The sequence below is a fragment of the Schistocerca serialis genome, chromosome 12 (assembly GCF_023864345.2).
Source record: "Schistocerca serialis cubense isolate TAMUIC-IGC-003099 chromosome 12, iqSchSeri2.2, whole genome shotgun sequence".
NCBI classification, from domain to species: domain Eukaryota; kingdom Metazoa; phylum Arthropoda; class Insecta; order Orthoptera; family Acrididae; genus Schistocerca; species Schistocerca serialis.
Window position 1 is genome coordinate 143,458,970 of NC_064649.1, and position 144,179 is coordinate 143,603,148.

Below are 144,179 nucleotides of genomic sequence, written 5' to 3' on the forward strand. Positions count from 1 at the left end.
CTTCTGGAGCTCCGCTCTTCAGGGAGGGGGTTGTGTGGGAGCATGCAGACGAATAGTTGCGTGTGCACAGTACAGGGGCAACAGCAAAGACCAGTGTGCACATAATCATTCACTCTTTGCTTTATGTTTGTTTTTGTCTTGGATGTTCTATGTTAATGTCTGGCTCATTGCGTCAAAATAAAGTTGAACATTAAGAATACGAATGAGTCCATCATTAATAGAATGGAGCTACGTAGTGGCTGTTTTTTATTTTGTTTTCAAGATGAGTTAGTTTCCAAAAAAAGGGTAAACCAAGTAAACAAGTAGTTCTCAGTTAATATTATAATATATTCAATGCGAGAAATTACATCGACGGTCTCGAGCCGGCTTTTTAAAGTTCGGTGTATGAGGGGTACAGCAAATGTGAAGAATGTCTTCGAGGTGGGTGTCCGTCAACCTTGGCAGATATGTGTTCTTCGAAAAATTCATTTTCGAAAATGATGATTCGCATATGTCAAACCAAACATAGTGGCCAGATTGGTAGTTACTTTCCTACAATTTTCAAATTTTTCTGAAACATGTTTACCTCGAAACTCTTCAGTGGATAGTTTTATACATCTGCAAAGAAATATCTTCTTGCAAGTCAATTACTCCACTTGAAGTGAAGACTTTGAAACGCTGAACAACATAACAGCCACATCAGTCCATTCTGCCAATGCATCAACTTCATAAGGAAATTTTAGGAATTGAGACAACTTTACAATTTCTGCCAAGTCTTGAAATCTTGTAGCAAATTTGTCCCTTAGATTGGACAGAAATCTTACAAATGCTGCAACGTCTTCTTCAGAGTTTTCTTTTTTATACTCAAGAATTGTTGAGAAATGAATAAATTCGTGCCTTGCAATATCTTTTTCAAAAATATCCAGCTTACAACGAAAAGCACGCACTTTGCATCAGATCACATATTAAGTTCCAATTCCCTTGTAACTCTATGTTGAGCGCATTTAAATATTTCAGAATATCCTTCAGAAAAGCCACAGCTAGCATATTGCGCTCGTTTGTTATGCTTTTTTTTCCCTGCGTATCCAAGATTTGCAAGGAGGAGGTTACTTCTTCCTTTATTAGCCAGAAACGTTCAACAACTTGACCTTTACTTAACCAACGAACATTGGTGTATTGCAGTATGTCAGAGTACGCTGCATCACATTCTGAAAGAAACTTCTTGAACTTTCGGTGTTGAAGGGAAGAATGAGATCTCATAAAATTAATCAACTGCACCAAGCTGTCCATTACTTCTTTCATTGTAGCACTGAGTTTTCCACGAAGGGCAGACTGATAAATTATACACAGATACGATATCAGACCTGGATTCTGATCCCCGATTTTCCTTACTACACCCTTTTCTTTGCCAATCGTCGCTGGGGCGCTGTCAGTTGAAAGCGACACTATTTTATCATAACGAATGTTGGAATTATTAATAAATTTGCCAATAGCTTTGAATAAATAATCTCCTCAAGTGATACCTTTCAAAAGCAATATTGCGTGCAATTCTTCCCAGAATATCTTATTTTCAATGTCGAAAAATCTCACGAAAATAGATATTTGTTCATCATCGACAATGTCACATGACGTAGCATGGTGCCTTTTCCAAAAGTTCAAGCAGAGTGCTTTTAATATCAGTAGCTAAAATTTCTGTTGTTCTTGTATTACTTCTTGCTGACAATGGAATACTTTGAATTGCAGCGACAACATCCTTTATTTCTTTAAAAAGTGCCAAGGCTACTTCCAACATACATTCTTTCATTATTTCAGAATATGAAAATGGTTTTTGGTGTTTACTAAGTTTCCAGCACACACGTAACGTTGCTTCTGCCGATTTTTCTTGCTCACTCATGCAGCAAACCAACAATTTCGTGCTTTTTTCATCAGAAGTGAGATATTCCTCTAATTTAAATTTAAATTTTATCTTGATAAGTTTACAAAGCAGTTATACACATCACACTTATACATTATCTAATAGAATTATATTACCTGTAGTTTTTCTTTACGAGCCTCACTGCCAAGAGGAAAGTTTTTGTTGAATTGCTGATGATTTGTTGCATAGTGTCGCTTTAAATTGCCACTTTTAATAACAGCGACAGTTTTATTACATATTAAGCAAACTGGAACCACTGGAAGCCTATCAGGCAGTGTAAAACAATATTGTTTAGTCCATTCAGTCAAAAATCTATTTTCAGTGTCCAATTTTCGCTTTTTAGGACCCATTATTAATGTAGGTATGTATGTACAAAAAGGTTTTTCACACGACAAGTTGTAACAAATGAATAATTGCTCCGCAGCCTGTGTGCGATTGACGAAACGAAGTTAAGACCGACCGCCCACTGTGCTCTCTGACTAAAACGGCAGGTTCGGACTTGTTTAACAAATGAACGAGTGAGCAGTGACGTGTGGTGGGAGGCGCTACTCGCCGAGGAAAATAGAATGAAGTGGATCAACTAAATTAAATGATTTGCTGATCTACTCAACTAAATTTTTGTTTTTCAGACACGTTTAGCGCCGGGATACTTAGTTGGACGTCGGATTGTATTTAAGAATATTTGCCGGTCCGAGGTTCGACCTTCTGCGGTCCGTCTGTTGCCGGTCTCCGAGATAGAGGGTCTATACAAGGGCGATGTACTTGAGGACAATATTATGGAAAAGGAAGAGGATGTAGATGAATGTGAAATGGGAGATACGATACTGCGTGAAGAGTTTGACAGAGCACTGAAAGACCTAAGTCGAAACAAGGCCCCAGGAGTAGACAACATTCCATTAGAACTACTGACAGCCTTGGGAGAGCCAGTCCTGACAAAACTCTACCATCTGGTGAGCAAGATGTACGAGACAGGCGAAATACCCTCAGACATCAAGAAGAATATAATAATTCCAATCCCAAAGAAAGCAGGTGTTGATAGATGTGAAAATTACCGAACTATCAATTTTGTACAACTTGGAACTACTCTTATAAATGGATAGAGCAAATGCATTATCTTATACAAACCATCATATTGCTGTGGATGTTTCATTGGCATTCCTTAATATTAATAAACGTTTTGGTGACATGATGTAACTTTTCAATTAACTGAAATTTCCAGTCACCATATAGCTTTTTTTAGTTTTTTTTCAACTGGTTCTCCTCATTTTATAGGTTTTTTTCAAATTTACCTAATCTGTAACCTGTACTTTGATGCAATTTATACGTTCTTTCTTTTCTTGGAATTGAATCACATTTTGAAACTCTAGAGCCCATTACATCCTTACTACTTTCACTATCATAAAACAGTGTGGATAAAAATCTGTTCTCATCATACTCTGTGTGCTGAAAATAGGAACAGGTTGGCTTTTCCATTATTTTATGGTTTGCACTGCAACCTATGTCATGCACAGTTATATTTGCATCCGATTGGTGAAAACACTGTCCACAGTACAACTACCACTACCACAACTACTACAACCACCACCACCACCACCTCCCATGTAACCTGAACAGGGCAAATGCTAGTATAATGCCAATTCCATATGTTCTGGAATACCTGTGCCTAGTGATGTTTACAAAATCTGCTGGCTAGAATTGATCTTCGCACACATAATAATAACGACAGTTAACTTATGCAGCTACAGTGCAAATGAACTTCCATTTTTTAAATAATCTCTCTCTGACGCAACTGGGAATTTATAGATGTTAATCTGGCATTTTTTGTTTGCATTTAGGTTTAGAAGATTGCCACTAGTGCATTCAGAAATCTTACAAGAGTATTTAAATTCCAAATTCTAATTTTTCTTTCCTGTACGATTCACCTTTGCTTCCCTAAAGTGCCTTTAAAACAAAAAATTCTGAGATGAAAAAATTAATAAAAAATAAATACTGGATTTGCCAACATGGATAGTAAGTATATTTCACACAGTTTTCTTTAGGAAACTTTCACAAATCAATTTAATTTTTAATTAAATACAGTTGTGATTCTGCTTTGTTTAACATGATGAAAACTAACACTTCTTTTAGATACAATAATATTCACAAGAGGTTAACCACCCTCTCTTACAGAAACATGTTTTTTGTACAAAATGAGAAAAATATTTCAGTGTGAAGCTCAAGTCCTCACTGAGATAGATAAAATTGAATGCAGAGTTTTTTATGGTGGGAAGGAGAGTTGCTGAGCTTAAGTTGGTGACATTTTAAAGTGATAACTTGTGGTAGCAGAGCAGGGTAGTAAAGGACAGGTTGTGAAAATAGTGATTCTATACTTATTTAATGCTACTGCTTCTTAACACAGAAGATATGTGCAACATTCTTGTACTGACAGACATTGGTTATTGTCACTAAGTAGGCCTATGGCCTGTAATCTTGGTGATGGGCTACTGCTATAAAGTGGTGTGAGAAAAACAAGATTCTCTCATTTGCACTCCTTATCTGTACATTCTGCTACTTATTTAATATTACAGTAAATTTATCCAGCACAGATCTGTAATGCAACTGCATCAAATAGTTCTACACAAAGAAGACCAAACCCAGTAACTTGTGCAAGGAATCATTCTCCTTAGGTATGTTATACAAGCAATGTGTGATGATGCACAGCTGTACATATTGGGATTACAGATGTGTAGGGCAAAACTGTTGAATACATACCCATCATCCATAATGGAGATAAAAACAGGACAGTTTAATGCCATGAGAAGTGTCACCATATTGCGTGACGTTAGAAGAGTGGCAGTTAGATGTACTGTGCCTCCAAGAACAATATACTAAATCAGGAAAGGACCCCAGTGTGCCAAATAGTCACCCAAGGGCAACATTCTAGGGCAACAGCACAAAATGCTGGATGATAATGATAACAGCAATGCTTAACATGGTTAATTCAGCTGTTGTTAAAGTTTATTCAGTGGGCTATATACTTGAATAGATAAAATATATTAAATGCCATGGAAATATAAAAGTGTAAGTATTTTTCAAGGTGTTTCATGATTCATTCACAAGAAAAAGCACTCCAGTCTGCAGTGCTGGCTTTTGCAATTTCCTCCCACAACTTATCTTCATTGGGAGATTCCTGTGAAAATGGTTTCACATAGTGAGTCTTCTTATTCAAAACATCTGAAGCAAAATTAAGGAAAACATTCACTACAAAGCATGCAAGAGTTTTAACTTACATATACAATATCTAACAATAGTTTACCGAAATACCTACAAGAGCTCATTAAATCAGTGTATGATACACACATATAAATGCTCTTTGATTTTTCCCAATATGTTTACAGCTATAATCGCAGCATACTGAATTCTCAAAGCACATTTAACAGGCGACTTAAGGCAGAAAAATTGAGTTTTATATCATACCAATGTCAAAGTGAAGAGTCAATACAGGTATCAGCATTTTTATATTCAAACAGCTCAACAAATAAATTACAAAATGTGAACATCACTTAAAAAGTCAATCCCTAACTCGTGAAATGAGTGTTGGGGGGCAGATGCGGAAATCTTTCATCGTCATCTTGGCCAAGATCCTAGCAGATGATGGTCGATTCGCTGGAGGAGACCAAACAGCAATGTCATCAGTCCCATCAGATTAGGGAAGGATGGGGAAGGAAGTCAGTCGTGCCCTTTCACAGGGACCATCGCAGCATTTCCCTTAAGTGAACTGTCATTCTCCCGAATGCAAGTCAAGAGTGCTAACCACCGCGCCACCTCGCTCGGTGAGATCCTAGTGGAAGTGTTTTGTAGCTGTCTTCCTCCAACCTGTTATGAAGTGTATATCAGTGTTGTGTTGGCAACTGTGAGAAGTGCTTGTATAGAGTAATGTTGTGTTTGTATTGATATGGATGAAGGGGAAGGAGAAGATGAAACCAGGGCTCAGCATATAGCCTACTGTAATTGAATAGCTCCAATGATATCACCGATTTTAAGATTTGCATCTGACAGACACATCACAATCACTCCATAGGACACTGCCGATCGGTTTGTAATGTAATACAGGATGTTGGTGTAATTTTTATATGACTCGTGCACATGCCAGACAAATAGAGCCACTGAAAAATTCTTATACCGCTAGGTCTTGAAAGTATCAGCCTCTGAGTCAAGTGCAATCACACGTGTATGTGTTAGTGACCTTAACTGCAGAGGTAGTTTAAGCTCTACACCAAACAAGTACAAAATTATAGAGAGAGAAAAGTAAATTACACAAAAAAACTTGTTTATGTTAAACTGCATTTCACTGGCTGTTAATTGCCAACAGTATACGAAAATGTAGCTGCATCATGACTGACTGCCATTGTAGTAATTGAGGGGCAAGTGGTAAACTTGGGTTCTTGCTTATATTCATATTTACATTTGCTAAGTAGCGAACAACAACACACATCAGTGCCAAGTATCAGAGTTCCTAGTAGCCAGTAGGAAAACAATTACAATTATTGAGGCACTGCACGAGATTCCCTTATCTCCTGCAGCAAGAATGTGTGTGTTTCCAAAGTTTCCCTTTACGTTTTCTTGAGTAAGTGCCAGCCATCTGGTATACGACAACACTCTCATTATCTGGAATACAGAAAGGAAGAGCTTGAAGGGTACGACAAGCATGTAAATGGCAGTCACCTCAACATAATCTTAAGAATTGAGGAGACTGACAATACTAAAAGGAAGATCAGGATTTAATTGCCTGTCAACAATGGGGTCATTAGAGACAGAGCGCAAGCTTGAGCTTGGGAATGTTGGTAGGGAAATTGACTGTGGCCTTCTCAAAGGAACCAGCCTGGCATTCACTTTAAAAATTTAGGAAAACCACAGATCATCTACATCTCTATGGTGAAACAGAAATTTGAACACCAGTCCTTCCAAACGTGAGTCCACATTGTTCAATACTGACACTGATGTTGCAGCTCTAGATGTCCTTGTTTGCAAGATATTAGTAGAACACGTAATGTAGTACAGCTTTCAGAACCTCAACTTATGGAGGCAAGAAGGATGTAGGTTGCAGTAGGTACTGGGAGATGAAGAACCTTTCACAGGATAGAGTAGCATGGAGAGCTCCATCAAACCAGTCTCTGGACTGAAGACGACAACAACAACAGCAACAACAACAACATATCTGCATGTGGTCTCAACTCATCCTCTTGCAGAAAATTTGGCTGTACTTGGGACATGGCCCAGATGAGTGTATCATATCAGTGATGTTGAACATATAGGACAGGGACTTTGGTTCTTGAGGAAGACGCTAATGGCTAATGGATATGTTACATTGCAATCAGTAGAAATTTGATCAACAGCGAAGCAGGTCGAGGACACGACACCAAACTGCCTGCCCTGCACCAGTTGCATTACTGAATATGGCAGGAAACTCAGAAAGAAAGAAGTTCAGCCGTATTTTCTAGCATTCAGAAGATAAAAAATTAACTTGTTTCAATATAATACAGGAAAACAACACAGAGCTGTTGGTTTTTATCTGTAATGATACGTATACAGATGAAGTAAGGTTCCAAAACACAAATTACCATGTCACACAGGCTTAAACCATCCATTACAGCTCACAATTGCCAAATATGGCAAGGAATTTGGTCAGGTAGTCAACTTTAAAAGTAGTTCTATACTCGTTAAAGAGATGCACATGCTCCAGGGGAAAGTTCAAGAAGATCTGGAGATGACAGTAGGTCCCAACAATTTTAACTGAGATTGGCTGCTATCGGGGGAGTAAGCAGCATTGATACTAGGTAATGAGCAACAAGGAACACTGATGCCCAGAGCCTATGTGGACTGCTGATGGTACTCACAGAAAATGTAAATATTAATACAAATGTGACTGTCAAATGCAGTCTAGAAATATAGGTATCAACATCAAAGTACATTTACGTTTGCCCCTTCGGCCACAGCAATCGCACTGACTGTCCTATGTCAATCCTGATATTGTCTTCAATGATCTATTGCATTAACTTCAAAGTAGCCAAAGAAATGCATTAAAAATATAAAAGTTAAAGATTTTTGTCTAATGTAAGAGGCAAAATTTGACACAGCATATCAATCCTGGAAGAATTATTTGCATAGAGCTCCTGTTGGCTCATACAAAGAATTCTGCCTGATTTTCCATAATGCTCTCGTTTTTTTCTCCGTGGAGTCTTTCTACCTTCAGTGCACTTTGTTCCTGGTTTCTTCTGGAGTGCATTTTCTGACCTAACATTCAACTTCTATATCTTGTCTCTGTACAATGTTTCTGTCTTCAATTTCTGTTGGATCGATTTGTGATTTTCTAAGTAAAGTTTGACTAGTGTGGTCCATGGAATTGTTGACTTGATCCCTTGTCTGTATGTCACAATTCTGTTGGTGAATATGTTGATGGTAGCGTGCTGATGTGTGTGTAAAATTTTAACCTTTTTCTGACATCTGCTGCTAGGTCAACTTTAGACCAAGAATTCCTATCACGATTTTGCATTCTTCCGTCAGTATGTTTTCCATCTTGCTTTCTGTATGCAGTGTTAATGTCACACTTGCATACAGAATTCAGACTTGATCACTATGTTGTAGTGTCTGACCTTGGGCTGAAAGGATATGCATTTCTTATTATATACATCTTGTGTTTTGCTATTAGCTCTCTTCATTTTTTATAGTAGAGTCTTCTGTACGAGCTTTCCTACTTCTGCAGGTTTAAGGATGTCACCTAGCTATCTGAAATATGTAACTCCATTTATCTTGGCACATTGTGTGTAATTTTGAGCAGAAGAATGCAGACTGCTGGAAAGAGATTTGCAGGGGACAGACTGCTGGAAAGAGATTTGCAGGGGACAGACTGCTGGAAAGAGATTTGCAGGGGACAGACTGCTGGAAAGAGATTTGCAGGGGACAGACTGCTGGAAAGAGATTTGCAGGGGACAGACTGCTGGAAAGAGATTTGCAGGGGACAGACTGCTGGAAAGAGATTTGCAGGGGACAGACTGCTGGAAAGAGATTTGCAGGGGACAGACTGCTGGAAAGAGATTTGCAGGGGACAGACTGCTGGAAAGAGATTTGCAGGGGACAGACTGCTGGAAAGAGATTTGCAGGGGACAGACTGCTGGAAAGAGATTTGCAGGGGACAGACTGCTGGAAAGAGATTTGCAGGGGACAGACTGCTGGAAAGAGATTTGCAGGGGACAGACTGCTGGAAAGAGATTTGCAGGGGACAGACTGCTGGAAAGAGATTTGCAGGGGACAGACTGCTGGAAAGAGATTTGCAGGGGACAGACTGCTGGAAAGAGATTTGCAGGGGACAGACTGCTGGAAAGAGATTTGCAGGGGACAGACTGCTGGAAAGAGATTTGCAGGGGACAGACTGCTGGAAAGAGATTTGCAGGGGACAGACTGCTGGAAAGAGATTTGCAGGGGACAGACTGCTGGAAAGAGATTTGCAGGGGACAGACTGCTGGAAAGAGATTTGCAGGGGACAGACTGCTGGAAAGAGATTTGCAGGGGACAGACTGCTGGAAAGAGATTTGCAGGGGACAGACTGCTGGAAAGAGATTTGCAGGGGACAGACTGCTGGAAAGAGATTTGCAGGCCAATCCTTTCTGTACATTCTTTTAGTATTTTTATTTATTTGGTTGCTGATAAATGTTTTAAAGAATAGTTTGGATGAGATGACATGGGGGTAATTTGTAATGAACCAAATGCTAACATAAAATTTAATCTATTCCATGATATATTCATATCACTCTTTGAAAATAGCTTCCCACATAAGCTAATCAGAAAAGACACTTAACAGTCCTGCAAAAAACCATCAATCACTAGAGGAATTAAAGTATCCTGTGAAAGGAAAAGGGAAATGCATCTACGATATTGAAGTACCTGTGTTATACTGATTATGATGCAAAGTTCCTTTGCATCATAATCAGAACAACACAGGCACTGCAATGTTGTATTTACCTGCTGATACCAGGCAAGCCACTTTCAAGTACAATGTCTGACCTGTATGGGAATATATATATATATATGGATGTACGAGTACAGGTTACAGTCGCACGGTTGGCGACATACGGAAGTCCGGGTTTGGCCGTGAGTCGCGCACAGATAGCCAAATGGAAAGGCGACTACTAGCAATAAGCGAGAAATCTGGGTTCGAGTCCCGGTCCGGCACAAATTTTCATGGTTGTCACTTCATTCTACAGCTGATGGTTGTCTTCATTGACAATTGCAAATTCATTTAATGGTAATGTGTGTTTTGGCAAGAACAAGTAGATCATGCAGTAGTTGCACACTACAAAAACCTACTCAAAACTACTAAGAGAGGTTATTAAAAAAATCAAAGAACATGCACATAACATCAGAAATCAGTACTTCGAACAGACTTAAAGCTATATGGTATGGAGTGAAATGAGAGAGAGGACAACAAGCCACAGAAGAAGACATCATCACTATTGTACTGAAGAGAAGAGCTGTAAATGATGAGTCACTTGTAGCACACGTATTTAAAAACCATTTCTGAAATGTGGCAGAAAGCATAGGGACAAACAGTTCTGAAGCAAAATCAAAGCAGTGTGTCGAAAATGTAACTTCCATAAAATTCAATCGTGTGAGTGTATCAAGAACTTCTCCTTCTGAAATTAATAAACTTATATATTCTTTCGAAAATCAAAGCTCATCTGGTTTTAATGGTGTTTCCAGTAGAGTACTAAAAATCTGTTCCCCTGTAATAAAACCAGTCCTACCTGAAATATGGTGCTGTTAAACCCCTCTTAATGAAATATGCTAAGAGAGATATCAATAACTACTCATCTGTTTCAGTTCTGACAATATTCCCCAAAATTTTTGAGAAGCTGGTGTATTCTAGAATAATATTAGCAACAACAGTATCCTTGGAAAATCATAGTCTGGGTTTCAGAAGGGTTGCTCTACTGAGAATGCTATTTACAAGTTCACTCACCATATTTTACAAGCATTAAATAATAAAACAGTGCAGGTTGGTATTGTCTGCGACCCCCCAAAAGCACTTTACTCTGTGAATCACAGTATTCTCCTACGTAGACATTTTATGAAATTGATTGTATAGCCAACCACTGGATGATCCCATATCTAACTAAAAGAATACAGAAAGTTATACTTAGTAAGTCAATATAGTCCAAGGACATGATTCTGACTGAGGAGGAATGATGTATGGGGTTCCAAAATGTTCAGTCTTAGGTCCAGTACCGTTCCTCATATATGTAAAGGTTCTTCCATCTAGTATACAAGAACAATTAGTTCTTTTTGCAGATGGCACAAGTACTGTATCAATTCAAGCATACAAACAGAAACAGAAGAAATGGTTCGTTCAATAATGTCATACGGTATAATGTTGCGGGGTAACTGATCTTTAAGGAAGTCTTCATTGCGCAAAAAGTGCCATAAGAATAATACGTGGTATTCACCCACGATCGTCCTTTAGCCACCTATTTAAGGAATTGGTCAGTCTGGCTATGGCTTCACAGTATATTTATTCCCTCATTAAGTTTTTTGTAAATAATCCACTATAGTTCAAAATTACAGTACCAGAAGGAAAAAATGACATTCATTACTCAACATTAGGGTTGTCCTTAGCACAAAAAGGGAGGCACAATGCTTCAACAAAATCTTTTATCACTTACGCTGTGATAAAAATGTCTGTTGTGAATGTGGACAATATTACAGTGACTATATTATCAGGGACACAATCACACAGAATGTGACAGACAATAGGATCAGAGAATAGATTGTGAAATATTCCAATCCTACTCTTGAGCAGGTATTGTCGTTGTTGTGGTCTTCAGTCCCGAGAATGGTTTGATGCAGCTCTCCATGCTACTCTATCCTGTGCAAGCTTCTTCATCTCCCAGTACCTACTGCAACCTACATCCTTCTGAATCTGCTTAGTGTATTCATCTCTTGGTCTCCCTCTACCATTTTTACCTTCCACGCTGCCCTCCAATACTAAATTGGTGATCCCTTGATGCCTCAGAACATTTCCTACCAACCGATCCCTTCTTCTGGTCAAGTTGTGCCACAAACTTCTCTTCTCCCCAATCCTATTCAATACTTCCTCATTAGTTACGTGATCTACCCATCTAATCTTCAGCATTCTTCTGTAGCACCACATTTCAAAAGCTTCTATTCTCTTCTTGTCTAAACTATTTATCGTCCATGTTTCACTTCCATACATGGCTACACTCCATACAAATACTTTCAGAAATGACTTCCTGACACTTAAATCTATACTCGATGTTAACAAATTTCTCTTCTTCAGAAACGCTTTCCTTGCCATTGCCAGCCTACATTTTATATCCTCTCTACTTCGACCATCATCAGTTATTTTGCTCCCCAAATAGCAAAACTCCTTTACTACTTTAAGTGTCTCATTTCCTAATCTAATTCCCTCAGCATCACCCGACTTATTGCAGATCACTAATTACCAAGGCTCTTGTGCTTTTGCTGTAGACAGTTTTCAGCACTCTGGTAACATTTGTGCTGTAGAATGGAAAGGTACAAATAGCTCCAGTGCTACGTGGTCCCGTAAACAGCCACACTTAACAGCACACAAACAGCCTCACGGACAGAACATCGTAACATGTCAACAGCTTTTAAGTGCAAGCAGTGCTTCGCTCACCAACAGTGTGGTGCAAAATCTTGCCCCCAATGCTATTCAGCACATAAATGTGAAGATTGCCTGTCATGCCAATCCACTTGAAGCCACTTGCTACTCCTGCCACCGAACTGGACATGTACAAAGTGCTTGCTTAAAAAGAAAGTCCTCGGGTCACAATGTGAAACACTTGCTCCCTGCTATGCAAGTGCATGTTGTAAATTCAGAACAGGTTGCTCCCACAGAACAATCAATAGTTCCCCTGAAACTTCCTGGCAGATTAAAACTGTGTGCCAGACTGAGACTCGAACTCGGGACCTTTGTCTTTCGCGGTCAAGTGCTCTACCAACTGAGCTACCCAAGCAAGACTCACACCCCGTCCTCTCAGCTTTATTTCCGCCAGTACCTTGCCTCCTACCTTTGAGTCTCGGTCCGGCACACAGTTTTAATCTGCCAGGAAGTTTTATATCAGCGCACACTCCACTGCAGAGTGAAAATCTCATTCTGGAATAGTTCCCCTGTACAACATCTCTCTACTAAATTGTATGTACCTTTAGTGATTCCAAGCCATATGGTCAAACTTCAATTAGATACAGGTGCATCAGTGTCCTTGTTAAGCTATGAAACTTATGAACTGTTAGGCAAACCACAACTGTGTCAGTCTACAAATATGCTTACAGCATACAATGGTCAGAACATTCCAGTGATAGGAACACTGAACATTGTAGCCACGTATCGCAATCTGCAGAAGACAGTTTCCTTTCAAGTTCTACGAAGTAGACAATCAGTTAATATTTTTGGTCTCTACTTGTTTGAACTAAACACTGTGGCCTATGTGATAGCTATGTCTCATTTCAATTCAAGTGACAGTATTGCTAAGCTCTGTGACGAATTTCAAAAACTGTTTGCTTCTGGCGTACGTAAAGCCAATAACTTTGTAGCGCACATCATGCTTAAAGACAACACCCAGCCGCGCTTTTTCACAGTATGCGCAGTGCCTGTAGCACTTTGTGAACAGGTTGCGAAAGAACTGGCTCACTGGCAAAATAATGGCATAATCATACCATCTCTGCAAGTCAGTGGTCTTCCCGAGTAGTTTATATTCACAAATTTATATTCACAAATAATCGGGAAAAATTAGGATTTGTACTGACTTCAAAGCCACTGTCAGTCCTCAGGCAGTTATGCATTACCTCGATGTGACAGACTGGTGGATCACTTAGGCACAGGTCGCTATTTTTCAAAAACTGACCTTCGCAATACCTACCTGTGTCTTCAACACATTTAGGACTTTTTAAGTTCCTTTGCCTTTCAGTAGCACATCAGCACCTGCCATTTTTCAACACTACCTAGAACAGCTAACTACTTCTGTGCCTTCATGTACAAATTACAGGGACAATATTGTAGTTGCTGGCTGCAATTCTCGAGTTGTTCATCCGACACAGGCACATTTGCAAGCAATACATGATGTCAAACCACCTCAGAAGGTAAAAGAATTGCAATCTGGCTTAGGGAAGTCTCAATTATTACATTCGCTTCATCCCTAACAAATGGTGAGGCTGAACGTTTTGTTCGCATGTTCAAAAAGCAAATGGACGAACTTTGCTCGCATCATCGATGTGGACAAGCCTTGCTTCACTTCTTGTCCACATCTCACTCTCAGCCCCACAACAGGCCTTCGTTGGCAGATTTGCTACACGGGCGATGCCACCGCACACTCTTGCATTTTCTCCAACCCCTGCTGCAGCTGGAACCTACAGATTCTAGTCAGCCGACATACCAGATTAGCCAACATGTGTTTTACAGAATCTATGGCAGAAAGAAGTCACGGGAGTGCGGCATCATTACTACTTCAATTGGTCCACATATGTTTCAGATTCGAGGTCCCGATGAATTGCAGAAGCGGCACCTAAATTAAATTCGCCTCTGTCGTTTGCAAAGTTCTGCCACTTCTTGTATCTTCACAGCTTCCTTGGCTTCCTGGTCGACACAACCCAAGCACCACCCTTCACAGTGGGGTCACGCAATGCTGTTTTCGGACCTCAAGACGACGGGCATCAATCTGACACCGCATTTGCCCACTAGCAGATGTCCGGCAGCACCTGCCATGTTACCACTGCTGGGTCAGCACTGTGCCGAGGCCGACCGAGGGGCCTCCAGTTAGAAAGATGCTGTTGCGGATTCACGCCATCAAGAAGATGCCCTGACAATGGATGCTGGGACACACCTTCTGCATCTTTTTTCGGCCGGTGTTCCCTCGCGATCTCAAGACGGTAGTCAGGGTGCGAGCAGCGACTTGGCATTGGCTACAGCAACGGTCGTCGCTCCAACAATGGTTCCAACACCTGTGCCGCCTCCTCACTGTCGATATGGTGCTCAGCCGTACATGACAATGGTGCGGTGGTTTGGGGAGGAGGAGTGCTGTGTCTTCTGAACAAGACACAGCCAGGGAAAAGCACCACAGGCACAATGATGCAAGCTGGTACAAGTGCCATAGACACTCGCCACTTGTGGGAGTTTCACCAGCACCACAGGCGGCACTGAGGATGAAGACATCAAATTCGCCTCAGCCAATTGCCAGCCGAGTACAATCCGCCACTGACCGGACGACAATAGACAGAAGGCTACTCGGAAGATAGAAAAGCAGTTCTTGCCTACATGGTTATAGATCCTCGTCCAGAGCTGACTTTGACAGGGAACGCTGTCTAGTGAACTCTTAGAAGTCAACAGACAATTGTTGTAAATTGCATTTGCTATGTACTGTGAAGTTTACTTACTATTATTTGCACTTAGCCATTGAGGGCCTTTTTTGTTATATTACAAGCAGTGTTGCAGACTCCATTATTCAACAAGTCACAAAGATAAGTAAACCTTTATAACTCACTTGTGTGACTGTTACAAACTGTTGGAGTGTTGTAGAAACTTCGTTGTCCTTTCCTGTTACGTGACCATATGCCATAGCTGTGTAATAGTGGCAGAGAAAAACTGTCTTAGCAGTGTACTGCACCAGAAGCCATTTCACAAACTCACGAACTCGGCCTTCCGTAACGACAGTGTCAACTCGGCCTCCACAACAATAGCATCGAGGTCTTTACAAAACTGGCAACAAGTGTTTACAAAAAAATTATTTTTTGTTTCCACTGCAGGGAGGCCTTTCAATGCACCACAGTAACAAATCTAATTTTCAAAACATGAAAATTTATCGCTACTGACTATGCTTCTCCTACAGATTGTTGGAAATGTGAAAGAAATTTTGCTGCATAATATCGATCTAATGTAAAACATTAATAACAACAAATTGTTGCTCGTTGTTTCTAGAACAATGCAGTACTTCACACACAGCAAGCATAACATTTAACTCATAAAAATGTAATAGAAAACACACACTTGACAACAGTAAACTTCACCCAAAATGTGTCATGTGCAAAACAAATTAAACAAAGAATTGTAGCTTGCAGCAGCAACTCTATTGACACAAATACTGAAACAATTGTTTTTACAGTCTTAAGTTTAAACATGCACTTTATAAGGATGCAGTTAAAGAGTTTAGTGCTATTGCAAAACTAGTCTGCATGCCAACATTTGTAACACTACGTAATGTGACTTATGTTACAGTCCAGCATGCAAATCTGAGTGGAAATTGCTGCATATATTCTTGCTTTCTGATTGATCATCTTAACTTAGTAGTATGTTTCCAAATTTAGAAATTTCTCTGTAGAAAAGAAATAATGCCAGTTTTTGATTGTTTTCTTGAAATATCATCTATATTCTACAATGAAAGTAGTGTACTTGAAGACTAAAATCAAGTACGCACTTCATATCCTGATGGTCAGGGAACTATTTAACATAACGCAATGCGTTCATTGTAGACTATGAATTAACAGTAAACTCTCAATTACTAGGAGAATGAGGCACAAAATTATTGACCAAAACACTAAGATGTTGACAGTAAGAATCAGCTGTGAACTGTGGCACTCACTGTTACAATTATAGTGTGACATTTGAAAAAATAAAAAATAGCCACAAACGAATTTTAGAAATTTTGTCAAAAATAGGTCCGAATTTAAAAATGGTTTGATATACTTAAAAGCTAAATTTTCCTATGTTCAGGAATTTCTTGAAAGCAGATTTTACTATATATGAGAATTGCCATGATGTTACGCACTATTAAAACTAAACCCAATTAAACATAAAGCAGAAGTTCTCCGTGGTAGACTGTTATTCTACCATGATGTGCGGGTCATGTGAATGCTAGGATGGTTTGTTAAGCAAGGCCACAATCAAGTTCACCTATCCATATCTGACTGTTATTATAATCAAATTTGAAGCACTGTTCCCTGCTTGCAGAAAATAATAATGAATCTCCTTCCTGCAACTAAACAAACCGAAACAAAAATTGTGTTCTTACAAGAAGGCAGACCCACTTTAATTCAGTATCATACCTGACTAAGTAAGTACTGTGTAGTAGTTGTGTGTTTTAGTTGTGTGTGTGTGTGTGTGTGTGTGTGTGTGTGTGTGTGTGTGTGTGTGTTTTGTCTATCTTTGACAAAGGGCTTGTTGGACAAAAGCTTATTTTGTGACAGTCTTTTCACTGTGCCTACCTACGACTCACGATCTCCGCTATATGGTTAGCAGCAACAATCGTTTTAATAATATTATTAGTACTGTTACTCTGCCTCCAATGGCTTCTAAAGTAACAAACATACTGTGACCTTACTTCCTTTCTCGCATAACTTTAAAACAATTACATACATAAAATCTTGCAACAATTGCAACCATGCAATACTTTTATTGTCATATTGGCCACTGTAACATTCACAGCAAAATGAAAAGCTGAAATTACGTAAGGGGCTTAATGAAATAATTGTTTTCCACTGCATATGTTATGCATGAAGGAAAGTTTTGTAGTAGCACGTCAAAAGTCAGAAATGAGGTAACTGATCAAAGTGAAGTAACAATAACAATAGCAACGTATTTATTGAAATATAAAGGAAGAAAGATATGATACTTCACAAAATGAATATGACACTCACAATTGACTTGTTTTTGAGCCCACAAATTAAATGCATACCGAGTGTGTAGAAATGTCATGTACTGCCTAAAACATGTTTATTAAAATATTGGGACAAAAAGTATACTGATGGGTAACTGAATTAGAGGTACTAGCCTTATCCTAACAACAGCAATACTTCAACTAGGTATGCAACCATGGTGCCATTACCCCTTGTATTTGCAGTCCAAGTGGAAATCACACGAGATTTCTGTACATTTGGTGATGATCAGACACATGAGAAATTTCCATTCTGATGCTGAGCACTGAGCTCTCAGTTGCCCACCATGAGACAAATTTACTATGAATACACTGACTTGGGTAAAATCACAACCACCAGGGTCAAGGCTTAATGTTAACAGCATCGCCTGACAGCAATAGCCCAGTTTAGATCATAAGAGCAAACAATTCAATGTTCAAAAGCAACAACAATATGTGAAATGATATTCCATCAAAGCCATTACTGAGGAATACAGAGCCGAGTTCTCTACTAGCCCTGCATCATAGGGAACACAGAAAAACATGGGTGCACAACATATCTAATACATGCTCATACTATAAAAGACTGCTTCCTCGACTATGAAGTTATGGAACTGGTTAGTACACACAAATGACAAAGTGTAAGTCACTCAAAAAGTGAGATATATTTCACATTAATAGCAACATTATTGTATGGCAAATACTTGTGAATGAGAAAAGAACATACTTTAATCTGTATGTCAACATTCTTCGTAACACAACAGTATCACAACCTGTTGGTAGATGATGTGCATTTGTCTGTCCACCTACTTAAAATGTGTATATCTAAACAGGACATTACTTTAATCACTCTTGAATTACATGAAAGAGATTTAATCACCTCTTCACAAAGTTTCTTCATAGCCCCAAAAGTCAAATGAGTTTCATCATATTGAGCAAATGTAGTATGTGCATGACTGTTCTTCACAAATTGTGGTTGCAATTGAACGGTTGTCTCTTCCAAAACACGTGTTTCACAGACTCCACGGCATGATGAATAATAATCATGATAATACATGATAATAGTAAAAGATGGTGCTAGATGCTATAGTGAATGCTTTCTTAACTCATCTGAACATCACTAAATCAAAATCAGAAGAAATATGTTATTCCATTAAAGGATACAGCCCTGAGGTGCATTAGCTTTATAATCCCAGCGCACTCCAGTTATGTCCTTGTAGAGTTGGTATTTGAGCCTGTGAACAAACAAATAATTGCAAGCAAGTGATCTAGGCTAATTACCTCAAGAAAATTTCAGTTACAGTTATTAATTTCCATTTAAGTTATTCTGAGAGAGATACTGTGTGTTAATTGTACGCAGGCTGATTGCAGAGGGTGTTGCAGGGAGTGGAGAAAGCGCACCCATCCCCACAGATTGTCGCAGGGTAAGAAGCCAAGAGGGGGGAGGGGGGGAGGGGGGGGGGCAGCCTTGCCCATCTCCAATACTTCACACTTTCGCAAAAGCCAAAAGTACGCATGGAGGTAAAGATAACTTAAATTTTTTTCACAGTCGAAACTGAAATCACCTTATGTATTGACATATTCAATAAAGATCCTAACTGCAATAGTTATATACACTTATACAACAGAAAGAAAATGAATCACTTACATTAGATGTAGTTATACTTATGATTTCATTGATGGCAGATGTGGCCGTATTATGATGATTTCATCGACAGCAATTTCGATGACACCAAGTGCCAATTATTATTTGACTTTATCAGTGCTGAACAGCAGAACCTATTATTCTTCCTCTACTTCTGCCCTTTACTCCAAAATCCTTCTCGACCCTTGGTAGTAACTAACTGGAAAGAACTTTTCTTAAGAGCCCTCAAGTCCCCTGATGTGTTGTGCCCCCAATACGCCTTTCAATATTTTCCTATACCAATTCTATTGTGTTTAGACTGTGATTATAAGGTGTGACTGTATGACACTGTGTCCTTGCTTTCAGCCAAGTCCATAACATACGACTTCTCAGGTGGCTTATTCTCACAAATTATAGTGTACAGCACATCTTTTCCCACACCTTCTCAAAGTTCGTCAAATTCATCTGGCCGTGATAGTGGTCCTCTGTCAATTTTGCGCAGCATGGAAGTTACGCTTCCATGACGAACTCGTTCTTCGTTCTGACAATTGCAAACTACAAGTCCTCTCGAAACATTGCTGATTATGACATCTGGACATGGAGAAGAAATAAAAACTTTGAGGTTCACCGATGACATTGTAATTCTGTCAGAGACAGCAAAGGACTTGGAAGAGCAGTTGAACGGAATGGATGGTGTCTTGAAGGGAGGATATAAGATGAACATCAACAAAAGCAAAACGAGGATAATGGAATGTAGTCCAAGTCGGGTGATGCTGAGGGTATTAGATTAGGAAATGAGACACTTAAAGTAGTAAAAGAGTTTTGCTATTTGGGGAGCAAAAGAACTGATGATGGTCGAAGTAGAAAGGATATAAAATGTAGACTGGCAATGGCAAGGAAAGCGTTTCTGAAGAGAAATTTGTTAACATCGAGTATAGATTTAAGTGTCAGGAAGTCATTTCTGAAAGTATTTGTATGGAGTGTAGCCATGTATGGAAGTGAAACATGGACGGTAAATAGTTTGGACAAGAAGAGAATAGAAGCTTTTGAAATGTGGTGCTACAGAAGAACGCTGAAGATTAGATGGGTAGATCAGATAACTAATGAAGAAGTGTTGAATAGGATTGGGGAGAAGAGAAGTTTGTGGCACAACTTGACCAGAAGAAGGGATCGGTTGGTAGGACATGTTCTGAGGCATCAAGGGATCACCAATTTAGTATTGGAGGGCAGCGTGGAGGGTAAAAATCGTAGGGGGAGGCCGAGAGATGAATACATTAAGCAGATTCAGAAGGATGTAGGTTGCAGTAGCTACTGGGAGATGATGAAGCTTGCATAGGATACAGTAGCATGGAGAGCTGCATCAAACCAGTCTCGGGACTGAAGACCACAACAACAATACCCTCTTCATCTAATTCACAATTCGTATGCCAGCATTTACCTCACAGTAGGTTACCGTCAATCTACAATTCACCACTAAATTACTGTACTACTTTCTCATCTGTCATCTATTTCACTCTACAAACACATGTCCAACTGTGACCATTGTTCACAAAAAAATCTGAAGATTAACTGCAAAACATATATCTCCCAAACTGACAGCAAATATCTTGACAGATTAATAAAACAACAATATCTTTCTGTGAGAGGTAATACAAATTAACAAGCTGTTTTGAAACTTTATGGCACATTAAAACTGTTCAGGTCTGAGACTCAAACACAGAACTTCTCATTTGCGGGCAATGCTCTAATCGACTGAGCTATTCAGGCAGATCCTCACAGCTCCAATTCAACCAGTATCTCCCACCTACTTCTATTCTTCTGCAGAGCGCAAAATTTATTTTGGAAATGAAGCGGCCCTCTGAACACACTTGTTCCACATACATTTTAGTTAGGGCAAATAATTTGCAGACTGTCACTGGCGGATGCAATAGATCATGTCTAACGGCGTGTGCCCACTTGCACCTACACACTGATTACTACAGTATTAGTAAGTATCCCCCCCCCCCCCCCCCCCCTGCTTCTTTAAAGAATTGAATGCCCCTATATTAAATGCCTTCAAACATTTGATTACTTTACAAATGTGTTAATGTGTTACATATTTGACATTAAGTACGTAAGCGAAAAAAAGTTTAAAAATGGTTTGATATTATGTTTAAAGTCACCAAGTGCTCTCATTATCAAATATTGATTGAGTATAGGGTGAATAATTTGAACTCCACTTTAAGCAAAAGATAGAATTATAATGTAATAAATTAAACAATCTTTAGATGACTGTATTCTCATGACATTATTAGATAGTCAAGATTTTCAATCTACCAGACTTGAATCTTTTGGAGAGCATTTCTCCACAAGCCTTGTTTTTTTCCATCTTCAACCCTATGTATGTAAACATCTGTATGTGTTGTAGTTTCAGATCCACTTGAGAATGACTAAACAAAAAAACTGCAAATGCTAGTGGACTAAATAAGGTTCTACAAAGCAATTGGAGTGGCCTTTTCATTAAATAAGACTGAAATTGTTAATCCTTCAGGAATATCCCTCATCAGAGCTAAGCAACCAATAAAAACACACATATATACATGCATCACGATATTATCCTAGTGCTACAGTGTAATCATGATGTGGTGTGTCAGTTTGAGTGGGTGAGAGGCATGAAGGGTAGGAAGGGAAGGAGGGAAGGGCGGCTCTTGGCTGGGAGGGAGGGGGTATAAACAAAAAAAAAAAGATACGAATGTGGCACTGGTAAGCCTGCTTTGGCACAGGGGAAGTTGCTTGTGTCACACAGTGTACTGATTTCGGAGGCAAGGGATAGAACGCGGGAAGATGGAGATTGCAGTGAGACCACAGTGTGAACTGAGAGGCCTTACGACAGGGGTGGATCACTTTACTCTGTTGGGGACTGATGACCATAGATGTTAAGTCCCATAGTGCTCAGAACCATTTGAACCATTTTACTCTGTTGAAAGACATTATCAGGACTCTTAACAAGAGTTTTAATCTTTTGTATGCCCTTGTTGATTGCTCAGTACCTCAGCTATACTGTGAGATTACCGTAACTCATTCCATTACTTTTGCCAATTTCCAACATTATATTAGGCAATTTGGACAATCTTCATGTTTACACATTTATTTCCCAACACAGTCACCTTCGCAAGGATCACTTTTCTTCCAACAAAAGATCAGTTGGTTGACACTGACACGGTACAGTGTTTGATTTTGTTGACAGCCACAACCACACCTCTGATTGCACCACTTCATCCCTATCAACGTAAAATCCTCGAAGGTGATCTTTAAGCTTTAGAAATAGATGAAAATCAGATAGGGTCAAGTCAGGACTGTACAGAAGATCATCAATGACAGTGAATCCAAGGCTTCAGACTGTTGCAGCATTGTCATACTGAAGGAGGGGATGCTTCATGTGTGGACAAACTCTTCGAATTCGTGCTTTCAGTTTTCTGAGGGTCTGATAGTTGCGTGATATAGTTAAATTACATACCAACACACTACAATTTATAGCCCTCTAGCAGCAGAGATTTGCAACCTGCATCAGCGACTGAGTAATATGCATGGCAGGTAATACATCAACTGATTTTGAGAACAGAACAAAAAATTTTTTGGAGGCATTACTTTTCAACACACTCATACGTATGTATCACTGCTGGTCCTTCATGCTGTGTAAATTATTTTTATTGAATGCTGCTCTTCACAGAGTAAACTTCAAATTTACTAAAGTACTGATGTTATGCACTTATACAAAGAGGTATGTTGTGAGTGAATGAGAAAGCCAGAAATGAGCAGTGGACTAGGAACTGACAGCTAGTAGAAGATAGTAAACTAAGATTTAATGGAATGACTCCATAACTGCCAGCAACTGTCGTATCCTTATTTTGTTCTCAGTATAATTACAAAAATGTTGCCGAAAGTTATTTTCAAGTACACTGGATATAAATTATGATACAGATCAAATATGTGATGGCATATATTGCCATGTTGGTGTCTTGCACTGTCTTTTTATATAAATCCGTGTCCTGAACCCAACATTTTGGAGAGTGAAATAGTTTATAGTATTAAGAGTAAATGAAATATTGGTAGCAAATGTGTGGAGAGTTGCAAAACTGACACTTCCTGGCAGATTAAAACTGTGTACCAAACCAAGACTCAAACTCAAGACTGAGGAACTGGTAGACTTTAAGCTGCAAGGACAAGTCACGAGTCATGCTTGGGTAGCTCAGGCAGTACAACACTTGCCTATGAAAGGCTAGGTCCTGAATCTGTGTCTTGGTCCAGCACGCAGTTTTAATCTCGCAGGAAAATTCTTATCATCGGACAATTTCCTTTCAGTGCACACTCCACTGCTAGTCGCACAACTTTTTAACAAACATTTAATAAACTATTGCTGATAAGATAAGGTTTTCACATTCAATAGATGCTGCCATTGAACATCTCACACAAGCCATTACTAATAACTCTAGTAACATCAATGTGGCTCTCTCTACACTAGAAGAAGTAATAACCAGTATAAAATTTTGAAATAAAAAATGTCTAGTGGTTATGATAAAATATCAGCAGAGTTAATTAGCGTTCCAAGTTTAGTGACATACTAAGTTATTTGCGTAACTACTTGTCTACCACCAGAAAATTTACTGATTGGATGAAATATGCTTAAGTTTACCATCTGTATAACAAAGGAGATAAAGAAATACCATCAAACTTATGTGCAGTTTAACGTTTGCTAGCTGTCTCAAAAATGTAAGAAAAGTTGGTTTCTTAACCACCTAACCAGAAATAATGTATTGTGAAAGTCACAGTCTTGGTTTCTGAAGAGTTCCAACACTGAGGAGGTTATTTACTTAAACAGAAAGGATGTAATTAACTTGTTTGACAATAAATTACAGGTTACTGGTATATTCTGTGATCATACAGTGAGAGATGGCTTTATATTTGGACAGATTCAAAGTTGCAGGCAGTAGAAGTAAGAGGGTAAAAACATTTTTTTAATAAAAATGCAATACTGTTCCAGTGTCCATGTCAAGTAAAGAATTATAGTCCTACTGCGACAAAAGTTGACCTACAGGGAACTAAAGTGTTTTTTGGTATAGCTTGAAAGTGTTGTGGGCTGCTTACAGGGCATATTTACAAACGTCTAGATACCATTTTGATACAGCTACAAATTTGCAGAGTAATTTTAAGTGTGCATTACATGAACAAATGTAAGCTTTGTTTTTTCATTTTCAATCATATACATGTATACTTCTATCATATGTATAGCAGTTTCAGACCCACTTGAGAATGGCTTAGTAAGAAAGCTGAAAGTGGTTCTGGACTGAATAAAGTTCTACAAAGCAATTGGAGTCGCCTTTTCATTAATTCAACAAACCGTTGTGGATCACACAGAGACACTAATAATTTCAGTCTTATGTGGGTGGTTACTTTACTCATTCAATAATTTGTATCACTGTTCAAGTCTATTACTGTTGTAAAATTATCTGCCACTGTTTGCCATTAATGTAACGGTAGCAACTGTCCGATATTTGTTTCGAAAAACCAAGAGATCTCCTGAAGGATGTAACTGAATTTGAAAGTAAAAATAAAAATAAATAAATAAATAAATAAATAAAGACATACATGACTGAATTCTCAAAGCATTTAGAGATCCTAAAAAAAAAAGTTTTTAACTTCACCTTGAAAACTTACCGACATAACTGTAAATTGGCAGCGTCCTCAGCCGATGGCTGAAAATTTTTTAACGCTTCTATTTTGTTCTTCAGCATCTCTCTCTTATTTTCAAGTTTGTGCTTCTTGTCTTTTAAAATTTTCTGCAAACAACAACATTATAGCATTTCTAGATATGTATGATTTAACAACCACTGATTTGACAAACATTATACTGCCACATGACAAACATTATACTGCCACATGAAAAACCTTATATTACCACTTACAAATATGGAAACACTGCCAGAAATGCATCCTTGAACATAAATGAAGATGCCAGCCAAGCATGCTGGTTGTGCTGTTGTATCTGACCCTGAACGGCACCTGTTCAATATCCTAAATATGCTGCAAGTGCCAGTTATGGTCAAAACAGTGTTCTGTGTAGTTGTGACAGCGTTATGCTGGAGTTAAGTGACTTAGGATGTGGGCAGATGTTGGTGCTCGTATGGTGGGTGCTTCCATAAACAAGGTAGCTCAAGTGTTTGCTGACTGAAGAGGCACCATATCAAAGATCTATACCACATACAGGTGAAATGGATAAACGTCATCCACAAGGTTATAATGCATACAAAAATGAGAATTGGTTATTATGGCAGACAATCATTGAAGAGGATTGTGACAAAAAATAAGAGCACGACAGCTGCAAAAGTATGCAGTTTTTTTACTTGCAGACCTGTGTAATTTTGGAAGCGGAGAGACTGAAATTCTCCATGTACTAGATTCACCAAAGAACATGAACTAAATATTGATAATATAACAACATGCCATTAAAATGAACAGCCTGAAAGAACTTTTATGCAAATTTTAATTCTACAACTACATCCATACTCCGCAAGCCACCTGACTGTGTCTGGCGGAGGTTACCTTGAGTGCCTCTATCGGTTCTCCCTTCTATTCCAGTCTCGTATTGTTCGTGGAAAGAAGGATAGTCGGTATGCCTCTGAGTGGGCTCTAATCTCTCTGATTTTATCCTCACGGTCTCTTCGCGAGATATACGTAGGAGGGAGCAATATACTGCTTGACTCCTCGGTGAAGGTATGTTCTCGAAACTTCAACAAAAGCCCGTACCGAGCTACTGAGCGTCTCTCCTGCAGAGTCTTCCACTGGAGTTTATCTATCATCTCCATAACGCTTTCGCGATTACTAAGTGATCCTGTAATGAAGCGCGCTGCTCTCCGTTGGATCTTCTCTATATCTTCTATCAACCCTATCTGGTACGGATCCCACAATGCTGAGCAGTATTCAAGCAGTGGGCGAACAAGCGTACTGTAACCTACTTCCTTTGTTTTCGGATTGCATTTCCTTAGGATTCTTCCAATGAATCTCAGTCTGGCATCTGCTTTACCAGCGATTAATTTTATATGGTCATTCCATTTTAAATCACTCCTAATGCGTACTCCCAGATAATTTATGGAATTAACTGCTTCCAGTTGCTGACCTATGTTGTAGCTAAATGATAAGGGATCTTTCCTATGTATTCGCAGAACATTACACTTGTGTACATTGAGATTCAATTGCCATTCCTTGCACCACGCGTCAATTCGCTGCAGATCCTCCTTGCATTTCAGTACAATTTTCCAATGTTACAACCTCTCAATATACCACAGCATCATCCGCAAAAAGCCTCAGTGAACTTCCGATGTCATCTACAAGGTCATTTATGTATATTGTGAATAGCAACGGTCCTACGACACTCCCCTGCAGCACACCTGAAATCACTCTTACTTCGGAAGACTTCTCTCCATTGAGAATGACATTCTGCGTTCTGTTATCTAGGAACTCTTCAATCCAACACACAATTGGTCTGATAGTCCATATGCTCTTACTTTGTTCATTAAACGACTGTGGGGAACTGTATCGAATGCCTTGCAGGAGTCAAGAAACACGGCATCTACCTGGGAACCCGAGTCTATGGCCCTCTGAGTCTCATGGACGAATAGTGCGAGCTGGGTTTCACACGATCGACTTTTTCGAAAACCATGCTGATTCCTACAGAGTAGATTTCTAGTCTCCAGAAAAGTCATTATACTCGAACATAATATGTGTTCCAAAATTCTACAACTGATAGACGTTAGAGATATAGGTCTACAGTTCTGCACATCTGTTCGACGTCCCTTCTTGAAAACGGGGATGACCTGTGCCCTTTTCCAATCCTTTGGAACGCTACGCTCTTCTAGAGACCTACGGTACACTGCTGCAAGAAGGGAGGCAAGTTCCTTCATTTACTCTGTGTAAAATCAAACTGTATCCCATCAGGTCCAGCGGCCTTTCCTCTTTAGAGCGATTTTAATTGTTTCTCTATCCCTCTGTCATCTATTTCGATATCTACCATTTTATCATCTATGTGACAATCTAGAGAAGGAAGTACAGTGCAGTCTTCCTCTGCACTTATGTTACCTGTAAAAAGAGAAATGTAAAGAAATTTTAAAACCTGTGTACAGCAGATCAGTACATGTCATACCCTGTTCTAGCCAAATTTGCGACTTCCCCTGAAGAAAAGATTTCCACGAACCTCCTCAACATACCGCGAGATTCCTGCAGGTGATGCTATGCCAACCTACAGCACCATCACCATATTAAATAACTTATCACTTGAAGTCTTTAATAGAGTAAAATATTTCAGGTTTTCTAGAAGCAAAATTAAGTCAACTTTCTTTCAATCTCTGAGCTTCATCTTCAGAGAGAGCCCCTACAAAAATCTGTAATGGGGAAAGTCTTGTCACATCTGTGTAGACACGAGAGCAGTCAATGAGTCCACAACACTGAAACCCTATCCCCTATTAACGATAAATGACACTCTGGATAAGCTCGGCAAAAGGAAATTATTCACCAGCTTAGGTAAGCAATCTGGTTACCGTCAGCTAACAAAAGCTATGAAATATTGGTAGTGAACAGCCTTTGTTGTGCCCTTCGGGGACTATGAATACATAAGGATGTCCTTTGGCCTCCAAAATGCTCATGTCGTGTTTCAATGATTTACTTTTACAAGGTTAAACCCGACAATGTGTCTAGTGTAGCACCTGGTGATATAATAGTCTTTTTGAGTACAATGACAGAGCATGCAGTGTGACTAAGAAACTTCCTAACCTGTATAAGTACTGGTAATCTAAATTTGATTTCAAAAAATGGTAGTCTCACAATTGCAAGCGTGCTGTCTAGGGAACATAACTGAGTCAGATGGTATACAACTAGACCCACAGTTAACATACACAGCAAATGATTTTCCAGCACTGAAAAATGTTAAAAAAACTGCAATTGTTTCTTGGTGTAGCCTATTACCACTGAAATTTTATGGAGAACTACACAGTCACCATGAAAAATGTCACAAAATTACTAGTGAAGAGAACTCCTTTTGTCTGGGCAGCAAAGTTGGAGAGTATAATTTTAAAATTAAAAAAATTCTTACAAATTTGCCTCTCTTGGCAAATCCAAATTTTGAGCAAATTTTCATTTTGTCGTATGATGCTAGTAACTTTGCTTCACGTTGCGTATGGAGTTAAATACAAGACGGCGAAAAAAAATAAATTCATTATGCATTAGGTTCTCTGAATCGAATTGAGTAAAGGAACTTCTGACACTTGTTTTGGCAGTCATTACTTTAAGTATAACCTATTTGGGCACCAACTGGTTGATTGGTTGGTTGACTGGCTGGCTAGAGGATTAAAGGGACCAAACTGCAAGATCATCAGTCCCCTTATCCTCGACAGATGAGTCTCTATGCTGTAGATCATACATAGTCTACCACACAAAACCCGAGGGAAGAAAAGCCCGATGTCCACGAAACATCAACGAAGGCGAGATAAGGGACAAAAGAAAGAAAGGGAGACACAGGAAAGAGGCAGGCAAGATGTCCCACCTAAGAAGCAGCTGGAAGCCCCAAAAGCAGATTGTAATGAGGGAATGTACAGCTCCCAACACCCACTACTTACCACATGTACCCCACCAAACAATTGCTTAGGAAATACTAAGAACACAAACAGGGCAAGAGAAGTGCAGACACACAGAAGAGAAACAAATCTAACAGACCATGCGAGAAGGGGGGAAGAACAGTAAATGAGCAGGTAGGGTGAGGACCGGACCGGTCAAGAGTTCGAGTCTCGGTCCGACACACAGTTTTTATCTGCCAGGAAGTTTCATATCAGCGCACACTCCACTGCAGAGTAAAAATTTCATTCTGGGAACATCCCCCAGGCTGTGGCAAAGCCATGTCTCCGCAATATTTTTTCTACCAGGAGTGCTGGTTCTGCAAGTTTTGCAGGGGAGCTTCTGTGAAGTTTGGAAGGTAGGAGACGAAGTACTGACAGAAGTGAAGCTGTGAGGACGGGGCGTGAGTATTGCTTGGGTGGCTCAGTTGGTGGAGCACTTGCCCACTGTTGTGTACATAGTTCCGCGTAGTCAGCACGCACACAATTTCCCACTAGAGCGCGCCCCGCTAAGCACACCAGCGCAGGCGCAGAGCTCGTCCGTCTCCGCACTACGAGATGGCGCTGTCTTAGAGACGGACCAAATTCTGCTTCCGCTGATCCACGTATTAATATGTAACGCAGCCAATGAGATTGCTGCTAACGTAGAATCTTTTCTCCTCGCAGATCACACTCGCACAGTAATACATGAACGCTCGAGGTATTATAACAGTGACCAGTCTGCACCAGTCTATAGTCAAGTTTCAGTCTGCGCCTAATGAGATTACCATATTCCTGTACATAGCCATGAAGGTAAATGAGTCGACACTTTGTCAAGTATCAGAGATATGTGAGAATAAGATTAACGTACCATGACCAAAGGAACTTCAGATTGTCAATTGTAAACAGCATCCAGAATCAAGTTACGTAATGTCTATGCTTTTTATTATTTTAATAAATGTGTGTGAAAATTAATCAAGTTCTGTTTAAAGTTGGTCACCGTTAATCTGCTACTCTAAGCGTGCAAGTGGCATTTCTATTGTCTGACCTAACGGCAGAAGATAAACACGCCACGATAAGACCACGAGACATATTGCTGACACTCGCCTACTTCGTTAGAGCGACAATTCAAATAATCTGATGGTGTGTGTACCGAAGGTCTTACAGTACGCACACCACACCCACTAAAGGCAAAGGTCCTGAGTTTGAGTCTCTGTCCAGCACACAGTTTTAATCTGTCAGGAAGTTTCATAACAAGCTGTTGTTCGCGCATAATCCACAATGACAGAACCTGTTATCAGGACTATTTCCGAAGGCTCCTGTGCAGGTCAAACCATACAGTGGTGTATCAGATCCAGTATCCGCAATGCTGAGAGTGATGTGAACAATATGCCAGACTCCCATAATCAAGACGGGACTGTATCACAGCTTTGTAAAGCTGCAGAACGGTAGTGCAACCCAGCTGCTATTATTCAGGCAGCGAAGTGTATTAAGGTGCAGCCAGCACTTTGCCTTAAGTTGGAAAAGATGGAGAATTTCGTCAACCAAGAATCGAAGACCACTCCTAAAAGTGATAAGTCTCCGCCGCATTGAGTAGCAGGTCTGCAAGCAAAGTTCTGGTTATGGGTGAATGGTACAACATAGACAGAAGTGCATGATGTGGCTCTTGGCAGTTGAAAACCAAAAACCATGTGAGAGGACCCATGCCTGTGCCTTTCATATGGCACCTCGCAGTCAATGCTTGACGACACCCACACTAGAGGAGCAATAGTAAAGGCCAAAGTTGTCAGCATACAAGGGTGGTGATACTGAGGACCCCACAGCTGTTGCTAGTCCATTGATGGCTACTAGAAAGAGAGAGAGAGAGAGAGAGAGAGAGAGAGAGAGAGAGAGAGAGACGCAATACAGAACCCTGCAGGACCCAGTTTCTCTTGGATATTGGGGGTAATGTCGGAAGCACCAACTCAAACCCAGAACATACAGCATGACAGGAAGTTCTGTATAAAAATTGGGAGCAGACCTCAGAGACCCCACGTTTTTGTGTGTGTGTGTGTGTGTGTGTGTGTGTGTGTGTGTGTGTGTGTGTGTGTGTGTGTGTGTGTGTGAGGTTTACGGGCACTAAACAGCGTGGTCATCAGCGCCCAACCCCACTTGTTTAAGGTAGCAAGGATGTGGTGTCACCAGGTGGTGTCATAAGCCTTTGGCAGGTCGACAATGATGGCTATAAGGTGTTGACACTGGGCAAAAGCTGCTCAGATGGCAGGCTCCAGGTAAACCAGATTATCAGTAGTGGAATGGCCGTGGAGAAAAACCACCTTGGGATGGAGCCTGAATACCCCGAGACCCAAGGAGCCAACACAGTAACCAGCTCACCATGCACTGAAGCAACTTACAGAAAACATTGGTGAGACTTATTGGGTGATAACTTTCCATCTTTAGAGGGTGTTCACCTGGTTTCAGCACTGGGACAATAATGCTTTCTCACCACTGTGATGGAGATTTGCCCTTAATCCAGATGCAATTAAAAATGGGAAGCATATGATGCTGACAATCCACCGACAGTTCCCGATCATAGCCCTGGGGCTATATCAGGGCAGTAAGCTATGACAGTGACTAATTCCGAATTCCCCCTGACTGAACGATGCATTATATGGCTGAAAGTGGGTTGTAGTAAATGATAATTGCTTTCACTCCACCTGGTGTTTTAGAACGCAAAAGGCAGGCTGATAGTTCTCAGGTGCTGAGGCTTGAGCATAATACAGAGCAAAATGTTTGGCGACAGCATCTAGGTCAGTGTAGATAGTGCAATTCAAGGTAATACAAGCTACACCTGTAGGTTTCGGTACCTGCAGAGATGTCGGATCTCAGTCCAAACCTGTGAAGGAGAGGTATATGGTCTGATAACTGAAATGCATCATTCCCAACATTCTTGCTTCTGTTGTTTTATTAGGTGGCGGACCCAGGTATGGAGCTGCTTAAAGGCAATGATGTGCTCCGTTGATGGGTGCCGCTTATGATGTTGGAGAGTCCGCCTATGATCTCTAATGGCCTCAGGTTTCTTATGACCACCAAGGTACTGTCTTCCATCAGGGTGGACTAAGGAACAGGGGATTGCTAGCTCAGCTGCTGAAAGAATGTCTGTAGTTGTATTCTTTTAGCACTGTTGAGAGTCCATCTGGGCAAGTGTCCAGGGGAGTGATGCTGAGGGAGGGACAGGAAGATCGGGAAGTGGACACTACCACACAGGTCATCGTGGACTCTGCTGGATGGATGGGAGAAGACAAGGGCTGCAAACGGAAGGGTAGAAGAATTGGTTTGTAAAACTTTTGTCCTTTATCCGTGACATCTATTTGTTGTAGAATCTTAGAACATACTCAGAGCTCAAAAGTAATGAGGTATTGTGAACAGAGTCACCACCTCCACACTAACCAGTACGGATTCCCAAAACATTGATCATGTGACACCCAACTTGCACTTTCCTCACATGACATACTGAAATCCAGGGATCCAGGCAATTAGGTAGATGCATTATTTCTCGATTTCCGAGTGGTATTTGATGATGTACCACACATACATTTATTATCGAAAGAATGATTGCATGGAGTATAAAACAAAATTTGTGACTGGTTTGAGGATTCCTTGGTAGGGAGGACACAGTATGCTATCTTGAGTGGAGAGGTTATCTGAGGAAGCAAAGTGTACAGTAGGGAAGTGTTTTAGGACCCTTTCTGTTTGTAGTTTATGTTAGTAACCTCAAAAACCATGTTAATAGTAACCTCAGAGTTATTGCAGATGATGTGGATGCCTGTAATGAAATACTGTCTGAAAAAATCTGCACCAACCTTCAGTCATGTGTTGATAAGATTTCAAAGAAGCGCAAAGAACGGGAAGTTGCTTTAAATGTTCAGAAGCGTAAAATTGTGCACTTCACACAGAAAAGTAGTACAATATGCCCACAATATCAATGACTCAGTATTCAAATTGGTTAATACATGCAAATACTTGGATGTAACACTTTGTAGAGGTATGGAATGGAACAGTCACATAGGCTCAGTTGTAGGTAAAGCAGCCGGCAAACTTTGGTTTGAACAGCCAGGGTAAATACTTCTAACATACAGGTACTGGTTTCTGTAATTATGCCTCCAGCTCACTTCTTTTCGAATGCCCCTTATATACAACATCTGACCACACCTTCCATATGTTTCACTTTTTTTTGTGGGGCAGTGAACTGCAGCACTTACATACTGCTCCTGCAGGGATCACAAGGTCAAGATTGGATTGATTAGAGTGAGCAAAGAGGTGTCTTAAACAGTCATTTTTGCTGCGCTCCACATGTGATAGAAATGGCAGGATGTATACATGGACAAGGAAAAAATTCCCGGATTTTTCCCAGTAAAAAATAAACTTTCTCCCAGGTGAAAATACACTTTTTCCACGTTAAGTGACAGTATACTTTTCCTCAAAACTGTAAAGCTTAACCAAACAAAGGAATGATATGGTTTTATACACCGGCGTAGTATTTCCTGGCACTTTAGGAAATGAAATTCAGGGGAAAAAAACACGTTTTGGAAAGATGTCTGATGTGCAGCAACATGAACACTGCATACATTTGTGTTATAAAAGTATAAATTTGAATTCCACCGAACATCGCATGTTACTTTCTGAAGCATTGAAATCTAGATTGTGATGTGCTCTTGTAAGCCAGTCACAGCTCACGTCACGTGATCTCGCCAGCCGATGACAGCGGACATTCAGAGCACAGGACACGTGATGTAGTAAACCAATAGGAACATCACTGTTAAGTAGAGCGAACACACAAATAGGAAACATTAATGGTTTAAATTAATATACATAGTGTTAATACAAGGAAAGTAAAGCTTTCACATATTAGTCTCAAAGATTAAAAAGCTGCACGAGAAGCTAAGCTTTCACATATAATGTTGATCTTTTTTTGTGTATGTTACACTTTAAGATACATTACACAAATGTGCCAGTAAATTTTTTAACAATGAGAAAAATGTCTCATCTTCTGGGCTCAAAATTATTCTAAATTGTCGTTCTCAAAGAGTTTACTTTTTAAATGAGAGTCCACCGGTTTGTGATTTCAGAAATTCACCGTACATTCTCACACATAGACTATCTTGCGTAAAAGGAAATTTATTTTGAAAATAACGCTTTTCAAACAATCACTCTCAATATTTTCTGTGACCTGTTAGAAATAGGTTCATTTTAGCAGTTGCCAGAGAGCACCTGACAACTGGCGTCAGCGTTTGTGCAGCTACGATGACTCAGGAAGCCCGAAAGTTCGTATGTGTAAAACACTAAAAGATCTTACATTATGTCATAAAAGGAACAAGACATTAGAGGATACTCCAAGAACACTGGAATTTCGTGAACCATGCTAAAATGCATAATTCGGCTTAAAGTGCACATTCACATGTCCTGATACGGATGTAAATTTCCTTGGAGTACCAATACTGTATTATCTCATGTTTGGCTCTTTATTATGGCATAATGCCAAACATGCTAGAGGATGAAAACGTGCACTTGAAGTTCAGTGAACAGTTTAAACTAGTCAATAATGTGGAATTACACACTTCGTTTCAAATAAATTGACTTCCTCAGAGGAAAAGACTTATAAAAGCCAAATTTCTTTAGCAAACTGACAAAAATAACTTCATTGTTATGCAAGGCCATTGATGCTCAACTGCCAGAAAGGTGGAAATAATATAGTCTGAAACCAATAACAAATTTTAGCCTTCCGTAATTATGTGTACGTATTTTAATTCACTTGATAGCTCCCGGTCACAGAATTCATTTTGTTTTCATTTGATGTGAGAGCAATGGACAAAGAGGAAACAGCAAAGTCACTAGACATAAACATGGGTCGCCTGGAGACTACCCACCCCCCCACTACGACTGACTGTTCTGTGCATCAGCTCGGATCTACAATATTCCCAAACCGGAGCAATACTTCTTAAATCAGCCTATCTCCACACCAAATACCATCGGAATAGGTTAAATGGTTAAGACACGAAAATGTATCAGCGTGAGTCACTTTTGCAATTAATAATACTGGTGTTCATATTTAACTATGGATTAAACATGTTGAGAATTGAATAAGAATTGTACTGGCTACATTGAACCATGTTCAAACAAATTTCGGGCTTGCAGCCAGTCATACTTTAATTCATTGTGGGATATTTCAACTGAGCACCTGCCAGTTACTTTCAGGTGAGCAATCTGAGATTGACGAAAACTTGTTCTGTTGCGCCCCACATTCTGTGCATGTGCCAAAATTCAAGTTGACAGACAGACCACACTTCGCTGGAGGAACCGCAAAACTCAGCTGTCCTCTGTGTTACTGCTCGCCGCAGGCACTGACACACACTGTCGTCTTTGACTGGAACAAATCGTTGAGATGGAGCTCCACGCACTGACCAACTGGTAGCCACCATCACAGTTATCAGATTTTATAGGGTGGAACAGAGCATGTCTTCGTCAGTCTTCCATGGCTCACCTCAAGGTACTGGCAGGTGCCCAGGCAAAATATTGTGCAATGAATTAAAACTATGACCAGCTACATGCCTGAAATTTGTTTGAACATGATTCAATGTTATCAATACAATGCTTATTTAATTCTGAACATGTTCAATCTACACTTAAGTATTAATGCCAGTATTATTAACTGTGAAAGTAACTCACTCCGTTACATTTTCATGACTTTACCTTTTAATCTATTCTGATGATAAAACGTATAGACACAGATTGAACCCTGAGGAATACCAAAGGCTACTTTAGAAAGTTGTATCATTTTGAGCAAACGTAAGGCTGATTTAGTGTATAGTTCTAAGAGAGTTCGTGCTGTGAAAGTTACTCGAATCCAACAAACCTCAGAGCAATCTCATGTCCGCCAGAACTTGGATGCAGGACATCAGGCAGCCTTGAGAGCTACAGAGACATTAGAACAGTCACAAGTCCATCGCATTTTAGACATTGAGTGTGACGCACTTCTTACAGCTTCTAATATACTTGAAAGAATGGTTGGTCCAGTACTAGGCGGGCCAGAGAAAACCCTAAAATTTATACTTCTGCAGGAATGTAATGAATCAAGTCACTGTTTTAATATAATTAGAAAATACAATGCATGCTTTCAGATTTGATATGCAGTAAAATAATATAAACACATTCATTATGTACCCACATAACGGGTACGTTTTTTACATGTATGTCTCTGCGCCATTACAAACACAGAAATTTTGTAAAATTACTAGCTTGCTTACTCACCAACACTCATCAGAAAAAATCTACTGATAAGTGAGCAAAACAGCAGGTAACAACCAGTAATAAATAAAATAATAATTCCTGTGAGCATAAACCCAAACACAAACAAAATCCCAGTGTGCAATGAAAGATCACACAGGACAGCAAACTGCTTAAAATTAAAGTATATAGTAAGTGGGAAGTGTTGTGATGGTAGGGGGGGGGGGGGGGGTGATGTTTGGCAACTGTGTGCATTTGGTGTGGCTACAGATCTCGTGGGATTAGTGAAATGTGTGCTGTGCCTCCAGCAAGGGCCTCACCATCATAGCCATGCATCCTGAAGTAATTTTGTACACGCTGTAGTGTGGATTATGTATTGAAATGTTTCATTTGTGTCTATTCACAATCACATAAATGGCTTAGAAGTTAAAATTAAATAAAAATTCAATTACAACTACAGAACTCACCACACTGTCTTGAAATGACCCATTATCAGTACAAGAACAGGGAGTAAAATTGTTTAATATGTGGTACAAATCAAATTAAAAACTCACCATCTCATGCTTTAAAGAATCTGTTGCAGCATCCTCCTCTCTCTCTTTCATTTCCATCTCTTTCTGACATTCACGTAGCTCCCCGAGTTTATCCTTTTGTTCCTTTACCTTCATTTCCAGCTCTGTTAAACCAGTTATTCATATTACATATTACACTAAGATAAATTAACAACACTTTATCCATGGGATAGGCACGATGGGTTGAGGAGGAGGAGGAAGTGAGAGCAGTAAACAGGGAAGGTGTGATGCAAAAGGATTCAGTCAATGCAGGTGTAAAGGGGAAGTAAACAATATCAGTATGGTTGCATTTATTCATATACGCTGCTGGGTATCACAATTTCTGCATCAGGAAAGATTGAAAATAACAAAATCTTACAAAAAGGTTTTTGATAGATGACTACCAGTCACTAGATGTATTGGCTACTTAAATTATTTAATGAAGCCACATATTTCAAAACACTTCCTTTCTCAGAAAAGTTCCAGGACTTTTTTTTAAAAAAAAAGAAAATTGCACTTACCAAGTGATGAGCCCAGCTCCTATCAAAGTAGTTCCCTTGGCTATCTATAAGCTACACAGTTGCCAATGTTTCTGGAGGTCTTGGAAGCAAGTTGGGAGATTTTGAAACTGAATGCTTCTAGGCTCATTTGTCACAGGCCGTTGGACGTTTGTGATATCTTGATGAAGCTTTCCTTTCAGCCGCCTTTTCACTCACAGAAACAAGAAAGAATCAAAAAGTGAGGGGTCGGGTGAATATGGCAGATGTAGGATGGCAAAAACAGAATGTCTGGCCAGACACTCAGTAACAGATAAAGCCGTAAGGGGTCTTGCATTGTATTGCAGCAAGAACCAGTCCTGAAAATGCAACACATCTGGGTAGCAATATTGAACTGCTTGTTGCAAACATTTCAAAACTTTGATGTAAAGAGTTTGGTTCACTGCTTGACCTGGAGGAACATACGGTGAACTAATCCTTTACTATCAAAGAATGCTATAAACATTGTCTATGTTCTCGAAGGTTCCTGGTGATCCAAGATTCCTCCATTCAGCATTTTGACACTTCGCATGAGGCTCATACTGGTAGCACCAACTTTCATCCTGAGCAATAATCACTGACAGAAATGCGGGATCAAATCTGTCTCTATCCAGTAGTTCAGCAGAAATTCTTCATCTTTCCTCTTTTCGTTCATCTGATAGTGTGTGAGGGATGAGTTTTGCATTAAGTTTCCGTTTCCCTAAATCTTCGCATAAAATTTTATGACACATATCATGATTCAAATTTAGCTCTTCTCGTATTGCATGCACAGTTTCATGGCAGTCTTCTTGCAATAACTGCCTTACACGCTCTATGTTAGCATAGGAATGTGCTGTAGACGAGTGACCAACTCTGGAATAATCTTGCATTGAATCTCTGCCTTCACAAAAAACTTGATGGCCACTTTAAAACACCACTTCTTAAAAGTGACTCTCCTGCATATGCTTGCTTAATCTTAATCACTTTTCATGTTTCACTAGGAGTTTTTCTGAGCCTAGTACAGAACTTAATATTCCCTCTTTACTTACGATCAGCATCCATTGCGTCACCTTAACTCAAGAACCCAAACAGTGTCTTGCTAAGCACAGCCCTGCTACCTACTGAGTTTGCACAGAAACATGACCAAGGTCATTTTAAGGACGCATACATACCAGGTAGCATAAAAGCAACATTTGTTCCTTTCTAGTATTGCAAACTCAGAAATAAATTAAAGTCATCGAAGTTTTCTGACAGAGGAAGTATAAATTTAATCTTCAGCCTACAATGGCAATGCAAAAATATTTAACAAAAGTACACATAGATGTTAAAAGTGTTTTATATTTTCAATTTAATGTTTCTGTATGCTTGGAATACTTGTAACAGCTTTGCTTGTTAGTATAAAAAAATGTTTTTGTATCACTACTGTAATCTGAAGACGAGGTTTACGTGATTCATCAAATAATTTAAGAAGTGAAATTCTGCGATGAGTAGTGGCCTCTGAAAAACCTTTTCATACATGCAACAGTCATGTTTGATAAATAGTTATCTTTTTATAAAACAGAATTTGTCCTCTTGCGCACACACAGTATTGTTGAAAGAAAACATAACATTCATAGGAATTCTGGAGAGGTAGAGGGTGTTAAATTGAGTACACAGACCTGGTCCTCTGGCAGCAGCCATGGCTCTACCACAGCTGGGCAACAAGTAAAACTAAGCATGGATGACAGATACAGTTATATCATTCCACACTGCTACAGCTCTATTCCAGAGTTCTTCAAACAAAGGAGCAAATGTTGAAGTTCCAGTTTCTCTACAACTTATGACCAGATGTTTTCAATGGGTAAGATCTGGAGAACATGACAGCACAGACAACATGCGGTCTCGCATTAACTTGTTCAAAGATAATGGAGTCCCTGAAGACAGGACACATGCACTGACCTTAAAAAATCAGAAATGTAAGGGCTGTTGTGCAAGTTATCAGGTATGCAAACCAGAGGTGTTTATGTTGTATACTCAGTGAGTCTCCTCACCAGTCGCACCAGGTGCCTGTCCTGCATAAGGACAACAAATGCAATTCAGCAAAACCCATCCTCCTCGGAAGATCCACAAGTGGATATTGCTGTAGACAGAAACAGGACTCGCCTGAAAATACAACACGGTGCCACTTCCGTGTCCAGTGTCATTGTTGGGCGACCCACTGTTAGCAAGCCCCTCTCTGCTGCAATGTCAGGTAAAGCTGCAACAATGGTTGCCACCCACACGGTCTGTGGAGCTCTAGACATCACTGCTCTGTCATGCAGAGTGATTGAGCGGGTGGGTGTAACCCTTCAAAATGAGTTGACTTTGCCTTCTGTTCTCATGTTCTGGCAGGCAAAGTCCATTCTGGTCACCATCAGTGGCACACTTGGTACTGGCCTCGGACGGTGCTGTGTGCACAATTTTTCATCAAAGGTTTGCTTTGAGTACGTACAGTGGGGGAGGGGATAACAAGTCACTTCTGCGGAAGGATGCTATTACACAAAACCTCTCTGCCTTCTTGCGTTGCCACTCAGGCTGGACTACATCCATTGTCTAAAGAACTGAGGTGCAAAATCTTGGACTTGCATAAAAAATCCTGGTGCACGGCACAGGGGGAGTTGTTAAGGATTCAGTTGTTTCCATAGTTTCTTCTGCCATTCCTTATCGTAAAATTGTGTCCTATTACATCTCTCCGATCTGCCTCTAACATGTCAGTGCTATCGAGTACCACCAAAAATTCCTTTACGTTGTAGTCTTGTGTCGTTAATACAGTACAGTCCACCCATCAGTTTTGCCCCAAGACCATGGACACTTCTGAGCTGCATGGTTCGCTGCACCATTGCAAGCTCACTGGTCCACTTCAGTGACAATGATTTCATCCAATCCTCACCAGCCCCGTGTACATGTACCAAGGACTAAAAATCCACTCCTACTCAGGTTGAGGGCTGATCCGTCAGATGTTCCGAGGTCTGGACTTAGCTAATCTAACACAAACAATGCCACCATCCCTTTGTGTTAGCAGAACAAGCTGTGGCTTAGCTAGGGGCACAGGAAGGCATTCGGGCAAACTTAGATGCTGGAAACAGCAATGCAATTGGTACTGCTAGTCAGTGCTATACGTATCCATTGTGACGCAACTCCTAGCAATTGTGGTTATCGCTGAAACAACCAGTTTAACCTGACTGTTACAAGTCCTCAAAATAACCTGTTTCTGAAATAACCTATTTTCAGTTTTTTTATCCCTGTAATTTTCTGTAATAAACACTGAACTCTAAGGAAGCCTGGAAACTTCTCATTCCCTCAGTTTCAAGGTACATATGATCAAAATATTAAATTAAATAAACAAATAAAAGAAAACCGAGTCCGTCTGTCATTCAGTATTTTCTCAGAGAGTGGTAAGTGGTTGAATACTACAAAAAAAATCACCAGTATTCTCATACTGATTCTAATTTTTGAAATCCTCCTCAAGAATTATGTAATTGAGGATCGTGCGCTGGGCATTGTGAATAGTCAGTGCTAAAGGGTGAAAACTGGGGTTGCAGAACTTTTTTTTCATGTTAATTTGTCCCTTTTCATGGGCTACAAGCAGATCACAGACAGCTGTTTTCTATTTTTATTGTATACTATGAATGAGTTGTTGTTAAGTTTTTAATTTCCTTCCTCTTCTACTGTCTCAGAGAAATGGTATACAAATCTTTAATCTTTCAAAGCAAATGAAACACTGTCTATTACTGCTACGTCACTTCGTAAAAATATTTCCAGACCAGGGTTGGTCCATTATGCGATACAATGGATTTATGGCGACGACAGTGAGAAACTACCTTATAGACTAGATGAGGGCAAACTTTGCACACTGCACGTACACATACACCTTAAGCCATTACACATGGCAATAGGGGCATTATTATCTGAGAAATGCTGTTGTCCAACTCTGGAACCAAAGGGCGTAACAATCCAACGCTAGGAGGTGTCACTGTCTTCTGTGAGCACACCTGGTTGACATGCTTGTGACATACAGAGCTATTGTTTAGTCATATTTCCGCCACATTCTGTCCTTATAAATGGGTGACCACTGCTAGGGCCCCACTGGTGAAGATTTTTGGAGAAAACCAATACCCATACATCATCTTTGACAGAATAAAGTTGGAATTGAGACCACGAATGGAGAAACGGAGGTCCTGTATGTTGACGGTCGGAGAGTTTGGACCGATACAATCATCCGTGGAGCTTTTTTGGGGGGGGGGGGGCCTGATGCCGTACTGACCTGTGGCGCAATACGATACCAAAAACAAAGTGAGGGCTTCATCTAAATCATGAAGGGGATGCAGCTTTGATAACTGTGACTCGAATGCACATACGAAATGTTCTGCTAATCCAGTGGATGTGGAATGAAAGGCACTTTGCACACTACGGCAATGTTGTCAGAAGCACAAAAAGTGGTAAATTCAGAAGATGTGAATTGATGCCTTTTGACAGTAGCCACGGTTTCTGGGAGTCGTCCTGTGGAGAAGATCCGTACCAGAGTCTGGAGAGCATGTGCCGAGGATGTTGAAGTAGTACAATCCGGTTACTGTGCCAACCACAACCACCACAATTAGCCTAGGAAGGCCTGCAAAGTCTAAATGGAGTCGAGATTGGGGCACGAAGCATCTAGCCAAGGGAATTACCTGTGAAAAAGTGTTGCCCATTTTCTTTGGCAGGTCTCACATACCACCGCCGTGTTGGCAATATCTGCATCAATCTGTCGCCAATACTCATATTGAGGGGCCAGCCTCTTCACGAGCACTATTCCCCAGTGTCTCTGATGTTCAGGGATGGTATACTGTGCCACAAGGCAAACTGAATCACAGTGCAGGTTTGACCACTTTCCCCCTGCAGCAAGAAGGCTCTAATTAGGATAGATAAGTTGTGGCACCTGTGCCAGAATGCTTAGACTTCTGGATGATCCAATTCTTTCCCATCTGTTAGCCATCCACAGTGTACCAGACGCTTCTGACACACAGAGCCATTGTTTAGTCATATTTCCACCACATTCTGTCCTAATAAATGGGTGACCACTGCCAGGGCCCCACTGGTGAAGATAGATAACTGGGTCCTCCAGTGAGTGATGGGCAATGAACTTTGCACCTTAAGGAAGGGTGGCTACACCTCCTTCAGCTTCTTTGTCCATCTGGCAACAGACCTCTGGTTTCAAATCAAAAAGTGTGTCATGTCCATTTGGCAATGTGGAGAGAATGTCAGTGTCAGCATGCTGAGCTGTCGAGTGATATCTGATGTCATACGAGTAGCTAAGAAAAACAATGCCCACCTCCAGAGGAGACATGCTTGTGTGGTAGGAATATTGGAGTCTGCTTTCAGTAATGGTAAAAGACGTTTATGTTCAGTCAATAAAGTGAAACATCAGCCGTAATTGTGGAATTCTTGAGCGCAAACACAGAAACACAGCAACCACGGCCTCCTTTTCTATTTGGCTGTAGTTGCATTGTGCCTATGTTAGAGTTTTGGATGTGAATGCAATAGGATGTTCCACACCATATATTATACGAGATAACACCGCACCAAAGCCATAGTCAGAACCATCAGTTGCTACAATTAAAGGTTTTGCTGGATCAAAGACCACAATTTTATGTTTTTACGTAACAACTGATGGAGTGGTTCTGATATGACCATGGTATGTGGGACGAACTTGTAATAATAATTAAGTTGGCCAAGCACAAATTGTAATTACTTAATGTCCTGAAAGTTACTGGACTGCTTAAATGTAGTATGGTGTGGATTGTATTCCTTAAGCATTGAGAACATGATCAACATACGACACCTGAGGGGCAAAAAATGTTACACTTGTTAAAGGACATCAAGGTTGGCTGCAACTCCTGTAATGACTAGAATTCATCCAGGTAGTTTGCTATGCCGGGTACACTGGACATCAACTGTTCCAAGTACCACTGAAAAATAGTAAGAGCACTGGCAACACCAAAAGCAAGCCTGTTATAGTGGAATAGTCCAAAAGGAATGTCAATGAGCAGAATGCTTTATAATGCTTCATCCAGAGGGAGCCGAAAGAAAGCATCCTGCTAATAAGTCTTGCCTCCTGCAAGTCGTGCCATAATGTCATCCACTTGTGGAATTGGACAGGTGTTTGTGGCGGATTGTGCATTGACTGTAAATTGGCTTTTCCACAATGACACTCCCACTGCTGGGGACTGCATTGAGACTACCTTTGTTGTGACTTGGCAAGACAGCCAAGTCACTATAAGAGAAAGCCGAAAGGCACGTGCTTAAGCTCATGCAGGCTGGCGCGAGGTCTGGAACAGTTAAGGGAATTAATAGTAGCAAATAAAGTACGTAGTTGATATAATACTTAACTTTAATCCATAAGTGGTGTACATCGGTCTGACGGTACAGGCATCACAAGTTAAATATCTATTGATAATGGCGCCTTGCTAGGTCGTAGCAAATGACGTAGCTGAAGGCTAAGCTAACTATCGTCTCAGCAAATGAGAGCGTATTTCAACGTAGCATCACTAGCAAAGTTGGCTGTACAACTGGGGCGAGTGCTAGAACGTCTCTCTAGACCTGCCGTGTAGCGGCGCTCGGTCTGCAATCACTGACAGTGGTGACACGCGGGTCCGACGTATACTAATGGACTGCGGCCGATTTAAAGGCTACCACCTAGCAAGTGTGGTGTCTGGCGGTGACACCACAACCTTTCTGTTAGATGCACTGTAGTTCTGACTATAGCTCATCCCAGAGAACGAATGGAACATTCCACACTTTGAAGAAACGTGAAGCGGCTGTTGGCAGGATGGTCACATGACTGAATTGTACTCAGAACGAAATTGCTAAAGTACGAGCTAGCCTCCAGCGGCTGAATGCTCTTGGTGGAGTCATGTACTTCAGAGTCCAAAGTGTTAAAAAGGTTCAAATCAAGGATGTTTGTGGTTACTTAAATGCTTACCAGCAAGATGTTTGACATGAAAACAGTGGAATGATCCTGAATGTAAGCCAAAAAATTGTCCTTTCACTTTGGTAGTATTGTTGCTGTAGCTATGCTCGTGTCCTGAGAATTCCTGTAGTGTAGGTGAGCTCAAAGGGCGATAAGTCTCCCAACTCGTGCACTTGCAAAGTGTCGTGTAATGCTGCTGATGACTATACAGACTGTTCAAAAGCCCTAATGATGGGGAGGTAAGTCTAACGGGGGATCCTCGTGCTCGAGGTGGTCATTACGAAGTCTTCCATCTGGTGAATGTATAGTAACCATTTCTTTGAGAAGGGAAGTTGTGTAAGACTGTTTACATTTAGTGCACTAGAACCAATAGTCACGGGATAAACCCTACAATTTGGCTATTCTCTGCCTGTAAGATGGTCCATTCACAAGGGGATCACCACGCCTACTCGTCATCACCAATTTCATCCAAATTTATCGTGTATGTACAGCTCGGCCAGAAATGAAAGAACGGAAGTGGGAGCTCCAGATGGGAAAACATTTAGAAAAGTAGCATTTTTGGCATGGGTCAGGCAAGGCACGAGCTATTTATACTAGTGTAGTTCCCAGGCAGTGGTTGACACACTGGAAAGAGTCCAGAACTGTTCTGGCATAACCACAAGCACTGGAATGAAGACAAAGAATACAAGACTGGAGAAGGCAGTGAAATGACATCGGTCAATGGTGCACTGATTAGGACCGCACCACGACATGAGCAACACCAGCAAAAAGTGAATGTAAGTGTCGCTGATAGAAGCCTCAGCCGGACATTAGTGGACAGCATTAACACAGCCTAGCAGAGAGTGCTATGATATCAGATTGTAGTGATCCATATCCATTGCTTGTTTGAACATTGTGTATAGCCAGGACTCTGATTTATGTCGCACGTCACCCATCGCTTGCGACACCTTCGTACGTTAAAGTTAAGTATTGTAGATCTGATTTATAGAAATAAAACTACTAATGTTATTTGCTTGCATTGCTGTATACCATTCCGAGAACGCAGCATCCCTTAGACACCCTATACGAGACGAGTGGGCAGGACCCAACAACTGGCGACAAGTCTCATCCGAACCCACTGCCCGACGGCCACAGAATTTCATTTATATTGTGCTGGCTCCTTAATTCTCTGCCTTTACTTTGCAGGAGCACTTCACTTCATTGCTTTAACAGTTTCCTGTCAATTTTGCTAATCAGTGTTTTCAGGTGGGAGTTGCAGTATATACCTTTGATTTTGTCATTATTTAGATTGCTTGCCTTGTATATTTTTCAGATTTGTATCTTCCAACATGCCCACAAATCCTGTCCCGCCCCCTGCTCAGGCTCCACACTGCAAGCGTTAAATGCAACACAGCTAACGCACATGTTTCAGTTACGGACGCAGCAGATCTCAGTACCACTCGACACAGTGCAGCAGCTACTCACCAGTCACTCAGTGACAAATCGAAAGTGTTTAGTGAGAACAATTTACGTGTGCAACAACAAGAATGCAGTGAGAATGCATTTACATCTGTTGGATGAATGTTATGGAAACAAATACTCCAAACCGACATTTCATTTAAGTCACATGCAACAAAAATCTGTAACGCAACCATCTGTGTGTGGCATGTTTATAATTATGTATTATTTATATTTTAGGAAAATTAATCTGTAAAAAACACACATGTCATAAAGAAAGTGTGTAAACCATCTGAGGACAAATCACAACGATTCGAAACCGGCAACAGTGCCCTTTGAATAAAGGAACTGAAAGTAAATTTGTGGCTGGTTGCTGTCCTAACACCATCAACAGTTGTCTTCAAAAAAACAGCCACGGTCTCCATCATGTCATCATATGAAAAAATTGCATAAACAAAAATAATTGCTACTATAGTATTCAAGTATATTAGGTAAAGAGGTCTGACTGAAGGTTTTTATTATTTCACCTTAGTATTCACATAAATTCAATTTTTGGCTTTTAAAACAGCTTTTGTAGCAGAAAGCTAAAATAAACTCCAAGTCTCAAAATATGATGGAGTGGAATACATTACTCATTAATCCATTGAGTCATTTTATATTTATGCAAGGAGGACAAAGAAACAGAGCACATCCAACAAAGCACGGGAAAGGTTTCTTTTGGCAATCTCGGCTGCAGCAGAAAAAGATATACTAAAGGCCTAAGCCTCCTTCACCACCCTACAAGTATGGTGAAAGGTCATTCCATGGTTACTGATGTAACATCTGTACAATTTACAATGAAGTGTTAGAGTGAACATGGGACAGATAGGTCTGAACATAAACAACATACAGCAAAGGTTTGATGATATGAGCTGTGCTGATTTGCCACCAAACAAAGGGTCAGGAAGTGTTACAGACATAATTAAACCTTCACTTTGCATGGGATGACACTGTAATGGCAGTCACCGTAACTACATTCCCACTGATCCACACTGTTACTATATGGTATTTGTGGCTAAGTGCAAATTTGGGGCAACATTCCAACCTCAATACTAGATGCACAGATATGGAGAAATATTAGGGTGTACACACTGTTGCTGATGTGATTAGAGGCAGAGCATAACCACGTATCAGGGAAGCAAATAGGTTGCATCCTTTAAAAAAAAAAAAACAATCCAAGCATTTTCCTAAAGCAATTTAGGGAAACTATGAAAAAACCTAAATCCTTAAAGCTGGACAGCACTCTTCCAGATGCATACTTTTGCGTGGAGTCCAGAGTCTGTGAAATACTGATTGGTACAGGAACCTGGAACTTCCCTCCAAACACAGCACGTAGGAAACTACTGGAAATAGTGGCTCAACATAATGTTGTTCCTTTGCTGATAAACTCTTAGAATTTCATTAGTTTATATTACGTTTCGTGGTGTGAATTAGAAATTTTTTTGAAAACAACAATATTCAAAGCTTTCACTTCACAAAAGAATAAACTAGTTAATAAATACCTTTGAGCTTCTTCAACAAATTGGCCTCTTTTTCTAAAAACTGTTCATGTATTTCAAAAGAACGAGCAATGAGGCTCTGGCACTTTTCGGAGCAATCTGTAGTTCCATTCACTTCACTTGTAGCCATATTGAGACAGTGCAGCTGTTATAAAATACAAGAGGAAATTTTACACATAAGAGGTGACAAACAGATGGCAATATCAGTATTTCTGCTTCAAATTATATGCCAACATTGTGTTAGAAATAAATTATTGCTATACATGGTACTATGTAAAATGCATGACAAATATATATCAATGTTGACAAACAAATGTTTTGATATATGAAGTACTGCACACTTTAGATGCAGTTAACTGTATTTGCAGTCCAAAATTGTTTCTAATTTAGGCAAGTTATCGCAAAATATTAGAAACATATAAACATTCTACGAAATTATTTTTTTTTCTGGCCCCTAAACTGGCTAAATGGCAAGTTTATTGACCAGTTTCTTATTATCTTCAAAAGATCCAGAACAAAATTGATCAAACCAAAACATATGCAGAATAGTATGTATGAGTCATCATTCATTAACTAAATTTCAAGTTTGTTAACTTCACTGCTGTGGCAATTAGCTTTCAGGGAATTCACAATTTGGATTCATGCAAAAAATTGCTCATGGCTCTTATAACCACTAATCTGTGACATACTAGTAACAAGCTACTCTGTGATATCACGGTCCATACAGTATTATTATGGATAATGCAAATTGCACCAATGCAAAGTGTTCACCTCCTTTCAGTGTCATACTCGGCCATCATTCTAATCCAGGCTGAAGCAAGGCTCAAAGAAGAAAATGAAATGCAGCAAACCAGTGCATTACAGTTAGTACTGAGTCTGTCTAATGGAGCCAAGGCAGTGCTGGGCTAGGGAGATGGGAAGGGGCGTGGTGGTGTGCGGTCTGCCCCAGGCCTCTGGTGATGGGGTACCTCCAAATGTTGAAGGCCCATGATTTGCCCCGCACTGCTATTGAGTTCACCAGATGAGGAGTTCTTGATTTGTGTTGGTCCAGGATATGTTTATCATGGCTTCTGTTGTATAAAAGTCCAGGCAAATTTCCCTTTTCTTCTCCTCTTTCATGTAGGAGTTTATTCGAGTTGTCAGTGGATGGGAGCCTCATACGCAGTTCCTCCATGAAAAAGGGTTCCCTGGCGAGTTCGTACACTAGCATCGACTTTGTGTGTGTTTAAACACCTAGGGCGGCTCTCAAGAAGCGTGACTTAACTGCTTCCAGAGTCCTTAGGTCTTGGTTGTGATGGGAACTATTTTTGCAGTGAACAAGGCCATGGCTGTTTTCAGTGACAATCTGGATATTGCCTTGATGTGAAACATGGCTTTTGTGACAGCTGCTGCTAGAGATTTTACATGTGTTCAGAATGTCCTGGCAGTGGTTTGCAGATTCAGTCCCAGATATTTGAAGCTATTGACTGTCATAAGAGGTTCCATCCAAAGAAATATTCTGTCCTCCACAGCTTCTCGACCTCCGTTGCGGAATGTCATCTTTACAGTTTTTCCAGTGTCAATTTCCATTTTGATCTCCTGTGCCCACGTCTTGAGTTGGTTGGTTGCTCTTAGCAGGTTGAGTCTGGAGTTTGATCCGATGACCACGTCGTCCGCATATATGTAGATTTTGATGTCCTGCGTTTCTTGTCTTATCATCTGTACAACACTGTATGTGGCACTACTGAAAAGTAAAAGGCTTGGTGGGTCCCCTTGCAACACACCGTTGGTTTGTGTTATTGTTTTCGATGTGCTTACGTCGCCTGTGATCTGAATGAAGTTGGTGAACAGCATGTTATGGATCAACACTAAGTTTATCTTTCTCTGTTACTAATTCTTGTTTTGACATTACTATGTGTCTGTTTAGTTTATTGAAGGCCTTGGTATAAGACTGCACGAAATTTTCCTTCGCGATGTCTTAATGCCTCCTCTATGTTGTCTTTTAGGTTGCTAATAGTTTGTAGTGTGCTCCTGCCTTTCCGGAATCTGAATTGTTCTTCTGGGACCTTCTGGTTTACTTCTTCAAAAACTCACTTTTGTGCTAATGCTTGTTAGTCTCTTCAATGTGCATTTTTCCAGGGCAATTCCCCTGTAGGAGTTCGGATCCATTTGGTTGCCTTTCCCCTTAAATAGCATCTTAATTGTCGACGTCCACCATATTTCTGGTATGTTGCCCTCTTGTAGACATAAGTTTCATATATCTATTATTGGTTGGAGCAGTAGGCTAGTTGAACTTTTGATATGTTCATTACATATTGTCAGGGCCTGGAGCCTTCTTGTGTTTTAGAGATAACAATCTCATGTACCTCTTCCATGGTGAAGGGGTTAGTTTCCATTAGGTCTGTCTCCATATTGACTGTTTCACATGCGGTGCTGGTTTTATCTATGTTGAGAATATCGCTAAAATGTTCTTCCCCAGCTGCATCTATTTGTCCACAGCTCTGAGCTTTACATAGTCTCGATGCTAAGTATGGGTCCTTTATGGCTTCCTCCACCATATTGATTGTTTCCTGTTCCATGCATTCCTTTCATTTTTTTTCCAGAAGATTTTTGTATACTTTTCTGATTTGGCTGTAGGATCTTACATCCTCTAGGCTCTGGCTGGATTTTGCAGTATGTAGTGCCTGGAGGGTGATCTTTTTTTTCCCATAAGATTCTTCATCAAACCATTTCTGCACTCTCCTTTTGGGATTGCACATTAGGGCAGACTGAATTGTTTTTGCCAGGGTTATGGCAGCCGATTCAATGTCGTTACCCTTTAAGTGGTTCTCAAATTCTTTCCATTCTTCTGTCTACTGACTAAGAACATGGCTATTTAGTTGCCATGAGGCTTTGAGTGCTGTGGCTTTTACTGTGCTCTTCACATTTGGGAAGCAAAAGTTGGCCATGACTGGGCAGTGCTTCTTTAGAGGTGTTTCATCTGCTGAGCAACATACTTAATAATTATTTAGTGTCATGTTGGATCCTTTGAAGAATATTAAGCCCATTGAGCTACATCCTGAGTGTGCGAAGTATGTTTGTTCATCTGCCTTAATAATTATTTAGTCTCATGTTGGATCCTTTGAAGAATATTAAGCCCATTGAGCTACATCCCGAGTGTGTAAAGTATGTTTGTTCATCTGCCTTGTTGACCAGGGTGATTCCTTCCTTGTCATCATGTCTAACAGCTCGTTTGTTCTATGACTAATGACGTCTAATCTGCAGTTGAGATCTCCAGCTACAATGATGTTTTGTCCTGGCATCATGTGTCTTAAGGCAGTCATAATGGCTGCTATTATGTCTTCTATTGGCGTTAGTGGTTCTACGTACAAGGCTATTACGGAGAGGTTTTCGAAATTCATCACAAGTACGTCTTGATCCTGGTGTGTGCTTAGTAATTTTCCCCATTTTTGGCTTGAGGAAGCAGGAAATTCCTCATTTCAGCTGTCCTCTTGGTCCTTGTGTTGCTGGTATATGTTGTGAGTAAAATCCGTTTATCTCTAAGGATATAGCTGTCAGAACTTCTATGAGGATTATTATGTCATGTGCATACAGGAAGGTGTCGTCACAGATAACTGTAGGAGGATACAAAATGAGTTGGACAATATTTCTAGTTGATGTGGTGAATGGCAACTAGCTCTAAAAAGAGAAAAATGTAAGTTTATGCAGATTAGTAGGAAAAAAGTCCATAATGTTCGAATACAACATTAGAAGTGTGAGGCTTGAGACAGTTACGTTGTTCAAATATCTAAGCATAATATTGCAAAATGATATGAAATAGAATGAGCACGTAAAGATTGTAGTAGGGAAGCCGAATTGTCAGATTCCGTTTAGGGGGACAATTTTAGGTAAGTGTTGTTCATGTGTAAAGAAGACTGCATATTACGAAGATGCTTGGGGAATTGAAATAGGAAATCCTGGAGGGAAGGCTACTTTCTTTTTGAGGAACACTATTGAGAAAATTTAGAGAACTGGCATTTGCAGTTGACTGCAAAATGATTCTACTGCCGTCAACATACATTTTGCGAAAGGACCATGAAGATAAGATGAGAGAAATTGGGACTCATATGGAGGCATAGAGAGAGTTGCTTTCCTTTGTTCTACTTGCATGTGAAAGAGAAAAGGAATGACTAGTATTGGTACAACGTACCCTCCGCCAAGGGCCATATAGTGGCTTGCAGAGTATGTATGTAGGTGTAGTGTAGAAGAAGTTCTTGATGCAGAAAGAAACTGCACAAAAAGTCAGTCACCGGATATATTTTGAGAAAACAAGTCCCATAATTCACAGAGACAAAATATGGAAAAATTAAATGAGTTCCACGATTTAAGTACCTTGGTGAAACCATTCAGGAAAATGGAATCAAAACAAAAGTAAACAAAATTAGATGCTGACAGATGGAACTGCACATCGACTCACCCAAAATATCTACAACAAGAAATAATTCTCCAAGCACACAAAACTAAGACATTACAATATGGTAATTAAACCACAATGCCTCTTTCGATTAGAAACACTAATTTGGAATGAGAAAACAAAGCAATCAAAACACTGAGAAAAAGGAACGCAAAATCGCAAGAAAAATTCTATGCCCAAAACTTGGGCATGAACAATACCAAGTCAGAAGCAATAAGAAAATCCAACAATATACAAATACCCACAATGAAATTAGGAAAGACAGGTTAAAATTCTATAGACACACTAGAGTAATGAACCCAGACAAACTTGCAAAACAAATTGTCTGCTTTTATGAGAACATGAGCAAAGCCAAAACAGACACAATAAAATGGGTTGCCGAGATCAAAACTGACCTGAAATTGGCAGGAATTACTCCAGAAAATATTCACAAATGCCAAATCTTCAGGGCCAAATTTTACAAATGGCAAGTTGAGCACATGAAAAAACCAAAGAAGAAGACTGGAATAACATGCTCTGAAGTGAGAAAGCAGGCACACAGGAGAGAATGAAAGAAACACAGGCACAGATAACGGGAAATGCCCACATCTAAGTAATCTAATCCACTTATTCACAAATAATAATAATAATAATAATAAATGAACTGTTAGGAAGTGTTGTCCTAAAGCAGTTGTCTGGAGTGTAACCTTATGAGTCATTCCATGTCAAACCAACCAATTGTACTACATGATTTGGACCATGACCTCTCACATTTGGATGATTTTTTTTTTTTTCTTCAGGTAATGCACCCACTAACATTAGTTTAAATTTGAGATTTCAAATTTTTCTGATCTTTGGTTTTGGAGTTTCAAGGGCTTAAAAATAAAAAACCCTCTGTTTTTGATCAATCTATGATTGTTTTAAAATGCTGTAGATCAAATTCTATACAACCCAGAGAGCTCAAACTTGCACCATTGTTTTCCTCTAAAAATTCCCTTCAATGTGATATGTAACATGACTATGCTACCTAAATCTGAAAATTTTAAACTATTCCAAAAAAACATGTTTTGAAATTTCCAAAATACGTACTGTTGGATTTCTTTATAAAAATTATATGTGTTGTCCAGTCTAACTGACTACATGCATGCAAAATTTCAAGATGGGATCTCTATGGGTTCTTGTATAAAATAATATTTTACTAACTCAATACACACTAGTGAGGTGAAAAGCAGACTATTTCTGGACTATGAATAGTAAGGTAGGCCTATGTAATTCTAACAAACTTAAATTATTATGTTAGCCTTTTTATGCAACATTACCCTCTTATTGTTTGTTAATTAATTAAATTATATAGTGTTGTTTAAATTTAATGTTCATGACTCTCTTAACTTTGCATTAGAAGGGAGTGAACGCATTTTAATTGGTAATATATGTGCTACAAGTTAAAATTTTGAATAAAGCCACTCACTTTCATCCTTAGTTGTAAATGGGCAGAGATTATCTTTTTCTTGGTTTTCCAGCGTTATTTGTAATCATTTACAACAAGTTCCTTACATTAGAAATTGGCACATAAGTAATTTCACTTGGGAAAAAGATTAACTTATTGATATCTGCATGGATATAACTATTTCTAATACCAATTGGTGTTTACAAAGTTAATACACATGGTATCCATACAACTTAGTGTTTAGTGAGGATAGGTGTAACATAATTTAAACGTGCTTCTTTTATGATATTTTAAGATATTTTTCCAAAGCAAGAGAAGACAACTTCATTTCTTTAGCACTTAAAGTGTAGGTACTTCCTGTAGCTGTTGTTGGATTCGCTGTTTGTAAAAGAGTATTTCCTGGGACATCAAATATATATCTTGATTGTGGATCATAAAAGGACTGGGCTGGACCCTTTGGGCGTAAAAAATTTATTCGGTACATGTCATTGTATTTTTCTTCAATGCATCCTAGCCACCAAGAGTCGTCATATGCTACTGTCACAAAACCAGCAGTAATATTTTCCATATGTGACGGTGTTATTAGGTTCAGTGTTGTCACATATTAAAGAGACTCGTCCAGACTAAAATGATACGGCTTGACAGTAATTTGACTCTCTGTGCAGGGTTTATATGAGTGAAACTTTTGTGTTCCCACACTCGTTTTTGAGTCACTAAACCGAGGAAGTAAGTATTCTTTGGTCAGTTCATAGTCCTCTGTTGTGCAATATTCAAAGTCAAAGTTTTTTTGTTTTCCATGGCAAATACATAAAGTGATTTGGGTGTTAAGATTTGTTGGTCATATCGCCTTTGTAAGCTGGCTTTAGCACCTAGCCGCTTAACAGTTCCACCAAGGCCATCGCATGCGCTCTTGCCATGGGATGTTGCAAACAACTCCCACTCTGCCTCAACTTCAAAATCAGTTTTATGCACACATATTAAGGGAGTTTTTCTTATTTTTATTGTGCAGTGCTGCCATCAGAAAAGTAAGTAATCTTTTTAAGTGCAAAAGGCAAGTTTTGGTTTATGATTTCTAGCAGTTTTTTCTGGAATACATAGAAAGCGACTGCATTATGTTTCAGGCAATCAGATATGAAGACATACTGTACGTGTTTTAGCTTTCCCTCCCATTTGTAATATATGATGAAAGGATGCAGTGTAGCTTCCCCGTTACATCAAGGTGGCCATAAGTGGGGTAGTGGCCAAAACTAGAGCCTTGACTCTATAAGAAAATCTCACGTTTTTTACAATAAAAAGTGAATGTCGTACAAAATCTTAAGATTCTTAAGTTATTATTTTTTTATATATTTTATTCTCGCATTAAAATATCATTTAATGAATTAACAAACAATAAGAGGGTAGTGTTGCATAAAAAGGCTAACGTAATAATTTAAGTTTGTTAGAATTACATAGGCCTACCTTAGTATTCACAGCCTAGAAATAGTCTGCTTTTCACCTCACTAGTGTGTATTGCGGTAGTAAAATATTATTTTATACAAGAACCCATAGAGATCCCATCTTGAAATTTTGCATGCATGTAGTCAGTTAGACTGGGCAACACATACAATTTTTATAAAAAAAATCCGAGGGTACGTATTTTGGAAATTTCAAAAAATGTTTTTTGGAATAGTTTAAAATTTAGGTAGCATAGTCACGTTACATATCAAATTGAAGGGAATTTGTAGAGGAAAACATGGTACAAGTTTGAGCTCTCTAGGTTGTATAGTTTTTTAGCTACATCATTTTAAAACAATCATCGATTTATCAAAAATGGAGGGTTTTTTTTATTTTTAAACCCTTGAAATTCAAAAACCAAAGGTCAGAAAAATTTCAAATTTAAACTAGTGTTAGTGGGTACATTAGCTGGGGGGGGAAAAAATCAAAATCTGAGATATCAAGGTTCAGACTGTTAGTTGATTTGAGATGGAATGACCCTTATGCAGAAGTGAAATACAGACAATAAACAGTACATAAAATATGAGAACAGAAGATTTTAAAATGTGGTGCAACAGAAGAACATTGAAGATTAGATGGGTAGATCATGGAACTAAAGAAGATGACCTGAATCGGATTGGAGAGAAAAGAAAATTGAGGCACTGCTTGACTAAAAGAAGTGATCAGTAGATAGCAAACGTCCTGAGGTATCAAGGTATAGTCAATTAGGTAACCGAGTAAAGTGTGGGGCTACACATTGTAGTGAGAGACCAAGAATAGACTATAGTGAATGTAGATGCAATAGTTATGCAAAGAGGAAAAGAGTGCACAGAATACACGACTGTGGACAGCTGCATCAGACAAATCTTCCAATTGAAGGCTGGAACAACAAAAGCTATTAACACGAGTTATCAGTTTTGTAACTGTGCATGCAACATCATGAGTCCATGGCATTTGTTTGTAATGGTGACTGACAGAGGAAGGCCGACAACTGCACAGAAGGCAAAGATTTCATTACTATTCTTAGAAACAAAGTTAATGATAGGGACAGATGTTTTCATACCCATTTCGGCTAACAGCGAGCGCGCGCACACACACACACACACACACACACACACACACACACACACACACACACACACACAGGCTACATGCAAGTTCTCTCACCAATTTCAGTGTAGTGGGTGTGTTAAGGTGAGTAAGAATACACATGCTGCTAGTGTTTTCACGCAAGAAAGCAATGAAAACGTGTGAGTCATCTTCATCCAAATGGTATTGCAAACAAGCAGAACATCTAGAAATGGCAGCCACAGAGACTGTGATCTTGACATCATTGTTGAAGACCTCTGTGACAGCAGCTTCAGTCAGTTGGTCAAAACTGAAACAAAATCCAGCTGGCTAAAAACTGTAGCCGTTCATTGAAGGATACTCGTAGCAAGGGTCACTGTAGTCAGAATTACTAAGATACACTATGTGATCAAAAGAATCCGGACACCAGGCTGAAAATGCCTTACGAGGTCATGGCATCCTCCATCGGTAATGCTGGAATTCAATATGGTGTTGGCCAACCCTTCACCTTTTTGACAGCTTCCACTTTCCATTCTTGCAGGCACATGTTCAATCAGTTGCTGGAAGATTTCTTGGGGAATGGTAGCCCATTCATCACAGAGTGCTGCACTGAGGAGAGGTATTGATGTCAGTCGGTGAGGCATGTCACGAAGTCGACGTTCCAAAACAACACGAAGGTGTTCTGTAGGATTCAGGTCAGGACGCTGTGCAGGCCAGTCCATTACAGGAATGCTGCTGTTGTGGAATCACTCTGCCACAGGCTGTGCATTACGAACAGGTGCTCGATCGTGTTGAAAGATGCAACTGTCATCCCCGAATTGCTCTTCAACAATGGGAAGCGAGATGCTTAAAACGTCAATGTAGGGCTGTGCTGTGATAGTGTCATGCAAAACAACAAGGGGTGTAAGCCCCCTCCACGAAAAACACGACCACGCCGTAACACCGCCGCCTCCAAATTTTACTGTTGGCACTACACATGCTGGCAGATGACAACCGGGCATTCGCCATACCCACACCTTGCCATCAGATTGCCATATTGTGTACCGTGATTCGTCACTCTACACAATGTTTTTCCCATTTAATCATCCAATGTTTATGCTCCAAACACAAAGTGAGACGTCGTTTGGCATTTACTGGTGTGATGTGTGGATTATGAGCAGCCACTCGACCATAAGTTTTCTCACCTTAACTGTCATAGTACTTGCAGTGGATCCTTATGCAGTTTGGAATTCCTGTGTGATAGTCTGGTTAGATGTCTGCCTATTACACATTATGACCTCCTTCAACCGTCGGCAGTCTCTGTCAGTCTACAGACAAGGTCGGCCTGTACACTTTTGTGCTGTATGTGTCCCTTCACGTTTCCGTTTCACTATCATATCGGAGACAGTGGACCTACGGATGTTTAGGAGCCTGGAAATCTCGTGTACAGTCACATGACAGAAGTGACGCCCAATCACCTGACCACGTTCAAAGTCCCTGAGTTCTGCGGAGCACCCAAAATTGCTCTCTCAGGATGTCTAATGACTACTGAGGTCACTGATATGGAGTACCTGGAAGTAGATTTCTGAGAGGCTTGCAGTGAAGAATACCAGGCCCTGGTGGTCACCTCGTTTGTTCTCAGCTTGTAGAGGGTTGTGGTTGCCTGACAACCCATATCCCAGATTTCCAAAATTTGATGCTGTATTCATATGTCGGTACTGTGGGCTCATGTCTTCTGTGGTTGCTTATTTAGCTAATTTGTCAGCATGTTCATTTCTCAGAATACCCCACTTGGCACAGAGTCCAGTTCTGGAACTGTGAAGGTTAACTAGTTGGTCTTGGACCTTAGTGACCATAAAGTTTCTGTGGTAGCACTGAGTTATGACATGCTTACAGACTCGCTACAAATCGGAATGTCCTTTGTGGAGAGAGTTTCATTGTATTGTACTGCAGAGCCCATGTGTACACTGCATGAATGTGGCAGAAAATGCTTCTCATGTCACCTTGCATATGCAAATGCACAACCAAAACTGTCACTAACTTTTCATCCATTTGTGTAGATGGATGTCGAATTTGGGTAACCGCAGAGAACTGAACATAATAGGTGTCTGAGGAAGGTGGAGTCAACAATTTTCTTAGGGGACACAGAAGAGGATCATCTTAAACAGAGGACTGGGTACTCACCACATGGGATGTTGAGAGGGAACTCCGTGCACACAGACAAGAGCACCAGTTGGAGGTCCTCGCATGGATCCTCCAATCGTATCCCAGCTGGTCTAATCAATTTTGGGTGATTTGTAAGCAGTCAGAACTGCTGGTTATGAAACAGTGAAATAACACCGATGGAAAGGCATCTGACACATTGTGACTGCATAGTCGCCAAGAACTGCCGGTGTCGTCTTACCATCACTCCCTCGTGGGACACCAGCTTCCACCAGGAGGTTGTCTACAGGACTCCTATGGGGGGTTCCAGTTGCCAACTGCACACCACTGTGCTGGACAGTGTCTTAACAAGCTGTACACTTCAGGAACACCCAAACAGATACAGCATGAAATAAACACATTACTTTCTCTTTTCTAAAGAAGGCTGGAGTGTGCTAGTGCCTTTTTCCCATTTAAGTCATGGTTGTCGTGACATACATACATACATAGCACACCACTAGATCTAGGTTAGGTTTGAAGGTAACACTGGTTGAGAGTTGGTGAAGCCAACAAATGTGAAAAAGGTTGTGGTAACAGATTGGATTGAACTGTACAGTACTCAATGTATATGTTCGCTTCATATTATGAGCACTTTTCACTGTAAAAGCTAAAACTGTGTAAGGTAAATCAAGAAAATATGTTGTCTACTGGGTGGTTTAATTAAACTTTCCCTATTTAAGGAGGGAGGGAGGGAGGGAGGGGGGGGAGGGGGGTAGGACGTCAAACAGGCCGACTTTGAGCAGGAGAGGCACCACAGGGCATTTTAATTTCCACTGTCTATACTTTTACAAATAAATTCATAAAACTTTGTCAGCATGACCAGGAAGGATTCACAATTCACACTCATAGCAGTGGAAGTTCAAAAACTTAACACAATGAGTTTTTTTACATGTGAAATTTCATCATTTTTTTCCACTTACTAATGGCAGTATTTGTTGCTGTAGGTACATTTTTCTTCAGAAGTAAAAGAGATTCTTCGATGAATTTTGCACACCATACAAACCATACTTAAAGGTGTATGAAACTCTAAAAATTTCCAAATCTATTAAAAACTATGGTAAAAATTGAGGTAATTAACTATACAATGTGTTTTTTGTAAACATGAAGTTTAAAATATAATAGTTCATTCGTTTTTTCATAAATTAAATAAATTCTAGTTTCGTACACCTGTAAGTATGGTATGTATGCTGCGCAAAATTCATCGAAGAAAGAATCTAACATATGAAGAAAAGTGTACCTATAGCAACAAATGCTGCCATTAGTAAGTGAAAATGTTACTTAAAATCCGTCATTATAAAATCACTGATTGCTGTTATCCCATAAGACATTATGTCTGTTTTTGCAAAGTAAGTGAAAAAATGATGAAATTTGACATGTAAAAAAAATTACTTCGTTATGTTTTCGAACTTCCACTGCAATGAGTGTGAATCCCGAATCCTTCCTAGTGATGCTGACAAAGTTTTATGAAATTATTTGTAAAAGTATAGACACTGGAAATTAAAATGTCCTGTGATGCCTCGCCTGCTCCAAGTCGGCCCGTTTGACGTTCTACCCCCCTTAACGCATTATAACACAGGAACTAACACATAAATTACGATCAAACTTGGCAGCATTAATGTCGAGGACATGGGGAAGAGAAATAATGCAGAATCAATGCAACTGAAACACTTAGTGTGGTGCTACGGTACATTAACCGTTACATACTGGTACCGTTATTGCTACAGAAGAGCCTCAATATCATTAACCGTTACATACTGGTACCGTTATTGCTACAGAAGAGCCTCAATATGGTGCACATCACTGTCCAGATGAGTTTGCAAGCACAGGATTGCATTCTCCACAGCAGAATGAAGTATGTCCATGGGTATGCTGGTTACCTCTCTTGATATGCTGCACTTCAGATCAGCAAGTGTGTGGATGTTTCCTTGGTAAATCCTGTCTTTCAAGTAGTCCCACAACCAGAAATTGCAAGGAGTGAGATCAGGTGATCATGCCGGCCAAGCATTTGGAAACGATTGGCTGATAATTCGATCATTTCCAAATGTGTTTCAGAGAAGCAGGTGAACTTTACGAGCGATGTGCAGTGGGGACACTGGTGAAGCATACTGCAGTAATGCTGGCCAGCCACACTGCACGTCTTTGGCCCTTGAGCGCCAGCCTTTGCAAAAATGTATGGGCCAATGATGAACATAGCTGTGAAGCCACACCATATGGTAACATATTTACCATACAGAGGAACTTCAGGCACAGTGACTGGAGGTGAAGATCCCCACACCCGCAATTCTGTGTGTTCACCTCATACGTTAAAAGAAAAATGAGCTTCATCTGTTCGTACGATGGTCCACGACTAGCCCTTGTCAACTTCAACCCTTGCGAGAAAGAAGAGCAAAGTCAACACCTCGTTGTGTGTCCTGTGGTGCAAGCTGCTTCAGGACAGTTGCACTGTTACACATGGAAATCATGCACCCCAAACTCTGGACATTAACACCACCAAGTCTGGTACTCTTATGGTAATTAGTTTCCGCATTATAGCATGTTAAATAGGGAAGTTTAATTACAACCACCCAGTACAATAGACAAATCTCCAATATATATTACTACGCATATTATGAACAATTTTGTACACTGAAGAATGCACTGCATAACTCTTACAATAAAGTGGACAAATAATTTAAATTCTCTTGAAAGACACACTATAATTTTTCAAATGCAAGACACCAGCACTAAAACAGTTTGCAGAGAAAAATGTTGTTTAAAAGGCAGTTAGAAACATGTAAAATGATCAGTATGATAGTTACTCTCAAAGGAAACAGTAATATATTCCAGGAGAAATATGCAAAGTAGCATTTATATCAAATGAATGGTCAATCTGAGTATATTTTTCAAGCAGGCAGAATTACTTAACCATTGCTCTCAAGAATCAAGGAAATTAACATGCCTGGTGATTTTAATGTAAACTTTCTTACCTGCAATAATGATGGGATACATTCTGAGAGTGTAACGAGCTCTTTTAATCTGAGGACAGTTGACTTTTTCACAAGAGTGACAAAGATATTTTGTACATAATAACAGAATCGGTAACACAAGTGTAAGACAAATTTTAAATGCTCTTTCTGATTGTAACAGCCAGCTGTTGATAACGCACGATGCAAGCTCTGATAGCAAGAGTAGTTTTATCATTTCATTCTTTAGATTAATCAATAGCGAAGGTCTGAAAACCTTTAGCAAGCATTTGGAGGAGTTGGATTGGGACACATAAAAAGGATGAAAACGGCAGTGATAACTGTAACCTATCCACGTATGAATGTGTTACCCTGTTTGCAACTGTGTAGGAAACAGTGGCCCACTAAGGGAATCAAAACAGCAGAGAAAATTCTTTATACTTCACTCAGCAAGTCTGATAAACCATAGGATAGGGAGCTCTAAATGTTATACTGTAGTATCCTAAGGACTGTGATTAAAGGACTGAAGAGGAAGTACATTAAATCTGAAACTAACAGTTCAAATAAAAAAACCAAAAACAATTTGGATGACGGTAAAAAAGGAGTACAGGTAAAGTTCTGGCACTACTGAAGTGCGTCATAATGGCAGCATGGTAGATGATGAAATAGTTGGCAATATTTTCAATCACAATTTTTGGACACTGGCTCATGAAATTTATAGTAGAGGGTCTGTGGTTAATGCTGTGAACTTTCTACAAAAATCTGTGGAGAACAAAATAAGCCAGATGCAGTAGGGCTACACCACATCACAACATATGAGGTTGGGAAAGTGATAACACAAATGAAAAACAAAAACAGCACTGGTGTGGGCAATGTATCAAAGTACTAGAGCACTGCTATTAATTTATTTTTACAGTTTTGTCAAATATTTAATGAATTTTTTTAATCAAGGTGCTCTTCCTATTTGATTCAATTATGTAATTGTCGAACTATTCTTCAAAAGAGGTGATAAAGCTGAGGCTTCCAACTGGCCAATTCCATTGCTAATAAGTCATTCTCAAATACTGGCTAAGTTTATGTACAAGAGGATTATGGACCATCTTAATAAATGTAATATCCGTAATAAAATTCTACTATGGCTTATATGGCACAGCAGGGACGTGGAACGAGTCAAGAGGGCAGCAAGCAGAAGGCAGTGTCAAATAATTCTGCAATAGCTCCTGCCTGTCCTGACTTGGGCACAGTGAGATTTCATATATTTTAGGGTTCCTATTCTTAATCTTTATCAATGAGCTGCCACTGTGTGTGAGCCAAAAAGCACACTTTACCCTATTTGTAGACAGCACAACCATTATGGTTGACAAAGCAACCAACTGCAATCTAGAGAACACTTCACCCACAATATTCAATGAAGCTCTAGACTGGTTCACTTCAAATCATCTGTCCTTAGTGTTAACACGACTCAGTTCATTCAGTTTCAACTGCACATAAACAGGAAGATGCTGAAATAAATTGACAGTTAAGCCTTCAAAATTCCTGCTACTACACACTAACAATCAGCTCTGAAACTGTCAGTCCACATCCTCAACCTACTAAAAAGACTAATTCGACAGCAGATGCTGTTTGTTCAGTTACAACTCTTTGTGGTTTGCAAACAATCAAAGCTGCATACCTTGGATATTTATGATTTATGACGTCATATTCTTGTGAATTCAGTCACGTGTAAACAAAGTCTTTATAAAAGTTTTCAGTATGGCACATCTTGCAGCACTCAAATGTTGAAGAAAAGACTTTAAATGTTTGGCACCAAAGCTTTTACATTAAACATTTAAAAACGTCTTTTTTCCCAAAGTCTTTATGGCACCAATGGAGGTCATCAGATTTGTGAGTAGAATCTACACTAGACACACTTGCACAAATTTATTCAAACAGCTCGCCACGAATGCAAGTACATTTTTTCACGTATGTGCTTGGTCAACAAGCAGTGTCATTTACCAAATAAATATCACAATGCAAGTAGAAAATGTGATCTTCACAAAGATACAAAACTCTCAGCATAGGACAAAAACAGTACATTATTCAATCATACAGGTATACATACAATAAACTTGTTTACGTAAAATCAGTTACTGGGGGTCTGGACAGCTCTTCCTATTCTTTACAGGAAAAGTTTGACAGTGTGTAATACTTTGTGGGCTGTGTTTAATTTTAAGCATACTGAAATGAACTTCCTATGAAAACTGGTATCTCACTTGACAACAGACATTTTTATATATGATTAAGAGGCAAATATGCAAGTGTCAGATTCCACCCATCTGCTTTTACCCATGATGTCATCAATATGGTGGAAATGGCTATTCTAAGCGTCTCCAATATGGCGCCTATGATATCACCACATACACACGGCAACAAACACGAAAATACGTATAAATAAGACAGTAACATCTCCTTCCAAAAATACAATCAAACAAACGGGACAACCGCAGGTAACTGGGGGTTTTAGGGAGCGGACAAGCTAAATATAAAACACACACACACACACACACACACACACACACACACACACACACACACACACACACACACACACGAGAGAGATATTAAGATAATGGTCCTCACATGATTGAACATGTTCTAAAGTAGCCATCAATGTCCTGATCAAATAATATGGAAAAAAATTTGAAAAATATCCAGATTATAGCTAATAACATAATGACAACATGTGCTAAATGTGTTTCAGCTGTATATCTAGCAGTAAATCTTAAATTACCTTTTCTCTCTATAATATCCCCCCCCCCCCCCAAACACGTGTGGTCATTTAATTAGTGAAATAATGCAAATAAATGTCCCAACATTTTTTTATATAACCCAAAAATGAAGGTCTTTCAGCTGTATCTCAAACCGTAAATGTTACATTAGCTTATCTCTCTATAGTATTCCCCGCCGCCCCCCCCCTCCCCAAACATTCATGATCATTTAATAAGTGAAATAATGCAAACAAATATCCCAACATTTTCTTTATGTAACCCATTAATGAATATCAGTTTCACATCTTTTACAATACACAAGAACTTGACTGACTTCCATGAAAAAAAATCACAATTGAAAACTGAAGTCTTACTGGTGGTAATAAGAAGGCAAACAGGCAGAAATGCAAAGAAAACCAGAATGGCGAAGTAGTTGTGACTAAGTCAGTCCTCTAATACACAGAGATAACATTTCAAAATTTTTGTCATCCACAAGGAGCACCTCTTTGCAAGTCTACATAAAGTAACCTCAATTTAACCAAAGGTGTCATTTATGAAGGAGAGACCAGCCTCACAAGCTATTTCTGACATTTATGTACAGAAACTTTATTAACAGCATTTTATAAGGTTAATTTATTATGAAAAAGATTGAAGTTCTTTATGGGTGAGAATTTACAGCAAGTAGACTCATTTCCAAAATCTAACCGCTTAATTTTAGAGGCTTATTTCCCCAATTTCTTTCCTTTCTTACATTGGTAGCTTGGTATGATACAGACCTAAAGCCTTACAATGTCTTAAAATAGTATGACTGCATTGTATTCCGTCTTAATATATGAACAGTTAACACACAGAAACTGCCCTTCACTCTGCCAGCACAAATCGAAATCTTAACGTAGTTTTGAATCCCAACGAACTGTAGTATGTTATTAGAAAACATCGTTTACTGAAGATATAAACGGGTTCCCTCTCAGAACACAAACATTTAGATTTGTTATTGGTCAGTCGCGAATACCAGTTAATAATATACAAACTCCCACTTAAGTTCGAGCAGGTAATTTTAATTTATTCGAAGGATTATAGTGATATTGATACGGCCAGAACATTACATATCATTGCAGAAACAATTTCATTTCACTTTTCACGTCGAGTGAGTTCCTCTGCGGCCTACAACGTATAAACGTAAGCGAAGGTGATCATATGCAAATTTAGTATATAGTTAATGTGAACATAATAAAGGAGGTGTAACGTAGGTTAATTTCAATAAAATGTGCATGTCCAGAACACAGAATTTTTCCAATGCATGTGTATTTCAAGGAATAACATCTCCTTTATATCGTGAAGTTGTAGGACTGTCATCTGAGGTATCTTCGGGGCTAAAATCTGTATGTTATAAGACTAGATTTATTAGTTTCTTTCAGAAAACTTCTTAAACCATAGGTATTTTTCCGTTATTTGGCACTAACCCTCTAAGTCTAGTTTTTCGGGTCTGACACCATCCAGAAATGATACAACGAAGGAATCTTTCGAACTACTCACAGTCCTGCTAAATACAAATACTCGTTCACCAGAAAATAAAATCTGTGGTATATGTGTCATAATTATGAAACTTACCTACTGACTACTGTAGAGCGCGAATGTGTCAGCGTTGATCATTTAATACGTATATACCGCCATATATTCCATAGTCCATACTGCGACCACTGAGCAGCGACCTATCAGCACACGGGAACGACCACAGATAAAGCTTCTATCGTAAACAAAATAAACGCGATGGCACCAAATTAAAAAGCCTCGCACATAAATGTTATAAATGAATTCATTCTCTCTTGCAATTTTGCCTGTTTTGTAGTCTGGTTAAATAAAAAATGCCAATACATGGTTTACATTATCATTTGTGGACAAATTTTGGAGGAAAGTTTTCGTAACTGTTCGTAGGTGTTATGTTTTTCGTTTAAAAAATATTATTTTATTATCATAATTATATATGAAGACATAGCTCTGAGCTGAACGTTATCTAATTGTAGTAAAGCCGTATTAGCAGCGCGCAAATGTCGAAAATGGATAAAAGTAGCAATTTATAGATTTTTTTCCCCAAAACTGTAGTGTTTGGAATGTTACTCAGATCAGAAGACCTGACGTAGCGATGACGTGGAAGAAAGGTGAAAAACTTTCACTCAGCCTTACGTCACCTCATAAACACAGCTTTTCCAAAGGTCCCCTGAAACATAAATGTAAGACACAGTAAGAAATGGATCAACAGAGAAATCATGAAAGCTAGATTTGAACGAAAGGTGTGGGATGTTTAATACTCAGGCACACTGTGAAATGTACAAGAAAAAAATGAATACAGCAGCAAGAAAATATCGTTATTATAAGCTGGAACCTCATAAAATATTTCTTAGACAGGCTGGTTACTTATATGTTCCATACGCATAAATAGAAAGAGTAATGAATTAAATAAGACAGAAAGTGGGGACGTAGTACTTTCAGCACAAGGGAACAAACTGACTGACCCATGTGAAGTGTGTTCAACTTTAAATAAGTATTATGTAAATATAGTTCAGAAGCTAGGACAGTCTTGAAGATAAACACAAACTGTCCTGAGAAAATCTGCTAACAATGTTCCAGGAACCACCTTCTAAAGATGACTCTAGGAATTTTCTACAACCCACAACATATCACTTCCAAAGGGATCATGAGGACGAGAGCAGATTAATTACAGCACACACAGACGCTTTTAAACAATCGTTCTTGCCACACTCCATACCTGAACGGAATAGGAAAACGCCTTATAACTGGTCCAGTGGAATGTACCCTCCACCATTCACTTCACAGTGGTTAGCATACTATAGCTATAGATGTAAAAGCTAATGAAATGAAGCATTGACTAAAAGGAGTATAGCTTAACCAGAAATAACAGAATGCCTATTCCCATTTGCAACAGATCAACCAAGTTAAAAATATTATGAGATTACTAACAAACGATAAAGAGAGCATAGATAGAATATCTGCAAAAGTAAGCAAATACTGCTCACATTATCTAGCAAAGGCTTTGACATTCAAAGTAAACCTGGTAACAGAAAGAGGTTTGTTTCGAACATGTCTGAGAAAGAGTAAGATAGTCTGATTCATAAAGTCAGTAACAAGGGGGATCCTGAAAATATAGACATATAACAATATTATGAAAAGAATGCTGAGTCACAGATAGGCACAATGAAGGACTGTTAGAAAATGAGCTCTTGGCCAGTGTGTGTTTTTCGTCTCTGATGAAGATTTTGTTGGCTGAAAGCTCATTTTCTGACAGTCCTTTTTTTGTGTCTATCTGGTACTCAGCATCTCCACTATGTGGTGAGTAGCAACTATCCTTTTCATAATATTGTTACATTCCATCCTGGATTTTCCATTGTTGAAAAGACATATAAGTTACACCTACCTTATCAAAAAACTGTAGGAACAGCTACGAAATTATTAGAAAAAGGATGTCCTGGATGAAGTGCAACATGGATTCACTAAAGGAAACAGTACAAAAACAGCAGTAGCAAACTTGATGACACACATAATCAGGCTTTTGGAAGAAAAGAAGAAATTTTATTGAGTATTCCTAATTCCCTCAAAATCCTTTGTCTGCGTGTGCCATTGCATAAATATAGTATCGGGGGAAAGTAGCCAGTCTAATAAAACCACTTGTGGAAAACAGAGAACAAAGTGTAGAATTAAGATAAAAGGTAAAGAATACAATGGAAACTTTTTACTTTGATTTTCAAGTAGTAAAACATGTTGTAGCACAAGACTCAAAACTTGCTCCACTAATGCTTAATAATAATAATAATAATAATAATAATAATAATATTTATTCAACATCGAATAATCAAATACAATCCCTAGAAATAATACTGTTTCAGGACATCATACAGATTATTCTTCTGAATACGTCAGTTTATAAATTACAAACTAAAGATTTATTTGTATTAATAAATTTTACATTTTGATGGATTTTACATTTGGTAGTATACAATCACAATATTACAAATATTGTTTTTATCATCATTATATTAGTTGTAGGTTACTTAAAACTATGAGCTTGACATATTTATGAAGCACTTTTCATACAGCTATAGTAATCGTCTAGGGAACAAAAAGGGTTTTCAATTAGAATTCTTTTTAGCTGATCTTTTAATTTGTTAGTAGGAAGGGTTGTGAGACTTTTTGGTAGGGCATTGGCTAGCTTCAGCCCAGCATGAAGTGCATTTTTTTTTCATATAAAGCTGTTCTGTGGCTATTTACATGGTATATGAACTTTTGCCTTGTATCGTACTGGTGCAGGTCACAGTTGAAATTTAGATTTATTGTTTTCACAAACAATATAACTTTCAATATGTACACACCTACAATGGTAAGCACACCTAATTTGTGAACAGATTCCGATATAATTCTCGAGGTTTGGCACCACAAATAATTCTGATAACTTTTTTCTGTAGTACTAATAAGGTACTTAGGTTGGCTTGAGTCGTTGCACCCCATATTTCTACAGCATAGTTTAAGTTTGATGAGAATAGGGCATGATAAGCAGTTTTTAGTACACACATGTCCTTACAATATTTGCTAATCATATGTATAGCAAACACATTCTTCGACAGCTTACATGCTAAGGAATCAATATGCATGTCCCATTTGAGGCTGCACTGGATTGTAAGTCCCAAGAACTTTGTCCATTTTTCCTTTTTTACAATGTCATTTCCTACGGATAATTTCATGTCAAATTCTATTTGTTTCCTTGTCTTAAATTCCATCATTGCAATCTTTGAAGCACTTACATTTAGATGGCTTTCATTAAAATACTTGACTATTTCATTAGTTACACTGTTGCACAGTACCTCCACACTCTCATAGTCTTTGTGTTTACACACTATTGATGTGTAATCTGCATACAATATTTTTGTACAGTTAGGAGAACAATACTGTATATCATTAACATAAATCAAGAAAAGAAGAGGTCCCAAGACAGAACCTTGAGGCACTCCATATTTGATATCAGTAATTTTAGATTTGTAAGACCCACTGTTTGTTTTAAGCAAGACAAATTGTTTCCTATTGCTCATATACAATTTTATTAGATCATAACCAGTTCCTCTGATACCCAGGTTCCACAGCTTGTCAAGTAATATGGTGATGTTGACACAATCAAAAGCTTTTTCTAGATCAAGGAACACTCCAGTTACATACTCCTTGTTCTCTATGGCCGTTATTATTTTGTCTATTAATTGTGCTGCTGCTACTGATGTTGACTTGTTTTTCATAAAGCCATTCTGATTTTTGAATATTAAATTGTGTTGACTCAGGAATGTCATTAGTCTAGTATAAATAACTTTCTCAACTACCTTAGAAAATGCAGGTAAGATTGAGATGGGGCGGTAGTATTCAATTTTAGATTTATCACCTTTCTTGTAAATCGGGGTTACCTGTGCTATCTTTAGAGTATCTGGGAAACAACCTGATGCAATTACATCATTTACCGCTGTGGCCATGGCATCATATATGTTGTCTATGTATCTTTTCAGTGTACTGATAGACAATCCATCATAGCCTGCTGATTTTGTATTTTTAATGACATTACTATGTTTTTGACTTCCTTGTTATTGGTTGGGGCAAAGTATATGCTTTGTTTGACTGGAATGCCCCTATATCTATACTGAAGATTCTTAAAATGGTCATTGACAGGTTTTCCAACAGAAGAAAAGTACTCATTAAAAACATTTGCAATCTGACATTGACATTTCATGATATGCCCTTTATGGTTTATAGTAAAATCACTTGTTGATCTGTCCTTACAATCCCTAAAGCTATTCATTACTTTCCAAACAGCTAAACCTGTGTTAGTAGAGTTTCTTAACATTGTGGCTACATATTTACTTTTAGTTTCTAGCAGAAGATCTTTATAGTAATCCTGATAGTTCTTAAATTCTACCTTTAGTCTATTATTTTTGTTATTATTTGTCATTGCATATTGGAAAAGTCTAAGTTTCTCTCTTGCTGTTTTTACTTCATGATTTATCCAATTATTTTTTTGTATCTTTTTGCAGTCATTTACTGTAAAGGTCATTTCTGGACATGAGACATTGAAGCAATAATAAAAATCTGATGAAAAATCACTGAAAGTAATGCTGTTTTTTTCACCCCATTGTAAGCTTTCCAGCAAACTGTTGAAATCTTTAACATTGTCGTCATTGGTGATTCTTTTTGTCACATATTGTTTCTCTTTTCTATAGATATGAAGATTTTCAGCTTCTACCAATACCTGTACTGCGTGGTGATCAGAAATAGCAAGCTTCAAAACTGATGCACTGCATGTGAAGTGGGACATGTTAGTTATAATGTTGTCAATGCATGATTTTACACTATTGACCTCTCTAGTGGGCTCATTTATCAGAAATGTTAAGTTAAATTGAGCTAGTATTAGTATTAGTTTTTTAGATACAGAGTCATTGGACAGCAAGTCAATGTTTATGTCTCCAGTTAGTATTATGTTAACCCAGCCATTTTATTGCAGTGTTTACTGTCAATGTCAACAAGCAGGTCATTAAGAACATCAAAGAAACTATCTAGGTTACCAGATGGAGGTCTGTATAGGCCAATAATAATTAAGTTCTCTTTCCCCCACTTATAATTAATTGCTGCTAGTTCTATTACACCCTCAATGCTGAAAGCACTTACATCTATTACACTATAATTACTACCACTGGCTGCAAAGATTGCTTATACTGTATGTGAGAACATGGCAGTATCAGTAACAGAAAATGTAATAATGTATACATCTTTCTCTACATCTATGCTCTGCAAACCACCACACTGTACATGGCAAAGGGTACAGCACATTGTACCAGTTAGTAAGGTTTCTTCCCATTCCATCCACATATAGAGTGTGGGAAGAATGACTGAATGCCTCTGTCCATTCAGCGATGATTCTAATCTTGTCCTCACAATTCCTATGTGACTGATACATAAGAGATTTTAGTATATTACTAGATGCATTATTTAATGCTGGTTCCTGAACTTTGTTAATAGACTTTCTCAAGATGATTTATGTCCATCCTTAAGAGCCCGTCAGTTCAGTTTCTTCAGCATTACTGTAACACTCTCCCATGAGTCAAACAACCCCGTCACCATTCGTGCTGCCCTTGGCTGCATACGTCCAGTATCTGTTGTTCATCCTGTTTGGTAAGAGTCCCACAAACTTGAGCAGTATTCTAGAACTGGTCACACGAGTGATTCATAGGCAATCTCCTTTGTAGACTGATTGCACTTCCACAGTATTCTACCAATAAACCAAAGTTACCCACGACTGAGCCTATGTGATCATTCCAATTCGTATCCTTACAAAGTGTTACACTCAGGTATTTGTATGAGTTGGCCAATTCCAACAGCGACTCCAAGATATTATAGTCATAAAATAGTACACTTTTTCGTTTTGTGAAGTGCACAATTTTACATTTCTGAACGTTTAAAGCAAGTTGCCAGTCTTTGCACCACTTTGAAATCTTATCGAGATTTGACTGAATATTTATGCAGCTTCTTTCAGATAGTTCTTCATCATAGATGAATGCATCATCAAAAAAGCCTGATTTTACAATTAATATTGTCTGCAAGATCACTAGTATATAACATTAACAGCACAGGTCTCAATACACTTCCCTGAGGCATGCCTGAAGTTAATTCTACATCTGACAATGACTCTCCATCCGAGATAACATGTTGTGTACTCCACACCAAAAAATCCTCAACCCAATTACAAATTTCACTTGATATCCCATATGATAGCACTTTTGACAATAAGTGTAGGTGAAGTACTGAGTCAAATGCTTTTCGGAAATCAAGAAATACAGCTTCTACCTGGGTGCTCCTCCTTCCAACGCTTTTAGCTTGTGATGTGAGAAATGTGAGAGTTGGTTTTCATGTGATCAATGTTTCCAAAATCCATGCTGGTTGGCATTGAGAAGGTCATTCTGTTCAAGATACCTCACTGTGTTTGAGCCCAGATTATGTTCTAAGATTCTACAACAAATTGATGTCAAGGATAATGGGCAATAGTTTTGTGGATCACTTCTACTACCCTTCTTGTAGACATATGTGACCTTTGCTTTTTTTTACAAGAAATGGACCAGCTCTTTTTCCAAGGGATCTATGATAGATTATAATTAGAAGAGGGGCTAACTGAGCTGCCAATTCAGTGTAAAACCTGACAGCAATTCCATCCGGGCCTGGAGTTTTGCTCAGTTTTAATGATTTCAGCTGTTTCTCAACATCACTGACACCAATGCTGATCACACTCATCTTTAGAATGGTACAAGGATTAGACTGGGGCAACTCTCCTGAATATTCCTATGTAAAGGAACATTCAAAAATGGAGTTAGGCATATCAGCTTTTGCTTTGCTACTGTCAGTTTCAGTTCCTGTCTCATTCACTAGAGACTGGAAAGTAACTTTGGCGCCACTTACAGCCTTCACAAACAACCAGAATTTCTTCATGTTCTGTGAAAGATCATTTGATAATATTCTGCTATGATAGTCATTGCAGGCATTACATACTGCTCTTGACAGCCAAACACATTTAATTCAGTATCTCTCTATCTATAGCCATCTCCTTTGTTTTACACCTATTATGCAGTAATCTCTGTTTCTTTGGAATTTTCTTTACAGTGACTGTATACTATGGAGGGACCCCCTCCATTACAAACTGTTCTACTGGGTACATATCTATCCAGTGCCTGGTCAGCTAGTCTTTTAATCTTGAGCCAGAGTTCCTCTACATGCTCCTCCCGTGTGCTGAACATTTCGAGTTCCTCATTTAGCTCTGACACTACTGATTTTTTATTTAGTTTACTGAACACATATATCTTTCTGCATGATTTAGTTGTCCTTTGTACTTTGATAATCATTGTTTTCACAGCTGCATCATGGTCACTGATACCAGTTTCAGTGTGGACATCATCACACAGGTCAGGTCTATTTGTTGCCATTAGATCCAATATAGTTCCACCATGAGTGGGTTTCCAAACTATCCGTTCTACTTAGTTTTCAGAGAAGGCATTCGGTAATGTTTCACAGGATGTCCTATCATGCCCACCACTAACAAAACTGTAATTTTTCCAATTAATTGTTGGACGATTAAAGTCTCCGCCATCAATTATAGTATGATTGGGGAACTGACATAAGTTTTGAGTTACATAAGAAGATGAGTTTAGTGGGCAATAAAAGGATCCAATTACCATTTTATGCCCAGCCATAACAGTGAGCCTTTCCCAGATAATCTCAAATGCAGCTTCAGTTTCTGTAGATTTGAGATTCTTGTCTACTGCAACAAATGCACCACTTTCATTACCCGTTTGCCTATTCTTTTGAGATACACTTCAATTTTCCCCAAAAGTCTCACTGCTGTCAATTTCAGGTTTTTGTATCTTGTATTATGTGAGCTTTAGCACCTTCCATGAGCATTTCAAACTCTAGCATTTTGTTGCAAATGCTTTGCCTGCCTAGCATTAGGATTTTAATATTGTCACCTTTGGGAGGCATTTCTTCAGCCTTACACTGATACTTCTGGGTTTGTTACAGTTATCATCTATCTGAGTAGTGGCCTCTGATGTGTAATGCTCACCTGACCCATTTAGGGGGACCCTACAGTTTTCAATCCTATGGTGCAAGTCCAGTAAGTCACAGCCTAGCTTGTCACAGAACTTTTGATATCTCTAGTTCAGTACTCCCACTCAACTTAGAATCAAAGGGCTATGATCAGTTCTGGGATCAATGCTGCAAATTGTGAGCTTCACTGAAACCTCCTGCACAAGTCTGGTCTTCTCAACCCCCACTGCCACTCACCGGAATGACCCAAGAATGACCTCGGAGCCCAGACGACAGGCATAATTTATTCCAATGTGCATCACAATGTGCAGTTAGTTGCACCCTGATCCATAAATGGTTGTTGGAATAGTCTCTTCAACATGTTGAATGAGACCCCAGGTACACACAGTGAGTGCACCTGGTGTCCTTTCCTGCCCCTTGCTGACATTTCCCTAAGGGGTACCACCATTTGCCATATGTTTGAACTGCCGGCAACTAATAGAGGCCTACCCTTTTGTGTTTGCCTCCTCCTGACACCAGAAAAACAGTGAATGTGAAAAAATCCAGTCTTCAGGATGTCAGTTTGAGAAAAATCAGTCAGGTCTGCATAACGTGGCAGCTGATTTGGTACTGACTCTCTGACATAACACTGTTAACAGCTGCTTGTGACACTCTCATGGTGCTCCTCTAAGTTTCACACAATAATGCTACACATTCTTCTTGAGGTGTTTTTTGTATCTGAAAGTAAAGATGTTTGAAGATTCCATCTTGAACAGAACAAGGTATTTTACTTTTTCTTTCATCAGTACATGTTTTAGTGATGTTACACTGTCAATGGGCTCCCTTTATTTTATGTAACAGCACATTTAGTTTTTTTTGTCGCTTTCCATTTTCTGCAGTACAGCTGATGTTTGGATAAAGTTTGTCACCAACAATTCTGTGGTTAGGGGTTGTGATATCCAGACTGTCAAAACTCTATGAACTGAATTAACAGCATGCACTGTTCACAATACAGTCAACTGTTTTCTTCAGTCTTGATAATGCTTCATTATTTCTACTATCAAATCAATAATCTACTTATAAGGATTATAACCTGAGCTCCACAACCAGTCACGAGTATGGTATTAAAGGTTGATTTCCATTTAACTATGCTTTTCTTACATGCCTGTTAGCAATTAGTTTCATTGATGACTTCGTAACTGGCCATTGCAAAAGTTATAAGCTGAACACGTTACATGGCCACAAATACAGGGTGACAATTGTTGTACTATATGAAAAAAAACTATGATATGCACATACTTTATTCACCATATAAACGTCACTACAGATATTCAAATTTAGGTTATGACATGTTTGATATGCCTGCCATCATTGGTAATGATGTGGAGCAGATGAATAGTGAAATTCTGCATGACCTGCTGCAGTCTCGGAATATTGATGCTGTTGATGACCTCCTGAATGGCTGTTTTCAGATCAGCAGTGGTGTTGGTGTTATTGCTGTACGCCTTGTCTTTAATACAGCTCCACAAAAAGGAGTAAGAGCTCCACAGCTCATCAAACACTCTCGTGCATCAATGGAGTTGAGCTCCATTTTGCATGAACCACATCTTGTCAAAAAATAAGTGTCACTTTAGATAATGGTGATGAAATTACATTCCGAAACCTTCACGTATTGTTCGGTAGTCACAGTGCCATCAAGGAATATTGCACCAATTATTCTGTGACTGAATATTGCACACCACACAGTCACTTGATGATGGTATAGAGACTTCTCGCTTGTGAAATGCGGATTCTCAGTCCCCCAAATGCTGTCGATGCTGCTGTCAGTTTTGCTTATTGACAAACCCATCCAAAGGAAAGTGCGCTTTGTTGCTAAACCTAACCGTATTCACATCGAACTTCAGTTTGTCAATTCTGTGGACAATAGTGATGACAAAACACAACAACTGTTCCATGGTCCTGGGACTTAATGGCTGATGGATTTGAATCTTACTTGGGAAGGAATACAGGTCTTCAATAACAATTTGTTACTGTGTCTCCTGGTTGATTCCCACCCAAAGCTTGTCCATTCAGTTTCCTGGGGCTGGTTTGAAACACAGCGTGTGTCTTCTCATTGAGGTGTTTTCACCCTTTATGGATGACCGACACGGTCAACACTGTCATCATGAACACTACCCATTCTCTCAAAATTCCGAATCAAATTCTTGATTGTTAGCACACTTGGACCAGTTGCCTTCGGCTTGAACTCAGTCACAAACTTGCTTTGAACTACAGTTGGGTTGTTGTTGCTCACATAGTAGGCCTTCACAAGTGCTATAAGCTGTACAGTGACATTTTCACGTGCAGATGGCTGACAACAAGGCGCATGTGAATGCACATACTAATTGCCATCACGTCTTGCGGCCAACTGTGCATATTGAACAACCTAACACAGACCATTCAGAATTTATGACGATTTTATTTAATATAGTACACTGGACATAATACACATAACGTTGTAGTGTGTATTAGCTGCTGCTGTCAAATTGAAGAAGTTTTCTCCTCTGCATTACCCAACACTTTCTTTGTTCTTTATGGGGAAGATAAATTCACAGAATAGCCCGAATGTTAGATTTTTTGACTCAAGACATTCAGAATATACTTCCGGAAGTTTAAGTGATGTGACACCTCTTCTTTACCTCTGGTTGAACTACGTAGTAGTTATAGTATATATCTTATGCCCCACACTACCACCAACCACAATACCACAACTACCACTGCCGTACTTCATGTCAGTCTTACTTCTTGGCACATTAGTATGACTTCCAGGCAACCAAAATTAAGAACTGACTTCCACTATTTTAAAAAAATGCTAATAACTAGACATCTGGTACACCAATGGATAGAATTCTCTCAATTTTCTCACTCATAACTAAAATAATCTTTGCAATAACTACCATTGGCATGAAGAACAGCATGTGCTGCTTTTCACGCATACTGTTAGAAATTTTTTATGTTTTTTAAGCAACTTAAGTTGGGAGCAGAAGCTTCAAAGTTTTCACCTTATGTGTTGAATAAATATTACACAGTTTTTCTATTCCAGGAGCAAACATTGAAAAAATATTGTTCCTTAAAAAGCCAAAGAATTTTTAGCTTATGAATAAGAAAAGATGACCATATGATTCCCAGAGTATGCTTAAAACGGTGCACACTTGTCCATTCAACTTTTTGTTCCTTTCTAATTTTTTAATCTCTTGCAGGGGCACTACCTTAAAATGATGTGACTTCTGTTTTAATTGTTGAAAACCTGATTCCTTTCAGAAGCCTCTCTCTGTCACAAAACAGGAAGAAAAGTAATGTGTAAGAACAACAACTTCTTCAAGAATGTTTGCCCATTCTGGCTCGGATAACAGCAGCTGGTGAGGTTTGTTTTACACAATTATGATGAGGACTGCAACAGGGGACCAGGGACTTGATGCTCTTTCTGTAAGGGCTGCTACACAGAGCGGCTGGACCCCAAGATTCAAGGTGCAGACTTTCTTTGTACCTTCAATAGTAATACATGCTGCAACCAGGTCCACACATGATAATATTTATTTTGCTCATCCAAAATCTCCAACTACTAGTTGGGACATTGGATGAAAATGATGCTTTATTTAAAATTTCAGGGCCACAGTTGGTATATAAAACTAATCTCTGACATCTCATCTCTTACTGTTAGACTGTGGGAGACATCTTTGGGGGAGAAACGTCAACCTCTAAAGATGTCTCATCTCCTGCAGTTGGAGACAAATATTTTGGCCAAGACCTCCCAACCCAGACATTTTTAGTAAAGTAAACACCAGGTGTGGAAGCCAATATTCTGTGAAAGATTACTTCTGGCTCCTCATGTAAGTTTGAAGGGTGGGGGGGGGGGGGGGGGGGGGTGTCAGAGAGAGAGAGAGAGAGAGAGAGAGAGACTAGCCTTTCTTGCAACACTGAATCTAAATCTCCACATGTTTGCTGACAAGTTTAAGTTTCTTGACAATGACTAGATATATATACTTCTGAAAGATATTGGGTGTCCTATAGTCATTCTTCATATTTACAATTACTTTCTCGAAAAGGTAGTTTCCCTTCAGTGTCAGGGCCTGTATCATCAAAAAACTCTTTTAAACCTTTGTATATTGGAAACTGCTCCCATATAACTTCATCGTCAGCTATTGTTCCAGCACATTTTGCTCTTCACTTGAAGGATCGCTTTCACTTACAGCTTCATCACTGAATGTAAGTTGGTTTAGAATTTCAAAATTTTGCATTTCATTGTCAAAATTCTCACTTTCACAATTTGGTATTCAAGACCCAGTATTTTTATTTATTTATTTCTTACACCATGGATCCAACTGTGAGAATATCACAAGGATGTAGTGTGTGTCAATTTTTACTTATACATTATGTTTACAAGTAAAGATCAGAAAGTTATTTAATTACTACAATGATCCATAACACAATATGATGAAATGAGAAACATTAGGCCTACAAATTACAAAGTAAAAAACATAGTAAATTAAATATGAAAAGGTCATATAACCAAGAGAGTTGAATATAAGCAGTTAACACTAAAAGAGTTACATATGTGACAAGAATATACAGGTTAATGTTCTATTTATATTGTAATACATCTTATTTTATTTTAAGGCAGTTTCTCATTGTGTTCCATAAACTCTTCGAAACTGTAAAATGATATGGCTAAAAGAAATTGCCTCAGAAGCTCCTTAAATGTAGATGTGTTGGATATTTCACATTTGATTTCTGGAGGAAGAGCATTAATTATCCTTATATCAGAGTACTGTACACCCTTCTGCACAACCTTCAAATTTTTACCTTTACTGTGTAAATTGTGTTTCCTTCTTGTGTTGTGCTAATGATATTCACTGTTACATTTGTATAAATGAGTGTTTTTACTAATGAAACACATAAGTGAATATATGTATTGAGAAGTAGTTGTAAGAATTCCCAGATGCTGGAATAGGCTTCTGCAACTGCATATAGAGTCTACACCACACATAACTCTTACAACACACTTCTGAGCAACAAATATTTTCTTTGCAAGTGGTTGATTTCCCCAGAAAATAGTTCCATATGCCATAAAAGAATGGAAGTAACAATAGTATGCTACTTTTTTTAATGCTTAAGTTTGCACTGTCAGAGATGATTCACATTGCAAAAATTGAAGAGCTGAGTCTCTTGTAAAGACCCAAAATGTGGTGAGACCAGTTTACTCTACAGTCAATCATCATGCCTAGAACCTTTGTTACTTCCACTCTTTCTATGACCTGTGTGGCATATTTAACAGTCATTTCTTCCTCAGTTTAGGCAGTTGGCGTGAACTGAATATAATTAGTCTTACTAAGGTTTAGTGAAACACAATTTGCAGTAAACCATTTCATTAAATATATAAGAATAATATTCACAGACTCTTGAACATTTTCCCATTTATGACCATTAACCATTATGTTCGTGTCATCTGAAAAGATGGTAAAATTACACTGCATCATGGTAGAATAAGGTAAATCATTTATAAATAAAAGGAACAGTAAAGAACGAAGAATAGAGCCCTGTGGCACTCCACAATTTATGTCTCTCCATTCTGATGAAATCATTCCACCACACAAATTACTGACTTATCTAAGACTACTTTCTGTTTCCTATGTGTCAGGTATGACTGAAGTCAGTTGTTTACTACACCATTTATTCCTTGATGGTCTGGCTTCAGTAATAGTATTTGGCAGTTCACAGTGTCAAAGGCTTTAGATAAATCACAAAATAACCTTGTTGTCACCATTTTCTCATTTAGAGATTCCAAAACCTTATCTATAAAGACATATATCGCTTGTTCAGTTGACATACCTTTCTGGAAACCAAACTGATGTTTGCTAAGAATATTGACTATATGTAGGTGTTCTAAAATTCTAGAATACGTAAGTTTTTCTAGTACCTTTGAAAACACAGCCAGGAGAGATATTGATCTGAAATTTGTAACATCAGTTTTTCCCCTTTATTAAGGAGAGGCTTCACGATAGCATACTTTAGTCTATCAGGAACAATTCCTTGTTGCAAAGAGGCATTGAAAACATGACACAGTATACTGCTTACAGAAGTACAATGCTGTTTTTTTTAACAATTTGCTAGAAATATTGTCTACTCCACAGGAGTTCTTGGTTTTCATGGAGTCAATTGTTCTTTCAATTTCTGATACTGTAATAGGTCTAATATGCATTTTAATGATTTTGTTAGGGATTGCATTTTGCAAAAAGGTCAAGGCATCATTCACAGAACCCTTGCAGCATATTTGCTCAGACACTGACAGGAAGTGTTTATTGAATATTTCAGCTATGATCTCAGGATTTTGCACAAGATTCCCTTTGTGTTTGATTTTGAAGTTTTCTATGGGTCTTTTTTTATTGTTCCCTGTCTCCTTGCTAAGTATTTGCCAGACAGTGTTCATTTTATTATTGGAGTTATCAATTTCTTTTACATAATACAGTGCTTTTGATGTCTGAATAACTTTCTTTAGGATTTTACAATACATTTTATAATGGCTGATTAATTCTCTGTCCCTGGACCCTCTGGTTGCAATATAAAGTTCCCTCTTACATTTACATGACACTATAATAGCCTTTGTGATCCATGGCTTCTTTAAGGATGGGGAAATACTGTTCCTAACAAACTTTTAGAAACTGATGAGCCTCAAGCAGAGGAAGGTGTAGACAGGACACAACAAGCTTTCAATAGGAAATTGAAAAAGAATGTAGGAAAGTCATTGAAAAGGAAGAAAGTTTTGTTGTTAGGCAGTTCTCATGCCAGAGGTGTAGGCCAACTTCTGCAGGAGGAATTAGGACCAGAATACCAGGTCACAAATTTTTTCAAACCAAGTGCTAGTCTGGATCAGGTGACAGAGGATTTAGGTTCACTCTGTAAAGGATTTACCAGGGAAGACACTGTGGTTATTGTGGGAGGGCCAGGGAACAGCATCGACAGAGATCCTGGGTACAGTATAGAGTGTGACCTGGTAAAGATTGCGTCGACATCGAGACACACCAATGTTGAATTTGTATCTGTCCTGAGACGCCATGACTGGCCTCATTTGAACTCTTCTGTTGGGAGAGTTAATTTGGAGTTGGAACGGCTGCTTGAGTCGGGTGCGGGGGCTCATATTGGTGTGGTTCCTGTTGATTATCTCAGTAGGGGGACTATACCAGGCACGGCCTACATCTCAACAGGAAAGGGAAGGGGAAACTGGCTGGGGTAATAGCAGGAAATTTAAGGGGGGGGGGGGGGGAGGCACTGCCATGAATGGTAAAATACCAGTGGTTACAGGTGTTGGAGCAGCACCTTTTTTAGGATAGGCAAGACAGAAAGATGTCAAGTTCTACGAGAGGTCAGGATTGAAACAAATCTTCAGTTTAGGAAAGAAATTAAACAGCACAATTCTAGCACATTGGATCACCAATCACAGCTACCAATTATAAATTTTCACCAATCACCAGAAATTTTATCTCCACCAAGTTGTATCTCAGTCCTAGGTAATTGCATTGATGAATTAAAGTCACCCAACCCAGTTGACATAATCTGCCTCTCTGAACACCAAGTGACCACTGGTATAGGAACTAGACCTAAGCACAATGAGAAACTCAGACAGGAGAGTACTGCAAATGTTAGAATAAGGAAAGGTTCTCATAAAAGTATAATTAAAAATAATGTAAGTATATTTCATCAAAATATTGGGAGTTTAAAGAATAAAGTAGATGAGCTTCTGGTACGAACAAAAAGTCAGAAGTTGAAAATATTTTTAATAATCATTTTCTAAATGTTGTGGATATAGTAGGATCCAGGTGTTCATTAGAAGATGCTAGGCTGTTAATGGAAGAGGCCATACCTATGCAATTTGATACAATTGAAATCTCACACACTTCTCCCTCTGAAATTAGGAAAATAATAAACTTGCTTAAAAGCAAAAACTCACATGGAATTGATGGCATTTCCAGCAAAATACTAAAAGCTTGTTCTCAACAGATAAGTAAGATTCTCAGCCACCTGTGTAATAGCTCTCTGGAACAGGGCATTTTCCCTGATAGACTGAAATATGCTATTGTTATACCTTTGCATAAAAAGGGGGATAGATCTGATGTCAACAATTACCGTCCAATCTCCCTTCTAACAGCTTTATCCAAAATTTTTGAGAAAGTAATGTATTCAAGAGTAGCTTCACATATCTGTAAAAATGATGTACTAACAAAATGTCAGTTTGGTTTCCAGAAAGGTTTTTCAACAGAAAATGCCATATATGCTTTCACCAGTCAAATTTTGAATGATCTGAATAACCGAACACCACCCATTGGGATTTTTTGTGTAAATCATGAAATTCTGCTAGACAAGCTCAAGTATTGTGGCATGAGTGGGACAGTGCACAAATGGTTTAATTCGTACCTAACTGGAAGAGTGCAGAAAGTTGAAATAAGTAGTTCTCGTAACATGCAAAAATCAGCACATTCCTCAAACTGGGGAACTATCAAGAATGGGGTTCCACAAGGGTCAGTCTTGGGTCCTTTGTTGTTCTTATTATATATTAATGACTTGCCATTCTATATTCATGAAGAGGCAAAGTTGGTTCTCTTTGCTGATGATACAAGTATAGTAATCACACCTGAGAAACAAGAATTAACTGATTAAATTGTCAATACTGCCTTTCAGAAAATTACTAAGTGGTTCCTTGTAAACGGACTCTCACTGAATTTTGATAAGACACAGTACATACAGTTCCGTACAGTGAATGGTATGACACCATTAATAAATATAGACCTTAATCAGAAGCATATAGCTAAGGTAGAATATTCAAAATTTTTAGGTGTGTCCACTGATGAGAGATTAAATTGGAAGAAACACATTGATGATCTGCTGAAACGTTTGAGTTCAGCTACTTATGCAGTAAGGGTCATTGCAAATTTTGGAGACAAACATCTTAGTAAATTAGCTTACTACGCCTATTTTCACTCATTGCTTGCATATGGCATCATATTTTGGGGTAATTCATCACTGAGGAATAAAGTATTTATTGCACAAAAGCGTGTAATCAGAATAATAGCTGGAGTCCACCCAAGATCATCCTGCAGACATTTATTTAAGGATTTAGGGATATTCACAGTAGCTCCTCAGTATATATACTCTCTTATGAAATTTGTTATTAACAACCAAACCCAATTCAAAAGTAATAGCAGTGTGCATAACTACAATACTAGGAGAAAGGACGATCTTCACTATTCAAGATTAAATCTAACTTTGGCACAGAAAGGGGTGAATTATACTGGCACTAAAGTCTTTGGTCACTTACCAAATAGTATCAAAAGTCTGACAGATAACCAACAAGTATTTAAGAAGAAATTAAAAGAATTTCTGAATGACAACTCCTTCTACTCCATAGAGGAATTTTTAGATATAAATTAAGAAAAAAAAAGAAAAAAAAAAAGCAAAAATATTTAAAAAATAAAAAATAAAGAAAAACAAAAAAAACCACAAAAAAAATAAAGTTGTTATATTAACTTAAGTATGTTGTTAAATTAACCTAATTATGTCATGTATTGGAAAGTTCGACTCGTTCCACATCATTACGAAATATCGTATTCATGATCCATGGAACTAGTATTAATCTAATCTAATCTAATCTAAAGCAGGATAGGAATTCATTTATGAATATGTTAAACTTTGTATCAACATCACCTACTCTGTGCACCAAATTCCAGTCTTCATGCTGCAGCGTATGGTTAAAAGTTTCCATGGACTCTTTATTCAGAAGTCTGATTGCCTTCCAGGAAGTTTTCTTGAGAGGTCTGTAGTCATGTAGAGTGAGGAGGTTTCCATGATGGTCTGATGCGCCATTTAAGATCAGTGTGGCAGTTCTGGTATAAACTTACATCTAAAAATATATTGTCTACCAGAGATTGACAGTCAGGTGTGATCCTAGTAGGAAAGTCAACTACCGATATAATATTGTAGGAACTCAGTAAATTCTGGAGCTCTACTTTGTTGTTACATTCAGTTGTGAAGTTGACATTAGAGTCCACAAGAAAGATAAGGTCATTATTTTTTGAAAATAGGGTTGATAGTAACAATTCTAACTGCACCATAAAGACTGTGAAATTGGTTCCTGGTGCCCTGTAGACTGTAACCACTATTAATTTTGAACTGTTTAATGTACTGATTGAATTTTTTTTTTTTTTTTTTTTTTTTTTTTTTTTTTTTTTTTTTTTTTTTTTTTTTTTTGTACTTTACATTGTAGTACTGTTTACGGCAATTGCAGAGGTATAGTTTCTCTTACACTAATACTATTACTAGTGCAATTCCACGCAAACAGAAGACCTAATTTATACTTTGAACTGGGTGGCTCTAAACATTTTCCACCCCAAGCAGCTGAAATAATTTAATAATACAATGAAGTGGATGGCCCTAAAATGTTCATCTCAAACAGCTACACTAAAATGAACTGGGTGGAACTCACACTTACAACTAGTATAACTTGGATAGCTAGCAGTATCTCACTTCTACTGCACATACTTCAAACTATTGGTGAATGTAATATCTCCTTACATATACAAATCTAAAGGTTAAGTTATTTTTAATGAAAATAGCTACTCCACCTTTTCCCATGCTATCTCTACAGTAGTACGTGGCAAGGCTATAACTGTCTAAACAAAACATTTCAATTCCTTCTGTAATATGGTGTTCTAAGAAACATAAGATCTGAGCCTTGTTTATAAAGTTTTTGTCATTTATGTTAACTTCTAATTGATCTAGTTTGCTTCTTATTCCCCTTACATTTTGATGAAAAATGGAGAAGTTGTTTGGGTTATTACCTATTTTGGTGGTTTCTTCTTTGTCATGCCTGTGGTTAAAAAATCCTTCAGATGGGGAGAACACACAACTTTTTTGTATTCTGAATTTTTTTTGGAGACCATGGTCAAATGCTCTGTTCCTAAAAGAAACAGAATCTCTCACTAACTAATGTGTCACAGCAGTTCTGTAGTAAAAGCAAATGTAATTTTTGTATTGACATCACAAATATAAAAGAATTGGATGAAACTAAAATATTAGTCTACTTTACAACACAGAACCTTTGGTAGTTTACCAGGTCAGCACCAGTGTAAAAGATAAAGTAGCTGATATCCCACCATTCTCTGAAACTAAATGTCTTTGTTGCCTTTGCACTCACATAACGTCAAAGCACATGGTAAGTTGTAATTCTTGACAAAAAGTTGGCGCAATGAAGCGAATCAGTGGGCTCTCATACTCACCTTCAGGTGACTGACTTTTTAATTACAGTAATGTATTTTTCAGCAACACCCCTTCTGCTCTGCACTGAATAAAAATCTTTCAGTATTTATTGACACTTATTACATTGTGTGGATAGCAAGAAACACGCTTAAGTGCCTTCATTGTATAAAATACAAAGTGAAAGAATTATACACACAAAGCTTGATGTAGTGGATGGTATTCTGTTTCGTTGTGGTCCTAACACTTTTTCAGGTGATGCACAAAGTGTTGGAATGTAAGCAGTACATATTTTGTAAACAAACCATTGTGTTACATGTTAAACAGACACTTTGTAATATTCATCATGTCAGTTGCAACCTCAGACATGTGATTTACATGTAATCTTGTTGTTTACAATGCAAAAACTAACCACTAAGCAAAGGTATCACTCTTACTCCAACAAACGAAGATCTCATCTATCTTATGTGAAGAAATTATAATTGAACAGGTACAAAAATCTACTTACCAGTCAGTAGCAACACAAATAAAACTTTTGGAAATGTCCAAGCTTTTGGAGCCAGTGGCTCCTTCTGGCAGAAGGGTCGAAGGGGAAGGAAGGGGGTCAAGGAAAAGGACTGAAGCGGCTTAGCAAAAGGGGTAGAGTTCATAAAAGTTACACAGAACCCCAGAATTGTAGGTCACCTCTGAGCTGGGGTTCTGCATGACTTTTCCAAACTCTATCCCTTTTTCTTAACCTTTCCAATTCTTTTCCTTCACCCCTCTTCCTTCCCTTTCAGCCCTTCTGCCTGGATGAGCCACTGTCTCTGATAAATTGCATATTTTTCTGTAGGTATGTGTGTGTGTGTGTGTGTGTGTGTGTGTGTGTGTGTGTGTGTGTGTGTTTTTTCTCCTGCTGCCGTTTGGTGAGCAGATTTATCTATCCATTTTCATTATATTGTCAAAAAATTATTTACTTTTGTTGTTACAAAAAGAAGCTGGAATTTAATATGTTGTTATGTAAGTTCTCAAACTATGTGGCACACTGTTATCCAAACAGTAGTTGAAGATGAATGTCTTGCAGGAAATTACGTGTGAGTTTAATTAGACTGCTCAACTATTATAACTTGTGGTCATCAGAATTTCCACTGTACAATATACTGGTAAGTTGCAGATGTTCTGTGTTTGTCTTCCTGTCATCAACAACTTCTTTCAAACTTTATAATTTAAAGAAATTGTGCACTGTTCATTTCATGTGCTTATCAGCTATAGAAAATTGATGATTTATCATGTACTCTAAATAACTTATTATGTTTCACATTATAAATATAGTAGCCATCATTATATAAATCTATTGTTAGTTGTAAAAATTGTTTAAAATTGTGACAACTTGTTGATATAAATTTTTATGGTAATAGTCTTCTGGTAAAGTAAGTGGTTTATTCTTGTTTTATGATAATATGTTAATTTATTTTGTTATATAAATGTTTCCACATCTAGATGATTATTCTGCTATTCACAATTAAATGCCTGGCAGATGGTTCAATGAACCACCTTCATGCTGTCTCTCTACAGTTCCACTCTCGAATCGTGCGTGGGAAAAACAAGCACTTAAATTTTTCTGTGCTAGCCCTGATTTCTCTTATTTTATCGTGATGATCATTTCTCCCTATGTAGGTGGGTGCCAACAGAATATTTTTGCAATCAGAGGAGAAAACTGATTTTGTTTTAATGATTGCCACTCCAATTCATGTACCATGTCTGTGGCACTACCTCTCCTATTTCGTGATAATACAACACGAGCTGCCCTTCTTTGAACTTTTTTGATGTCACCTGTCAGTCCCATCTGATGCAGATCCCACACTGCACAGCAATACTCCAGAACAGGGTGGACAAGTGTGGTGTAAGCAGTCCCTTTTAGTAGATCTGTTGTGCCTTCTAAGTCTTCTGTCAATAAATCACAGTCTTTAGTTTGCTCTACCCACAACATTATATATGTGATACTTCCAATTTAGGTTAATTGTAATTGTAATCCCTAAGCGTTTAGTTGAATTTACAGCCTTCAGATTTGTGTGACTTTTCGCATAATCGAAATTTAGCAGATTTCTTTTAGTTTATTGTTAGTCATAAAATTCTCAGTCAATAGAACTCCCAGGACATAGTTGTTTGGCTCAGTGTTTAAAGTACTTTTTGTATTGTATACCAGAAAACTTTTCTAAAATTGCAAATTTATAACAGAAAAATTAATTGTTAAAACACTCTTGCCTTTCTTGCTGTGTACTAATTTATGCAGATATACACTACTCACCCAAAACATTATAATCACAGTCTGTTGTGGTGTCTGATGGCATTGTGGGCATGCAACATGGTAACAAAAGTACACAAGCAGAGCAGACACAGATGGTTGATCACCTCAGTGAAGATATGGGGAATTGCATTGAGATAATCACCATTGACAAAGGTAACGAATATCTCAAAAACGGGAAACGTGGTTGAATGTTGGTTGGTTGGTTGGTTCGGCAAGCAAAGGGACTAAACAGCTGGGTTATCAGTCACTTTATCACATGTTCAAGTGCAGGTGTTGTGAGCATCTATGAAAAGAGGTAGAAGGACATGGAAACTACCAATAAACACTAAATGATTGGACGTCCACAACTCTTCGCAGATCGTGGGGTTTGGAGGCTTGTGAGCTCTACAAAGTAGGATAGATGGTAATCCGTGGCAACTTTGCTGAAAGAATACAATGCGGGTGCACTCACAAGTGTATTGGAGCACACTGTTTGTCATACGTTGTTGAACATGGAGCTCCGCAGCACACGACCACTGCCTGTTCACATGTTGGCCCAACGACATCATCAATTAAGATCGCAGTGGGCACGGGACCATCAGTATTCAACTGTTAATCAATGGAATAATTGTCGGCTCTTCAGCTGAATCACATTTTTTATACATTAGGTCAATAGCTGTCTCCAACAATGCCATCATAAAGGTGAACAGGGTTCAAAACATGCAGGCTGGTGGGAGCATTATGCTATGAGAGACAGTCTCCTGTGCTTGTGTGAAACCTATGGTTTTAATTGAAGACACACTGACGGCTGCAAAACACTTGCATCCCTTCATGCTTGATGTCTTCTCCAATGGTTATGTCATCTTTCAGCAGTATAATTGTCTGTGCCTTCGAGCCAGAACCATCCCACAACAGTTTGAACAGCATTATAGTGAACTCATGGTGATGTTTTGGCTACAAAATTTGCCTGATATGAATGCTATAGAACTCATCCGGGCTGCTATAGGGTTCCATCGCCGCATACACAAATCAGCAGCCCATTATTTACCCAAATTACATGACCTATGCATAGACATCTAATGCCACGTACCTCCACATACCTGCCAACAAGCTGTTGGATCCCTGATACACAGAATGAGTGATGTATTTTGTTCCAAAACTGGACAAAACATCATTTTATGATTAATGGCGCCTTGGTGGTATTTGATGCCGTAACTGTTATCTTTAAGTGCAGTCTCATTTAGTTACGTTATTTGCATATGTATAAAATGAGACTAATCAATACCATGCAATACAATACATTTTTTGTGTAAAAAAATGTTAATATTAGTAGCAATACTGAATGTGTTTAGAAATTTTATTCAAATTATGGAAAAATGGCATTATTTGTCAGTGTAAATGTATAATACTTATTTGTTGCGTAACCCTTAATGATGTCATGTTCATTTTCACCTCGGTCAGTAGTCCTTGGATATTTTTGTGATTATCATCTCATGGTCTGTTGATCAATGGCAGAGTTTGTTGCAACGTCACTCATGACTTTCGCGCTCGTTATTAACCTATGATTAGTTGCTAATCATATTTCTGGAGTTGTGGAATTAGATGTTTTTTTTCCGTTTGAACCAAACTTATTTATTTATTTTTCACAGAGTCATAAAGGTGACATTTGGACAAAGCAGTTGCACATATTTAATGTTAAAAGTAGTAATTACAACAATTAGTAATACTTATTGAAATTCAGTACAGTCTTTACGTACATTTGTATTGCAAGGGGTATTAGATTACCATGTAGCATTTGTCCCAATTTTTATGATATACTTGAAATATGATATGTCTAACTTGTATACAAGTTGTTGTACTATATTTATGTGTTCTTACTACATCTAACTTTAAAATTCATTAAGTGAATACTGACTTTTTTCAGCAAAAAAATTAGCTTTGAACTGAACAGCCTATGGTTACTGGTTCTCATAACATGGTTCTGCAGATTTCACATGGAAGTTGGAGATAGTGTCTGTATAAGCAGTTTCTTCGTGAACTGTGATGTTTACATAGTATTCCTGTCTCTTAACCAAAATGTGTATTGTTTCCATTTAAGATGATTTTTGGAACTATAATACTATTGTTGGATGTTGTTAATACTTTGCAGCTAATTTTCTTGCAGTTCCACCTGCATACGTAAAGACAGTTGTATGTGGAGTGAAGCCAGCGGAATGAGTGAGGAAACTGAAAACTGTTACATTTATCTATCTCATCAGCAAGTGTAGTTGCATCAGCTGATTTGACCAGTGATCTGCACTATCCATATTTCACCTAGAGTAGAGATAGCTTGTTCGCGAACTGACGGGTCCCAAGGAATGGTGCATCAAGATGAAAAGAACAAGCGATGAACGAATTCTAAGGAACGGTCTTTCATAGTTCACTTCGGTTGCAGTTTTCTACTTATACACTCCTGGAAATGGAAAAAAGAACACATTGACACCGGTGTGTCAGACCCACCATACTTGCTCCGGACACTGCGAGAGGGCTGTACAAGCAATGATCACACGCACGGCACAGCGGACACACCAGGAACCGCGGTGTTGGCCGTCGAATGGCGCTAGCTGCGCAGCATTTGTGCACCGCCGCCGTCAGTGTCAGCCAGTTTGCCATGGCATACGGAGCTCCATCGCAGTCCTTAACACTGGTAGCATGCCGCGACAGTGTGGACGCGAACCGTATGTGCAGTTGATGGACTTTGAGCGAGGGCGTATAGTGGGCATGCGGGAGGCCGGGTGGACGTACCGCCGAATTGCTCAACACGTGGGGCGTGAGGTCTCCACAGTACATCGATGTTGTCGCCAGTGGTCGGCGGAAGGTGCACGTGCCCGTCGACCTGGGACCGGACCGCAGTGACGCACGGATGCACGCCAAGACCGTAGGATCCTACACAGTGCCGTAGGGGACCGCACCGCCACTTCCCAGCAAATTAGGGACACTGTTGCTCCTGGGGTATCGGCGAGGACCATTCGCAACCGTCTCCATGAAGCTGGGCTGCGGTCCCGCACACCGTTAGGCCGTCTTCCGCTCACGCCCCAACATCGTGCAGCCCGCCTCCAGTGGTGTCGCGACAGGCGTGAATGGAGGGACGAATGGAGACGTGTCGTCTTCAGCGATGAGAGTCGCTTCTGCCTTGGTGCCAATGATGGTCGTATGCATGTTTGGCGCCGTGCAGGTGAGCGCCACAATCAGGACTGCATACGACCGAGGCACACAGGGCCAACACCCGGCATCATGGTGTGGGGAGCGATCTCCTACACTGGCCATACACCACTGGTGATCGTCGAGGGGACACTGAATAGTGCACGGTACATCCAAACCGTCATCGAACCCATCGTTCTACCATTCCTAGACCGGCAAGGGAACTTGCTGTTCCAACAGGACAATGCATGTCCGCATGTATCCCATGCCACCCAACGTGCTCTAGAAGGTGTAAGTCAACTACCCTGGCCAGCAAGATCTCCGGATCTGTCCCCCATTGAGCATGTTTGGGACTGGATGAAGCGTCGTCTCACGCGGTCTGCACGTCCAGCACGAACGCTGGTCCAACTGAGGCGCCAGGTGGAAATGGCATGGCAAGCCGTTCCACAGGACTACATCCAGCATCTCTACGATCGTCTCCATGGGAGAATAGCAGCCTGCATTGCTGCGAAAGGTGGATATACACTGTACTAGAGCCGACCTTGTGCATGCTCTGTTGCCTGTGTCTATGTGCCTGTGGTTCTGTCAGTGTGATCATGTGATGTATCTGACCGCAGGAATGTGTCAATAAAGTTTCCCCTTCCTGGGACAATGAATTCACGGTGTTCTTATTTCAATTTCCAGGAGTGTAGTTCCTGGAAACGAGAAACGATCAGTCCCATTCCAGCCTCGGTCCCATTCCTGTCAGTCTCGGTCAGGGCTTTCTACTTATAGTTCCCGGGAATGGAAAACGGTCAGTCTCATACCTGCAATGGCACGTTGGCCCATCTTGCTCCAGCCTCGGTCCCATTCCCACCAGTCTCGGTCTCCCTCAGCCAGACTTGTCCTTCTTTGCATGGTCACTCATCTCAGTTCCACTGCCGACTGCTCCTAGTTACTTCAGTATCGAGTTGTTTCTCATTTTGTTCGCTATGCATGCTGTAATGCACCTCTTTCTCCAGGGGACAAATATTAATTATTATCAGTAGCAGTATATTAAGCTAAAAATTATCATTTTAAACCTGTGTGGTCTCCCTGGTGTGCCTAGTCAGCCACCAGTCCCCATCACGCTGTTCACTCTAACAACAAAGTACATACAGGGTTGAAGACATGGAGAAAGATAGGTATCATCACAATTTGAATTTAGAGTAATATAACTTCCTTACCTTTATTGGTCATTGTTGCACACTCGTCGTCCAGTGATGAATCTCGCCATCCACTGTTTGTTAAATCAATTTGTGGTCCAGTGTGTGTATTCTGGTGCGTAAAAACTGACACGTAGTTAAACTTCCAACTTTTATTTTATAAATGCTGTTCATGACAATATTCAACAATTTTCATTGTAACAGCTTTTCCAATACATTATTTCATTCCCTCTATCCTTGACCTTCTCAAAGCATGCGTGTTACAAGACGTCTCAACACCAACTGCCCATTGTCTCTACACCCGCCAACAACTGGCTCCTGTTCACGGAGCTTACAAATTGTGCAGTACTGCCAACCTTGGTTGTACATCACATGTATACATATATGAAAAACATAGTATGAAAAATGAAAAGTGTTTATAATATAATTCTGTGGTAATATACCTTATTATTGTCGTCATATTAACAGTTTTGTAACAAAATAATAATATTTCACTTTATGTTTATGTAGTTAAAGTTCACTTGCTCATTCATGTTGATTGATGGCAGCGCACACCTCGCCAGCCGGTGGTATCGGTAGTTTCATAAGTCCGTTACATTACAACGCCCATTCTAGATCTGTTTCAAACCTTGTTTGAACTCTGAACTTCTGGTTCTTTTTGTATTCTATTCAGCATCCATGATCAGTAATTAAAAGGTATTTTATAATTACATGAAGTATATAAAATTACATGGTATGTAATGTGGTGTCACCGTCAGACACCACACTTGCTAGGTGGTAGCCTTTAAATCGGCCGCGGTCTTTTAGTATATGACGCACCCGCGTGTCGCCACTATCAGTGATTGCAGACCGAGCGCTGCCACATGTCAGGTCTAGAGAGACTCCCTAGCACTCGCCCCAGTTGTACAGCCGACTTTGCTACCGATGGTTCACTGTCTACATACGCTCTCATTTGCAGAGACAACAGTTTAGCATAGCCTTCAGCTACGTCATTTGCTACGACCTAGCAAGGTGCCATATTCAGTTACTATAATCTGAACAGATAATATTGTGAATCATGTACCGTCATTAATGGATTAAAGTTAAGTATCAAACTAATTATGTCCGCTCTCTGAATTATAATTCTTTGTCCAGTTTCAGACCTCACGTCAGTATAGTTCTTCCCTCCTCATGCCAGCCTGCGTGAGCTAAAATGCGTGCATTTCGGCCTCCAATAGTAACACGGTGTTGGCTCTTCTGCCAACACAACATGTAATACATACATCTTTTCAGGTAACAAAATAGTATATCAGTTTACTTCACTATTTCGATAAATAGCACAAGAAATACTTCTGAAAAGGTAAGATTTTTTTTATTCCACATGCAAAGGAAGTCGGCACAGCACACACGAGTGGCCATTTTTTGTCTTTTTTTGATCCAAGGTAAAAGATCATGTTCACTGTTATGGAAGGCAGACCAACTTAACAACCGAATGAAGTTCACGTTCCATAATAGAATGTATGGTGTCACATGTTGTAAGGAGAATGTGATAACTTCTGCAATATTATTTCAGTGGTACAGAGTGGCATACAAAAAATCGGTCCTGAGTACTAGGCTGCCCATTGTCGCCTACCAGTTGTCATCTATTGTTTCAAAGTTGTTTGCATTAGCTTATTTGTTATTTCTTCACTGCCTAATTATTGCATGTTTATCTATTCTGTTTGTAGCGGACAACAAATCATGCATAACTGGTGAGCAGTCTGTATAGGGGCTGGTTTTTCATGCTCCACCTTATATTATTTCACTGCAATCAGCCGCATAACGCTACAGTTGGTAAATGAGAGGTTTCATAGAATCACAAAAATTACAATTGTGTGAGAATTCTGTTAGGAATAAAAACTCTGTACTCCATGGTGGAGGCTACTGACACCTCTCGGCGCCTTCCATCTTCAGTCACCTATGCTACTAATTTTCAATTTTTCATAAGAACCGTATACCAAGCACAAATGAATGATGAATGAGCAAAAATGAGCGGTTCCCATAAGAGAGCGATCACCAGTAAACTAGTTCCAAAGGATGAACGAGTTTGCCCATCTCTAATCTAGAGCGCCTTCGTGTCCTACTGCTAGTGCTACTGAAAGGAGTCTGAGTGAATGTACATGGGAGTGACACTGGAGTCTATTCCAGAAGTGTCAACAGAAACTGTGTGCATCAAAACTGAAGTGGGTCGATACAAGATGCTTCAGCAATCCTTGCAGTTCAGGAAGACAATGTGATAGCTGGAACCTGGAATGTGCCGTACAGGAGCTGTGCTGTCACATTTCCGTGAGGATGTCATCAACTAAAAATGTGGTGGTCTTAGTAAAAACATTACACTGCCATTAATGCAAGACCACCACATAATGCTAGAGACCACTCAACTATGAGTAGACAGACGGGTCTGTAATAATTGCACTGGGAACAGAATGGATGAAGAGGTATCTCCCAGCATCACTTCACAACCTCTAGAGCCATCAAGGACCTGTGATGATGACATTCTGTGGACACCAGAAAAGTAATTTCTTTCATTTTTCAAGAGTATGTTTGATGTGACAGTGGAATTGGTGCAATGATGAAAGCAGTTTTATGTGAATGAGAATTACTAAAGCGCAAGCTACTCTTGAGTATTTCTGTCAGAATATCTCTGTTTGTTATGCAGCCACCAGGTTGCCACTGTTTTTCTAGGTGTACTTGAGACTACAGATGTCTAGACACTTGGATTTATCTTTTTCATCTTGATGTTGCTGGACCAAACTATAACCTGAATACATCTCATTGCAGTGCAGTGGATATTTGGCTTTAAAGAAGACACTTAGCTAGCTTGCTAAGAGGAAAGTGGTTCCAGGCAGTTGAATCATGACAACAGCTTGTCAGCAGCTAGTTATTCAGTTTCTGATGTGGCTTCAAGTTTTTGGGGAGAAACAGCATCCTTCAAGAAGCTACTATTCTGTTTTAAAAACTTGAGGTAAAAATTTCAAATTTTCTGTAATGCTCACAAAAAAGTTTCTGTATTTTTGAAACGTTTGCTCAGTGATCTTATGTATGTCTTTATTTATTTTGCCTGTTATTTTTTAGGACCACTGTGATACTGAACATTATTAATAACAATAACGATGATGGTCTAGTCAACAACCTGTAATTGATAATGATTTCTTTATCAGATCATACAATTTGTCAATCAGTGTGCTTGTAGCAGTGTCTTCCTTACCATTGAGGCAAGTCTGAATGAAGAAGAAAATTTTGTTGAACATTTAATTTGCTGCTGCAACAGTTTATATTTCAAAAAATGAATAAACCATTTGATAGAAATGTATGTTCCTTTGGAAGTTACGCGCACCAATATATCATTTCTCCAATACCTTGTTTTAGTATTTGTTAATTGAACAATATATCTTGAATCTGAATTCAGCACTGTCTAACGTCTTTTTGTAATTCAATTGTGAATGATGGTACTGGTAAAGAAATTAAAGATTGTGTGTATTTAGTATCTTGTTCAAATGGCAGTACACTATGTGATCAAAGGTATCTGGACACCCCCAGAAATATACATTTTTCATATTAGGTGCATTGTGCTGCCACCTACTGCCAGGAACTCCATATCAGTGACCTCGGTAGTCATTAGACACTGTGGGAGAGCAGAATGGGGGTGCTCCGTGGAACTCACGGACTTCGAACATGGTCAGGTGATTGGGTGTCACTTGTGTCATACGTCTGTATGCAAGATTTCCACACTCCTAAACATCCCTAGGTCTATTGTTTCCAATGTGATAGTGAAGTGGAAACGTGAAGGAACATGTACAGCACAAAAACGTACAGGCCAACCTCATCTATTGATTGACAGAGGCCGCCAACAGTTGAAGAGGGTCATCCAGACCATCCCACAAGAATTCCAAACTGCATCACAATCCATGGCAAGTACTATGACAGTTAGGCGGAAGGTAAGAAAATCCAAAAAACTTCGATTTCATGGTTGAGCGGCTGCTCATAAGCCACACATCATGCAGGTGAATGCCAAACAATTCCTTGCTTGGTGTAAGGAGTGTAAACATTGGATGCTTAAACAGGGGAAAAACATTGTGTGGAATGACAAAATCACAGTACACAATGTGGCGATCCAATGGCAGCATGTGGATATGGTGAAAGCCCATTGAACGTCATCTGCTAGCGTGTGTAGTGCCAACAGTTAAATTTGGAGGTGATGGTGTTATGGTGTGGTCGTGTTTTTTGTGGAGGGGGCTTGCACCTCTTGTTGTTTTGCATGGCACTATCACAGCACAGGCCTACATCGATGTTTTAATCACCTTCTTGCCACTCACTGTTGAAGAGCAATTCGAGGATGGAAACTGCATCTTTCAACACCATTGAGCACCTGTTCATAATGCATGGCCTGTGGCGGAGTGGTTACATGACAATAACATCCCTGTTATGGACTGGCCTGCACAGAGTCCTGACCTGAATCCTATAGAACACCCTTGGGATGTTTTGGAATGCTGACTTCATGCCAGACCTCACTGACCAACATTGATGCCTCTCCTCAGTGCAGCACTCTGTGAAGAATGGGCTGCCATTCCCCAAGAAACCTTCCAGCACCTGATTGAATGTATGTCTGTGAGAGTGGGAGCTGTCATCAAGGCAAAGGGAGGGCTAACACCATATTGAATTCCAGCATTACCGATGGAGGGCGCCATGAACTTGTAAGTCATTTTCAGCTAAGTGTCCACATACTTTTGATCACATAGTGTATTTCTGTCTCAGTAAAATTACTTTTTTAAAGAAAGTTAGATATGTATGTAGAGCTGTTTTATGTTATGTATGTAGAGCTGTTTTAATTCATGTGCTTGTGAATGTCTGTCACTTACCACTTGTTTTAACTTTGTCAGTGTTTATTATTGTGATGTGGTAATTAGGAAGCAACATTGAGACATGAAACAAAATCTTGCAGTATTTTTGTCTTTAAAATGATGGAGGATTAAGTCTGTGGTACTTAGTGTTATCAAATACACAGCTCTGAAACAGTTGTATGTGTATGCTGTATTTAAGTAGAATTTGTCAGCAAGCAACATTTCTTTTGCGACAGAGTTCTGGAATAAAACTTTCTCAGATTTCCCATGCCAGGACACTGAGAGAACTTGAGCTTCCAGCAACTTCCTACATAATCATTGACTGAACTAACACTGTGGATGTGTTTTCAATGTAACTGTTAAATATCAAAGATCATTACAGGCAGCTCCTAGGGATGAAAGAAAAATTGACAGACTGGTTTTAGCCTGGAACCCAAAGGGAAAAATGGACCTAAAAGACATTATCTAAGAAGTTTCTTACCATTTTGATATGACTGGCTATGACCTAGGAGCTGCAGTTGGATCCACAATGGCACAATTCAGAAGCTGTGTGGCCTGTGAAAGGGTACTTGTATTTAGGCTATGCTAATAATCACATTTGTATAGGACGTGATTTTCTGCTAGATAAAAATGACATTCTACTTCTGAAGATTTCAGCACATTTATTATCCTTCAGTGTGTGGCTATTGGAAACAGAAGAAGAGGAACCTAAGATCTTTTTCATGCACTGCATTGCTTAGCTGTAAGGGCTTAAGGCAGGGCCAGCCAGAAATTCTGCACATGTGCGGTGCTCTTGCACATGTGCAACTTCCGGGTCACAGCATGCACGCCGAAGCCATCAGCATTCATGTAGTGCATGTTTCTACGCACAGATGTCGCTCCTCTGTTACACAAAGTGAGTTATCGACACCTTGTATGTATATCACAACCTGGGCTGTAACTGTAAGATCTGTTGCTTCATCGAGCGCAACAGAGAAAGCAACAAAGTATTTAGCCTTATTTATTAGCTGCCTGTGCAGATCGCCGGCCATAGCACTGATACGTCTTGTCACTGTTTGTTTGGATGGACTGAAATCTTGAAACCTGATAACGTTCGTGGGACACACAAGTTCTGCAGCATCAATCAGACACCCTTTCACAAACTCCCCTTCGGAAAAGGGTTTCCCAGATTGTGCAATTCTTAATGCGATTTTAAAACTTGCTCGCAGTGAAGATTTAGTGTGGTTGTCATTCTGGAAAATTGAAAACAGTACATTGTACAGTGTACAGTAAAACAGACATAAATGTAACACAAGAAACTAAGAGTTCAAGAAGTATCAGTTACTTTGACATACAGTAAAATCGAGTTGATGTGTCTCATCCATTTTCTGAAGGACATTTAATTTTGCTTGCCGTTCTTCACTGTTGAGTACACTACACTCATCTTTGTGATATGTATTGTAATGTCTTTCAATTTAAAACTTACGCTGGATGCCTATTATTCAGCGGCACAGCAAACACTGTGAGTTTTCACCAACAGCTACAAAAAAGAATTGCAGTTCCCAGTCATTTTTAAACGACTGAGAACATAGATCTCCCGTCCTTTGCTTTTTCACAGTACTTGCCATTTCTCAGTACTTCTCCCTTAAGGTTACGGTCACCAGGGGTAAACAAGACTGGATATGTTGCGCTCTTGCTTGTACCACAGGGAAGTGGAGCCGCCGTTCATTTAGGACACATGTCTAATAACAGATGTCGCCGTCGCACACGTGCGCTCATGTGCAGCACTTCCGCACGTCTACACACTTTGCAGCGTTTGGCTGTCCCTGGCTTAAGGTTAGTAAACAGCAAGGAGTATTAGGGTTTAACCTCCCGTTGTTAAGGTTGCTCTCAGTCTCTTCCTGTCAGTAAAATTGTTACAATGAATGAAATCACAAATGCGTAGCTTATATAGTTCCATTTATTCCAAATCAATGGATGTGCATTTCCCTGGTTTTGACATGCAACCTATGGCATATTTTACAGAGTATTTTAAGGAATTTTATTGCATCCTGTTTATTCTTCCCACACTTACAAATATTAGGATATGATGTTGATGACCATTTAACATTCACAGTTCTGCTCTTAGAAAAATTTGTTGGATTTTTCACATGAGTGCTGGGGAAAAATAAAACATCCTGGATGCTAGTTTCAATTTTATTGCTTCAACATGTGTATTGTAAAAAGAAAAGTGAAGAACAACAACAAACAGAGATTCATTTTCATCAGTTAAACAGTAAACAAAAAATTTTATTTTGTACAAGCTTTCTTATATGCCTGGTTCAGACAACGCATGACACACATATCCATTGCCTAATAAACTGCTTAACAGGAATCTTTCATGACACACATTGTGAGCAGTTCCAAAAGTTAGAATAGTTTTGTGTACTTTTATATGTGACTATTTGCAGTACAATTTTTGTTTCATCCTGAATTTAAACACGAGGAGGCAATCTGTCTCACATTTTAACAAAATAGTCAGGGCATATATAAATATAACCCAACCATGCTTGTACGATGAATTGGGGGATTTAGTGTAGCATCAAAAGCACAACTGTGGTATTATCACTTACTGACTGGTGTAATACAGTCAATAACAAGTCAAAAATTACAGACATGCCTTATTCATTATCGTAGTATTGTGAAGTATAAAATTAAAACTTTTGTTGTAATGTACCTTGCATTTTCTCTGGCACTATAGTGACACATTTTGTTATAACAAAGTCATGAAAATTAAAACTCTGTTGTCACTTGACTCAAAAGATCCATTTTCTGCCAGTTATCGTTTTGGCATAAGAGACAAAGAATTACATATGTCAACACAAGATTGAGAGATATTATTTTTCTGAACACAATTCTCAGTTGTAACAATGAAATGTGCAAATCAGTTGGCAGTAGTATTAACAACAACAACAACAATAATAATAATAGTAATAACAATAATAATTTATTGGTGGGGGTCCTACATCTCACCCATCAACAATTTTCATTCGATCGTAATCATCAGCCTTCTCATTGGTTTGATGCTGCCCACCACAAATTCTTCTCCTGTGTCAACCTTTTCACCACAGAGTAGCTCTTGAAACCTACATCCTGAATGATTTGTTGGATGTAGTCAAACCTGTCTTCCTCTACAGTTTTTACCCTGTGCAGCTCCCTCTAGTACCACAGATGTTATTAACTGATGCCTCGGCACGTCCTATCATTATGTCCCTTCTTGTTGTCAGTGTTTAACATATATTCCTTTCCTCACTGACTCTGTTGAAGACCTCCTCACTGCTTATGTTATCAGTCCACCTAACTTTCAACACTCTTCTGTAGCACCAAAACTCAAATGCTTTGATTCTTTCCTGTTCTGATTTTCACACAGTCCGGGCTTCACTACCATTCAACGCTGTGCTCCAAAATTACATTCTCAGAAATTTCATTCTCAAGTTAATGTCTATGTTTGATACTACTAGACTTCATTTGTCGAGGAATGCCCTATTAACCAGTGCTTGTCTGCTTTCTATATCCTCCTTGTTCCACCCACCGTGGGTTATTTTGCTGCCAAGGTAGCAGAATTCCTTAGGGAGACCACACCCTGCCTATCTAACCCATGTTAATTTATGCAAGTATTTGACCCATTTCTGAAAAAAACTATTTGATGCAGTAGCTTAATATTTTTACTGTATGTTACATAATGCTAATAGAGTCAACTGTACTAAAATCTACTTTATCCGTTTTGTAGTTTTCAAGAAATAATTTTTTTAAATTTATTAACAAAAAATGTTAAGTTTTTTCTGCAGAAAATTAATTTTTTTTGTGAACTTCCTAAGGGGAGAATATTAATGAATGTAGTACCAGAGGTGGCTTTTTATGTTATGCAGAGTCTCCGAAAATTTCATTCATTTATCTATGATACTTTCTGGTATCATGGGGCATATGTACTGAAAATTTTAGTTTGCAGGAAATTGACTGTAAAGAAAAAACTTTTGAAATTTGTTACTTACAGTTAATTAAAACTGTCCTGCTGCATATGATGTCTCTTCTTTGGCCTCTAGCAGATCTTCCAGCTTCTTTTTCACCTTCCTGGATGTTTGTCTTGCTTTCTTGGCCATATTAGATGCAGTCCTGTCTGCATCGGCTATCCTCATTTTATCGTAATGTTGCAGCCCAGTGATCGTATTTTCACCAGGATAAATTCCCAGCTTTTTCAGTACCCAACACTTTCCAATATTACCACAACTGAATGTAATAACAGCATCATGAACTCCTAGTTTCATTGTATGCAAGCCTACAAATATAGTTTTAGGAAGGCGGTTCCAAATTATGCTGTTCAAACATTCATTTGGGTTCTGTGTCTGCCCATGCAGACATTGTCTCTAAAAATAGGTTTAATTGCTGTAATAACAGCAGCAGGAAGAGAATGCTGGCGAGAATAAGATTCTCCAGTTGCCTGTGTCCTATTGTACCATGAATTTTCTCCTGATGGACACAATCCATGACATGGCTTATCATCAGTAGAGGACTTATGGAAGAATATGTCCCAAACATCTCTCTCCACTGCCTTCATATTTTCTTTCTTTCTCATAATTGCCTGCCCATAGTATACCTGCAAGTTTTCTGTAACAACTACCTGCAATCACACTTGAACAAAACTAACTGCATGTTTGAAAGCATGTTGTTTACAAACAGTAGAAACAAAAGAATACCGACTGTTGCATTCCAAGAAGAGCCAACATAGTCGGCAGTAAACAAAAAAAGTCCCTAACATGCAATGTAGGGGATATAAAGATCTAAAATAAATGCAGAAAAGTGGGTGACAGAAAAGTGGACGTGGCACATAAAGACACGTGGTAGGAAAATGCTCCAAAAATTTTTTTTCAGCAAAATCCCTTTCAGATTACTTAAATAAAACATTCATCTATTGAAATATGATGAAAAACCAAAAATCGATTTTTTTTCTACCTGAACCATAGTGTGGTCCCCTTAAGTTCATCTACTTCATGTTCACCAATTCTGATGTTAAGTTTCTCATTTCAGCTACTTCCATTACTTTCATCTTTCTTCCATTCACTCTCAATACATTTTCCTGTAATCATTCATTTTCACTAAGGATAGCAACATCATCAGCAAATCTTATCATTGATATTCTCTCACCCTTAATTTTAATCCCAATTTTGAACCTTTCATTTATTTCTGTCATTGCTGCTTCAGTGTACAGTTTCAACGGTGGGGGTAATAGACTATGTCTCTGTCTTACACCCTTTATAATCCGAGCACTTTGTTCTTTATGTTCCATGGTTATTTTTCCCTCTTGGTTCATGTACATATTCCTTTCCCCACTGCTTACTCCATTTTTCTCAGAATTTTGAACGTCTTGCACGGTTGTACATAGTGGAGCACTTTTTCTGTGTCAGCAAATTCTGTGAATGTGTCCTGATTTTTATTTAGTCTTGCTTCCATTATCAACCTCAGTGTCAAAACTGCCTTTCTGTTGCCTTTACCTCTCCTGAAGGCAAAACTAATCCTCAATTCTTTTCCACTCATCTGAATATTATTTTTGTCAGCAACTTGGATGCGTGAGCCGTTAAGTTGATGGCTCAATAATTCTCACACTTATTGGCTTTTGCTGTCTTCGAAAGTGTGTGGATAGTGTTTTTCCAAAAGTCTGATAGCATATCACCAGTCTCACGTCTGCCCCTGGTAGCTGCGTGGTCAGCACAACAGGCTGTCAATCCTAAGGGTCCGGGTTCGATTCCCAGCTGGGTCGGAGATTTTCTCGGCTCAGGGACTGGGTGTTGTGTTGTCCTAATCATAATCATTTCATCCAAATTGATGCGCAAGTAGCCGAAATGGCGTCAAATTGAAAGACCTGCACCAGGCGAGCGGTCTGCCCGACGGGAGGACCTCGTCACATGACATTATTATAATCAGTCTCACGTATTCTACACACCATCATGAAATGTTACTTTGTTGCCACGTTCCTCAGTGATTTTAGAAATTCCATGGAATGTTGCCTATCTCTTCTGCCTTATTTAAGTCATTCAGAACTCTTTTTAATTTTGACTGTAATGCTGGAACCCCTATCTGCTCTGTTGACTCCTCTTTCTTTATCTATCACCACCATCATGCTATCAGTGTGCTGCCTTCAGAGGAATGACCATAGTTATGATCTGCATAGTTGTAGAAGTGAACAAATATATTTATAGCCTGATGGTCCAGTAAGGAACTTCAAAGCAGAGGTCAGACACACCGTCATCAATTTACAACACGTAAGTGCAGGATGCTGATATGTGCACAGTATGCAATGTCTCCTGATATACTTAGAGTGCTTCAGAACATTGTACACAATGAAAAAATTCAATTTACAATGACATTGCTATATCTTCCTCACACAGGGTTATCAACAGTTGGAAGGCAAACAGTGAAAAGAGGAGGTGCAAAAATTAAAAAAAATTGATCTGATTGAAGAAAGTATTATGCTGTAATTTTTAAGTGTGCAATGCATATTGAGATGTTGATGAGGATGTATGGTTGAATTACAACACACATTGTCTAATAAAAATATTTCAGCTAAACATGCTCACACAATGCACAGAATGGTATTACCGTCACATAAATGAATTTGAACAGATGTTTTGGTATATATTACCCAGCTGTCCCAAAGAGCACACACAGAAACATAAACTGGAAATCCCTTGGTTTCTGAGTTCATTGCAAATGGTGCAGCATTCAGACGGTGGTCACAGCATTAACTACACAGAATTGCAACATTATTGGATTTAATGGCCTCTAGAGATTATAAGTCTGATGCCATCGCATCTCTTTTGTTCTCGATATTCAATTGGTTCATGTTTGGCGTCAAGAGAGGGCTTTGCAGTCAGATTATGTTAATATTTGGATTGCAAGGCAGTTGTGTGTAGTTTCTTGCACTCATGGTCGACAGAGTAAGATTAAGACTGTGCTTTCTTCCCACATATGATTTAATTAGGTCATCACATTTGATAGCATTCTTGACTGCATAGCTTCTCATGTGAATTCTCATCCAGACATCAGTATGAAATTGTGCCCATGATGGACCTCTGCATCAAAGAAAGAACTTCATTCTGAGAAGTTTTCAGGAGGACAAAAAAAAACTTAGTTTTAAATTCAAGATGCACAATTTTGAATTGGATAGCCTGTCGTATACAGGGTGTATCAAAAAGAATCATCCAGTTTAAAAAAATCATAACTATTATGTTATTTGAGATGTGCATGAACAACATACTGTTGGAAAGAGCAAACTCTCAAGTTTTACATGGTTCCTACTAGGTAACAGCAGCATTCGCCCACTTCACTTGTAGTAGAAATGGTTTTGTGTTCACACACAAATCCATTTGCCATGCAGCTCGAAAGCTCAATATGCCCTGATGTCTGTCTATCATGTTGCCTCAATGTTTACACATGAAACCATACAAAATTCAGCTACTGCAAGCTCTTAATGAAGGTGGTAAATATCAACATGTGGAGTTCTGTAATTTCGTTCTTGGCAAGATGGAGGATGACAGTTTTCTTCCATGCTTAGTGTTTAGTGACCAGGCAACATTCCATTTAAAAGGAAAGGTGAATCATCATAATGTGAGAATGTGGGGTACAGAACAACCACATGAAGTTGTATAACATGAGAGGGAATCTCCAAAAGTTAATGTGTTTTGTGCAGTTTCACGGAAAAGGTTTCCCACAGTTAGAGACGGATTTGAATGACTTCATTTATGAACAGGATTGGGCACCACCACACTGCCATCTGGAAGTGTGCGAATTTTTTAATCAAAGGATTGATTACCGAATGATGGATTTGTCACACCGGACCAAATGATTCAGCCTTACATTACTCACCTCCAAGGTCAACGGACCTGACTGTATGTGATTATTTCTTGTGGGGGTTTATAAAAGACTCTGCTTATGTGCCTCCATTACCAACAACAATGAATGAACTGAGACATCGCATAACAGTAGCTGTGGAAGCTGTAACTCAAGACATGCTCACTGCAGTGTGGGAATAATTTGAATACCGCATTGACATATGCCATGCATCTCAAGGGAGGCATACTGAACATCTATGAAAAGGTATGAAAAATAAACTTTTTGAGTTTCTCTCATTTATCAAAAACCAAAATTCACTGTGTATGTTTATGACACTGAAGAGCCAAAGAAAGAGGTACACCTATCTAATATCGTGTAGGGCCCCCGTGAGCACGCAAAAGTGCCGCAACATGACATGGCATGTGTTTGACTAATGCCTGATGTAGTGCTGGAGGGAACTGAAACCATGAACCTTGCAGAGCTGTCCATAAATCTTTAAGAGTGTTATGGGATGGAGATCTCTTCTGAACAGCACTTTACAAGGCATCCCAGATATGCTCAATAATGATCATGCCTTGGGAGTTTGGTGGCCAGAGGAAGTGTTTAAGCTCAGAAGGGAGTTACTGGAGCCACTCTGTAGCAATTCTGGACGTATGGAGTGTTGTGTTGTCCTGCTGTAATTGTTCAGTCCGTTGAAATGCACATTGGACATGAATGGATGCTGGTGATCAGACAGGATGCTTACATGCATTTCACCTGTATCTAGACATATCAGGGGTTCCCACACCATTACAGAGCCTCCACCACCTTGAACAGTCCCTTGCTGACATGCAGGGTCCATGGATTCATTTGATTTTCTCCATACCTGTACACGCCCATCTGCTTAATACAATCTGAAACAAGACATGTCTGACCAGGCAACATGTTCAGTCATCAACAGTCCAATCTCAGTGTTGACAGGCCCAGGCGAGGTGTAAAGCTTTGTGTCATGCAGTCATAAAGGGGACACGAGTGGGCCTTCACGTCTGAACATTGATGATGTTTCATTGAATGGTTCGCACACTGATGCTTGTTGATGGCCCAGTATTGATATCTGCAGCAATTTGCAGAAGGGTTTTACTTCTGTCACATTGAACAACTCTCTTCAATCATCATTGGTCCTGTTCTTGCAGGATCTTTTTCTTGCTGCAGTAATGTCAGAGATTTGATGTTTTACTGGAGTCCTGATTTTCGCACTACACTTGTGAAATGGTCATATGGAAAAATTCCCACTTCATTGCTGCCTCAGAAGTGTATGTCCCATTGTTTGTGCATTGACTATAACACCACATTCAAAATCACTTAAATCTTGATAACCTGCCATTGTAGCAGCAGTAACCAATCGGACAACTCTGCCAAACACATGTTGCCTTACATAGATGTTGCCGATTGCAGCACCATATTCTGCCTGTTTACCTATCTCTGTATCTGAATACGCATGCCAATACCAGTTTCTTTGACACTTCAGTGTAGTTTCAGAAATACAGGCATGCCAAATTGGATGATTTTTTTTGGACTCCTACAGCAACTCCCTGGCAGAGTACGTGTCCCATCATACTTCAAGCAGGGATGAGATGAAGCCTTTCTGTAGCACAAGGTAGCATGCTCGCAAGTGACGTCACAGGGTGTTGCAACCGCTGTGCGAACTCTGTGACCAGAAACAGTTCCGAATTCACCACTCTACAGAAGACACTTCTCCAATCTTTCTCTCCTACAGCAACATTAATTTGTTACTCAAGCTGCTAAGGTACCCTATTCTGCCACCCACAGTTTTATAAATATCAATATTTCAACATCAGTCATAATAAACCTGTTTTGAGGGTAGATATCCAGAGGAATCAAGAACAAATTCCAACATGAGCAGCTTAGAAGTAAATATCCTCAGTATAGCAAAGCAGCTTAAAACAGTTAAGAAAGGCAAGGCTTCCTGCCCAGACTGTATGCCAGTCAAGGTCCTTTCAGAATATGCTGATACAATAGATCCATACTTAGGAATCATATACGACCCCTTGCTCGTAGAGAGATCCGTATGCAAAGACTGGGCAGTTGCACCAGTCACACCAATACGTCAGAAAGGAAACAGGAGTAATCCACTGAATTACAGGCCCATAACACTAATGTCGATTTACAGTAAAATATTGAACAAATACTGTGCTCAAACATTATTAATCACTTTGAAGAAAAAATTTATTGACAAAAGCCATATCCTCGTGAAGTAATGAGTACTATTGACAGGGGACCTCAAATTGATTCCATTTTTCTGGATTTCCAGCAGGCGTTTGAAACCATTCTCACAGACAACTTCTAATTAAACTGTGTGCCTATGGAGTGCCATCTTAATTGTGTGACTGGATTCATGAGTGTCTGTCAGAATGGTCACAGTTCATAATAACTGACAGAAAGTCATCAAGTAAAACAGAAGTAATACCTGGCGTTCCCCAAGGAAGTGATATAGACCCTCCCTGATGTACATAAACAATATAGAGACAATCTGAGCAGCCCTCTTATACTGTTTGCACATGATGCTGTCAGGTACCATTATGTAAAGTAATCAAGTGATCCAAATAAATTTCAAAATTTAAAACAATATATCTGTCTGGTGCAAAGAGTGGCAACTGACTGTAAATCATGACAGACTGTGAAGTCAGCCACATGAGCACTAAAAAGAATCTGTTAAATTTAGCCTCAGGATAAATTACACAAATCTAAAGGGTGTAAACTCAGCTACATATTTAGGGGTTACAATTATGAATAACTTAAACTGGAAGGATTATGCAAATTATGTTGTGGGGAAAGCAAACCAAAGACTACAGTTTATTGGCAGAACACTTAGAAAATGTAACAGGTTTGCTAAAGAGATTGCTTACAGTGCACTTGTCCACCCTCTTCTGTACTACTGCTGTGCAGCATAGGGTCTGCATCAGATAGGATTGATGGAGGAGGATGTTTTGTATTACTGCAAAATAAGGGAGTGTGTGCCATGGTGAATTAGGGTGGCAATCATTAAAAGAAAGGAAGAAAGATTGGGTTTAATGTGCCATCAACATCAAGGTCATTAGAGATGAAGCACAAGCTAGCATTGTGTTGTGGATCAGGAAGGGAACTGGCCATGCCCATTCAAAAGATCAACCTGGCATATTCCTGGAGTGATCTAGGGAAATAGTGGAAAACCTAAATCTTGATGGTTGGATGTGGGTTTGAACTATCATCCTCCTAAATGTGAGTACAGTGTGCTAACCACTGCACCACCTCGCTCAGTGGCAGTCATTAAAACAAAGGCGTTTTTTGGTGTGGCAGGGCATGCTCACTGACTATATCCTTAGAGTGTGAAAATATTTTGTTGGTGCCCATCTATACAGTTAGAGATGGTCATCATAATGAAATCAGAGCTTGCAAAGAGGAAATTTAAGTGTTCATTGTCCACATGCACTGTTCAAGAGTGGAACAGCAAATAAGTAACTTAATGGTGGTTCAATGACCGTCTACCAGGCACTTAAATGTGAATTTCAGAGTAATCACATACATGTGGATGTGAAATGTTTCTTAATCAGCATAAGTCCCTTTTATGTTGTTGTCAATAGTAATTGAGGCTAACATTGTGACCTTTTGGAAAGTGGCTAGGGTATTACGATTGGTGATGTTACTGCTGCCGTAATTTTTATCGTGCGTATTTACATTATTTCTGAGAACACCGTGTGTAGAATTTCAGATTCTTTGAGGTGATTTAGTGTTTTGGTTCTTTGGTCCTTGATACTGCAGTTTGCATTACATTGCTGTATCTGATTCATTCTGGGCAGAGAGAACAAACTGGTTACATAGATTCTAGGTGGTCAAGTGTGAGTGAAAATAAATAGCATAACCAATTTACAGGTTACAGACTTTTCTCACATTTCTAACAAGAAGATGCTTGCTATGAAGGAACTATGATGGCCATTACCAGCTTTAAATATTATGCAAAATATTAATACTGAAAATTGGCACTATAGGAGAGCATATTGAATATATACTTATAAAAACACTAACTGGTTATGTGGCTGTGAAGTTAAAAATGCATTATTCTGCGGCCCATGCCTGTTGTTTGACAACAGTCCCTTGTGAACAAAAGTGAAAGTTACGGGCATAAGTCATCTGAGTACCAAAGTAAAGAAGCATGAATCTTGTGACTACGTAGGCTTTCCCGGCGTAATAAGTCTTGAAAGTCTTTTCGGGTTTGCTGCCGGATCCTAAAATCAACTTGACTCGATATTTCGGCGATCCAACTGTTCGCCATCTTCAGGAAATGCTGCTTCTGTTGATGAGTCCCGCTGAGAACTGCGGGACTCATCAGCAGAAGCAGCATTTCCTGAAGATGGCGAACAGTTGGATCGCCGAAATATCGAGTCAAGTTGATTTTAGGATCCGGCAGCAAACCCGAAAAGACTTTCAAAAGCATGAATCTTAGCTGTTCATCAACAACATTTTTTAAGACTGGCACTTTTAGGAGCTGTCAATGTAATTAAACAACTGGATAGTAGGCACAGAAGGAAATTTGTGTAATATAATGGAAAAGCTAGGCATAATAGGTGTGTCTTGAAAAACTGTATTCATTTCTGTGATTGCTTTCAATTGACCTTAAGGTTTCATGACAAAATTGAATCATCATCAAATCCTGGTGTTTTCAGAGGACTGAATAACTGCAGAATTGCAATACCATAAGGGAAATGTTTTCAGAGGAACATCCAAAACAACCAAAAAGGAGCTTTTGCTAATTATGTTGGAGATTTGCCAAGAAGAAATTTCATGAAAAATAAGGGAACAGGATTTTGTGCTGATATAGCAGATGAAACTAGTAATATATCAAACATATTTCAGATGGCTGTTGTATACTTTTAACATATCAAGAAGTATACCAATACAAATGTTCTGCATTTTCTGGTCTCCTTCCAAACATGACATATGGGCATAAGCTGTGAGTTTGCTGGAAACGTTAGACAAGCTAAAAGTAAATGAAACTGCACAGACCTACATTAGGGTATTTGGTTCCTCTGGTGGGGTAGATGCTACTGTGAAAAAATTCTGTCATAACACATACATACTTGTGCCCATCATGTTCATCTTATAGTGAGAAATATAATATCAGTGAACAGCACTGGGAAATTATTACTTTTTGAGTTTGCAGGAAATATTTGAGTAGGGTGGCATGGCAGGTTTGGTGTCCAGACTGGTAATAAACGATTTTTTATCACCATATAAGATAACGACATCTGGTGTCAGGTTACCCACTTGGGCTCCTTGGTGCACCCGCTTCTCCTCCTCCACTGGAGCACCAGGAATTGATCAAGGTCACCGAAGCAATTGCACTAATTGCATTCAAGGTAATGACATAGCTCTGTAGTCATGTTGTTGTTGTTGTGGTCTTCAGTCCTGAGACTGGTTTGATGCAGCTCTCCATGCTACCCTATCCTGTGCGAGCTTCTTCATCTCCCAGTACCTACTCCAACCTACATCCTTCTGAATCTGCTTAGTGTATTCATCTCTTGGTCTCCCTCTGCAAGTTTTACCCACCATGCTGCCATCCAATGCTAAATTTGTGATCCCTTGATGCCTCAGAACACGTCCTACTAACCGGTCCATTCTTTTTGTCAAGTTGTGCCACAAACTCCTCTTCTCCACAATTCTATTCAATACTTCAGCATTAGTTATGTGATCTACCCATCTAATCTTCAGCATTCTTCTGTAGCACCACATTTCAAAATCTTCTATTCTCTTCTTGTCTAAACTATTTATCGTCCATTTTTCACTTCCATACATGGCTACACTCCATACAAATACTTTCAAAAACGACTTCCTGACACTTAAATCTATACTCGATGTTAACAAATTCCTCTTCTTCAGAAACGCTTTTCTTGCCATTGCCAGTCTACATTTTATATCCTCTCTACTTTGACCATCATCAGTTATTTTGCTCCCTAAATAGCAAAACTCCTTTATTACTTTAAGTGTCTCATTTCCTAATCTAATTCCCTCAGCATCACCTGATTTAGTTTGACTACATTCCATTATCCTCGTTTTGCTTTTGTTGATGTTCATCTTATATCCTCCTTTCAAGACACTGTCCATTCCGTTCAACTGCTCTTCCAAGTCCTTTGCTGTCTCTGACAGAATTACAATGTCATCGGCGAACCTCAAAGTTTTTACTTCTTCTCCATGAATTTTAATACCTACTCCAAATTTTTCTTTTGTTTCCTTTACTGCTTGCTCAATATACAGATTGAATAACATCGGGGAGTGGCTACAACCCTGTCTCATTCCCTTCCCAACCACTGCTTCCCTTTCATGCCCCTCGAATCTTATAACAGCCATCTGGTTTCTGTACAACTTGTAAATAGCCTTTCGCTCCCTGTATTTTACCCCTGCCACCTTTATAATTTGAAAGAGAGTATTCCAGTCAACATTGTCAAAGGCTTTCTCTAAGTCTACAAATGCTACAAACGTAGGTTTCCCTTTCCTTAATCTTTCTTCTAAGATAAGTCATAGGGTCAGTATTGCCTCACGTGTTCCAATATTTCTACGGAATCCAAACTGATCTTCCCCAAGGTCAGCTTCTACCAGTTTTTCCATTCGTCTGAAAAGAATTCATGTTAGGATTTTGCAGCTGTGACTTGTTTAACTGATAGTTTGATAATTTTCACATCTGTCAACACCTGATTTCTTTGGGATTAGAATTATTATATTCTTCTTGATGTCTGAGGGTATTTCGCCTGTCTCATACATCTTGCTCACCAGATGGCAGAGTTTTGTCAGGACTGGCTCTGCCAAGGCCGTCAGTAGTTCCAATGGAATGTTGTCTACTACCGGGTCCTTGTTTCGACTCAGGTCTTTCAGTGCTCTGTCAAACTCTTCATGCAGTATCGTATCTCCCATATCATCTTCATCTACATCCTCTTCCATTTCCATAATATTGTCCTCAAGTACATCGCCCTTGTATAGACTATATACTCCTTCCACCTTTCTGCTTTCCCTTCTTTGCTTAGAACTGGGTTTCCATCTGAGCTCTTGATATTCTTACAAGTGGTTCTCTTTTCTCCAAAGGTCTCTTTAATTTTCCTGTAGGCAGTATCTGTCTTACCCCTAGTGAGATAAGCCTCTACATCCTTACATTTGTCCTCTAGCCATCCCTGCTTAGCCATTTTGCACTTCCTGTCGATCTCATTTTTGAAACGTTTGTATTCCTTTTTGCTTGCTTCATTTACTCCATTTTTATATTTTCTCCTTTCATCAATTATATTCAATATTTATTCTGTTACCCAGAGATCCGAATGGGGGACTATTTTACCTCACGAATATTTTACCCAAGAGGACGCCATCATCGTTTAATCATACAGTAAAGCTGCATGCCCTCGGGAAAAATTACGGCTGTAGTTTCCTCTTGCTTTCAGCCATTCACAGTACCATCACAGCAAGGCCGTTTTGGTTAGTGTTACAATGCCAGATCAGTCAATCATCCAGGCTGTTGCCCCTGCAACTACTGAAAAGGCTGCTGCCCCTCTTCAGGAACCACACGTTTTTCTGGCCTCTCAACAGATACCCCTCCGTTGTGGTTGCACCTACGGTGCGGCCATCTGGCTCGCTGAGGCACGCAAGCCACCCCACCAACGGCAAGGTCCATGGTTCATGGGGTGGCTTTAGTCATTATGTGACATAAAAATGGTGGCAGACCCCTCTTTTCCTCCCCTTCCCACCACTCAGGATCAATGAGGATTAGGCACCCCCTCTGCATCTTCATCCCACATAAATGGGTCGCTTGAGGTGGAGAAGTTACTCAAGAGCAGGTCAGGATATGATGAGATTGTGTCTCTTTCTTATAACAAATTGTGTCGCTTGTGTTATGTTTGTTAATAAAACATTATGTTAAGTCACATCACTTCAGTTCTCATACCAATTTCATATATCATCATTCAAGGCACCAGCAGTGCAGCAACTAAGCAGGTATGAAAATACATTCATTTTAATGTATTTTTCTACATTTTCATAGTTTCCCCAATTTTATGTATTTTTCACACATTTTCGTATTTTTCCCACAATTTTCTTGTTTTATAACTGGGAGTCACTGTGTAGGTAGATAGCATATGGAGAGATTGTAGGCAGAGTCTATATGTCAACAACAAATAAGTCACTCGAGTTGTACTTATTAATAACAATTTAGCATTACGTTGCACCAGCAGAGACCACACTGGGCAGATATGTAGGTAGACATGTCGAATAATCAAGGCCTCTACCAGTTGTTCACATTGTTCTTGTAGTAACACTGTTCACATTTTCGTCGCACTTCACTTAGCGTAGACCGGGACTGTGTCCTAGGCATGCCCGATGTTAACTGGCTGGGCACGGCCCGTGCTGCCGGAGTTGTTGTTGTTGTTGTTGTTGTTGTTACGCCAGCAGAGGTCGCGTCCAAATTCTCGTGTGCCCTCTGGTGGACTGGACTCTACTTGCGGCAACTACCGTCCGTGACGCGCCTTGTTAATGTGCGCCTCCCGCGATCTTTCTGGTGGCTACTGCACTCCTCCTCCTTCGGGGGATGAAGCCACTGTGATCCACTGCGTCGGAAGGTGGAGCGTCGGGCAGGAGCGATGACCTCCACATCCATTGGATGGCCGGAGTCGAGGGGATCTGCCAACCCTCGAGCCGGAACCTTCGAATACGGCTGGAAGTGACCCACACGAAGAGGCCCCCGTCGTCCCACAACCGGAGCCCGGGACAGAACGGGTGACAAGCTTGACAAGCTGTCGAACTCCGGATCCTGTTCCACCCCGGGAGGGGCAAGACTCAGTGGCGGGGACGAAGGGGAACGGACGACCACAGGTGAACTAGCCTCCTGAGAAACCGGGCCTGCTAGGGGGCCGGCTCTCGCTGGGGCATCTCGAACGATGGCGATGCCGGTGCTGGAGCTACTGGAGGCTGCCAAGGCTGAGAACAATCGCAGTGCGGCAGAGTCACAGCGGGGAGAGGAGGTAACGTCCCCTGTGAAACCAATACAGGTGCCGGCAATGGGGAAGCCGGTGTTCGAGAGGTCGGAGGGTGGGTGCCCGAATGTGGACGTAGCTGATTTTGGTGACGACGTACCACCCGGTCCCCCGCCTGCAGGGTATAGAGCCGGTGGCCATTTTGGTGCAGGACCACCGCCGGTATCCAACGTGGATTGCGACCAAATCCACGGGCCCAGACCGACATACCCAGTGGAAAGCCAGGTACTCTGTTTTGTGAAGACTGGCGAGGACCAGGCTGGAGGAGGTGCAGCAGAGTCCTAGGTTGACGCCCATGGAGGAGCTCTGCGGGGCTGCGTTCTCCCATTGGTGTGGTCCGGTATGCCATCAAGAAAAACGTTAATGCTTCCTCTGCAGGAAATTCGTGCACATACTTTTTCATCTGCGTCTTAAATGTGCGCACCATGCGCTCGGCTTCCCCATTCGATTGTGGATGGAAGGGGGGAGAGCAAACGTGCCGAATATCGAATTGCATACAAAAATCCTGGAAGGTCTGCGAAATAAACTGCGGTCCATTGTCCGAGACCAGGGTGATTGGCAGACCTTCCACAGAAAAGATTTTTGCTAGTGCCTGGATTGCAACTTCTGAAGTGGTTGAGGAGCAGCGAACCACATATGGGAATCAGGAATAAGCATCAATGAGCCAAAAGCCATTGAGAAACGGGCCCGCAAAATCGATGTGAACACGTTCCCATGCTTGGGTTGCCGGCGGCCACGAAGAGAATGCTGCCCTGGGAGATGCCTGTTAGCTCGCACACTGGGAACAGGCAGCCACCAAGTGCTCAATTTCTCTGTCAATACCGGGCCAGTACACATTTCTGCGAGCCAAGGTTTTAGTACGGGAAACACCCCAGTGCCCCGCATGTAATAACGTGAGGACCTCCCGTCGTAAACTTGCAGGAACAACCACACGAGGATCTGTATCATCGGTAGCCAGAAGGAGAATGCCTTCCAAGACCGAGAGGCGGTCCCGTAGAAGAAAATAATCACGAAGAGGGTCCGAGGCTCGGCCCGGAGGGCGGGATAACCATCCCTGCTGAATGAGGTGAACTACTTGCCGGAAAACCGAGAGGCGGTCCCGTAGAAGAAAATAATCACGAAGAGGGTCCGAGGCTCGGCCCGGAGGGCGGGATGACCATCCCTGCTGAATGAGGCGAACTACTTGCCAGAAAACCGGGTCAGCTGCCGTTTCCCTGGCGACTCGAGAACTAGTGATCGGGAAGCCATCAACCGCTTGGCAGGACGCCACATCCAAATGAAAACACATAATCTCCTCTCGATCGAACGTAGGATCCAGGCCCACCGGAAGATGGGAAAGACCGTCGGCGTTGGCATGCTGTCCTGTAGGGCGAAAATGAATGTCATAATGGTACTTAGAGAGGAACAAGGACCAGCACTGTAGTCTGTGGGCCGCCCTATCCGGAATCTGAGAGGTGGGGCCAAATAACGATATTAACGGCTTATGGTCAGTGATTAACTGAAACTTCGTGCCATACAAGAAAGGGTGAAACTTGGTAACAGCGTAGACCATGGCCCAAGCCTCTTTTTCCACCTGGGAGTAATGGGCCTGCGCGGGACTAAGCGTTTTAGACGCAAACGCCAGTGGTTGCTCGGAACCATCTGCGTTGCGATGGGCCAGGACCGCCCCCACCCCATACTGCGAAGCGTCTGTAGCCAAGTAGCCAAACAAGGGGCGGACGTGAGGAGGCCCTTCAACGAAGTGAACGCTCGCTCGCATGCAGGCGACTAATCAAAAGGAACACCTTTGCGCAGAAGGCAGTACAGGGGGTGGGCTACAGTGGAAGCCCTGGGAACGAACCGGTGGTAATAGGCTATCTTGCGTGAAAAAGCTTGTAACTCTTTCAGAGAAGTGGGCCGAGGAAGGTTGACGATACCTTGGACCAAACTTCCTAGTGACTGGATGCCATGCCGAGATATGGTGTAGCCCACATACTCAATGGATGGTTGGAAGAAGGTTGACTTATGAAGGTTGCAACGCAAGCCCACAGACCTGAATTTGAGAAAGAGGGTGCGAAGGTTGTGCAAGTGTTCCTTCGTGCTGCGGCCTGTGACAATTATGTCATCCAGGTAATTAATACATTGAGGAATTGTCGATGTGACATGCTCAAGATAATGCTGGAATATTGCTGGGGCACTGGATATTCCAAAGGCCAACCGCTGGTATTGGTAAAGGCCAAACGGGGTGTTGACGACTGCCAGCCGTTTGGAGTCCTCATCAAGTGGTGTCTGATGATAAGCCTCCGACAGATCGATTTTCGAAAAATATTGGCCTCCCGCCACGGCGGAGAACAATTCATCAGCACGAGGCAAAGGATAGGTGTCCACCACCAATTGGGAATTAATGGTGGCCTTGAAATCGCCACAAAGACGTAATTTTCCTGAGGGCTTCCTTACAATAACGAGGGGCGAAGCCCACTCACTGGAAGAAATGGGAAGAACGACCCCTACCCTAGGGCTGTCAGCCAGTATAGCTCTTCCTTTACCTGAGGGCGAAGAGCCAAGGGGATCTGCCTCGCGCGTAGAAAACGCAGGCGAGCCGACACCTTCAATGTTAAGTGAGCTTCAAAATCTGAAACACGCCCCAGGCCCTCCTCAAAATTATCTGGAAAGTCTGAGATCAAAGATTCCAATGATTGATAGGGAACGTCTTCGGAGACCAACTGTATGGTGTCAGCGATAGAAAAACCGAAAGCTTGAAAGGCATCCAGGCCAAAAAGTTTAGCGGAGCTCGCATCACTGACAACAATAAAAGTAATAGGCCGAGTGACTGATTTGTAAGTCACGTCGGTAGTCCTCTGTACTTGCTTCCTTCGATTCTTTTGGGGCTGAGCGGCAAACTTTAGCAATGTGACCTTTTTTATTACATTTGCGACAAACGGCCCAACGCTGGGGGCACTCTGACCAATCATGATGTATATAGCACGACGCACAGGACGGCAACAGGGGCCGGCGGTCGGAATTCTGTTTACACGCCGTGCGGGAGCGGCCGCAACGGCCGGATTGTACCGCTCGCATGTCGTCCACCCCGGACACAGTGGACGCGGCCGCGCCGCCCTGAACCTCCGCGACATCGCACCACGCTTCCAGCTGTTGACCCGCTGCGTGAGAAACTTCATACGATTGAGCAATGGACAGGACTTCCTCGAGGGAAGGGTTTTCTAACTGCAGGGCCCGTTGCCGGACCTCCCTATCAGGGGCCGAATGAACAATGACGTAGCGTACCATAACGTGGGCATACGACTCTCGCGACTTCTCTGTGACAAAATGACACTTGCAACTAAGACCGTGCAGGGTAGTGGCCCACGCCCGGTAAGACTGATGGGGCTGTTTCTTGCATTGATAGAACTCGACCCTAGCCGCCACAACGTGCGTGCGGCGGCGATCATATGAAGACAGCAATGAACACAATGCGTCAAAAGACAAGGACGAGGGTTCCTGCAACGGCGCTAGCTGCCGCAAAACTTGATACAGCGAGGGAGATATCCGAGACAAGAAGAGAGCACGACATACCTCCGCATCGGCAACATGAAACGCCTGGAAATGCTGCCAAAGGCGACGTTCATATGCGTCCCAATCCTCCGCCGTCTCATCATACGGGGGAAAGGGAGGAGGGAACGGCGCCGGAGCAGACGGCGTGGAGAGCAACGCCGGAATCACTTGTTTCATGGTGGCCATGAGCTCCGTCTGCTGCGCAACCAAAACCCGCACCAAATCCTCCGTGCCATGGAGAAGCTGCGAAACCGGAACAACAACGCAACACGCGAAAGAACGATCCTACTCGTCGCCAATTGTGTAGTAACACTGTTCACATTTTCGTCGCACTTCACTTAGCGTAGACCGGGACTGTGCCCTAGGCATGCCCGATGTTAACTGACTGGGCACGGCCTGTGCTGCCGGAGTTGTTGTTGTTGTTGTTGTTGTTGTTGTTGTCATGCCGGCAGAGGTCACGTCCGAATTCTCGCGTGCCCTCTGGTGGACGGGACTCTACTTGCGGCAACTACCGTCCGTGACGCGCCGTGCCGATGTGCGCCTCCCGCGATCTTTCTGGTGGCTACTGCAGTTCTCACATGATATTTTGATGGTATGACTCACTGTCTTCTTCAGGAGCTCCCTGATACTGGTCCTTGGGTGTTTTCATATATATTTTTTTTTTTTTTTTTTTTTTTTTTTTTTTTTTTTTTTTTTTTTTTTTTTTTCCCTTCTCTCACGGGGAAAGGCTAGTCTTACTAGTGCACACATTTTTGCACGAGCTTTGCCAACATCCTGTTCCACATGCATCTTTGGTAAAGTGGGGGTAAATATTTGCTGTATTTCAACTGGGAGTGTAGGAGGAATTGCAAGAAGCCCGACTTACAGCCGCAGGGAAACCTCTGAAACCCCTGGCCAGGAGTGCTGGGTTTCCACCTGCTGGGGTACTGTGGCATTTTCATCTTGTTGTGTTCGTTTTTTCAAGATTTGTCTGCTTGCAACAGTGAAGTCTCCTTCTTGCTGAGGATTTAGACTGTTGGGTGTTGACCTTCTCCTTGCAGTGGTGGTAGAACATCCAGTTACGTTGCCATTTGTGGTCCTGTTCTTCTTCATTTGAAATTGAATCTTCCAGCCATTCTGTGTTAATTACTCAGTTACAGCTGTTGATGAATTCAATGGTTTACAACAATTGCTTGAATCTGTCTATTTGGGTGACTGAGACACTGTCTTTTTGGTTGACCTCTGACGTTTGTGTTGCACAGATGCTCACCGTCATCTTCTTGCTGTTTGTCTTTCCGAGCTGACCCTCACGGTCATCTGGGAGGGGAGCTTGTGTCTCTCGGTGTTGTAGTGGGCAGCCTTCCATCTAGGAGACCATTGTGGCGCCTGTTGGTGTGCTGATCTGTGTCTCTCACACCACCACTTGTGGCTGACAATCATAAACCTCTCTCAGCAGGAGGCAGGAGATCCTTGATTTGTTTTTAACCTTTCATTCCCTGCCTCTTGAGGGGGTCGGGAGGGTCAATTGAGAGTTCTCAGACACTTCCTGGCCATTGTTCTATCTTTGCATTTTGGGTTTCTTTCTGTCATGTGTTCGGAGCAATTGGCCTGAGATAGCATGTCTCCTAATTAGCAGTTTTGTGAACAGCATTTGGGGGACAGCTCTGGCATTCACCTTACAGCTGAGGGGAAATCTCCAAAAACCTTGGTTAGAGCTAACAGTGTTGACACCTTAAGTATTATGCCAGGTCTGGCTCCTACTATGACAGCTTTCTTTCAGATAAATTCTTCCAGCTCTCGAGGTCTCATCAGGATACTAAATCAGTTGAACATCTGCTGTGCTCATCTTTGGTCTGATGTTTATACCTCTCTGTGGTGGCCCTCCATTTGGGAGGAAGACGAGACAAGCTGGTGAGCACTGGTTTGGCACACACAAGACTCCATTTGCAGACGACAGTGGTACACCTCCCTCAATAAGAGTCACACAGCATCCATCTCCATGTGGAGCGCCATCCTGAAGTGGGATTAGGCCTCTTCTAGAGTGGCATTAACACTGTCCAGCTGTCTTCTTCTTTGCCTCGACTATGTGTCGGGCCGCCAGCTTCCCCCTCTGCCTCTCTCACTAGTGGAAGGGGCTGTAGGCCACGTGGGAGACGAGACCTATGCTCAGTTACCACAGCTCAGTGGCCGAAGCCGCAGCTTTACTGCGCCTTCTTCCCCTTCGGCAGCGTTTTCTATTGGCTCGACCTACTTCTGCTGATTTCCTGTGGGTGGCACTGGGCAGCCGGCTGGAGTAGCCAAGTGGTTCTAGGCGCTACAGTCTGGAACCGCACAACCACTACAGTCGCAGGTTCGAATCCTGCCTCGGGCACGGATGTGTGTGATGTCCTTAGGTTAGTTAGGTTTAAGAAGTTCTAAGTTCTAGGGGACTGATGACCTCAGCATTTAAGTCCCATAGTGCTCAGAGCCATTTGAACCATTTTTTGGTTGGCACTGGGCATTTTACTCATGATGTCGCTAGGGCCTGTGGAAACTTTACCCACCCCAGTTTGCTATATGAGGCCTGCCACAATCAGACACGTTACCCGATCTTTCTTCTGCAGTGTGCAATTGTTGCTGGCATGTTTGTCAGCACACTTTACACATTCTGGCTGACTGCGGCAACATTTTTCATGTGTCCTTCTTGACACCTAAAGAATTGCGGCTTGCTGTCAAGTCCCACTGGAAGAGGTTCAACTTGCACCTAAAAGCCAAGCAGCTTGTGTACCTTGAAGATGGCATCTACTGCCTTCCTGCATCTCTGGTTCTCTGCTATGTCCACCACTAAGATGAACAGCAGCAGTTTCCATTCATTTGTATTGCTGTGCAGCCAGTCTGCCACACCTCTGAATCCGGCATGCAGAAATCCTTTGAGGACCGTGTCTTCATTGTATATCCACGGTAGCCCTCCGAGGAATACCTTGCCTTCTGCTGTCTTCCTTTTCTGTGGCAAGTGTTCCAGTGGGGGAACAAAGTACTTGTCAAGAAGAGACGAGAGGACCCCGTACCTGCTTCAGGATTCAACTTGCACCTCGAGAAGTGTCGTTGTTTAAGCAGTTTATGCCTTTATTGCAGATGTAGTTCCCTCCAGCGTGTGAAGGAACACCACCAAATTCTCACCTGGGTGCTGGACGTAGAGAGGGACAGGGACTGTTGGTGCCCCTAGTAGTGCACAGTGATCTCGAGATCATCCTTCAGCTGTGTCTCGTGACCGTTGCAGGTACAGTGTGAGATGTTGTTGCCGTCAAAGATGCTGTCCTCAGCAGCCGCACCTCGGACACTCCATTTTCAGTTTGGGCCATGTCAGGTGCACTGTCCGCGGTACGTGTCCACGGAGGGTGGCTTTAGTTGTCCTCTCTTGCCACTGGTGTTTTGAGTGTCATCTGCAACTGGCTCAGCTGTCCTCTTGTATTGTGGCCATTATCTGATGCTCTGTTTCTCATCCGCACCTCGCCTAGCATTCTATCTGCCGATTGCTGCTACCTCTGCCGCCCTCCAGTTGTCTTGGGCATTGTGTGTGGTGAAGTCCTAGCTTGTTGGGGCAGGCCGCCAGTGAAGCACTTGTCATCAGGTGCTCCAGGTGTTCCGTCTCCCCCATGGGCACATCAGATGTAGTTCCCTCCAGCGTGCGAAGGAACACCACCAAATTCTCACCCGGGTGCTGGACGTAGAGAGGGACAGGGACTGTTGGTGCCCCTAGTAGCTCGGCATTCTGCACAGTGATCTTGAGATCATCCTTCAGCTGTGTCTCGTGACCGTTGCAGGTACAGTGTTGCTACTGCCGGGCCCGTCTAGTGATGCATCACCTCGAGTTTGTAGTGTCTAATGCCCTGTGCAGTTGCTGTTTTCTCAGTCTCCATTCCCATTTCTGTTTCTCTTTGAATCTCTGTGTTATCTTCATTGTGTTTACAGATGCATCAGTGCTGGATTCCGAGTGGTGCTCAGCTGGTATCCGGAGTCACGGTTGATGAGATTCTCTATGACCTTGATCTTGATGGTTTCTTTTATAACACTGTCCCAAAATCCGTTGAGAAGAAGATCACAGAGAATCTCATCGCCTGTGACACTAGATACCAGCTCAGTACCACCTGGAATCCAGCTCTCAGTTGTCTGAAAACACAACAGAGACAACATGAGAGTCTGGAACAGAAATGGGAGTGGAGACTGAGAAAACAACAATTGGACAGGGCACCAAACATTACAGATTGGAAGTGACATGACACTAGACACACCCAACAGTAAGAGATGCAGGACCAAACACCTGACTGGCCCCACAGAGGAGACGGAACACCTGGAGCACCAGATGAGAAATACAAAAACAGAGGCCTGCCCTAAAAGGCAAGGACTTCACACACAAAATCCAAAACATCCGGATGACGGCTAAGGCAGCAGCAGTCAGCAGATAGAATGCCTGGTGCCGTGCGGTTGCGAAACATAGCATCAGACAATGGGCACAACACCAGAGGACAGCTAGGTCAGATGCGGATGGCGGTTGGAGGATGGAGGTTGGAGCGCCAGCGACAAGAGAGGACAACTAGAGCTACCCGTGGAAGTGTGGGCCACAACTGGAGTGCCGTAAGTGACGTATACTGAAAACAGAGCGATTAGCACCATCAAACGTATAAATATTGGACCCAAGCCACCAGTTCTATCCAAGGACCAGTCTCAGGGAGCACCTGAAGAAATCAGTGAATCATGGTGTCGAAATACTGTGTGAGTATGACATGAAAATCCAGCAGAAGACCCAATTTCACAACATGTCAACATATCACATGAAGGACTGAAGAATTAGAGTTATGTAGGTACTCTCATTTTATGTATCTTCCATATTTAGCTCAATTTTACGTATTTTTCACCCATTTTCATTTTCTCACCAGGTTTCCCACAGTTTTATGTATTTTCACCATTTACACAAGACTGTTCATTACATTGTGTCGAGTCATAATGCTCTCAGGCAATTACAATGCACTATGTGGCTGAATCAGATATCACTGATACTGAGGCACATTGCTCCAGCTCGATCCTGTATAATTGGGACACGCATGTGGGATAAGTTGTAGCCCTCATCTATTTGTTAGTAACAAATTACATTACACAAGGACTATTTGTTAGTCAGAAATTCTTATTTCGAGGCTCCAGCAGGTGTCACACCCAGACAAATATGTAAGTACTTTCATTTTTCCACAATTTTACCCAAGTATGTGAAATATACCTCAATATCATGTCATGTTGTGTCGCAATGTTGTGTCATGCTGCTGTGTCCCAATTTATGTGTTGTTGTTAAGCCACCACCCCATTACTATTGGTAGAAATAGTACATCATGTCATAGAGAATTCTACAAGCACTACCAATTTCTAACCAAAGATATTCTATAATACCAAACTACATTACTAGGTTGTGTGACATCATGGTAAAATTCTGATCTTCCAACAAAAGATGCTGTATGTGTATACTCCTCTAGGGAGGTGAGCAGTGAAAAATCAGGTCACCTGTAGATTAGATTACCCTCATATTCTGATGTGCTGGAGTGTAGCTATGAACACCGGTGCTCGGAAAATGATCACAGACAGAGTGTCTAGCAGTTACTGAGAATAATTTGGTACAATCCACTCTGGCTTGTTGGATGACATTGCTGCTGTATCAGTTCTGCATGAGCGATCTACTGCTTGCTATAATAACGGCAAACAGGTCTCACGACATAGGAGAAAATATCCAAGACTGCTACAAAAACATTCCTAGATAATGAGGAACTCTTCCTCTGTATTCACTGGATAATGCCTGTAGGGTATGGAACTCCACATACGGTCGTGCCCACCAGGTCACGAACGGGAGTGTTCCACAGGTCTTCCTAGCACTACGCTAGATGATATCCCTGGTCATGGTAGAGAAAGTTGCACAATATATGTGTAACCACATCTGATATGGTAACTGGCACAAATGGTGCTCAATCATTTAGGAAGAGGGCACCCCGACACAGCAGAACCAGTTGTAACTCACCAATGCCTTAGCAGATAAACATTACTAGCAATTTAAGTGTCAAGCACTCCCCTGCCTGCCTCTTCATAATTCCTCTATGTAACACCTAGGCAAACCAGTTGTAGCTCCCAGACACCTACACACTTACCAGAGGAAATCTGTGGACTCCTTTGCAGATAAACGCTGCCTAACAGTTTCCACAACAACCACAGCTCTCCCCACCACCCTTTCTCTGTGGACCGATCACAAACATATTCACTCTCCTCCTCTCAACCATCATGCTTTTCAAACTAGCATGGGTAACTAGTGTGTCAGCCATGCAGCCTCCCGGGCAGAATGATGACCCCTAACTATGATGCCTAAAAAAAATTAACTCTTCAGGCCCGTCTTTATGATTTTCTTTTTTTTACACGTCAAGTTCCATAGGACCAAATTAAGGAGCAAATCTCCAAGGTCATGGAACATGTCAGTACATGAAATCACAACATAAAAGATATAACAAATATGAATAAAATGTCTATGAACCTGAAAAAAGTCAAGCCATAAGTTTAAGTAAACACAATCAACAATACAACAAGAATCAGCTTAATTTTTCAAGAAACTCGTCGACAGGACAGAAGGAGTAGCCCATAAGAAAACTCTTCAGTTTCCATTTGAAAATGCGTGTATTACTGCTAACATTTTTGAATTCTAGTGGTAGCTTATTGAAAATGGATGCAGCAGTATACTGCACATCTTTCTACACAAGAGTTAGGGAAGTCTGATCCAAATGCAGGTTTGATTTCTGCCAAGCATTAACTAAGTGAAAGTTGCTTATTCTTGGGAATGAGCTAATATTGAGGACAGTTAGGAATATATATATATATATATATATATATATATATATATATATATATATATATATATATATTTTTTTTTTTTTTTTTTTTTTTTTTTTTTTTTTTTTTTTTTTGAGAGGCCAATGTCAAAATACCCAGACTCATGAACAGTGGTTGATAAGAGGTTCATGAACTTACACCACTTACTGCCCGAACCGCCCATTTCTGAGCCAAAAAATCCTTTTAGAATGGGAAGAGTTACCACAAAATATAGTACCATATGACATAAGTGAATGAAAATAAGCAAAGTACACTAATTTTTGTGTCGACCGGTCACTTACTTCGAATAGTAAAAATGGCAGCATTAAGTCTTTGAACAAGATCCTGAACATGGGCTTTCCACTACAGTTTACTATCTATCTGAACAACTAGAAATTTGAACTGTTCAGCTTCATTAATCACATGCCCATTCTGTGAAATTGAAATGTCAGGTTTCATTGAATTTTGTGTTAGAAAAACTGAGTCTTACTGCGATTTAGTGTTAGTTTATTTTCTACAAGCCATGAACTTATGTCATTAACTGCACTATTTGAAACCAAGTCAATGTTGAACAACATCCTTTACTACCAAGCTACTGTCATCAGTAAACAGAAATATTTTAGAGTTACCCGCAATACTAGAGGGCATATCATTTATATACAAGGGTAAGTCAATTATTATTTGCAAAGTAGTTATAAAATTTTATTGTAATCAAATAAGAAACTTACAAGAACATTATTTTTCGACATAGTCTCCTTACATTTCAATGCACTTGGTCAGTCGTTGTATAAGCTTTCTGATGCCCTCGTAAAAGAAGATTCTCAGTTGAGCTGTGAGCCAGGAATTCACTGCTTATTTCACTGCTTCATCTGAGGCAAATCAACGGCCCCTTAAGGATACAGGGTACTTTTCTGGCTCAATATTATGTAAAAATCAACATCTATTTCTTTCAGGCACTGTTTATATCGTATATGTTTTACAGATTTTTTGTTGATATTGGATAATGCAGCACACTTTCTAAACAAGTTACAAGTATTCTGAATATTTTTGAACCTGCTTAGGGTTTTTAAAAAAAATTACAAAGAAATTGATGCAAATTTTTTTTCAAAAATGCTTTGTCAAATTGAGGTACCATTTAATCCAAAGTTATTTATCTGAAGGAGACCAAATTTTTACCACATATGCATGATATGATGGCTGAAGTACTAGACCTATGTATATTACAAGAATAAAAAAATGTCACAGCTTACATTTTTATTTTTGTAATTTTTTTCCTAGTAAAAAAGTAATTTTTTCTATAACTTAGTTGATTGTGCAATAAAGCTTAGGTGTACTACATAAGTATGGACTATTGCAAGCTACAGAAAAAAATTAGAGTAATGCTTTATAAACTTTAGGAAATATTTGTAGCTGAATTCTGAAAAACACAACTTGTGGGAAATTGCAAATGAAGATATGTGTCCAATTAAACTGAACACACTGGTGGGTGCCATAAGGCTGGTGAAGAAATTGAAGTTCGTCAGAGTAGTGCACCACATGAAACTCCTCTTTCCACTGTCACTTCTGCTTCGTGAAATGTCAGTAACACGCACTCCCGGTCAGATGTGTCTGCTATAAATTCAAACACTGGGCAGTCAGAGATTCCAGTTTCTGATGCAGCTGATGGCACAGTGCACGACACAGTCACTTGGCGTGTGAACACTGATGACCTGCCAGATGAGATTCTGTTAAAGATCTTCTCTTACCAGTCTTTCAGTGAACTCATAGATGTGGTACAGAAAGTATGCTCTCATTGGAGAAGGCTGCCCCAAGATTTGGTGTTGTGGGCTGACAAGGTATACCATATCAGGTAAGAAACCAACTAATACCTAAAATGTGAGTTGTGCAGTTGCTCTGACTTAAAGATATACAGTGGGGTCATACTTTTTCATTTATCCTACCATGAGTGTGTGAGACTTTGGATTTGCAAGTATTGTCAGCTCAGTTTATATCGTTGCAGTATTCTAGTTTTAAAATGAATTAAAAACAGTCTTCACTACTACTATGAGGAGAATTGGAAAAAAATGCACAATAATATTTTTTTCTCCCCTGATACTGCAGCTGGGATGTTGAAATTTCATGACAATATAGTTTGAAGTTTGTGCTACAGAGGGTATTTTGTTTTCATGTGCAGCTGTAGCGAGAGAAGCCTGAATTATGAAACAAACATGATGCCCTTGTGAAGAGTAACAAAGCGTAGTTCAATATTGCATAAGCCGAGCTAAATTCACAGGAATGACTGTATGGGCTGTGGCAATGTATCCAGGTGGTGTGCATTCTTCCAAGAGGTCAGTGTGGATGTTAGTGATCCGCCACAGTCAGGGTGGCTGGTACGAGCTGCAACTCCACAGGATGTTGGAGCCATAGAGACAGTAATTATAAAAGACTACTGTGTGCAACTGGAAACCTTATTACATTAGTTAAACATTTCCTATGGTGCAGTGTATGGTATTGTTCGTGTCACACTGAAATTTTGGAAAGTTAGTGTTCGCAGGGTGTCTAAGAACCTGACAGACAACCGCAAGGGCCACGGATGATGACAAGCTTGGATCACTTAACACAATTATGCTGCAGAAGGCCATGGCTTTGTAAAAGGAATTGTCACAGGTCAGTTGATTAGTTGTGGATATACCAGTGCATGCCCAAATAGGCCTCTATGGTGTGGAAACATACTGGTTCCCCAGTATGAAAAAAATTCATTGTGTGACAGTCTGCTAGGAAAGTGCTTGTAACAGTATTCTGGGGTATGAATGCTGTGTCATTGCTCGACTTTGTTGGACACGAGCCCACTGTGAATGCTGTAGCCTATGTTAAAACTTTGGTTAAGCTGCATCATGCCCTTTGTGACAAACAACACAACATTAATGCTGACAGTGTGAAACTTCTTCATGACACTGCTCATCCCCATGCCGCTGCTCCTGTTCGTGAGAAAATCACCAGATTGAGTGGGAGGCACTCCAGCATCCACTGTACAGCCTGGACCTTGCACTGTCGGACTTTCACCTGTTTGGTCCCGTGAAGAAATTGGTGGCTGGCCAACAGTTTGTGACAGGGGTGGAAGTGAAATAAGCAGTCTGGAGATAGCTATACTGCAACTAAATAGACTCTACAAGCAAGGCACATTGAAACTGGTACTACATTGGGAGAAATGTGTTGAGAACATTTGTGACTATGTAGAAAAGTAGGTAAACGATTTCATTTGTGATTCTGTTTTAGTTTTGTTTGTTGGTAATAAAATTATTGTGCATTACATTGTGAGCTTTCATTGTATTTACAATGGTTACCACTTTTGGTCAAAATATGAGCTCCTCCTGACCATGTATACCGTAATGACAGGCAGTGGCACTGATCGGAGCAGGCGGTAAGACTTCATGAACATCAAATGCACTTTTGAGCAGTTGATGTTCATGGAGTCATAACACCTGCTTCATTCACTGCCAGTACTTACCATCATGGCATCAACAATCTAATGTTGGTCACAGTCTGACCGAAATCAGTTACCATAGTAAATAAATATTTTAATGCAGTAAAGGCTGTTTTTAATCCATTTTAAAGTATTCTGAGCCAGACCACTGTTTCTCCATGAGAAATGCTCTTAAGAATTACTATTCTGGTTGTTGCTGTTGTAGTCTTCAGTACAGAGACTGGTTTGATGCAGCTCATCATGCTACTCAATCCTGTGCAAGCTTCTTCATCTCCCAGTACCTACTGCAACCTGCATCCATCTGAATCTGTTTAGTGTATTCATCTCATGGTCTCCCTCTACAATTTTTACCATCCATGCTGCCCTCCAATTTTAATTGGTGATCCCTTGATGCCTCAGAACATGTCCTACCAACCAGTCCCTTCTTCTAGTCAAGTTGTGCCACAAATTCCTCTTCTCCCATATTCTATTCAATACCTCCTCATTAGTTATGTGATCTACCAATCTAATCTTCAGCATTCTTCTGTAGCACCACATTTCAAAAGCTTTTATCATCCATGTTTCACTTCCATACATGGCTACACTCCACACAAATACTTTCAGAAATGACTTCCTGACACTTAAATATATACTCGATGTTAACAAATTTCTCTTCTTAAGAAACGCTTTCCTTGCCATTGCCAGTCTACATTTTATATCCTCTCTACTTCGACCATCATCAGTTATTTTTCTCCCCAAATAGCAAAACTCCTTTACTACTTTAAGTGTCTCATTTCCTAATCTAATTCCCTCCGCATCACCCAAGTTAACTCGACTACATTCCATTATCCTCGTTTCGCTTTTGTTGATGTTCATCTTATACCTTCCTTTCAAGACACTGTCCATTCCGTTCAACTGCTCTTCCAAGTCCTTTGCAGTCTCTGACAGAATTACAATGTGATTGGTGAACCTCAAAGTTTTTATTTCTTATCCATGGATTTTAATTCCTACTCCGAATTTTTTTTCTGTTTCCTTTACTGCTTGCTCAATATACAGATTGAATAACATCGGAGAGAGGCTACAACCCTGTCTCACTCCCTTCCCAATCACTGCTTCCCTTTCATGTCCCTTGACTCTTATAACTTCCACCTGCTTTCTGTACAAATTGTAAATAGCCTTTCGCTCCCTGTATTTTACCCCTGCCACCTTTAGAATTTGAAAGAGAGTATTCCAGTCAACATTGTCAAAGGCTTTCTCTAAGTCTACAAATGCTAGAAACTTAGGTTTGCCTTTCCTTAATCTTTCTTCTAAGATAAGTCATAGGGTCAGTATTGCCTCACATGTTCCAATATTTTTACGGAATCCAAACAGATCTTCTACCAGTCTTTCCATTTGTCTGTAAAGAATTTGCATTAGTATTTTGCAGCTGTGACTTATTAAACTGATATTTTGGTAATTTTCACATCTGTCAACACCTGATTTCTTTGGGATTGGAATTATTATATTCTTCTTGAAGTCTAAGGGTATTTAGCCTGTCTCATACATCTTGCTCACCAGATGGTAGAGTTTCGTGAGGGCTGGCTCTCCAAAGGCTATCAGTAGTTCTAATGGAATGTTATCTACTCCCGGGGCCTTGTTTCAACTTAGGTCTTTCAGTGCTCTGTTAAACTCTTCACACACTATCATATCTCTCATTTCATCTTCATCTACATTCTCTTCCATTTCCATAATATTGTCCTCAAGTACATTGCCCTTGTATAGACCCTCTATATACTCCTTCCACCTTTCTGCTTTCCTTTCTTTGCTTAGAAGGTTCTCTTTCCTCCAAAGGTCTCTCTAATTTTCCTGCAGGCAGTTTTTATCTTACCCCTAGTGATATATGCCTCTACATCCTTACATTTGACGTCTAGCCATCCCTGCTTAGCCATTTTGCACTTCCTGTCGATCTCATTTTTGAGACATTTATATTCCTTTTTGTCTGCTTCATTTACTGCATTTTTATATTTTCTCCTTTCGTAAGTTAAATTCAATATCTCTTCTGTTACCCAAGGATTTCTACTAGCCCTCGTCTTTTTACCTGCTTGATCCTCTGCCGCCTTCACTATTTCACCTCTCAAAGCTACCCATTCTTCTTCTACTGTATTTCTTGCCCCCATTCTTGTCAATCGTTCCCTAATGCTCTCTCTGAAACTCTCTACAACCTCTGGTTCTGTCAGTTTATCCAGGTCCCATCTCCTTAAATTCCCACCTTTTTGCAGTTTCTTCAGTTTTAATCTGCAGTTCATAACCAATAGATTGTGGTCAGAGTCCACATCTGCCCCTGGAAATATTTTACAATTTAAAACCTGGTTCCTAAATCTCTGTCTTACCATTATATAATCTATATGAAACCTTCTAGTATCTCCAGGCCTCTTCCATCTATACAACCTTCTTTCATGATTCTTGAACCAAGTGTTAGCTATGATTAAGTTATGCTCTGTGCAAAATTCTACCAGGCGGCTTCATCTTTCATTCCTTACCCCCATTCCGTATTCACCTACTAAGTTTCCTTCTCTTCCTTTTCCTACTACCGAATTCCAGTCACCCGTGACTATTAAATTTTCGTCTCCCTACACTATCTGAATAATTTCTTTTATCTCATCATACGTTTCATCAGTCTCTTCATCATCTGCAGAGCTAGTTCGCATATAAACTTGTATTATTGTGGTAGGCATGGGCTACGTATGTATCTTGGCTACAGTAATGCGTTCACTATGCTATTTGCAGTAGCTTACCCACATTCCTATTTTTTTATTCATTATTAAGCCTACTCTTGCATTACCCCTATTTGATTTTGTATTTGTAACCCTGTATTCACCTGACCAGAAGTCCTGTCACCGAACTTCACTAATTCTCACTATATCTAACTTTATCCTACCCATTTGCCTTTTTAAATTTTCTAGCCTATCCGGGTGATTTAGAGATCTGATATTCCACGCTCCGATCCGTAGAATGCCAGTTTTCTTTTACCCAATAACAACATCCTCCTGAGTAGTCCTTGCCTGAAGATACAGATGGGGGACTATTTTACCTCCATAATATTTTACCCAAGAGGATACCATCATCATTTAACCATACAGTAAAGCTGCATGCCCTCGGGAAAAATTACGGCTGTAGTTTCCCCTTGCTTTCAGCCGTTCGCAGTACCAGCACAGCAAGGCCGTTTTGGTTAATGTTACAAGGCCAGATCAGTCAATCATCCAGACTGTTGCCCCTGCAACTACTGAAAAGGCTGCTGCCCCTCTTCAGGAACCACATGTTTGTCTGGCCTCTCAACAGATACCCTTCCGTTGTGGTTGCACCTACAGTACGGCTATCTGTATCGCTGAGGCATGAGAGCCTCCCCACCAATGGCAAGGTCCACAGTTCATGGGTTGGGGGGGGGGGGGGGCTATTCTCTTATTACATTCTAAAAGCATTCCACTTTTAAGAGCATGTAATAAGTGCTAAAATCTATTTTGGTTTCAGTATATTTGTTTGATTAGCAATGTGTTGAGTAAATGTGATTTATTATGTGGTGTAGGTGGTGTTAATAAACAATATTTGTTGCCTTTGTCATTAATCTTGTCCTGTGTCACTTTTTAACCAGATCCTGTAGCATTTCCTTTAACAGTAAGAATAAATTAACCTATACTGTGATTAAGTCATCAATTTTTTACCGTGTCTTGATCAGTTTATGGGTTACTTTCCTCATCGTCAGGCGTAGCTGTTGATATTAAACTGTTCCAGTAAACCATTGCATACATAATAGAGTTTTGTTACCTATCCATAATGTGTTAAAACTTCACTTACTTTTTTTTGTTGTAAGATTAAATAATGTCCTTATTTTCAAGTCAAAATGTACATCAAAATTAACAATTTCACACGGTCTTGGCATGAAATATTTATACAATGATATTGTGCAATTTATGTATGTTGAGTTTCGTCTGGGAGAGTTGAAAATTAGTTTCTACTTTGATTAACTCTTTGAGGGGCAGGGAAGTGCCATAAAAATTTACCATAGATGGGCATGAACAATAAATTTCTAGTTTAAATTCGATCTCCTTGTAACACTTTAGTTTTATTAGTGTGATATGTTTTCTACATTAGATTTGTAATAAAATCACCTTAACAACAACAAAATATTAGCATTTAAATGTGGTCACCGTAGTTAACTGTCAGCACATAGTTGGTGGCTCAACTTTGGTGTAGCTTCCTTTTAATTTTCATGGTATCTCTTGAAAAAGTTCTTGCCTGCTCTCCATCACAAAGGCACTTTTCACTCTGAACACATCACACAGTTTTGACCAGAATAATATATCTAGAAGATATATATAATAAATCTAGAAGATGACATTTTCGCTATCTGGATTGAAGGCGAGGACACCTTATTCACATTCCTCCAGAACCTCAACAACTTCTCCCCCATTTACTTCAACTTCAACTGGTCCTACTCAACCCAACAAGCCACATTCCTAGATGTTGACCTCCACCTCAGAGATGGCTACATCAGTGCCTCCATCCATATCAAACCCACTAATCACCAGCAATAACTCCACTTCGACAGCTGCTACCAATTCCATTCCAAGAAGTCCCTTCTGTACAGCCTAGCCACCAGTGGTTGTCACATCTACAGTGACAAGCAGTCCATCTCAAAATATACTGAAGGTCTCACTGAAGCCTGCACTGACCGTAATTATCCTCCCATCCTTGTACAAAAATAAATCTCCTGTGCCTTATCTTTCCAGCCACACACCACCTCCCAGAGTCCCACAGTCTGGCCACAGAGGAGTATTCCCCTCGTAACTCAGTACCATCCGGGACTGGAGCAACTGAATTACATTCTCCGCCAGGGTTTCGATTACCTCTCGCCGTGCCCTGAAATGGGATATGTCCTGTCCACTATCCTCCCCACCCCACCTACCATGGTATTCTGCCGTCCACCGAACCTACACATTATACTCGCCCATCCTTACACAACCCCTGCTCCCAATCCCTTACCTCATGAATGGCCACCAACAAACTGTGGCCAAAAAACAAGTGGACCACCCTGTTGCTGAACACGCTGCCAAACATGGTATCCCTCATCTCAATGACTGCTTCACAGCCTGTGCCATACGTATCCTTCCCACCAACACCAGCTTTTCTGAATTGTGCAAGTGGGAACTTTCCCTGCAATACATCCTACGTTCCCGTAATCCTCCTGGCCTCAACCTACGTTAGTCACTGGCCTCACCCATACAGCCCCCTCCCTGTTCCCATTCCAGCACTACACAGCCTTCATTTCACCACCACACCCAGTCTTTTAATTTATTTTTATATCTCTCCTTTCCACTACTTACCCCCTCCCCCCTCCGCACCTTCTCTCCTGCCCTCCGTCTAAACTGCAACACTTCACTGTCCGCCACTCCCGGCATACTGTCCCTCCCCCTCCCCATCCCAGCCTCCTCCTTACCCCCACCCAGTCGCCACTCCCATCATGTACTGGTGCTGCTGCTAGCAGTGTGGTTTCGGTTCTCTGAGACTGCAGACGTGTGTGCAAGTTGTGAGTGTGTGTGTGCATGTGTGTCTACTGCTGAAAAAGGCCTTAATGGCCGAAAGCTATAATTGTATAATATATCTTTTTGTTGTGTCTATCGCGACTCAGCATTTCTGCTGTATGGTGAGTTAACTTTCCTTCTCTGGTATTGAGACACAGAACTCCATTCCACAAACTGACACTCAGCATCTGTACAACACTATGCATGCACGTTTGCATGCTTGCATTCAACATTCTGGTGGTTACACTACTTATTAGTGTACTAGCATTTCACATTTGCGATGACTTATCTTGTACTTAAATTAAACTGTGATCTTGCAATGTTAATCACTTTAATATGTTACCTAGACCAATGTATTCACAAAATTTCATTACACTACATTAATTAATTTTTGGTGTTGCCATTTTTTCCGTCAGTGTGTTTGTTCCTGTTACAGGGACTTAAGTGAGATAGACTGAGACAGCTGTAAAGGTGGCATGACTGACCGGGAGGCAATAACGACCTTCTGCGACACCCCAAACCTGCGAAATTCTGTACATGTGGTGCAGTGCCATGTCCCGTGTCTTCTGTGCTCCTTACAACAATTGCCAGAAGTTCTCGGAGCTGTACATGCGTGTCACCCAGAAACTCACCTACTCTGTAAGTGTTACTTTATTTAGATTAGCGTATTGCTTTTCGTATTGGAGGTTATCATTTTTGTTCCCCTTTCTTCTTCTAAATATCTGTAACTAACTAAACCCTCTAACAGTTACACAGTGCATTCATTCACAGCCTGTGCTTTTTTCTTAGGAGATATATGATTTTTTTGCACCAAGCTTTTGTTATTAGAGGAACTTGAGGATAATATCTGTAAATCAATTAATTCAATATCTAAGAGAGAATTACATTATGTAGATGCCACAAATGTGTGGAAAACAATGGCAGGCAGTTCCGGCATCTACTTGTGTGACATGGGTGAGTACAAAATTTATTTGCTTATATTTTAAATGTAGTTATGTCGTACCACAGGAGTAGACAGGTGACACCGCATCTGACTGCCAGGCAATAGAGTGCTTGCTGTCCAGCAGCTATAGTGCTGCACAGGTGGTCCGTCAAATAAATGGAACACCCTGTTTTTTACATGCAGAATATTTCATTTCGTTTGCCAACCCTTCAGGGACAAGGATGAGTCTATGCTGGTGTTGCCGAAGTTTGTCCTTCCACTCAGATTGCATGTTACATTTAGTTTCGGTGAAATTATTTGCACACAAAGTTTGTTCAACATTCTTGCCATGTCTCTTTTGCCCCTCTCAGGAACACAGCTGTCTGCAGCTGTCCTCCTTCATCTTGTGTGACAATGCCGAACATAGCTGTCATTCATTTTCCTGAATACCATTGCACAGCTGGTCTAAAAATAGCATTACACTCAAATCAATGTGGGGTGCATCAGAAAAACTGCAAAATTTCAGCCATACATTTGACTACCTATTATATGAAAAGTTACGTGTTTCCTCAACTTAAGGTGTTAGGTACGATGAGTTTTGGAAAAAAGCATGGTCAGGAAAGTCACGTGCCACTGCCATATCTCAGAGTGGTGTGAAAAGTTATTGGCCCAATAGTTAAAATGAGAATTTATGCTTTCAAATAAATTGTACATTATGACACAATTTCCTGTAACATTAATGTACTTAAAGCAGCAATGTTCTAGTGACCTTATTCCATCACTGTATCATTCATCTCAAAATGCTGCAGAATACTCATCTACAGCTCCAATTGCTCGTTTGGATGATAGATGCTGACCAGCAAGGAGGTGTGAGTTTTGGAAGTCATGGGGAGCCAAATCTGGGAAATAGGGCAGATGTTCCAATACTTCTTAGCACAGGTCCTTCAATTTTCCCATTTCCAAGATTCCTTTGAGGGCAGGTGCATTATCTGGATGAAATATGACTTTTTTCTGCAAACCAGATCCCTTTCCTCAAACATTTCCAACCAGATCGCTTAGATTAATATACCTCATTGTTATTTTCCATTTTTTTAATGATAGTACTGTTTTCTATTTTGTATTAAGAGGTTGTAGCCTCTCCCTGATGTTATTCAATCTGTATATTGAGCAAGCATTGAAGGAAACAAAAGAAAAATTTGGAGTAGGTATTAAAATCCATGGAGAAGAAATAAAATCTTTGAGGTTTGCCGATGACATTGTAATTCTGTCAGAGACAGCAAAGGACTTGGAAGAGCAGTTGAATGGAATGGACAGTGTCTTGAAAGGAGGGTATAAGATGAACATCAACAAAAGCAAAACAAGGATAACGGAATGTAGTCGAATTAAGTCGGGTGATGCTGAGGGAATTAGATTAGGAAATGAGACACTTAAAGTAGTAAAGGAGTTTTGCTATTTGGGGAGCAAAATAACTGATGATGGTCGAAGTAGAGAGGATATAAAATGTAGACTGGCAATGGCATGGAAAGCTTTTCTGAAGAAGAGAAATTTGTTAACATCGAGTATTGATTTAAGTGCCTCGAAGTCGTTCCTGAAAGTATTTGTATGGAGTGTAGCCATGTATGGAAGTTAAACATGGACGATAAATAGTTTGGCCAAGAAGAGAATAGAAGCTTTCAAAATGTGGTGCTACAGAAGAATGCTGAAGATTAGATGGGTAGATCTCATAACTAATGAGGAGGTATTGAATAGGATTTGGGAGAAGAGGAGTTTGTGGCACAAATTGACCAGAAGAAGGGATCGGTTGGTAGGACATGTTCTGAGGCATCAAGGAATCACGAATTTTGTCTTGGAGGGCAGCGTGGAGGGTAAAAATCGTAGAGGGAGACCAAGAGATGAATACACTAAGCAGATTCAGAAGGATGTAGGTTGGAGTAAGTACTGGGAGATGAAGAAGCTTGCACAGGATAGAGTAGCGTGGAGAGCTCCATCAAACGAGTCTCAGGACTGAAGACCACAACAACAACAGGTTGAATAACAATTGAAAAGTTCCTTTGCAAATGTCACAAGTATCCATTGTGTCTGCAGCTCGTGATCTAGTGGCTAGTGTTGCTGTCTCTGGATCAGAGGGTCCCGGGTTCGATTCCTGGCCAATTGGGGATTTTTCTCTGCCTGGGGACTGGGTGTTTGTGTTTTCTTGATTGTTTCATTGTCATCATCATTCGTGACCATGGCTAATTTGGATTGTGTAAAAATTGGGACATTGTATGGTCACTGATGGCTGCGCAGTTGAGCATCCCACAAACCAATCATCATCATCATCATCAAGAATCTTCTGTGGCCTTATCTTTTCAGTACATTGCTGCACTTCTTTTGATTAAATGAGAGGAAGTGTAAGAATTAGTTACCATTTCTTCGTTAACAAAAATGATATTATTTATAATGCTATACATCATTAGCTGTCATCGTTCTTGGCACAGCAGTCTAGGGAATGATAACTGTCTGCATGAGACTGTAGAGTTCAAATTCATATTGTCTACTCATGTAAATGATAATGCACAGGCCATTTGATTTGTTCTTGTATTTCTCTTGTGTCATCAACATCGTTAATATAGGATTTGTGTAACACACATGAACTGATCTATCACGGTATATAGAGATCTATTTGGAAGTGCGACCAAAGGAATTACATGCAAGTGCACGGCAATGTCACTGAACTCGCTGAATGTCATACAAAATAAGAGCTTGGCTTGGTACAATTTCCATGTAACACCAACCACCTAATTAGTGTAATCTATCTATGTTGGGATTTGAACTATTGCATACAGATAACCTGATCAAAAATATCTGGACAACATGTTAGTAGAAATTTTGGTGGCCCGAAATCTGTTGGGGATGCTTTAAATGAGGTGTTTTAATTTCTGTGGAGGAAAGGCAAGCCATTGTTCCTCAAGAGCCGAAATGAGAGAAAGCAGTGAGGGAGGCAGGTGTCGATGCTCTCGATCCTTTGGATTCAAGTATGAATTCTGGGCAGGCTAGTGCATTGTAGAAATGATGTTGTCCAGGGTGTGTTGTCACGATGATACAGTCGGCCATTATCTCCAGGCTATTCCTCTACTGGACAAAGTGTTCATACCCTCCTGCATTTAGTGTTTCCTTAAGCACAGTAGGCAGAGGTGACAAAAGTGGCGAGATACTTCCTAATATCATGTCAGACCTCCTTTTGCCCAGCACAGTGCAGCGATTCCACACGGCACAGACTCGACAAGTCGTCGGAAGTCCCCTGCAGAAATATTGAGTCGTACTACCTCTACAGCAATGCGTAACTGTAAAAGTGTTACTGGTGCAGGATTTTGTGCACGAACTTAACTCTCAATTATGTCCCGTACGTGTTCGACGAGGTTTGTATTGGGCAATCTGGGTGGCAAAATCATTTGCTCAAGTTGTCAAGAAGTTCTTCAAACCAATTGCAAACAGTTATCACCCAGTGACACGGCACATTGTCATCCACAAAAATTCCATTGTTTTTGGGAACACGGTGGCCACAAATGACTGCAAATGGTCTCAGAGTAGCCAAACATAACCATTTCGAGTCAATGATCATTTCAGTTGACCAGAGGACCTAGTCCATTCCTCGGTGTAGCTCACACCATTACGGAGCCCCCACCAGCTCACATAGTGCATTCTTCACAATTTTGGTCCGTGTCATCTGCATCGCAATTGAATGCTACCGTCAGCTCTTACTGTCTGAAATTGGGACTCGTCTGGCCAGGCAAGGGTTTCCCAGTCAGCTAGGATCCATCTGAAATGGTCACAAGCCCAGGAGAGGCACTGCAGGTTTTGTTGCACTATTAGCAGAGGCACTCGCATCGGTCGTCTGCTGTCGTAGCCCATTAACGCCAGACTTTTCTGCACTTTCCTAACAGATACGTTCATTGCCCATCCCACATTTATTTCTGCAGTGTTGTTTGTCTGTTAGGACTTAAATCTCTACACAAATGACAGTGCTCTCAGTCGTTAACCGTAGGCCGTCTGCTGCATGGCCTGTGGCGAGAGGTAATGCCTGAAATTTGGTATCTCAGCATACTCTTGAGACTGTGGGTCTCATAATATTGAATTCCCACAATTTCCATAACAGAATGTTCCATGTGTCTAGCTCTAACTACCATTCAACAATATTATGAAAAGGAAATTTACTAATCACCATATAGTGGAGACATTGAGTTGCAGATAGGTACAACAAAAAGACTGTCACAAATAAAGCTTTCAGCCATTAACGCCATCAACAATACAAAAACACACACACACACACACACACACACACACACACACACACACACACACACACACACACACACAGTCTCAGGAAACTGAAGCCACATCTGCCTGAGACTGTAGTAGTTATGTGTGTGTGTGTGTGTGTGTGTGTGTGTGTGTGTGTGTGTGTGTGTGTGTGTGTGTGTGTGTTTGTATTGTTGATGGCCTTAATGGCTGAAAGCTTTATTTGTGACAGTCTTTTTGTTGTGCCTATCTGCAACTCAGTGTCTCCACTATACGGTGAGCAGCAACTTTCCTTTCCATAATATTGTTATACTCATTGTTACATTCCATCCTGGATTTTCCATTGTTTGATTTTTTGTCTAACTACCATTCTGCATTCAAAGCTTGTTAATTCCTGTCGGGTGGCCATAATCAGGTTGGAAAGCTCTCACACGAATGACCTGAGTACATATGACAGCTCCACTGATGTACTACCATCCCACATCTCGTGTACACTATGCTATTGCCATCAGTATATGTGCATATTGCTATCCCACGAATTTTTTACCGAGCAAGGTGATGCGGTGGGCACATCGGACTCACATTTGGGAGGACAACAGTTCAAACCCAAATTTGGCTGTCCAGATTTAGATTTTCCGCGATTTCCCTAAACCACATCAAGTAAATGCAGGCATGCTTCCTGTGAAAGGGCAAGGCCAACTTCCTTCCCCATCCTTCCCTGCTGTGACGGGACTGACGAACTCCCTATTCAATCACCTCCCCTGAATCGACCAATCCACCGTGAATTTTTAACACCACTTCCTCCGTACTTCAGTGTCAGCACTATATCGTGGCGGGCAACATTCCCCAGACATTTCCCAAATCGAAAACCATCAGTAGGATTGCCACAGGGTATAGGATCATTCAGCACTCCAAATCACTCATTTCCAGTCATCCACTGCCCAGTGTTGCCACTCTTTACACCACCTCAAGCATCGTGTAGCGCACACCATAGACATGTGTGGCTAGTGAGGAGCCGCTTGACCAGTGCACCTCAGTCTTTCTAACTCACTACACAAATTCACTGTGCTAGCTGGACTGCTGGGTAACTCTTTGGAACTTGAGTGATCACTTCCACTGGTTTTGTACAGTTTTTTTACAACCACCCTCCATGATGCTCTATAATCCCTGTCCATCAGGATAAGAGTTCTGCCTGGTCTCAGTTCAGCTGTGGTTGTTCCTTCACATTTCAGCTCCACAAATCGCATTGTCAGCTGTTGACTTGGGCAGCTTTAGAAGGGTCAAAATTTTGTTCAGGGATTTGTTATTCGGGTGACATCCAATGACTACATCTACATCTACATGATTACTCCGCTATTCACAATAAGGTGCCTGGCAGAGGGTTCAATGAACCACCTTCATGCTGTCTCTCTACCGTTCCACTCTCGAACAGCACGTGGGAAAAATGAGCACTTAAATTTTTCCGTACGAGCCCTGATTTTTCTTCTTTTCTCGTGATGATCATTTCTCCCTATGTAGGTGGATGCCAACAGAATGTTTTCACAATCAGAGGAGAAAACTGGTGATTGAAATTTCATGAGAAGATCCCATCACAACGAAAAATGCCTTTGTTTTAATGATTGCCACTCCAATTCACATATCATGTCTGTGGCACTATCTCCCCTATGACAATGCAAAATGAGCTGCCCTTCTTTGTACTTTTTTGATGTCATCCGTCAGTCCCACCTGATGCGGATCCCACACCGAGCAGCAGTACTCCAGAATATGGCGGACAAGCGTGGTGTAAGCAGTCTCTTTAGTAGACCTGTTGCACCTTATAAGTGTTCTGCCATTGAATCACAGTCTTTGGTTTGCTTTACCCACAATATTATCTATGTGATCGTTCCAATTTAGGTTATTTGTAATTGTAATCCCTAAGTATTTAGTTGAATTTACAGCCCTCAGATTTGTGTGACTTATCGCGTAATCGAAATTTAGAAGCTTTCTTTTAGTACTCATGTGAATAACTTCACACTTTTCTTTATTCAGGGTCAATTGCCACTTTTTGCACCACACAGATACCTTATCTAAATCATTTTGCAAGTCGTTTTGATCATCTGATGACTTGACAAGACAGTAAATGACAGCATCATCTGCAAAAAATCTAAGATGGCTACTCAGATTGTCTCCTATGTCGTTAATACATATCAGGAACAATAGAGGGCCTATAACACTTCCATGGGGAATGCCGGATATTACTTCTGTTTTACTCAATGACTTTACATACATTACCAACAACTGTGACCTTTCTGACAGGAAATCACAAATCCAGTCACACGACTGAGGTGATACTCCGTAGGTACGCAGTTTGATAAGAAGACGCTTGTGAGGAATGGTGTCAAAAGCCTTCTGGAAATCTAAAAATATGGAATCAATTTAACATCCCCTGTCGATAGCACTTATTACTTCATGAGTATAAAGAGCTGGTTGTGTTTCACAAGAACGATATTTTCTGAATGTCAATAAATTGTTTTCTTCGAGGTACTTCATAATGTTTGAATACAGTATATGTTCTAAAACCCTACTGCAGATCGACGTTAGTGATATAGGCCTGTAATTCAGTGGATTACTCCTACTTCCCTTTTTGGGTATTGGTGTGACTTGAGCAATTTTCCAGTCTTTAGGTATGTATCTTTCTGTGACCGAGTGGTTGTATATAATTGCTAAATATGGAGCTATTTTATCAGCATAATCTGAGAGGAACCTGACTGGTATACAATCTGGACCAGAGGCCTTGCCTTTATTAAGTGATTTAAGCTGTTTTGTTACACTGAGGATATCTGCTTCTGTGTTTCTTATCTTGGGAGTTGTTCTTGATTGGAATTCAGGAGTATTTACTTCATCTCCTTTGGTGAAGGAGTTTAGGAAAACAGTGTTTAATAACTCTGCTTTAGTGGCACTGTCATCAGTGACTTTACCGTTGTTATCACGCAGTGAAGGTATTGATTGTGTCTTGCCCCTGGTGTGCTTTATGTATCACCAGAATCTCTTTGGATTTTCTGCCAGATTTGGAGACAGAATTTCATTGTGGAAATTATTAAAAGCATCTCACATTGAAGTACGCACCATATTTCGAACTTCTGTAAAACTTTGCCAATCTTGGAGATTTTGTGTTCTTTTAAATTTGGCATGCTTTTTTCGTTGCTTCTGCAACAATGATCTGACACATTTTGTGTACTATGGGGGATCAGTACCATCACTTATTAATTTATGTGGTATATATCTCTCAATTGCTGTTGATACTATCTCTTTGTAAACATTCCACAACTTTTCTACACTTACATGATCATATCGGAAGGAGTGAAGACTGTCTCTTAAAAAGGCGTTAAGAGCATTTCTATGAGCTTTTCTAAATAGATATACTTTGCATTTCTTTTTGATGGTTGTAGCTGTTACGGTATTCAGCCTAGCAGCAACTGCCTTGTGGTTGCTAATCCCTGTATTTGTCACAACACTCACTATTTGTCCAGGATTATTTGTTGCTAAAAGGTCAAGTATGCTTTTGCAACCATTTATGCTTCGAGTGGGCTCATGAACTAATTGTTCAAAATAATTTTCTGAGAAAGCATTCAGTACCATTTCGGATGAAGTTTTGTGCCTGCTGCTGGTTTTAAATGTATAATTTTTCCAGCATATCGAGGGTAGATTGAAGTCACCACCGACTATAATTGTATGAGCAGGGTACTTATTTGAAATGAGACTCAAGTTTTCTTTGAACTGTTCAGCAACTATGGCTTCTGAGTCGAGGGGCCAGTAAAATGATCCAATTAATAGTTTAGTCCGATTGTCAGGTATAACCTCTAACCATACTATTTCACATGAACTATCTACTTCAATTTTGCTACAAGGCAAAACTACCTCTGACAGCAGTAAATACTCCTCCACCAATTGTATTTAATCTACCCTTTCTGAACACTATTAGATTGTTTGAAAAAATTTCAGCTGAACTTATTTCTGGCTTTAGCCAGCTCTCTGTACCTACAACTATTTGAGCTTCAGTGCTTTCTATTAGGGCTTGGAGCTCTGGCTCTTTCCCAACACTTTTATGACAATTTACAACTACAATACCAATCGTTTCTACAACTACCATATTGTGTTTTAACTGTCCACTTTCTGACGGACTCCCTTTCTGTGGTTTCCTGATACCCTCTAACCTAAAAAACCGCCCAGTCCCTTCCACACAACCCCCACTAACTGTGTAGCCGCCTCCTGTGTGTAGTGGACTCCTGACCTATTAAGCGGAACCCGGAAACCCACCACCCGATGGCGCAAGTCAAGGAATCTGCAGCCTACACAGTCACAGAACTGCCTGAGCCTCTGATTCAGATCCTCCACTCGGCTCTCCACCAAAAAACCACAGTCGGTTCTATCGACAACGCTGCAGATGGTGAGCTCCGCCTTAATCTCGGAAGTAAGACTGGCAGTCTTTACCATTTCTGCTAGCGAACCTTTCTTTCAAGAGTTCTAGTTCTGCAAGGTTCGCAGGAGAGCTTCTGTAAAGTTTGGAAGGTAGGAGACAAGTTAGTGGTAGAAGTAAAACTGTGAGGACTGGGCATGAGTCGTGAGTCGTGCTTGGGTAGCTCAGTTGGTAGAGCACTTGCCCGCGAAAGGCAAAGGTCCCGAGTTCGAGTCTCGGTCCGGCACACAGTTTTAATCTGCCAGGAGGTTTTGTAGAAAATCTGTTTGAAGTTTCATTAACTTAATACAGGGTTTTTGAAAATGAATATATGGTTATAAGGCTTTGTGGAATTTTACATTCAACTTACAGTTATAAATAACACATCAAACGAAAGTGCAACTCAAACAGTTTTGTTTGTATACCTGTGTGCAAAGAGAAAAGTATGAAAGAACTAAGAGTGAGTGACAAACATCTTGAATGAGTGAGAGTCTTTCACACAAGCCCCAAGAAATGAGTTTGGAAGGCTAGTCTTGAATCAGCAATTCCATTGGCATTTTTTCAAGAAAATTCCGCATTGGCTGTATGAATGATTTTTATTAAATCTGCATATTTAGATCTGCATATTTAATAAAAAGCATTCATACAGTCAGTCTGGAATTTTCTTGAAAAAATGTTGAAGTTTGGCTGTGGTTGCCTGCCATACAAAACAACAATTCCATTGGCATCTGTGTGGATACTTTTAAGAAGACACTTGCAGCTACCTCATTATTATTTGCAGTTTTTATGGGTTCTAAAGCCTAATTGTAATACAAATTGAGCAGGTGTGAGTAGGACTCACACTCTGAGGGTTTTGTACAAATGTAATTATGTATGAAGACAGTTGATTCATCACAAGGGTCAAGAATCTTTAGGATTTTTGCCTATTCTTGACACTGATACTGGAAAGATATTGATCCTGGGGAAAGATATTGATACCAGTAATTCCAAGACTTTCAGGAATGTTTTAATTTTGAGACATTTTTTTTCGTGTGATATAATTAAAAATTTTCCGTTTTTTCTTCCTGTACTTGCACTGTGAAACCTTGCTTCTTGTCAAATTTCATGACGCTATGTCGACCCTATAGGTTTTAAGGGGTGAGCTTACAAGTATCAAAACACATGACATGAACGGCCATATCTTTTTATTGCATTGACATAAAATCGTTACTTTTTTATATCACCAAGGGACCATAGACCTTAGTATGTTACATAAATTGCAGCTTAATATATCTATCCTTCCTAAGGAAAAGGCATCTTAACAGACATGGGCAGAGAGGCAATCACATAACAAATGATGAAAAAAAAAATAATGTTCAACTACAATTTAACAGTTTCGGTTTTTTTCCATATACTTGTATTGTGAAACCTTGCTTCTTGGCAAATGTCATGATTCTAGTCAAATGGGAAGACCCTGTAAGTTTTGATGAGTGAGTTTGCGAATATCAAAACATGTAACATAAATGGCTAGATTTTTTTGTTTTTATTGACTTAGAAACTTCATTTTATTACATCACCTAGGGACCACAGAGCTTACTATCTGACATAACTTTTAACTTGATATCAAAACATGTAACATAAATGGCTAGATTTTTTTATTTTTATTGACTTAGAAACTTCATTTTATTACATCACCTAGGGACCACAGAGCTTACTATCTGACATAAATTTTAACTTGATACATCACCTGAATTCCAAGCAAAAGGGTTTTTAACTGTGGGACAGGCAGACAGATGGACAAGAAAATGGTCCTGTAAGGGTTCCATTTTTATCAACTGAGCTACGGAATCCTAAAAGTGGTAATGCTTTATGTCAATTAAACATTCAGTGTCACATGAGCCTGGTCACGGAGTTTGTAATATTGTATGCTAGTGTGACCCCAGTGGCATCAGCTCTGGTACTTGAGCTCAAAACATTCATTGATCGACAACGAACCAGATGCTAAACATGTTTTGCATTGATTGCTATTGTTGTGGAAACCTCTTTCCAAAATAAGGAAATTTCCATTTTGCTGCATTACTGAGTATTTTTTCCAGTAAAAATTTTGCTCTGACATGTGCACAGTTAGTGGGAGGGCACAAAGTCAACAAGGGGTTGGGTTGGGTTGTTTTTGGAAGGAGACCAGACAGCGAGGTCATCGGTCTCATCTGATTAGGGAAGGATGGGGAAGGAAGTCGGCCGTGCCCTTTCAAAGGAACCATCCCGGCATTTGCCTGGAGCGATTCAGGGAAATCACGGAAAACCTAAATCAGGATGGCCGGACGCGGGATTGAACCGTCGTCCTCCCGAATACGAGTCCAGTGTCTAACCACTGCGCCACCTCGCTCGGTAGTCAACAAGGAAAGGAGGTTAAGTTAGCTCGTGTTGAAATGTAAGTTATTCAAAGAGAGTATTTGCATGGACTTTAAAAGAACCAGGGTGGTTGGAGCAGCTGTTACATTGACAATAAGAACAGATTCAGGATTTGCCAGATGAGAATGAAACC

General features: G+C 40.1%; 1 protein-coding gene across 1 annotated transcript; it reads right to left on the reverse strand.

Annotated features, from left to right (window-relative positions):
- Positions 1–4,866: 4,866 nt before the first annotated feature.
- LOC126428311 (uncharacterized) lies at positions 4,867–65,113 on the reverse strand. Its single transcript, XM_050090243.1, has 6 exons — positions 64,979–65,113; positions 47,102–47,243; positions 36,648–36,769; positions 24,908–25,029; positions 18,754–18,824; positions 4,867–5,107 (listed from the first exon to the last, which is right to left on the reverse strand). The coding sequence occupies exons 2-6, from the start codon at positions 47,226–47,228 to the stop codon at positions 4,983–4,985; spliced, it is 567 nt and encodes a 188-aa protein (XP_049946200.1). The 5' UTR covers positions 47,229–47,243; positions 64,979–65,113; the 3' UTR covers positions 4,867–4,982.
- Between the last annotated feature and the right edge of the window lie 79,066 nt (positions 65,114–144,179).

Excerpts from the sequence above, each read along its gene's own strand:
- LOC126428311 (XM_050090243.1), bottom strand. The coding sequence starts at position 47,228 with ATGGCTACAAGTGAAGTGAATGGAACTACAGATTGCTCCGAAAAGTGC. Across the intron at positions 36,770-47,101 it reads TTTGTTGAAGAAGCTCAAAG|AGCTGGAAATGAAGGTAAAG; the intron begins GTATTTATTAAC and ends CTGGTTTAACAG. Across the intron at positions 18,825-24,907 it reads GCCAATTTACAGTTATGTCG|GCTCAAATACCAACTCTACA; the intron begins GTAAGTTTTCAA and ends GTTTGTTCACAG.